Source organism: Pleurodeles waltl, chromosome 7 (genome assembly GCF_031143425.1).
Source record: "Pleurodeles waltl isolate 20211129_DDA chromosome 7, aPleWal1.hap1.20221129, whole genome shotgun sequence".
Taxonomy (NCBI): Eukaryota; Metazoa; Chordata; class Amphibia; order Caudata; family Salamandridae; genus Pleurodeles; species Pleurodeles waltl.
The window spans coordinates 226,462,806-226,606,984 of record NC_090446.1 but is presented as its reverse complement, the minus strand read 5'-3'; the positions used below and the strand labels follow the sequence as shown (position 1 = coordinate 226,606,984).

Below are 144,179 nucleotides of genomic sequence, written 5' to 3'. Positions count from 1 at the left end.
TCTCTTCGTGGTCGGGACACCAGTCACAGTTGCTCCCATTGCGTATCCGCTATTGTCCAGCTGGCTACTTCCTTTATTTCATCTGGGGGGCGATTTCTGCGTAGATGTATGCAGTTTCTGTCGCGGATGTCGGGGGTTATTTATGGGAGCTCACGAGAGCTCTCTTACATTGCAGCCATCCTGGCTGCAGCCAAGGCTCCCCCTAGCCCCCTCATTAAAAAACATAAACATTATTACAGTACTCAGTTAACTTCACTCAATACATTTAAATATAAAAAGGAGAGTAGTACAGGTGCTCTGTCATGATTTGTCATGAGCAAGTATGAGATGCAAAGGCGATATACCCTGATGCTGCTGTACATCCCATAGTGTCGGTGTACTGATATAGGATTAACATGGCCCTCTGCTGTATGCAACATTAGACGTAAAGTGCCACAATGCTGATTTTTAGTCAAAGGGACATGTCCGAGAACGCCAGGGTGGCTACCTACCATGGCGAGGTAGGGAGCCAATAAACACAGTTCATCCCTAGCAGCCTGCCATGCCATGGGCACATTCCCCAGTTTCTTGCTGAAGCCTCTATGGTCCATCTTCCGTAACCCCCGCCTAAGACTAAACACTCACCTGACAAGAGTTTTTAAAATTTCTAAAAATTGTACAAGTCGGATATTAAGCATTGTGTTCCTCGGGGCAAAGGACTTGTTTTTTAGAAGTCCCATAATGGGCCAAATGCAAATGACATGCTGTAATGTTTCCTCGCCCAGCCCAGAGTCTGAAGATCACCGAGCCTCAACGATAGTAGTTTCTGCTTGATCTTGAGGGAGAAGGTGGCCTCCAACAGGGGGAGTGTTTTTTGGTCATCGTAAGATTTCAGTACCAGCCATTTGTGTGACCGATTGGCCACTTCTCCCTTGTCTTCCAGTCAGCTGTGGAGCTTAATGGATTTTCCCTTCTGAATACTTGGGCAGGTGGATTAAGGCTCCATGGGCTGCCCAGTTCAACCTTTCAATAAATACTCCCTTTTATATTCTCCATTCCCTCTTTGAAGGTTAAGTTCAGAAAGAACTAGGCTGGCCAGTGACCCCTCAGTAGCTGATCTCAATTTATCGCAGCATTTGACAAATGTTGCGTGAGCATTTGACAAATGCTGCGTGCCTAGCTAGGGACTGCTTTATCTGAAAGAACTCCAACCTTACATGGGTGGGCAATGCAGAACTCAGTTTCCTGAATGCTTGTTTATAGCCCTGGTCACAATTTTGTCCAGGAGGCTGGCAACTCCACCCTTCATCATTTCCCCTCTGTATGAGAGTGCTGGTATCAATTTTACCTTTATAACTGCAGCTAATGGCTGAAGATCATGCCCCCGAAGCGATTTAGCTAACATTGAAAAGATGCAGATGAGGGCTTGTGCCTTTTTACTTTAACGCCTCACTTTGGGGGGGGGGGGAGGGGTGACAAAGCACTTGAATCTATATTAACACCTAAGTGTACATATGCAGTGGTCTTGTCAATCATGGCCTCGCTAAGATGACATTTCCTTTGGTCTGAAATGCGACAATTAAGCGAGATGACTTTTGTCTTCTTACTATTCATCTCCAGATTTTTATCCTCTACATATAATCCTAGACATTCCAAGGATGCATCCACACACACTTACATACATACACGCACACACACATTCACACAACTCAACATACACGCCCTCACACATCCATACATGCACACACACACAACACGCAACACACACCGGCATACACGCACGCACAGACATACACACACACCCAACACCCTCCTCCTCTATTGGAGCACCCAACTTACCTGTAGTCAGGGGGTCCTCCGGCAGGAGACGGGACGGGGCGGCCCGCCAGCAGAACACCACCAGGCCGTATTATTCTCATAATACGGCTGGCGGCGGTCTACTGACGTGGCGCTGCTGCTGGCAGCAGCGCCACCTTACCGCCATTCGCCGGCATGGCCACAGCCCAATTTCCACCATCCATCTGGCGGAAATCCGGCTGTGGTCACAATCTGGCTGGTAGCTGCGGCAAGGGTTTTTTGGGTGCCGTCGCCGCAGTGGTAGGCGCTTTTTACCACCGGGGTCTTAATGACCCCCTAAGTCACAAGGTAAAATCTTTAGCCAAGAGGAACCTGGATGGTTGTATTCGATATGCAGACTTTCACCATCGGCCTCAAATGCCACCTATGTCCCAGTCTAACCTGGCCATTAACTATCACTGGCATGTTACGCTTCTTGGGGCTATTCATACTTAAAACTTTCAACATGCATATAACTGATTCACATTATTGGATTTTTGTCATTGTGAGGGTATTTTGTTTATTACATTTTCCCCTAATATTCTAATTCGTACTTGGGATTTTTATTATTTGGCATTTTGATTGTAGTACTGTTTTGGCACTACATCAGTACTTTATGTATTTCCCTAAGTTAAGTGTGTCTGGTCTGTGAGAGATAGCAAACAAGGGATTGTCCTCAGGTTAATTTAGTGATGTAGAAAGTTCACCTTGACAAGGGTTGTGGTTATTCCTTCATGTGGGTAGTCACCCTCCCCAAATATTAATCCAATTTCTTACCCATACAAACCCGATACATACTTGCGACCTGAAGGGTTTGGCAGGGGCAGTGGTATAATGCTTATGCAAATCAACCACTATTACAAAAAGTTACAAATGAAAATGTTGCCACCAACTGACATTTTTACCCTGCTTATTTTCATAATTTTTTTTATTTCAATTGTTAATTCCTTTGAGACACCTTTGACGGATCGTCCTAAATGCCCCTTTACGAAAATCATAATTTTGTCTAACTTTCAAACATGTATAGCTTTCTGGGATCGCCATTTGGTTTCACACCTGTTTCTACCACAAACTGCAAGAAGGCTGAAAGCAAAAAAATCTGGAACATGGACTACCTCTCAGATAAGTGCAAAAACAGTGGTAAAAATGTGTGATCCAAGCACATTACATCTTTCATTGATGCCATTTTTAGAAAAAATATGCTTTACTGCATAGCATGTGTTTCCATTTCCCCACAAAACAACAAAACATAGCTATATTTTGGCTATTTTTGTCAGTCCTCTACAAACCCAGTTTACCTTTAGAATTATGTTGGAACAAGCATAGGTAAAGCCAATAGGGCTCATCTAAGGGAACTTTTGGCTTTCCTAATGCCATTTAGCTATGCTGTAAAGCAGCTGTGCAGCATGGCTGAAAGTTAGAAAAAAAAGCACTTTAAAGCAGCCAGTGCTGACCTTGTCATATCACTTTTTTTGTCAGGGGGTGACACAACATGGAGCACAAAGGGGAGTGGGTGGGAGGAACCAAGAAATAACATGGAGCGGGAAAGGTGCAAGCAAATGCATGGACAGCAGGTGGGAGCAAGCAACAACACACACAGTAAGTGGGTGGAAGCCACAACAAAGAGGGGGACAAAAGCACACAGGTAAAAGAGAAGGACATGGGGCACTGGGGAGAAGAACATGAGATAGAAGGCCTGCAAACACATGCACTCTTTATCGAGTTCTTTAACTCTTCTTTAACTCTTAAGCTCCCAAAACACTAGCACTAGTAGGACAAAGTACTTGGGCCATTCTCCAGGGTGTGGACAAGCACAGAATGCGCGAGTAAAGACAGCATGCACAGATCAAAGAGAAGCATGGAAATTAGAGTGATGATGAAGCCAACCAATGGTAAGTAAGGGGCGGGCTCTAAGCATACTGTTAGCTAACAAAAGGTCTTGCGGGAGATGTAGCATGCACCATCTCAGTTGAGACTTAAAAAAGGACACAAAATTGGCATGGACATTTGTTGTTGAAAAAAGTAATGAAACATATAAAAAAAAAGGTCTGGGAGAGTGTGGGGAAGGTCCAGCAATCCGAAAATGTTGTGGTTATACTCAAGTGGCACGCTGTGGGGAAGCACATGATTTTAATTTACATATTTTATGGCACACTCAAAACATTTCTAGCTCTCGCAACAAGAACTTTCAATTCTATTAAGGAGAAGGAGGCGAGCATTATGCTTATCTCTATCTTTACTGCAACACACAGCAGCCAATAGAAACAATTAAGAAACAGAAACTACATTTCCCAGAAACATGAGCCTCGTAATGACCCTCCAATCAGGCTCCATTATCTCTTATATAGCACAAAGCACACAAAGGCCGTTCTCTTTCTTTACACTTCCTTGGCAAGAGAACTAGAAACAACTCGTCTTTGTAAGACTGAGTCCCAGAACAACATCTTCCTGAATCAGGAACTTGGAAGAATTTGCACAACGGTGCAGGAAATAATTAACCTCCTCCGACATTTAGAAGATTGGTTCTACATCCCTCAGGTTGGTTTCTCCTCTATAATGAAGAAGAACAAAGTGGTAACATCTTCACTTATCATACAATAAGAGTACAGGTTGGGACAACATACATTTTGAATTTATAGAGGTAAAAGAAAATGTAAATAATCAAATACTCCCGGGTGGGATAATCCTCGCCGCCGTGTCCTTAATAGAATCGAAAATTCTTGTTGCGACAGCTAGAACTTTTTTGATTCTATGTCAGGACCAGAGGCTTCAGATTATGCTAGTTTAAAGCTGAGCGATAACGTTAGAAGAAACATCAACAATTGGCTTATGATAGAACAATTTAAACGTAGAGTCTGATGACCAATCAGCTGCTGTCATTATATATTCCAATCTGGATCCTGAATTGAAAGCTTTAGAAGCCATAGCTCCACGAACAGAATGGGCTCCAAATATGGAGATATCTATCCCTGCTTCTTCCAACAACCATATGACCCATCTCGCAAGAGTTGCTGAGGAGATTGGGACAAAAAGGTTTCTGCAAGGAAATTAACAATTGTCCATTTACATCTCTTCTTAATTCTCTCATAACATCTTCATAAACTTTTAGACAATTTACCACACATAGGCCCTCATTACAACATTGGCGGTAAAAGCCGCTTACCGCCGGGCAGAAGACCGCCAACACCGCCGCAGCCGTGAAAAATTCCGAAAGAAGGCCAGAGAGAGACAGCACCAGCAAGAACAACAGCATCCACAGGCACACAACACCATCACCCACAGAACTTCCATGCACCTCACACAACACCCCATTACATATCAGCACACTTATCACACTTATCACCACACACTCCACCCCACATATCACCTACACCACCCCATGGCACGGCAAAGACACCCCAGGTTCTCGGAGGAGGAGCTCAGGGTCATGGTGGAGGAAATCGTCTGGGTAGAGCCACAGCTATTCGGACCACAGGTGCAGCACACCTCAATTGCAAGCAAGATGGAGCTATGGCGAAGAATAGTGGGCAGGGTCAACGCAGTGGGACAGCACCCAAGAAATCGGGAGGACATCAGGAAGAGGTGGAATGACCTACGGGGGAAGGTGCGTTCCGTGGTTTCAAGACCCCACCTGGCGGTTCAGCGGACTGGCGGCGGACCCCCACCTCCTCACCCACAACTAATAACGTGGGAGGAGCAGGTCTTGGCGATTCTGCATTCTGAAGGCCTCGCAGGAGTAGGTGGAGGAATGGACTCTGGTAAGACAAATCTTAACTATTGCATCCCCCACTCTACCTGCATGCCAGCACATACCCCCACCCTCGCCCTCACCCCTATCACTCCAACTCCTCACATATGTCCCAACATCACAAACCACCCATCCCAACACTAAGCCCTGCATGCAACAACAAAGCATGGACACCCATCACTAAAGCATGCCCACTGCACATACCCATACAACCCCCTAAACCATCATCACACAAGGTCCCACACAGGAATGCAAGCACTTGGGTACACGGTCACCCACCCATTGCACACCATTGCACACACAGATGTCATAACCATCCTTTTATACCCCTGTAGGACCCCTACCCAACGTCACTGGACAGGAGGGTCCACACATGTCCACACCACCAACAGAAGAGGCCCACAGTGATGACAGCAGCTCTGTCCAACTGGATCTAGATAACCAGCCCGGTCCATCTGGGACCTCTGGACAGTTGGTTCCCCTCACTCAGTCACAAGCTACCACAGACCTTCCCCCCTCTGGAAACACCAGCACAGCACCCACCCAGCAGGCCCATACCTCCGTCCCCAGGACACGTCAATCAGCTGTGTGTGCACCACTACAGGGAACCCAGGCTAACCCACCACCCCAACAACAACAGGGACCTGGGGGCAGTGGCAGTGGGCACACGGTCCAGGGGACGGAGGCCCAGGAACACAGGGGAACTGGGAGGGCTGCTGTGCGACAGGGGGCGGACAGGCCAAGGGAACCCACTCTCCACGAGGCCCTCTCCTCCATCATGGGAGCCTACCACCACTCCCAGGAGACGATGGCAACGGTACTGGCCAAGTTTCAGCAGACCCAGCGCCTGCAGGAGGAAGAGTATATGGGCTTCAGGGAGGAACTCAGAACCATCAGCTCCACCCTGGGCACCATCGTAGGGGTGCTGAAGGAACTTGTGAACACCAGGAGGGACACTGTGGCACTACAAGGGGCCCCTGACACGAGCATGGACGATGTACTGCCCACCACCTCTGCCGGCGCTAGTGGACAGGATGCCCCCCCACAGGACCACCACACCAGCACCCCACCCCCTGCAGAGGGAGAACCACCCCGCAAACGGTCCCTGAGATCCAGGAACAAGACAGAGCACGATGCCAAGACCCCCGCCAAGAAATGAGACCACCCTGATTGTCATCCTACTGTCCCACTTTGTCACCCTGTCCATACTTAAACTGCCCCAGCTCCACTTCCTATGCCCCTTTGGACAATGCACCTGTGAGACCAATAGACTGGACTCTGCCATGGACATTCCTCCACCATCACCCCTGAGCATTTTACTACTCCCTCCAATATTGAGCACTTAAATAAACACACTTAAAGCACAAAACAATCTGGAGTCTGTCTGTGATTTCGACATAGTGTATTAGCAATTACAGTGACAAAATGCTCTTTCAATTGTAATGTCAACATACCTATGTCACACAGCTCTAGTCCATGAGGAATCTAAGCAGATGTCACACAGTGTGACCCACATCTGTGAAATTGTAAGGGAAAGTGACAACTTAGTGACCATACACTGGGTGAAAACGACAGACAGTTGAGAGGTAGTAGTGTTAAAGTACATGTATTGGGCAGGTCTGTACTCTTACCTGTGTCTCACTGGAAATATTGCTGGATCACTGAGTCCCTGTTGTTCATGTCTTCTTCCTCTGCTTCCTCGTCTTCACTGTCCACAGGCTCCACAGTTGCCACAACACCGCCATCTGGACCATCCTCCTGCAGAAAAGGCACCTGTCATCGCAAAGCCAAGTTGTGAAGCATACAGCAGGCCACGATGATCTGGCACACCTTCTTTGGTGAGTAGAATAGGGATCCACCTGTCATATGGAGGCACCGGAACCTGGCCTTCAGGAGGCCGAAGGTCCGCTCGATCACCCTCCTAGTTCCCCCATGGGCCTCATTGTAGCGTTCCTCTGCCCTTGTCCTGGGATTCCTCACTGGGGTCTGTAGCCATGACAGGTTGGGGTAACCAGAGTCACCTGCAAATGGCGAGGGACAACTGTTAGACACGCACTAACCTGTAGGGATATCCCCAGACCCAGACAACCATTCCCACTGTCTTGCTTCCAGGTGCTCACCTAATAGCCACACACGGTGCCTCTGGAGTTGACCCATCACATAAGGGATGCTGCTATTCCGCATGATGTAGGTGTCATGCACTGAGCCAGGGAACATGGCATTCACATGGGAGATGTACTGGTCTGCCAAACATACCATCTGTACATTCATTGAATGATAACTCTTTTGGTTTCTGTACACCTGTTCACTCCTGTGGGGGGCTACCAAAGCCACATGGGTCCCATCAATGGCACCTATGATGTTGGGGATGTGTCCCAGGGCATAGAAATCACCTTTCACTGTAGGCAAATCCTCCACCTGAGGGAAAACGATGTAGCTCCGCATGTGTTTCAGAAGGGCAGACAACACTCTGGACAATACGTTGGAAAACATAGGCTGGGACATCCCTGATGCTATGGCCACTGTTGTTTGAAATAACCCACTTGCAAGGAAATGGAGCACTGACAGCACCTGCACTTGAGGGGGATTCCTGTGGGATGGCGGATTGCTGACATCAGGTCTGGCTCCAACTGGGTACACAGTTCCTGGATTGTGGCACGGTCAAGCCTGTATGTGATAATCACATGTTGCTCCTCCATAGTCGACAGGTCCACCAACGGTTGGTACACCGGAGGATGCCGCCATCTCCTCACATGTCCCAGCGGACGGTGCCTATGAAGGACAACAGTGAGCACAGAGTCAAACAACTCAGAGGTACGTATCCACAGTTTACACAGAACACCATTCATACACAAAAGGTGGCCTGTATGTGTGTTGAGCCTAGGCCTAGGTATGTGTGACGCAGTTGAAAATGAAGCCATGTGGGCCCCTGAAATGGCGGCTGCCTGACCTCTAAAGTGGGACAATGGGATGTGAGGTAACTGCGCTGGCGTTGTACACTGTCGCGGTAGGCGGTCGAAGACCGCGGCGCAATGCTGCATTGGTTAACATTGGACCCTATGGGTCCCAGGAGCCAATGACGATGTACGCCGGCAGTGACGGTACGCACCGCCGCGGACGTGACCGCCATTTTCTATCTGTTCAATCACTTGATACCTGATCTTCGACAGGAGAGGACCTACACTGCAAGTGCTGCTGTGACCTCGGTCTGGAAGAGACAATGGCTCGAGTGTCTGGGGAAAGGGCCCCTGCCTTCACATCGGAAGAGTTGGAGAAACTAGTGGATGGAGTCCTCCCCCAGTACACGCTACTCTACGGTCCTCCAGACAAACAGGTAAGTACACAGGGAGCATGTTGTATGGGCTGTGCCTGTGTGGAGAGGGCTGGATGTAAGAAGGAAGGGGGGAGAGTGTGGCGTGCGTGAAAGACGGTGAATGCATGTGCCACATTGCAAGGGTAGGGATGGGGGCCAATCTCTTTGACGGTGCAGTTGGTAATTACTTACACTTCCCCCTCGACATTTCATGTAGGTCAGCGCCTACCAGAAAAAACATATTTGGCGTGCCATCACCAAGGACATCCAGACCCTGGGTGTCTACCACAGACGGAGCACCCACTGCTGGAAAAGAAGGGAGGACAATCGCCGCTGGAGCAAGAAGACGGTGGAGGCTCAGCTGGGGATGGCCTCCCAATGTGGGAGGGGTGCCCGTCGCACCATCACCCCCCGATGTTCAGGATCCTGGCGGTGGCCTACCCGGAGTTGGATGGGCGCTTGAGGGCATCACAGCAGCCACAAGGGGGTGAGTACACTCTAATTCTGCTGACTTTGCGCGCAGTGGAGGTGTCTGGGTGGGGGAGGTGGGCTGTGGGTTTCCCTAGCCCAGGGCGAGTTCCGTAGGCAAGGTCCCTCCGTAAGGCAGGCCATGTGGCACCCCACCCCACCTCTGTAGAGTGCCAAGTACACCAAGTCATGTCCCTGTCTCTAGCCTCCCCCCCTCCAACTTCCTCCACCCAGACCCAATCCCCTGTACCTCAGCCTATCCCAAGCACACCTACAGACCAGCATGCACACACGTCAACACACAAGGGAAGCTCAGGCAAACATAAGCACCACACATCCCACAGGCACTCACGCAAGCATCACACACATGCAGACACACCAACATCCACTGCCTCCACTGTGTCCCCCTCCTCCTCGTCTCCCTCCTCCCTCCTCCCTCCTCCCTCCCTCCCAGTCTCGTCTACACTCACACCTGCATGCACTACCCCTACAGCCACTACATCCCTCTCCAGCACCCCCACCACCACACCCTGCTCACGTGCAGTCACCACCCCCACTACCATTCACACGTCCCCTGTGTCCTCTCCCAGTGTGTCTGTGACGCCCCCTCCCAAGATACACAAATGCAGGCACACACCCACCCAACAGCCATCCACCTCACGACAGCCTCCAGCGCATGCACCTTCACCCAAAGTCAGCAAACGAACACCTCCTACAACCACCACCTCTTCCTCCACTCCCAAACCCCCTCCAGGTACCCGTCTCAGTGTGTCCAAAAAACGTTTCCTGTCCAACCTTGACCTCTTTCCCACACCTCCCCCACCCCGTCCGTCTCCTAGGTCACGAACTAGCACCTCAGCCACAACATCTCCGGGACCGGTGGTGTCTGTAGTCACCGGAATCTGGAGTGAACCGGCCACCAGGGCAGTCAGTGTGGCACGGAGCCACAGCACAGACAGTCCCCCACCTGTGAAGCATCGGAAGTGGGCCAGTGCCCTAAGGGAGAGGGGGAAGACTCCAGTCACCAATGCTGCTCCCAGGGGTCCCGGTGGGAGTGTGGAGTCAGCTGTGACACCTTCCAAGGTGGGGAAGGGCCACAAGAAACCCGGCAAGTCTGGGAAGAGCAGCACGGCGGAGAAGACCGCCATCATCCACGCTGCCCAGGAGGCCACCTCCAGCACCAGCCCAGCTGCCCAGGACAGGCCCGCCAGCACAAACCCAGCTGCCCAGGACAGGACCGCCAGCACAAGCCCACCTGCCCAGGAGGGGCCCGCCAGCACAAGCCCACCTGCCCAGGACAGGACCGCCAGCACAAGCCCAGCTGCCCAGGACAGGACCGCCAGCACAAGCCCACCTGCCCAGGAGGGGCCTGCTAGCACCAGCCCACCTGCCCAGGAGAGGACAGCCAGAACAAGCCCAGCTGCCCAGGACAGGACCGCCAGCACAAGCCCACCTGCCCAGGACAGGACCGCCAGCACAAGCCCAGCTGCCCAGGACAGGACCGCCAGCACAAGCCCAGCTGCCCACGACAGGACCGCCAGCACAAGCCCACCTCCCCAGGAGGCCACCGCCAGCACAAGCCCCGCTGGGCCATGAAGGACCGCCAGCGAAAGCCCAGCTGGGCCATGAAGGACTGCCAGCAAAAGCCCCGCCGGTCCATGAAGGACCGCCAGCAGCTGAGACCCTGCAATGGAGACCGCCACCTCAAGCACCGCTTAATAGGGCACCGCCATCTCAAGCACCGCTGAACAGGGCACCGCCGTCTCAAGCACCGCTGCACAGGGCACCGGCGTCTCAAGCACCGCTGAACAGGGCACCGCCGTCTCAAGCACCGCTGAACAGGGCACCGGCGTCTCAAGCACCGCTGCACAGGGCACCGCCATCTCAAGCACAGCTGAACAGGGCACCGCCGTATCAAGCACCGCTGCACAGGGCACCGCCATCTCAAGCACCGCTGAACAGGGCACCGCCGTCTCAAGCACCGCTGCACAGGGCACCGCCATCTCAAGCACCGCTGAACAGGGCACTGCTATCTCAAACATCGCTGAACAGGGCACCGCTGTCTCAAGCACCGCTGGCCCATGAGCGGCAAGGGCACTGACGCACCTGAGTCCGTCACGGGGTGAATGATACACTCTGGGCACAAGGCCCCCTCCAGAACCATTGGAGAGATTCATTCACTACCTCTGTCCTTAGCAGGATGAAGCACTCTGGGCACCATGCCCCCTCCAGAACCAGTGGAGAGATCCATCCACTACCTCTGTCCTTAGCAGGATGAAGCACTCTGGGCACCAGGCCCCCTCCAGAACCAGTGAAGAGATCCATCCACTACCTCTGTCCTTAGCAGGATGAAGCACTCTGGGCACCATGCCCCCTCCAGAACCAGTGGAGAGATCCATCCACTACCTCTGTCCTTAGCAGGATGAAGCACTCTGGGCACCATGCCCCCTCCAGAACCCATGGAGACTGTCATCCACTTGAGAGACTGTGGCTTTGCACTCCCCAGGATTGAACAGTGGGCAAACCACCCACTTTAGAGACTTGTGAGACTGTGGCTTTGCACTCCCCAGGATTGAACAGTGGGCAAACCACCCACTGTAGAGACTTGTGAGACTGTGGCTTTGCACTCCCCAGGACTGAACAGTGGGCAACCCACCCACTGTAGAGACTTGAGAGACTTTGGCTTTGCACTCCCCAGGATTGCACAGCGGGCAAACCACCCACTGTAGAGACTTGAGAGACTGTGGCTTTGCACTCCCCAGGATTGAACAGTGGGCAACCCACCCACTGTAGAGACTTGAGAGACTGTGGCTGTGCACTCCCCAGGATGAAACAGTGGGCATGTGGCCCCCTCGTGGATTTGGCGTTGTGCACTCAAGCAGCGGAGGGGCCCCCCCTTTCCCTCCCCCTGAGGTGCCTGTGTAGTTGCTCTCTGATGCCCCTGCAGTGTTCTCTCCGTCATGGTCGGGGATCTTGTGTGGGCCTCGCCCATACCGTGTGGTCCCAGTGTTCCACGGACTTTATTAGAGCGCTACCTGGACTACTATGCTTGGTATATATTTTGTACATGGTGTATATATATATTTCTGCCAACTTGCTTTTAATGTATTACAATGGTTACACTCATTTTCTTTTGTCTTTGCATTCTTCTGGGGGGTTGGGGGTGTAACTATCATGTTTAAATATGTATTAGTGTGTGTGTTGTAGTGGGTGGGGGTGGGGGTGTTGCGTGTGTGTGTCCCTGGTTTTTCCCTCCATCCCTCCTCTGTGTCATAGGTGCAGTACTCACCGTGGTCTTCGCCGCCGGCGTTCGTGCTCCTGGTAGAGGAGCAGGAAGACTATCGCAGGTAGAATTTGGAGTTCCGGGTCCATGGTGTCCTCGCTAATTGTGGGGTGTGCAGAGGTGAGCGTTTTCCCTTTGGAATTCCTGTTTCCGCCGTGTTTTTATCCACAGTGAATCCGCCCCGGAAAAGGTGGTGGATTGGCCTGTCATAATAGTGTGGGCGGTACATGGTCCTCCGCCTTTCTGTTTGTTTGTACCGCTGTGGCAGTCGGAGTGTTAAAGTGGCTGTCTTTGTTGGCAGTTTCCGCCATATTCGTAATAGCTAATTTTTTTCCGCCAGGTTTTTGGCGGTCTTACCGCCGCTTTATCACCGTCCGCCAGGGTTGTAATGACCACCATAGTTTGGAATTATCTCTGAAAGCTGGATAGCCAATACATTTAGAATTAGATTTAGTACGTTTAGAGATGCAAAAAGATACACCTGCAGGGGTAAAAACTCTACCTGTAATGTCCAAGGCTTTGACATCAGAAACTCTTCTGCAAGAAACTAAACAAAGCAGCATGGTTAATTTTGCTGACAACTGTTTTCTTGAAAGACCTTCATTGGCCGGCCAAGCCACCAAGAATCTTAATATAACGTTGACATCCCAAAGAGATGAATATTTTTGGAGAGGAGGACGAAGCATAAGAATGCTGCGCAATAGCTTACAAATCAACGGGTGCTCACCCACAGGCTTACCCTCAATGTGAGGGCAGATCTAAAATGATTTACTGTCCTGTATGCTAGTCCTTGCGCTGCAACATAAGACAGGAAATTAGCTATCATTTGCACTGAGGCCCCCCAAGGGATCCACAATCCTTTGACCGCACCAATCCAACCATCTCCTCCAAGCGGAGGCATATCTTTTATGCATACTAGGTGCCAAGGATTGTGAAAGGAAGAATTTAGTGTCTTCTGAAACTTCAGGACCTTGAGAGGGTCCCCCGATATCCTCCAGGCCATAAGTTCTAACTGTTCCCCCAGAATCAGAGGGTGCGGATTCCCCATGGGATCCAATAATAGGTCCCACGAAGGGAGGATTCAAATTGGAGCAGCACAACATAAGGTCAGCGCCACTGGAAACCAAGACTGTGCCTTCCAGCATGAGGTAACCAGAATCAATTCTGCTCTCTGACGAATTACTTGCGAGAGAACTCGATGGATCATGGAAAACAGGGGGAACGTGAAATGCACGTCCCCCATCCAGTCCTGTAGAAAAGGATCTGAGCTAAGGGCATTGGGATCCGGTCTCCAACTGAAGAAGAGGGGACGATGAGTATTCAGTCTGAGGCAACCGATCGATCTTGCATGGACCCCAGAGATGATTCAAGGATTGAAATATCCTGGGGTGAAGATGCCAATCGCTGGCATCTCTCAGGCGCCTGGAATTCCAGTCTGCTATTATGTTCACTCTCCCTGGAATATATTCTGCTGATACCGAAATCTGATGGGCTAGACAAAAAAACCAGAAGTCTTTGGCAATCTCTGCCAGCATCCTGGACCGGGTTCCCCCCAGCTTGTTGATGTATCGAACTGCTGAAATATTGTCCATTTTCAGGAAAATACAGCATTTCGATCTGGAACGGGACAACGTCCTCACTGCAAACGAACCCACCTCAAATTCTAAGCAATTGATATGCATCTGAAGTTCCTCCGGGGACCATCGGCCCCCTGTCTCTATCTGGCCACACCTGGCACCCCAGTCCCATCTGCTGGCATCTGATTCTATGATCACTTCCGGAACTGAGGCGAAAATCGCCCTGCCATTCCAAGCGTCCATATGATTCAGCCACCATTGAAGCTCCGTCCGGCCTTCGTGAGACAGGACAATCAATTCGGAATACTCCAGACCTTTTCGAAGCTGAAGGATCTTCAACCTTTGAAGAGCACGATAGTGCAGGGTCCCGGAAAAATGGCTTGAATAGATGATGCAAGAGGCCCACCAGATGGGCAAGAACCCTCAAGGAAATTGAATGAGCAGACAAAGCTTTCCTCAACTCTCTCTTGATAGCCGGTCTTTTGGTTAGTGGTAACTTCAACAGAGTTGCTATGGAGTCTATCCTGAACCCTAAGAATTCTTTATTCTGTACTGTACTGGTTGAAGCTGAGATTTCTCTACATTGATTATGAACCCTAGATCTTGCAAGGGCTGCATTGTCCATGAGAGATGGAGCCAGGCAAGACGCTCCTCTTGGGCCATAATGAGAATGTCGTCTGGATAGATTATCAAGCGAACCCCTTTTTCTCATAACCACTGCCTCACCGGTCGCAATACTTTCGTGAAAAACCAAGTGGCCGAGGAAAGGCCGAAAGGAAGGGCTGAAAACTCATAACATCGGTTCTTCCAAAGAAACTGAAGGAATCTGCTATGTGGGGCAAAAACTGGAATGGTCAAATACGCGTCTTTGAGATCCAGATGGACCATCCAGTCTCCTTCCTGTAAAAGTTCTCTGAGAAGATGGATACACTCCGTCTTTAAGTGTCGATAAACTATCCATGCATTGAAATGTCTCAGGTTGAGGACTAAACAAGACCCCCCTCCCTTTTTCTGAACCAGAAATATCATACTTATAAAACCTCTTGGGTGAGGATATGATTTGACAATCGCCCCTTTTTGGAGAAGAGTCTCTAATTCCTGATCTATGAAAAGTGTCTCTTGTTGGGAAAAACAGAGAGGAGGCGGGATCTGGGTTTGCTGGGGCTCTGAGTAAAACTCTAGATGAGAGCCTGAAATTGTGTCTAACACCCAAGCGTCTTGCGTAATCAACAGCCAATTTTGAACAAACAGACTCACTCTTCCCCCCAAGGCAACATCCTTGTAAGACATTAGATTTACCTGTTTGAGAGGTATTCTGGTTGTAGTATCCTCCTCTGTGAGGTCCTCTGGGGTTACGACCCCTGTAACCACGACTTCTGTTGGGATAGAAGTTGGAGTTGGGTTGGTTGTTGGCGTCTCCATGGTTTCTTTGATAGGGACGAGAAGTCTGGGAGGAGAAACAGCCTGACGAACAACCTCTGAAACGTCCTGCCCTCTGAAAAAGGCCACTGTTAAACACTTTTTTAATTGAAGTTTGGGCCTTGTCTAGAGCTGAACAAGTAGCCACGTATTTGGCAAGATCCTTAACAAAATGGCCTTTAGCGGCCGGCTCAGCATCCGCTGAAGCCAATTCTGCAAGCTTGGGGTCATTGCGTAATAAAAACGACTTCCTGTGTTCTGTGGACATTGAACAATTAGGATTGCCCAGTAAGCAAATGGCTCTTTGTGACCACTGCAACAAAGTGTCTGAATCAATGGGTTCCTGTGATTCTTTGGCTTGGACTGCAAGGTCCAGGATCTTGGTTAGAGGACCAGAGATATTGGCAAAACATTTTGTTTTTTCTTTGTTTGTTTGTTTGTTTTTTTAGAGATGGGGAGCGACCCATTAGGCAAGGGTCGCTCCCCTGGGGGGCAAATTGTATTTAGACCATTTCTGCCCCCCTTTGGGAGCAAATCGGCCGATTTTAGGTCAATCTGCCCCCAAGGGGGGCAGAAACAACTAGGCACCGGGGATCTTTTTTTTTGCCCCAATGTCACGCCGGGGAGCGACCCCGTAGGCAAGGGTCGCTCCCTGGGGGGTTGGGGGGGGGGTCATATTTATTTTAGGCCATTTCTGTCCCCCCTGGGGCCGGCTGAGCTAGAGGCCAAAATCCACAGGTAGGAACTTTGTAAAAAACACCTCTGTTTTCTGTGAAAAAAATGTGATGTGGCCACGTTGTGTTTTGGGCCATTTCCTTTCGTGGACGCTAGGCCTACCCACACAAGTGAGGTATCATTTTTATCAGGAGACTCGGGGGAACGCTGGGTGGAAGGAAATTTGTGGCTCCTCTCAGATTCCAGAACTTTCTGTCACCGAAATGTGAGGAAAATGTGTTTTTTTTAGCCTACTTTTGAGGTTTGCAAAGGATTCTGGGTAACAGAACCTGGTCAGAGCCCCACAAGACACCCCATCTTGGATTCCCCTAGGTCTCTAGTTTTCAGAAATGCACAGGTTTGGTAGGTTTCCCTAGGTGCCGGCTGAGCTAGAGGCCAAAATCTATAGGTAGGCGCTTTGCAAAAAACACCTCTGTTTTCTGTCAAAAAATGTAATGTGTCCACGTTGTGTTTTGGGGCATTTCCTGTCGCAGGCGCTAGGCCTACCCACACAAGTGAGGTATTATTTTTATCGGGAGACTTGGGGGAAGGCTGAGTGGAAGGAAATTGGTGGCTCCTCTCAGATTCCAGAACTTTCTGTCACCGAAATGTGAGGATTTAGCCAACGTTTGAGGTTTGCAAAAGATTCTTGGTAACAGAACCTGCTCAGAGCCACACAAGTCACCCCATCTTGGATTCCCCTAGGCGTCTAGTTTTAAAAAATGTGCTGGTTTGGTAGGTTTCCCTAGGTGCCGGCTGAGCTAGAGGCCAAAATCTACAGGTAGGCACTTTGCAAAAAACACCTCTGTTTTCTGTCAAAAAATGGGATGTGTCCCCGTTGTGCTTTGGGGCATTTCCTGTCGCGGGCGCTAGGCCTACCCACACAAGTGAGGTATCATTTTTATCTGGAGACTTGTGGGAACGCTGGTTGGAAGGAAATTTGTGGCTCCTCTCAGATTCCAGAACTTTCTGTCAATGAAATGTGAGGAAAACGTGTTTTTTAGCCACATTTTGAGGTTTGCAGAGGATTCTAGGTAACAGAACCTGGTCAGAGCCCCACAAGTCACCCCATCTTAGATTCTCCTAGGTATCTAGTTTTAAAAAATGCACAGGTTTGGTAGGTTTCCCTAGGTGCCGGCTGAGCTAGAGGCCAAAATCTACAGGTAGGCGCTTTGCAAAAAACACCTCTGTTTTCTGTCAAAAAATGTGATGTGTCCACATTGTGTTTTGGGGCATTTCCTGTCGCGGGCGCTAGGCCTACCCACACAAGTGAGGTATCATTTTTATCGGGAGACTTGTGGGAACGCTGGGTGGAAGGAAATTTGTGGCTCCTCTCAGATTCCAGAACTTTCTGTCACCGAAATGTGAAGAAAACGTGTTTTTTAGCCAAATTTTGAGGTTTGCAGAGGATTCTAGGTAACAGAACTTGGTCAGAGCCCCACAAGTCACCCCGTCTTGGATTCCCCTAGGTCTCTAGTTTTAAAAAATGCACAGGTTTGGTAGGTTTCCCTAGGTGCCGGCTGAGCTAGAGGTCAAAATCTACAGGTAGGCACTTTGCAAAAAACACCTCTGTTTTCTGTCAAAAAATGGGATGTGTCCACGTTGTGTTGTGGGGCATTTCCTGTCGGGGCGCTAGGCCTACCCACACAAGTGAGGTATCATTATTATCGGGAGACTTGGGGGGAACGCTGGGTGGAAGGAAATTTGTGGCTCCTCTCAGATTCCAGAACTTTCTGTCACCGAAATGTGAGGAAAATGTGTTTTTTTAGCCAATTTTGAGGTTTGCAGAGGATTCTGGGTAACAGAACCTGGTCAGAGCCCCACAAGTCACCCCATCTTGGATTCCCCTAGGTCTCTAGTTTTCAGAAATGCACAGGTTTGGTAGGTTTCCCTAGGTGCCGGCTGAGCTAGAGGCCAAAATCTATAGGTAGGCGCTTTGCAAAAAACACCTCTGTTTTCTGTCAAAAAATGTGATGTGTCCACGTTGTGTTTTGGGGCATTTCCTGTCGCAGGTGCTAGGCCTACCCACACAAGTGAGGTATTATTTTTATCGGGAGACTTGGGGGAAGGCTGAGTGGAAGGAAATTGGTGGCTCCTCTCAGATTCCAGAACTTTCTGTCACCGAAATGTGAGGATTTAGCCAACGTTTGAGGTTTGCAAAAGATTCTTGGTAACAGAACCCGCTCAGAGCCACACAAGTCACCCCATCTTGGATTCCCCTAGGCGTCTAGTTTTAAAAAATATGCTGGTTTGGTAGGTTTCCCTAGGTGCCGGCTGAGCTAGAGGCCAAAATCAACAGGGAGGCACTTTGCAAAAAACACCTCTGTTTTCTGTCAAAAAATGGGATGTGTCCCTGTTGTGCTTTGGGGCATTTCCTGTCGCGGGCGCTAGGCCTACCCACACAAGTGAGGTATCATTATTATCGGGAGACTTGGGGGGAACGCTGGGTGGAAGGAAATTTGTGGCTCCTCTCAGATTCCAGAACTTTCTGTCACCGAAATGTGAGGAAAACGTGTTTTTTTAGCCAATTTTGAGGTTTGCAGAGGATTCTGGGTAACAGAACCTGGTCAGAGCCCCACAAGTCACCCCATCTTGGATTCCCCTAGGTCTCTAGTTTTCAGAAATGCACAGGTTTGGTAGGTTTCCCTAGGTGCCGGCTGAGCTAGAGGCCAAAATCTACAGGTAGGCACTTTGCAAAAAACACCTCTGTTTTCTGTCAAAAAATGGGATGTGTCCACGTTGTGTTGTGGGGCATTTCCTGTCGGGGGCGCTAGGCCTACCCACACAAGTGAGGTATCATTATTATCAGGAGACTTGGGGGGAACGCTGGGTGGAAGGAAATTTGTGGCTCCTCTCAGATTCCAGAACTTTCTGTCACCGAAATGTGAGGAAAACGTGTTTTTTTAGCCAATTTTGAGGTTTGCAGAGGATTCTGGGTAACAGAACCTGGTCAGAGCCCCACAAGTCACCCCATCTTGGATTCCCCTAGGTCTCTAGTTTTCAGAAATGCACAGGTTTGGTAGGTTTCCCTAGGTGCCGGCTGAGATAGAGGCCAAAATCTATAGGTAGGCGCTTTGCAAAAAACACCTCTGTTTTCTGTCAAAAAATGTGATGTGTCCACGTTGTGTTTTGGGGCATTTCCTGTCGCAGGCGCTAGGCCTACCCACACAAGTGAGGTATTATTTTTATCGGGAGACTTGGGGGAAGGCTGAGTGGAAGGAAATTGGTGGCTCCTCTCAGATTCCAGAACTTTCTGTCACCACAATGTGAGGATTTAGCCAACGTTTGAGGTTTGCAAAAGATTCTTGGTAACAGAACCTGCTCAGAGCCACACAAGTCACCCCATCTTGGATTCCCCTAGGCGTCTAGTTTTAAAAAATGTGCTGGTTTGGTAGGTTTCCCTAGGTGCCGGCTGAGCTAGAGGCCAAAATCTACCGGTAGGCACTTTGCAAAAAACACCTCTGTTTTCTGTCAAAAAATGGGATGTGTCCCCGTTGTGCTTTGGGGCATTTCCTGTCGCGGGCGCTAGGCCTACCCACACAAGTGAGGTATAATTTTTATCGGGAGACTTGTGGGAACGCTGGGTGGAAGGAAATTTGTGGCTCCTCTCAGATTCCAGAACTTTCTGTCAATGAAATGTGAGGAAAACGTGTTTTTTTTTTGCCAAATTTTGAGGTTTGCAGAGGATTTTATGTAACAGAACCTGGTCAGAGCCCCACAAGTCACCCCATCTTAGATTCTCCTAGGTATCTAGTTTTAAAAAATGCACAGGTTTGGTAGGTTTCCCTAGGTGCCGGCTGAGCTAGAGGCCAAAATCTACAGGTAGGCGCTTTGCAAAAAACACCTCTGTTTTCTGTCAAAAAATGGGATGTGTCCACATTGTGTTTTGGGGCAATTCCTGTCGCGGGCGCTAGGCCTACCCACACAAGTGAGGTATCATTTTTATCGGGAGACTTGTGGGAACGCTGGGTGGAAGGAAATTTGTGGCTCCTCTCAGATTCCAGAACCTTCTGTCACCGAAATGTGAAGAAAACGTGTTTTTTAGCCAAATTTTGAGGTTTGCAGAGGATTCTAGGTAACAGAACTTGGTCAGAGCCCCACAAGTCACCCCGTCTTGGATTCCCCTAGGTCTCTAGTTTTCAAAAATGCACAGGTTTGGTAGGTTTCCCTAGGTGCCGGCTGAGCTAGAGGTCAAAATCTACAGGTAGGCACTTTGCAAAAAACACCTCTGTTTTCTGTCAAAAAATGGGATGTGTCCACGTTGTGTTGTGGGGCATTTCCTGTCGGGGGCGCTAGGCCTACCCACACAAGTGAGGTATCATTATTATCGGGAGACTTGGGGGGAACGCTGGGTGGAAGGAAATTTGTGGCTCCTCTCAGATTCCAGAACTTTCTGTCACCGAAATGTGAGGAAAACTTGTTTTTTTAGCCAATTTTGAGGTTTGCAGAGGATTCTGGGTAACAGAACCTGGTCAGAGCCCCACAAGTCACCCCATCTTGGATTCCCCTAGGTCTCTAGTTTTCAAAAATGCACAGGTTTGGTAGGTTTCCCTAGGTTCTGGCTGAGCTAGAGGCCAAAACCTACAGGTAGGCACTTTGCAAAAAACACCTCTGTTTTCTGTCAAAAAATGGGATGTGTCCACGTTGTGTTATGGGGTATTTCCTGTTGCGGGCGCTAGGCCTACCCACACAAGTGAGGTATAATTTTTATCGGGAGACTTGGGGGGAACGCTGGGTGGAAGGAAATTTGTGGCTCCTCTCAGATTCCAGAACTTTCTGTCACCGAAATGTGAGGAAAACGTGTTTTTTTAGCCAAATTTTGAGGTTTGCGGAGGATTCTGGGTAACAGAACCTGGTCAGAGCCCCACAAGTCACCCCATCTTGGATTCCCCTAGGTCTCTAGTTTTCAAAAATGCACAGGTTTGGTAGGTTTCCCTAGGTTCTGGCTGAGCTAGAGGCCAAAATCTACAGGTAGGCACTTTGCAAAAAACACCTCTGTTTTCTGTCAAAAAATGGGATGTGTCCACGTTGTGTTTTGGGGCATTTCCTGTCGCGGGCGCTAGGCCTGCCCACACAAGTGAGGTATCATTTTTATCGGGAGACTTGGGGGAATGCTGGGTGTAAGGAAATTTGTGGCTCCTCTCAGATTTCAGAACTTTCTGTCACCAAAATGTGAGGAAAACATGTTTTTTTAGCTAAAGTTTGAGGTTTGCAAAGGATTCTGGGTAACAGAACCTGGTGAGAGCCCCACAAGTCACCCCATCTTAGATTCTCCTAGGTATCTAGTTTTAAAAAATGCACAGGTTTGGTAGGTTTGTGGGAACGCTGGGTGGAAGGAAATTTGTGGCTCCTCTCAGATTCCAGAACTTTCTGTCACCGAAATGTGAAGAAAACGTGTTTTTTTTAGCCAATTTTGAGGTTTGCAGAGGATTCTGGGTAACAGAACCTGGTCAGAGCCCCACAAGTCACCCCATCTTGGATTCCCCTAGGTCTCTAGTTTTAAAAAATGCACAGGTTTGGTAGGTTTCCCTAGGTGCCGGCTGAGCTAGAGGTCAAAATCTACAGGTAGGCACTTTGCAAAAAACACCTCTGTTTTCTGTCAAAAAATGGGATGTGTCCACGTTGTGTTGTGGGGCATTTCCTGTCGGGGGCGCTAGGCCTACCCACACAAGTGAGGTATCATTTTTATCGGGAGACTTGGGTGGAACGCTGGGTGGAAGGACATTTCTGGCTCCTCTCAGATTCCAGAACTTTCTGTCACCGAAATGTGAGGAAAACGTGTTTTGTTAGCCAAATTTTGAGGTTTGCGGAGGATTCTGGGTAACAGAACCTGGTCAGAGCCCCACAAGACACCCCATCTTGGATTCCCCTAGGTCTCTAGTTTTAAAAAATGCACAGGTTTGGTAGGTTTCCCTAGGTGACGGCTGAGCTAGAGGCCAAAATCTACAGGTAGGCACTTTGCAAAAAACACCTCTGTTTTCTGTCAAAAAATGGGATGTGTCCACGTTGTGTTTTGGGGCATTTCCTGTCGCGGGCGCAAGGCCTACCCACACAAGTGAGGTATCATTTTTATCGGGAGACTTGGGGGAATGCTGGGTGGAAGGATATTTGTGGCTCCTCTCCGATTCCAGAACTTTCTGTCAATGAAATGTGAGGAAAACATGTTTTTTTAGCCAAATTTTGAGGTTTCCAGAGGATTCTAGGTAAGAGAACCTGGTCAGAGCCCCACAAGTCACCCCATCTTAGATTCTCCTAGGTATCTAGTTTTAAAAAATGCACAGGTTTGGTAGGTTTCCCTAGGTGCCGGCTGAGCTAGAGGCCAAAATCTACAGGTAGGCGCTTTGCAAAAAACACCTCTGTTTTCTGTCAAAAAATGTGATGTGTCCACATTGTGTTTTGGGGCATTTCCTGTCGCGGGCGCTAGGCCTACCCACACAAGTGAGGTATCATTTTTATCGGGAGACTTGTAGGAGCGCTGGGTGGAAGGAAATGTGTGGCTCCTCTCAGATTCCAGAACTTTCTGTCACCGAAATGTGAAGAAAACGTGTTTTTTAGCCAAATTTTGAGGTTTGCAGAGGATTCTAGGTAACAGAACTTGGTCAGAGCCCCACAAGTCACCCCGTCTTGGATTCCCCTATGTCTCTAGTTTTCAAAAATGCACAGGTTTGGTAGGTTTCCCTAGGTGCCAGCTGACCTAGAGGTCAAAATCTCCAGGTAGGCACTTTGCAAAAAACACCTCTGTTTTCTGTCAAAAAATGGGATGTGTCCACGTTGTGTTGTGGGGCATTTCCTGTCGGGGGCGCTAGGCCTACCCACACAAGTGAGGTATCATTTTTATCGGGAGACTTGGGGGGAACGCTGGGTGGAAGGAAATTTGTGGCTCCTTTCAGATTCCAGAACTTTCTGTCACCGAAATGTGAGGAAAACGTGTTTTTTTAGCCAAATTTTGAGGTTTGCAGAGGATTCTGGGTAACGGAACCTGGTCAGAGCCCCACAAGACACCCCATCTTGGATTCCCCTAGGTCTCTAGTTTTAAAAAATGTATAGGTTTGGTAGGTTTCCCTAGGTGCCGGCTGAGCTAGAGGCCAAAATCTACAGGTAGGCACTTTGCAAAAAACACCTCTGTTTTCTGTCAAAAAATGGGATGTGTCCACGTTGTGTTTTGGGGCATTTCCTGTCGCGGGCGCTAGGCCTACCCACACAAGTGAGGTATCATTTTTAACGGGAGTCTTGGGGGAATGCTGGGTGGAAGGAAATTTGTGGCTCCTCTCAGATTCCAGAACTTTCTGTCAATGAAATGTGAGGAAAACGTGTTTTTTTAGCCAAATTTTGAGGTTTGCAGAGGATTCTAGGTAACAGAACCTGGTCAGAGCCCCACAAGTCACCCCATCTTAGATTCTCCTAGGTATCTAGTTTTAAAAAATGCACAGGTTTGGTAGGTTTCCCTAGGTGCCGGCTGAGCTAGAGGCCAAAATCTACAGGTAGGCGCTTTGCAAAAAACACCTCTGTTTTCTGTCAAAAAATGGGATGTGTCCACGTTGTGTTTTGGGGCATTTCCTGTCGCGGGCGCAAGGCCTACCCACACAAGTGAGGTATAATTTTTATCGGGAGACTTGTGGGAACGCTGGGTGGAAGGAAATTTGTGGCTCCTCTCAGATTCCAGAACTTTCTGTCACCGAAATGTGAAAAAAACTTGTTTTTTAGCCAAATTTTGAGGTTTGCAGAGGATTCTAGGTAACAGAACTTGGTCAGAGCCCCACAAGTCACCCCGTCTTGGATTCCCCTAGGTCTCTAGTTTTCAAAAATGCACAGGTTTGGTAGGTTTCCCTAAGTTCTGGCTGAGGTAGAGGCCAAAATCTACAGGTAGGCACTTTGCAAAAAACACCTCTGTTTTCTGTCAAAAAATGGGATGTGTCCACGTTCTGTTATGGGGTATTTCCTGTTGCGGGCGCTAGGCCTACCCACACAAGTGAGGTATCATTTTTATCGGGAGACTTGGGGGAATGCTGGGTGGAAGGAAATTTGTGGCTCCTCTCAGATTCCAGAACTTTCTGTCATCAAAATGTGAGGAAAACGTGTTTTTTTAGCTAAAGTTTGAGGTTTGCAAAGGATTCTGGGTAACAGAACCTGGTGAGAGCCCCACAAGTCACCCAATCTTGGATTCCCTTAGGTCTCTAGTTTTCAAAAATGCACAGGTTTGGTAGGTTTCCCTAGGTGCCGGCTGAGCTAGAGGCCAGAATTTACAGGTAGGCACTTTGCAAAAAACACCTCTGTTTTCTGTCAAAAAATGTGATGTGTCCACGTTGTGTTTTGGGGCATTTCCTGTCGCGGGCGCTAGGCCTACCCACACAAGTGAGGTATCATTTTTATCGGGAGACTTGTGGGAGCGCTGGGTGGAAGGAAATTTGTGGCTCCTCTCAGATTCCAGAACTTTCTGTCACCGAAATGTGAAGAAAACGTGTTTTTTAGCCAAATTTTGAGGTTTGCAGAGGATTCTAGGTAACAGAACTTGGTCAGAGCCCCACAAGTCACCCCGTCTTGGATTCCCCTAGGTCTCTAGTTTTCAAAAATGCACAGGTTTGGTAGGTTTCCCTAGGTGCCAGCTGACCTAGAGGTCAAAATCTCCAGGTAGGCACTTTGCAAAAAACACCTCTGTTTTCTGTCAAAAAATGGGATGTGTCCACGTTGTGTTGTGGGGCATTTCCTGTCGGGGGCGCTAGGCCTACCCACACAAGTGAGGTATCATTTTTATTGGGAGACTTGGGGGGAACGCTGGGTGGAAGGAAATTTGTGGCTCCTTTCAGATTCCAGAAATTTCTGTCACCGAAATGTGAGGAAAACGTGTTTTTTTAGCCAAATTTTGAGGTTTGCAGAGGATTCTGGGTAACAGAACCTGGTCAGAGCCCCACAAGACACCCCATCTTGGATTCCCCTAGGTCTCTAGTTTTCAAAAATGTACAGGTTTGGTAGGTTTCCCTAGGTGCCGGCTGAGCTAGAGGCCAAAATCTACAGGTAGGCACTTTGCAAAAAACACCTCTGTTTTCTGTCAAAAAATGGGATGTGTCCACGTTGTGTTTTGGGGCATTTCCTGTTGCGGGCGCTAGGCCTACCCACACAAGTGAGGTATCATTTTTATCGGGAGTCTTGGGGGAATGCTGGGTGGAAGGAAATTTGTGGCTCCTCTCAGATTCTAGAACTTTCTGTCACCGAAATGTGAGGAAAACGGTTTTTTTTTAGCCAAATTTTGAGGTTTGCGGAGGATTCTGGGTAACAGAACCTGGTCAGAGACCCACAAGACACCCCATCTTGGATTCCCCTAGGTCTCTAGTTTTCATAAATGCACAGGTTTGGTAGGTTTCCCTAGGTGCCAGCTGAGGTAGAGGCCAAAATCTACAGGTAGGCACTTTGCAAAAAACACCTCTGTTTTCTGTCAAAAAATGGGATGTGTCCACGTTGTGTTTTGGGGCATTTCCTGTCGCGGGCGCTAGGCCTACCCACACAAGTGAGGTATCATTTTTATCGGGAGTCTTGGGGGAATGCTGGGTGGAAGGAAATGTGTGGCTCCTCTCAGATTCCAGAACTTTCTGTCAATGAAATGTGAGGAAAACGTGTTTTTTTAGCCAAATTTTGAGGTTTGCAGAGGATTCTAGGTAACAGAACCTGGTCAGAGCCCCACAAGTCACCCCATCTTAGATTCTCCTAGGTATCTAGTTTTAAAAAATGCACAGGTTTGGTAGGTTTCCCTAGGTGCCGGCTGAGCTAGAGGCCAAAATCTATAGGTAGGCACTTTGCAAAAAACACCTCTGTTTTCTGTCAAAAAATGGGATGTGTCCACGTTGTGTTTTGGGGCATTTCCTGTCGCGGGCGCAAGGCCTACCCACACAAGTGAGGTATAATTTTTATCGGGAGACTTGTGGGAACGCTGGGTGGAAGGAAATTTGTGGCTCCTCTCAGATTCCAGAACTTTCTGTCACCGAAATGTGAAGAAAACGTGTTTTTTAGCCATATTTTGAGGTTTGCAGAGGATTCTAGGTAAGAGAACTTGGTCAGAGCCCCACAAGTCACCCCGTCTTGGATTCCCCTAGGTCTCTAGTTTTCAAAAATGCACAGGTTTGGTAGGTTTCCCTAAGTTCTGGCTGAGCTAGAGGCCAAAATCTACAGGTAGGCACTTTGCAAAAAACACCTCTGTTTTCTGTCAAAAAATGGGATGTGTCCACGTTCTGTTATGGGGTATTTCCTGTTGCGGGCGCTAGGCCTACCCACACAAGTGAGGTATAATTTTTATCGGGAGACTTGGGGGGAACGCTGGGTGGAAGGAAATTTGTGGCTCCTCTCAGATTCCAGAACTTTCTGTCACCGAAATGTGAGGAAAACGTGTTTTTTTAGCCAAATTTTGAGGTTTGCGGAGGATTCTGGGTAACAGAACCTGGTCAGAGCCCCACAAGACACCCCATCTTGGATTCCCCTAGGTCTCTAGTTTTCAAAAATGCACAGGTTTGGTAGGTTTCCCTAGGTGCCGGCTGAGCTAGAGGCCAAAATTTACAGGTAGGCACTTTGCAAAAAACACCTCTGTTTTCTGTCAAAAAATGGGATGTGTCCACGTTGTGTTTTGGGGCATTTCCTGTCGCGGGCGCTAGGCCTACCCACACAAGTGAGGTATCATTTTTATCGGGAGACTTGGGGGAATGCTGAGTGGAAGGAAATTTGTGGCTCCTCTCAGATTCCAGAACTTTCTGTCACCAAAATGTGAGGAAAATGTGTTTTTTTAGCTAAAGTTTGAGGTTTGCAAAGGATTCTGGGTAACAGAACCTGGTGAGAGCCCCACAAGTCACCCAATCTTGGATTCCCTTAGGTCTCTAGTTTTCAAAAATGCACAGGTTTGGTAGGTTTCCCTAGGTGCCGGCTGAGCTAGAGGCCAGAATTTACAGGTAGGCACTTTGCAAAAAACACCTCTGTTTTCTGTCAAAAAATGTGATGTGTCCACATTGTGTTTTGGGGCATTTCCTGTCGCGGGCGCTAGGCCTACCCACACAAGTGAGGTATCATTTTTATCGGGAGACTTGTGGGAACGCTGGGTGGAAGGAAATTTGTGGCTCCTCTCAGATTCCAGAACTTTCTGTCACCGAAATGTGAAGAAAACGTGTTTTTTAGCCAAATTTTGAGGTTTGCAGAGGATTCTAGGTAACAGAACTTGGTCAGAGCCCCACAAGTCACCCCGTCTTGGATTCTCCTAGGTCTCTAGTTTTCAAAAATGCACAGGTTTGGTAGGTTTCCCTAGGTGCCGGCTGAGCTAGAGGTCAAAATCTACAGGTAGGCACTTTGCAAAAAACACCTCTGTTTTCTGTCAAAAAATGGGATGTGTCCACGTTGTGTTGTGGGGCATTTCCTGTCGGGGGCGCTAGGCCTACCCACACAAGTGAGGAATCATTTTTATCGGGAGACTTGGGGGGAACGCTGGGTGGAAGGACATTTCTGGCTCCTCTCAGATTCCAGAACTTTCTGTCACCGAAATGTGAGGAAAACGTGTTTTTTTTGCCAAATTTTTAGGTTTGCGGAGGATTATGGGTAACAGAACCTGGTCAGAGCCCCACAAGACACCCCATCTTGGATTCCCCTAGGTCTCTAGTTTTCAAAAATGCACAGGTTTGGTAGGTTTCCCTAGGTGCCGGCTGAGCTAGAGGCCAAAATCTACAGGTAGGCACTTTGCAAAAAACACCTCTGTTTTCTGTCAAAAAATGGGATGTGTCCACGTTGTGTTTTGGGGCATTTCCTGCCGCGGGCGCTAGGCCTACCCACACAAGTGAGGTATCATTTGTATCGAGAGACTTGGGGGAATGCTGGGTGGAAGGACATTTGTGGCTCCTCTCAGATTCCAGAACTTTCTGTCACCAAAATGTGAGGAAAACGTGTTTTTTTAGCTAAAGTTTGAGGTTTGCAAAGGATTCTGGGTAACAGAACCTGGTGAGAGCCCCACAAGTCACCCAATCTTGGATTCCCTTAGGTCTCTAGTTTTCAAAAATGCACAGGTTTGGTAGGTTTCACTAGGTGCCGGCTGAGCTAGAGGCCAGAATTTACAGGTAGGCACTTTGCAAAAAACACTTTGTTGTCTGTCAAAAAATGTGATGTGTCCACGTTGTGTTTTGGGGCATTTCCTGTCGTGGGCGCTAGGCCTACCCACACAAGTGAGGTATAATTTTTATCGGGAGACTTGGGGGAATGCTGGGTGGAAGGAAATGTGTGGCTCCTCTCAGATTCCAAAACTTTCTGTCACCGAAATGCGAGGAAAATGTATTTTTTTAGCCAAATTTTGAGGTTTGCAAAGGATTCTGGGTAACAGAACCTGGTCAGAGCCCCACAAGTCACCCCATCTTGGATTCCCCTAGGTCTCTAGTTTTTAAAAATGCATAGATTTGGTAGGTTTCCCTAGGTGCCGGCTGAGCTAGAGGCCAAAATCTACAGGTAGGCACTTTGCAAAAAACACCTCTGTTTTCTGTCAAAAAATCTGATATGTCCACGTTGTGTTTTGGGGCATTTCCTGTTGCGGGCGCTAGGCCTACCCGCACAAGTGAGGTATCATTTTTATCGGGAGACTTGGGGAAAGTCTGGGTGGAAGGAAATTGGTGGCTCCTCTCAGATTCCAGAACTTTCTGTCACCGAAATGTGAGGAAAACGTGTTTTTTTAGCCAAAGTTTGAGGTTTGCAAAAGATTCTTGGTAACAGAACCTGGTCAGAGCCACACAAGTCACCCCATCTTGGATTCCCCTAGGCGTCTAGTTTTAAAAAATGCACAGGTTTGGTAGGTTTCCCTAGGTGCCGGCTGAGCTAGAGGCCAAAATTTACAGGTAGGCACTTTGCAAAAAACACCTCTGTTTTCTGTCAAAACATGTGATGTGTCCACGTTGTGCTTTGGGGCATTTCCCGTCACAGGCGCTAGGCCTACCCACACAAGTGAGGTATCATTTTTATCGGGAGACTTGGGAGAAGATAGAATAGCAGAACAAGTGTTATTGCCCCTTGTCTTTCTCTACATTTTTTCCTTCCAAATATAAGAGAGTGTGTAAAAGAGATGTCTATTTGAGAAAGGCCCTGCAATTCACATGCTAGTATGGGCACCCCAGAATTCAGAGATGTGCAAATAACCACTGCTCCTCAACATCTTATCTTGTGCCTATTTTGGAAATACAAAGGTTTTGTTGATAACTATTTTTCACTCTTTATATTTCAGCAAATGAATTGCTGTATACCCGGTATAGAATGAAAACCCACTGCAGGGTGCAGCTCATTTATTGCCTCTGGGTACCTAGGGTTCTTGATGAACCTACAAGCCCTATGTATCCCAGCAACCAGAAGAGTCCAGCAGACGTAACGGTATATTGCGTTAAAAAATCTGACATTGCAGGAAAAAGTTACAGAGTAAAATGTAGAGAAAAATTGCTGTTTTTTTCACCTCAATTTCAATATATATTTTTTTCAGTTGTTATTTTCTGTAGGAAACCCTTGTAGGATCTACACAAATTACCGCTTGCTGAATTCAGAATTTTGTCTACTCAGAAATGTTTAGGTTTCTGGGATCCAGCATTGGTTTCACTCCCATTTCTGTCACTGACTGGAAGGAGGCTGAAAGCACAAAAAATTGTAAAAATGGGATATGTCCCAGTAAAATGCCAAAATTGTGTTGAAAAATTGGGTTTTCTGATTCAAGTCTGCCTGTTCCTGAAAGCTGGGAAGCTGGTGATTTTAGCACAGCAAACCCTTTGTTGATGCCATTTTCAGGGAAAAAAACCACAAGCCTTCTTCTGCAGCCCCTTTTTCACATTTTTTTAAAAAAAAACTAAATTTTCACTGTATTTTGGCTAATTTATTGGCCTCCTTCAGGGGAACCCTCAAATTCTGGGTACCTCTAGAATCCCTAGGATGTTGGGAAAAAAGGATGCAAATTTGGCTTGGCTAGCTTATGTGGACAAAAAGTTATTAGGGCCTAAGCTCGAACTGCCCCAAATAGCCAAAAAAAAGGCCTGGCACAGGAGGGGGGAAAGGCCTGGCAGCAAAGGGGTTAAGAAATTAGGCAAATCCCTTGCTGCAGGACCCGATGCTCGTAGTACATGGAGATCGCTTTTGGTCCGTCACTCGAAAACTAAGTTACCATTCTAGTGCTCCACCGGAGTTCGGTTGCTAGGGAAGAGAAGGGACAATGAAAGCGCCTTTGGCCCCACCCCCTAACCGAGCCCAGCGCTTTGACAGAGCGCTTTACGTCTTTTGTGTGCGCCTGGTCGCAGGTCTGACGTATGGGAGGCGGTTTGCTTGTCTGTAGGATTGGGTCCGTATTGGTGATCACGCTGTTGTTGGTGAGTACTGCTCTTCTCCGATAGTGCTCATTTCACGTGGTGATCGTGTTGTTAGGTTTCGCGGTGTTTGTTGAATGAACATCAAAGAGGATGATTTCGTTCTGCAAGGGTATAGTGGACAATACGGAAGGTTCAGGTGTCCTCCGTAAGTGCTTGGACGCCAAACATGGGGTGAAACCATTTTCTTTCTTTGTAGAGTTATATTTTTAAGAAGCCTTATTCAAACGCACACCCCACTGATGGGTCAGACTTCGCCAGTTTATTACTTATGTAGCATCTTGTCCGGTACTTCTTTTTACTTTGGAAAAATACACCAAATGTCTTTTTTTATTACTTTTGTTGGTCTCTGTTTACCTTCTCTCTGGAGTTGATTCAGTCTGTATCTCCCCAGTCCGTTTGAATGGCTAGTCTAAATGATACCGAAGGTACCACTTTAAATATATATATATATTTTTTATAAATATACACCATTACATCGGATAAGTAGAACCCTTGATTACAAAATTGACTACTCATATAATGTAGTACGTTACCCAAGAGTATTCTAATTTAATTTGTTTTTTGCTTGATCACAAGACTGTTCTTCAATTACTTTATTATGTTACATGATTTAGTGCTTATTACTGTTTTCTGCTTCACTGAAGGTTCAGGTTTAGTTAATAAAAACCAATGCATCAAACTTACAATTTTTAAAAACTTTATTATGTTACATGATTTAGTTCTTATTACTGTATTCTGCGCCAGTGAAGGGTGATTGGTGTAATTACTTGACCTTGCGCTCAATTAAGTGTACTTCAATTACTTCGTCTTGCTTTACGTCATACATCCTTTACATACATTTTACATCATAACAGTGCCTGGGCCAGTATTTCGTTACTGGTGACTGTTTCAGTGACTTAACAGTCCCTGCCAAATATTACAAAATTGAATTCCTTTTAAATAATGTACCTCTACCTGGGTTACCGAAATTATTTTTTTTCTCTTAGCCTGCGGTAGGTCTTTAAAGGTGATTACGTTTATTACATCGTTAGATTATGAAATTATAAGATGTTCTTACTTTTGTTTTGCCACTGAAAAGCATAACTTTGATTTATTCTGCATTATATCAACAGACTACATTGGTTACCTCGGACGATCACACTATTACTTCCTTAATTCAGTAATTGACCTCTCATTCACTCGCAGCACAAGTACCCAACCGGCAGTAACACAACCAGTTTAGCGTGGGTAAGAGCTTTGTAACACCTCATGATATGGCACAGATACAGGAAGCCTAGCTTTCTCAGTAGAACATGCATTAGTAACCAGACTTGTCTCTCACAGCAAAGGGAGACAGCACAGGCAGCATCACTACAGTTGTTATCACATTAATCGCAGGTTTAGAACAGGCAAAAGCTGTGGCTTTACCTGTGCACTCAGCAAAGTAATGAGAAGAAATCTACAATACACATAGTGACTTTGCACATGCAGGCTTTACAAAATGGGGAATAATTCTTCACACAGCTTGTAACCTTAAAGACACAGATGAGGCAGGCGGGGTAATAATTAGACCCAAAGTGGCATTAGCCCTAGTTCTTGTTTTGTGTGTTTGGCTTTGTCTTGCCTACCTTGTGTGGAGTTTTCTTACGTTTCTGACTTAGCTGAAAATAAAACGTGTAGCTGCATTTCTTTTAAACAAACACAAGTCCTGATAATGCGTTTTACGTCCTTACATTTGGCTCAATGTCTTCCACTGCTTTTATAGGTTTTGTTAATCAGGATACAGATCTGTACAAGTAGAAAAAAAAAGATTTCACTAAACATGTTGGTATTATTTTATTTCCTGCTTTTTATTAAAATAATTAGAAGCTCATAGATTATCGGACACCTTGCAAGACTATTGCACTTTTCTCCTAAATAAATAATTGATTGCAGTTTAACTCAGTGGAAACCAGTCAGTCACATAGGAAACAGTGTGTTTTTGAAGGACAAAGCACCAATTTTGCACTAATAGCTGGTGTGTCATGCTGTATCTTTGACTCTAGGGGCTGGGCTCCTCGGATTCCTTAAATGACTCAATGGGGGCCCCTGGATTTCAGCAATGATTCATTGGGGGATCTCCAGATTTCAATAAGTATTCACTGGGGGTCTCAAGATTCTCATAATGATTCACTTGGGGTCGTTGGGTTTTCAGAGATGATTAGTTGTGGGGTCCACGGAGGTCAAAAGTTTAAGAAACACTATTATATGCTGTACAAAAACTTGTACATCCACATAGTGCATGCTGCATTGAATATGAAAGAAAGCACATCACACTGGCTTACAAAAAATGGACCATGCTACACAGGCGAAGTCCCTTTTTTATTTTTCTTGAGCTACATATTCTTTAAATAAATAAATAAATAGAGAAATTACAGTACAGAAAAATGTATTTCCAGAGAGCATCCTAACTAATGGCGCGCACGTGTTACACCATCAAAAATGCTTAGATTAGATCGACTAGCACAATTTATTAATCATGAGTGAATTTAAAAAAAATAAAATAAGGCGCTAAATGACTCTGTTCCTCCATATTGCCAGATCGTAATGAGGTGTGGTATCCAAAACCCCCACCCTGACAGGCTCTTAATTTTTTCTTAGCTTGCTGCACCTAGGTTGATTCCATATAACTGCCAGTTCCAGCCCACAGGGGAATACAAACACCTGCCATCTGGATAAGAGATTTGGAGCCAAGCTGAAGCCATCCAAATCTTGCAAAGCAACATCTAACATCTGTCTTTGAAGACAATTAGTGTGGAAACTTTATGCCAGTATTTAAATGATGTCACAAACTGCAAAGATATGTACGGTATCTGCCCCAGGCTTGCTGCAGCAAAAAAAAAAAATCTCACCTCTACAGCTTATAATTTATATAATATGGATCATATAGGATTTTAAATGATTGAATCTTCAGTTTGGATACTTTTAAAGTGTGCTGGGCAAGAGATTAGTGACCTTTATTTCTGCAATAGAGACATTGGATTGCAAGCTATGTGACCACCTAGCGTACAGGGTCTTGAATTTATTAGTAATATTCCTCTGGTGCCCCAGAATTGAATAAAAGGTATAGATGTAGCAGAGTCTTGATATTTTAAGAAAGCTCTGTAAAATTCATTATTATCCATACTAGTTTTGTTAGGAGAGAGACGTAGTAGAAAATCCCTTAATTGTAAATAACAAAAATCCTATTTTGGGGAGTGGATGAGCCCTACTTATGTCCTGAAGAGAGAGGAGGACTCTCTTCCTAGAGAACTGGCCAAGCATCCAAAGTTTGGATCAGTACCTTAGGTAGCTGTCTTGAAATGAATAGGGGAGGCTAGGATTTCGACCAACGATGTGAACTGATGGAACAACGGGATATGACAGATAGCTCGAATGTCCTACCAGACCTTGTGATATACCAATAGTCTTAAATCGTGTATGTTTGAAATAGGCTGTATCAATCAAATCTTTACTAGGTAGAATCATTTATGGTAAAATCTGTTACTCTAGGAATAAGCCAGCAAGCTCTGGTTCCCCTGCCCCAACCACCCTAGAGAGCTGGCAGTGAAGTAATTCCCAAGAGATGGAAGTGCGAGCCCACCCTCGCAACAAGGCAGTTGTAGAAATACTATGACACAATGGGGATTTATAAATTGCCATAGAAATCATTGTCAGCTACTTTCAACTCTTCTGAAGAAACTCTTGTGAAGATATAGGGGAATAGACCTAAACAGGTAAAGGTAACGTGGCAAGATAACCATCTTGATAAGGTTACATCTGCCTATTTGACCTCGATGTGGTCTATCCCATTTTCTAAACAGAGAAAGGGATTCCGTATATAATGTTTCGTAGCTAAGAAATATGATAGCTACCATCTCAAAAGAAATATTTTGCCCAGATACTTGCCGATGTGACATATCAGGAGTCATCATTTTCAGGATCCATAATAGCTATGAACTCTTTCTATCAATATTAATTTTATACAATCTGACTTACCCGAATGCTGTGGCAGCATCCTCGATCACTAGCAATGCCTTCATGGAGAAGATGTTAAAATTGCAATATCGTCTGCATACACTAAAAGCTTAACGTCCGAGTTATGCAACCTCAAGGGTGGAATTAAAGTTGATGATTTCAGTACCTGAATGCATGGATCCAGGGCTTGAAAAATTATAAAAATGTTACTAGACCTGCAGGCCGAGTAACTTAAATCTACTCAACCTAACTGTAATGTAGTTAACCCGTAAAGGGGTCTCAAATTGTGTGATACTAGGCAAATAGTTTACAGACTCGCCTTTTTCCTAATTCTCACATATGATTGTACCTTCCAATATGGGAGCTCAGCATTTCTGCAGTACAAAAAAACTCTTTTGTTTGATTAAGTAGACTAAAGTTTGCTGCATGCATCACAAGAACCTAGCCCACATACCCATGAGGTCTAGCCCATATAACATAGGACTTCTTTTAGTTTGCTAACAACATTGCCATCAGGGCAGGAATGTTTCTCAGTCTGTTTAAATACTCAATTTTTAATAAATATATAACTAAACCATGATGTGGTAACATATTGTCATCTACGCACAGTAACTTTCCAAGAAATGTCCAAAAATCTCTCCACTAGCTTGCAGCTTGACTGATAAAACTATATAGTGTATTAACAATCTGTGAGAATTGTGTTTCAGAAAACATATCCTTTGCAACATGTAAAGTATTCTGATTTGTTTTCATACTATTAAAATATTTTTTAATGGCACAGAAATATGCAAAAAAGGGCTTTCATAACTCCTGAAATATATTTTGGAATGCTTGCACTGTTGACTTAGTCATTTAAATGTTGTGTGTTAGGAAAAACCTGACACCCTATATCCTTTTTTTCACTTTCTAAGCAGCAGGTCACACAGTCCACCTTACAAAGACCTGGAAATCTGCAGTCAGAAGGAAAATTAATTGTAAGAAAACCTGATTTTTGACCTCTGTCTGTGAACACAGAGCAAATGTGACATAAGAACAAGATTTAAAGGCATCTTTTATTGCCTCTCCACTTTTCGACTGAACAGAACACCTGTTCAGTGTCAACTCTCCAGAAGGGATGAATAACTCGATCTGATCAAATAAGACTCGCCAATGCGAGTAGTCGAGTGGATTTTTCGAGCCCTCGGATCTAAATAGAGAGTGAATGGTAGAAGGGCTAGGGAACAGCCCTGCCTGGTGCCACAATTGATTAGGGAATCCTTGGAAAGTGTTTCCATGTAGACAATCCAAGTAGTTAGCGAGGAATAGAGCAACTTGCTCCTTGTTATCAAGCCAGGGCCAAACCCCATCTCAGGTATAACTGTCCACAGGTACTGCCAGGAGAACCTGTTGAATGTCTTTTCAGCATCCAATACGATCATCCCAGCCAGGTTTTTAAGTCCCTTTTCGACAGCTAAAGCTGATGTGAGAGGTTGTATCCCATTAGGGAACAAATCCATGCTACATCATATCTATTGGTTTGATAATACAGGCGTATACATTTTAGAGACACAATTTATTAATGATATAGGGTAATATGAGCCAAAGTTAAGTGAATCCTTATCCTTCTTTGCAAATAATGAAACATAAGTTTCCTTCAAGACAGTGGTGTTGCTTCCAAAAGGCAGGGGAATTTACAAGTTCACAAACAAATAGGGCTAATAATATTTATGAACTGTTTGTAAAATTCTGGGACAGAATCCCGACCTGCTGCTTTACACGTTGTTAACTGTGTGAATCTACTTCCTGATGAATTGAGTATCCTGCTCATCCCTCTGCTTCGCAGTAAATTGGTTAGATCTGACTACCTGGAGATAGCTGTTGATCATACCATGGATTGATTGCCTGACATCCTCATTGTAGAGTTTGTAGTAGAATTGGCGAAAGACTGCTAATATAGCAGAGCAAATTGTAACAATTTCGCTAATAGCGTCTCTTATATCCAAAATCAGATTTTTAGTGTTCTTTTCTCCTCACTATTCTCAAAGGACAAAAAACATTTCGCTCGATACTTATAGCAGTCTTAGATCATTTTCTTCAGTTGCAGCTGCAACATTGTCAGTTGAACAAATACATCTGAGGGGCTATCTTGATAATTTGTATACCTGTGTCGGAGTGAGTATTCAATTTCCAGTTGGATACGTTTCTCCCCGAGTTTTTCCTCTGCCACCCATTCTTCCTTTTCCTTTTGAATAGTATAACCAGAGGCCCTGGAATAGGTGCGATTGTGTGGCCCCAGTGATTTTCTATATATTTGCCGCATCTGCCACATAATCTGCTGCATAATCTTTGGGTTTTGAAAAGCATTTCAGAAGTGACTAAAATGCAGGCAGTGACACGTGTTGACACGCAGTGGAAGGCCCTTTGTAAAGATTGTCTGGTCACCTTACTGTTGTTTATTGCTATGTGGGTGTTAAACAGATCTTAATGAGATGGAACCAATACACAGTATTAACAAGTGTTAAAATGACAAAATAATGAAGTAATATTATCACAAAATGTGTTGTATTATGTTGCATAATTTGGCTTTTCTTGCTATGTGACTTATGCAACCCTGCTGCATAATTTGCCCTCCTCTGCTGCATTATTTTAGTGGCCCTGAGTGTAACTAATAGTCTGATTTATAGAGAATCCTAAACCATTACTGGAGTTGCAGAGTCTTTGTTGATATTAATAAATTTCCTCAAGCTAGATCCCATGATCCCAGTGTATGCTGCGTCCAAAAGTAACTTGCGGTCAAAAGTCCATCAGCGTGGTGATGTGGCATGGGCAAATTTACTTGACGTTACAAATAATGATGATGGGGTATTGATAGACCTGACCGCCTTAGGGTGGTCATCGCTCAACTTTTTGCCTGCCTCCCTCCACTTTTCTGAGACTGTTTTTTGCTGATTTTAGGACTCTGCACACTTTACCACTGCTAACCAGTGCAAAAGTGCATATGCGGTCTCCCTTAAACATTGGTTCATCCTCAGTTGGCATATTTAATTTACTTGTAAGTCCCTAGTAAAGTGCACTGCATATGCCCAGGGCCTGTAAATTAAATTCCACTAGTGGGCCTGCTGCACTGATTGTGCCACCCACATAAGTAGCCCTTTAACCATGTCTCAGGCCTGCCATTGCAAGGCCTGTGTGGTCAGTTTCACTGCCACTTCGACTTGGCATTTAAAAGTACTTTCCAAGCCTTAAACTCCCCTTTTTCTACATGTCACCCCTAAGGTAGGCCTCGGTAACCCTTAGGGCAGGGTGCTATGTAGGTAAAACGCAGGACATTTAAATATGTGTTTTATATGTCCTTGTAGTCAGAAACTCCGAAAGTTGTTTTCCACTACTGTGAGGCCTGCTCCTTTCATAGACTAGCATTAGGGCTGCGCCCATATACTTTTTGAGTGGCAGATTCTGATGTGAAAGGGGTAACCATGTCTTATTTAGAATGGTAATAGAAAATCCTGCTTCTGGGTGAGGTTGGATTTGAAATTACTATTTTAGAAATGCCACTTTCGGAAAGTAAGCATTTCTCTGCACTCAAAACCATCTGTGCCTTACAGCCTGCCTCCACTCAACATCTGGTTTGTACTAGTTGACAGCTCCCTTGTGCATTTTACCTAGACAACCACAAACGCAGGATACTCAGTATCATCTGCATATTGAATGAGCCTGACACAACATAAATTGCAAAGGCCAGTGGCCTGCCCTCACACAATAGACTGATCGACCACCCCCCACCAGGATCCTGGCAGACAGGACTAACCTAGGAACTTGTGCACTTCAAAACTGCTCTTTGAAGTCTCCCCCACTTCAGATGCATTTTGGGGTATGTAAACTGGGTCTCTGACCCCACCAACTCAGACGCTTCTGGACCTACACCTGCACCCTGTCAGAGGAACTGCCTGGCTTCCCAAAGGACTCGTCTCGACTGCTTTGCTGAGAAGGGCTATTGCCCAGGTGGCCTCTGACTTTGCTAGAAGGACTCTGCCTTCCCCAAAAGAGCTATCCAAGGGCTAGGGGGCTAGGATTGAGCTTGCCTCCTGTTCTCTGTAGTCTCAGGGCCAAAAAAAGTAATCTCTTCAAGAAACCCCTTGTGCTTCGAAAATTGATGCACCACCTGCCAAAATCGACAGGAAGCCTGCATTGCAACCAAGGAATCACAAGCGACCAGAACGACGCAGCCCAACTTCAGGACTGAAAATTCGACGTGGCACCTGCCTTTCGACAAACAACTTGACGCTTTACCTACCGGAATAACGCAGGGCCGTGCATCTTCTAGCGTGTCAAAGATTTTCCCCGCATCGTCCATGAGCGTCAAAATACCCTGCATTGCAGCGAGGAACCAAGACTGCTCGCCGAAAAATGACGCAAATCCCTTGTAGCGCGGAAAGAAATAACGCATCGTCTGTGCCGCGTCGAAGAAATTGACGTGCCACCTTATGTTTCCACGTATCTCCTCCTTGCCGGTCTCTGTGCGTCGTTATTCTTGACACATACCAGGTACTGTGTGTAACAAAGAGACAACTGTTTATTTCCAGGATTAAGGCTCTTTAAACCTTCTAAAAAGTGATATTTCCACTTGGGCTTATTGGATCTTTGTCATTTTGACCTTATTTTATTCAGATAAATATTATCTATTTTTCTAAACCTGTGTGGTGTATTTTTGTGGTGTATTCGCTGTGATACTGTAGGATTTATTTCACAAATAGTTTACACGTTGCTTCTAAGTTAAGCCTGACTGCTCAGTGCCAAGAAACCAGAGGATGGGCATAGGATAATTTGGATTACGTGTTCCCTACTTGGACATGGGTGTATACCTCGGCCAACTAGAGACCCCATATCTAAAAGTTATGGTCTGACACAATGCTAGGATTTCATTTGTTAGATAGACTGCTTAAAAAACTATGACTTGCAAAGAACCAGTCTAAACGGCAGGATGTGCCATGTGGAATAGAATGAAATATAAACTAAGGTTCATCACCCCTACAGGCCGGACAAACCTCTCAGAAAGCATACGTTTTGAAAATGTTCTCAATTGACGCCCTAAATATTTTCATGTACCCCTGACTTGCTTTTGAGGATGTTGTTGAGTCTGCCCCTGGGTGAATAGTCAGGTTAAAATCCCTTTACAGGGATCTCGAATTATTTTAAAAATTAAATTGTCCAAGTAACAACAGGATACATAAATCTACCAGCCCGCAAAACAAACTTCACTGACCTACTACATAAATCAGTTAGAATGGGCTTCTAAAAAATATGTACCTGTTATGCATAGAGCAGACTATGGCATTTTTGACTTAACATCGTGAAGCTTTCGCTTGAGGGGGAAAAGTGTAATAAAATTACATGGTGTTGACTGCAGTGGAAAATCACTATCATATATTCATGTAGTATGCATTTTGCATAAGGTATTGCAAAGAAATAAAATACAGTATCAAGCATTTGAGACTGAAGCTGGTATCTACAAAGCATCTGTGATCCAGCCCTACAGCAGAAATGTACATAAATGTTTGAGTGTATCTAACTAGAGCTCTGTTTTCTACGGCAATGTAAAGGATAGCTTTTCTAATTCACCAGGAAAGAGCAGGAGTGTGAGGCCTCCTTTCTTAGGAGACAGTCCTGCAATTTCATTTCAGCTTTCAAAAAAGCATCTTCTCACTAAGCGTGAAGGATTCTCATTTGAATGACTGTGTCTTAATAACACATGGTGGTCATATAGAAAACTCATTGGTGTACAGTATCCCTGGTTCAATCTGGTTAAAGCTACACAGGGAGGCAGGTTTATGACTAAGGTATTGCAATCTCACCAACAGTGCCCAACAGAAATTACATTGATACTTGGCGATGAGTTAGTAGGATTGTCAACAGACACGAGACCTCATTTTCTTTTTTTTCTTTTTTTTAACCGAGGCACAAAAAGGTCTTCAGAACTTCCCAAAGAAGAGTGCTCACTGAGAGTTTGGAAGGGCTTGAATAGATTCCAGTCATTTTCCATACCTGTGCTAGCAGGCAGATCGTACACAAGAAAAGGGTGCGTAGCAGTGCTCACAACTGAAATGGGTAAACTCATGTGAATAGCTGGTGTCTGGGCCCAAGGAATTGAAACTCCTTTTATGAAGCATGTCAGTTACCAGCAAGCTTTTGATGTTCTATGGTACCAACTGTAAGGAATTCTGTCTGCGAAAATGTGTTTATATCCATAATGCACCGCAAGATTAATCCTGTGGTATCCGTATGACCATGATATCGGAAAAGAAGTCCGTGCATTCTAAGCGGTTGTGGTTGGGGCTGTGTGGATTCACCACTAATGGTTACTGCAATTCTGTGTCAGATTTAAACTTCAGCAGCAAATTTAACAGTGATTCCATTTTGAGTGGACAGCATTTCCCGCACTAGTCATCCTCCAGTGAGAGCTGTAGGCTTTGTAAGAAAATACAGATCACTGCCCAGAGTGGGCCATGAACCTTTCTTGTCAGACAGAAACCAAAGATGCCTCTCCATCAGAACAAAATATTTTCACTTATTACTGTCTAAAGTGTGATTTGGCCCAACTACTGCTTGCTTCCCAGTACGTTGTTAAGATTGTATTTCTTAAATCATGTACACTATGGTGTAGGCAGGAGCAAAGAATGTATGGCTGGCATGAGAAATCTCCAAGCAAAAAAAAAAAAAAAAAAAAAAGCACAATTGGTCTGATGAAAACAAAACTCCAGTCATGTTCCTTAATATACTCAAAACAATCGTCAACTGGAGAACTTTACCGGATGCTGGGGCATGTTGCTGGCCTGGGTGCAGGGCAGGCATGGGAGAAATTAACCATACACAGGTGCTTGTGTATCACTGTTAGAAATGGGGTCTCCAGGTGGCAGTCGGTATGCACCCTGTCCAAGTAGGGATCCTCACTCTAGTCTTAAGGGAGATACCCGCTCAGATAACCCCTGCTCACCCCCTTGGTAGATTGGCACGAGCAATCAGGCTTATCTCAGAAGCAATGTGTAAAGCATTTAAACATAACACACAGTAATAAATGAAAACACTACAAAAGCACACCACACCAGTTTTAGAAAAATAGCCAATATTTATCTATATAAAACAAGACTAAATACGATAAACATCAAACACACAATAATAAAAATATGAATTGTGCAAGATTTACTTAAAAATGCAGTTCCTTGAAGTCAATAGCTCCACTTGGGGCTATCATGGCACCGTGATCAACAAAACCAACATTTCGGGCTAGCTACGGTGTCAGGGAGACCCCCAAACAGTACCTTTTGAATTGCAGGGCGGTGAGCTCCAGAGAGTGGAGTCGGTGCAGGGGTCGTCGGGCCCTTGAAGTCACAGGCGTTGCAGATCGAACTCTGGGCTGATGAAGTCATGACCGCTGGCGTGGATAGTGTCGAGGCTGCGGTGCGAAGCGGGATGATGCGACGTGCTGTGCCCACAGATCACAGTGCAGGCAGCGGTGCAGTGACGGCATCCAGTGGTGTCAGTGAGACCAGGGCTGAGGTGTGAAGTGCAGCGATGCGACGTGCGGTGTCACCAGGTCACGGTGCAGGCAGCTGCAGGGTTGTTGCTGAAGCACTGTCTTCGGTAGGCCGAAGCCAGCGGTGCGGGACGGGATGAGACGGGACGGTGCTTTGTGAACCTCATGAGCAGTGTCCACAGGCCACGGTGCAGGCAGTGTCACCGGTGTCAGCAGGAGCGGTGGCGTCTGGATGCCCATGCTGCGGTGTGAGCAGGGGATGCCAGGATGCAGGGCCCACAGGTCGTGGTGCGAGCAGCGGCTCAGTGAAGTCGTCTGATGATGGCGTAGGTGAGACCACGGTCGCGGGGCAGTGCAGCTCCATGCGGCGCCAGTAGATCACAGTGCAGGCCAGCGGCATCGTTGACGGCGTCTTAGCGGTTTTTCTCCTTGAACCGCACAAAACACAGTTCGCAGTGATGGTGGAAGAGGAAACTGAAGTCTTTGATATCCCTGAGACTTCCAACAGGAGGCAAGCTCTACTCCAAGCCCTTGGAGATCTTTCTCAAGCAGGACACACAGCAAAGTTCAACCTTTGCACTGTTTTCAGGCAGAAGCAGCAACTGCAGGTCCATCTAGCAAAGCAACATAGCAAAGGGACAGTCCTCCTACTCCAGCTCTTCTCCTGGGCAGAGGTTACTCTTGGTTCCAGAAAGATTCTATAAGTCTGGGGTTTGGGGTCTTATTATACCCTGTTCTACCTTGGAAGTTGGCAAATTTCAAAGCAATGTCTCATGTGTTTGCATGAACCTTCCTTGGCCAGGCCAGGCCCAGGTGCACACCAGGGGGTTTGAGACTGCATTGTGTGAGGTCAGACACAGTCCTTCCAGGTGTAAGCGACCACTCCTCCCTCCTCTCTAGCTCAGATGGCCCATCAGGAAATGCAGGCTACACCCCAGACCACTTTGTGTCGCTGTCTAGAGGGAATGCACAACAGCCCAACTGTCAAACTAACCCAGGCGGGGAATACACAAGCAGGCAGAGTCACAGATTGGTTTAAGCAAGAAAATGCCCACTTTCTAAAGGTGATATTTTCAAACTAACAATCTAAAAAACATTTTCACTAAAAGATGTATTTTTAAATTGTGAATTCAGAGACCCCAAGCTCCATATTTCTATTTACTCTCAAAGGGAATCTGCGCTTTAAAGTTATTTAAAGGCAGCCCCTATGTTAACCGATGAGGAAGATAGGCCTTGCAACAGTGCAACCCGAATTTGGCAGTATTTCACTGTTAGGACATGTACTCCTGTGTTGTTTATATCCTATCTCTTACATACACTGCACCCTGCCCATGGGGCTGCCTAGGGCCTACCTTAGGGGTGCCTGACAGGTACCAAAAGCGAAGGTGTGGGCCTGGCAAGTGGGTACACTTGCCAGGCTGGTTTGGCAGTTTACAACTGCACACACAGACATTGCAGAATCAGGTCTGAGCCATGTTTACAGGGCTACTTATGTGAGTGGCACAATCAGTGCTGCAGGCCCACTAGAAGCATTTGATTTACAGGCCCTGGGGACCTCTAGTGCACTCTTTACTAGGGACTTATTAGTAAATCAAATATGCCAATCATGGCTAAACCAATCAGCAGTGCAATTTACATAGGGAGCATTTGCACTGCACCAGTGCTTGGCAGTGGTAAAGTGTGCAGAGATAATAAAGCAGCAAAACAGACCTGAAAAATTAGTAGGAAGAAGACAAAAGTTTGGGGAGAACCCTGCAAAAAGGGCCATTTCCAACAGTCGGTTTTACCTTGAGCTGTGCAGGCAAGTATTGGTCTTTTTGTTCCATAAGATCATCTCCTGAGTCAGGAGATGGAGTTACTTGGCAGAAGTGTGACACTTTACAGTATAGGGAAAGATACCATGGGCAGCTATAAGAACAAGTAGCAGGTTGGGTCCTAGGGAGATAGTATGGAGAGAGGTGGAGATAGGGAAGCGTGGGGATGTTACTGCATATACAATAAGAGAAATTAAATAGGAAAGTAGCTTGAAGGAAAGAGAAAGTTATCTCCACACATGCACACCTTCATCCAGCATGAGGTGGTACCAGTTTCCAACATCTTAAAAACTGTAAGCATCCTTTGTGTGGGTCAAGTGCATTTCAAACTGCTGTTCTGTCTGCCAGTGGACAGCAACTGAAAACAAGTTCAACAAGACAGCAGAAATTCAGCAAAGCCTGTGCTCTAAACTAGGGAGCGTAAATGCAAGTTAGTAATTGTTTTTTCCATTACAACACATGATTCCAGCATACCCTGGTACATAGGTATGACTCTCTCTTGTCATCAAATGTATGACAGAGCCAAAGGCACATGCGGACATTTACAGCAAAGACAGTGATGGGGTGGGTTTTCAGTGGGGTCTAGAAATGAGGGAGGGATTGCACAGAAAGCCTGTGATGACTGATAGTTTACAAAATGAACCCATTATTACTGATGGGTTCGACAGGTTATCTTGTGGGAGTTACTGAGTGAGCATTTGGTAGTCTAGGAATTATGTAGGGAGGGCGGTATTCTTAGCTACAGATGGCTTAAGTGTCACAGTGGAAGCAGATTAAGGCTTTATGGTTGCATGTGGATCTGGTGTTAGGCAGGTGGCTAGGAAAGGGATGGAAGATTGAGTTTGTCTATAGATTTAGACACGACATGGGAGGTAGACTGTGAACAAAAAAATAGCAGTGGGCTTTAGACCGGGAAAAGAAGAGATGTGATTTATGGGTCCTAGAGGCTTGGTCGAGAGGTTACACTGTCAGGAAGTTGGGAATTTGACTGAGTGAAAAGAAAAGAAGGAAACTGTCCGACATGGCTAGAGAGGGTTCAAGAGTTTGCTCTGGAGCAAGAAAAAATATGGGTATTGGGGGACATGTCTAGGCTCACGGTAAGATGGCCACCACCTAAGAGCCCCAAGGCTCCTAAAAGGTTTATCCCGCCTTCCGTCCATATGCAGCAGCATCCTACGCTGCAAGTAAAACGGCATGAGCGTGGTGACTCACTGAAGGCACAGAGACCTTTTGTCGCCTGCAACAGCCCTGTAAATTTGACAGCTGCTGCGAGGGACATGGCTGCCATATCCAGGTGGGAGGCTGCACGCCAGTGAACTGAACAGCTGGGCGGGCTGCGGTGAAGTGGATTAGATTCCCAAAATAGCAGAGCACTGACATGGTTGGAAGGTGGCTGAGGCACCCCAGAGGCAGAGTGGGGTGTGTATTGCCAGGGACCCTTTGCTGAGACGGGGTGCGGTGGAGCAAGGCGGTGCAAGAGAGCTGGGGCCTGGGGCGCAGCCCGCTGGCATCGGACTGAAGGAGGTGGGTTGCCCATCCTCCCCCCCCCCCCTCCCCCCGGTTTGGTCTTGGCGGGTCGGAAGTTACAGTTCTATATAAGGCTCCACGTCGGCCCTGGGTGAGAGGAGGGGTCCCGCAGGAACCTGAGAGGAGGGGTCCCGGAGGAACCTGAGAGAAGGGGCCTGCTGAGGGGAGAGGTGAAGATCCCTACGGAGACCAGGGGAGGTGCCATCTGCGAGCAGATGGGAGTGGGGGGTTTAAGGCTCCCTAGAACCCCTCCCCCTAGGCCCCAAGGACCAGGACGCCCTCCTGATTGTCAATATGAAACCAAAAGGCCTGGCCCCTATGCAGTCTTTTGTTGGTGGAACGGGCACATAGGGTGCTGATTCCAAAGCCTGCCCTTCGCCCCAAGAACCATTATAGCACAAATTTTCAAACGTAGAGATTGTGACGCTATACTGCAAGCTGCCTTTCCACATGGTGATCTCCACTTCGACCATGCCCTCATACGGTTCTTCCCAGACTTTACACTTCAGGTACAGAAACAGCGACGTAGCTTTGATGAAGTAAAGAAAGCCATACTAGCAAAGGAACTGAAGTATATAAAACTTTTCCCAGCAACGCTTCGGGTGCTAGCAGAGGGCAAATCCTATTACTTCTCCACACCAACAGAGACCTGGGATTGGATTAAGCACTGGCGCTCAGGGCAGCGTGCCAGAAAGGGAGAGACAAGAGGGCACCCGAAAATGCAACGAACGTACAATCATCTTGTGTGTGATCCGGACCATTCTGTCACTGTGGCAAGAGAAGAGGTGTGATCCTTGAATTGCATGAACTTCGGCTCCAGTAAAGTGGACTCGCTTACCTGCCGCCAGGGTGGACCATAAGGTTTGCAGGGAGTGGAGGGGAACGGAGCCGGGAAGAGGGCGAGACACGCCCTGAGTTATACAGGACTATATACAGGAGCTGAACCCTCCTCCCAGGAGTGTAGATGTAGGTGACTGCAACCGTAAAGGTATTAAGTAGGATGCTTCACGAACTATAAATTCCAAAGAAGGGATGGATAAATTCTCTGTATAATTTGATCCATCTGGGCGGAGCCAGCCAAACCCATACCATGTTTAATTTTACAGTTTGGGTGACAGGCACTCCGCTAGTTGGAGGGGGGGAGGGAGCAGTTTTAAGCCTACTGCGCAGAGTAACTGGGAGGGAGGGATGTAGTTTGGGTGTTCAGTGGCCCAGTTGTTTGAGGTCCTTCAGTGTACTTTTTAGGTTCTGCTCATGGCTCCTAACCCAAGGGAAGAAAGAGAGGCCCAAGAGAGGAGGGTGGATGGCACAATAAACCAGACACTCACAGGCCCCACAACACGCTCAGGTACATTATGATGACCACTGAGCCTCTGCCCCTGAAGGTCATGATGTGAAAAGTCCATGGCCTGGGCAATAAAATTAAACTAACATTGGTCCTACAGTTCCTTCGCAGATATGCACCAGACATGGTTCTTATACAAGGAATCCATCTTAAGGGCAACCACCATGGGGCTTTAGATCGAATGGGTTACACTATGGTGGCACATGCCGGAGTCACCTCTAATTCTAAGGGAGTGCGTATCTTACTCAAGAAAGCTACACCTTTTGTCCCAGGTCCTGTGTGGACTGGTCCATTGGACCGGTATGTGGTACAGACCTGCACTTGGAATGGCTGGACTCTACATCTCTGCTCTGTATATGTGCCTCTGAAGCTGCATTCTGGTACCCCTCTGGTGCTTGGGGCCCTGTTACTCTGCTTGCCTTCTGGCACCCTTATACTTGGGAGGGACATGAACGGCACCATGGTCCCAGTTCTGGACAGGATGGCTAGCTGCGGGGAAGGTGGGGGCACCAGCGGTCTGAGGGCTTTTGCAGACTCATTGGGACTAATAGACGTGTAGAGGGCACACAACCCACATGAGGCAATTTACTTTTTTTTTTTTTTCATCTGCGGCTCATAGCCGCATCTTACATCTCGACTACCTCGACTACTACATCATGTTGTGATGTAGTTAGCTAGTGTAGTATTAGTTTATCACAATAGTATAGTATTATGTTATTACATATTTTTAGTAGTATATTAATGTAAATGTGTGTTAGAGTAAACAATGTATAGGAATGGTATTTCCCTTGTACCCTTTCCCCCTGTGTTATATTTTGGGTTGATCGGAATGTTGGGAGAGAGGTGAAGAGTAGGCTGTGAGGGGAGGTGAACGGTTGGAGAGAAGACCTGTGAAGAGAAGAGGCAGTTGAAGCATTGGAGATGGAATAAAGTCTAATCTGAAAACTCTTCAGACTTCGTCTTTATATCACTGGCGACGAAGGTGGGATGTGAGGGGACATCGCCATCTCCACCCCTCTTTCCGCTATTCTTCAGTTGCTGTCTGGAAGCTTTGTGAGTCAGAAATTCGTCGTTACACATTTTAGGAAATTATTTTAATTCTCAATCCGGCTGGCAATTATTACAGAAACGTGCGTGATGTTATCTTGTCAGTAATCTTCATTTCTGTCTGGAGGCTTCGTGAATGAGAATTTCTTCGTATACGTTTGAGGAAGTTATGTTCTTCTCTCAATCCGCTTGACTGTTCAGTTTCCCTTTTGATTTGCCCGCTTTCGTTTTATTGAAAGTGTACTGAAGGGAATTTTCACTCTAGTTACAATCGCAATCCTGCTGACAGATATTACAGAAGTGTGCTTTCTATTAAGTGAACAGCAAGCTGTGTGAACTCCGTCTGACATTTCGGTTCCCCTTTTGGTTACTCGCTTTCGTTTCGTTTCGGAGGTAAAGTTTCACTCTATTTACTGTTGCATCTGAATTTAATAAAGGTACGCGTTTGCCTAAATTCAACAGCAGGTGGCAGGCTCGCACGGAATTCAATCTCAGCATGTAAGCATATTGTTAAATGCAGGACGAACGTTTTTGAACTGGCTCTGAGGAAAATTCTGTCAGTGCAGCACGCGCCGGTACGCGCGTCACTGAGAGGACATTCAACTCTATTTCAACCGCAATTGAAGTCTAAAATCAACAGCAGGTGGCAAGAACCAGAGAACGAACGTTTTAAACCAGTTATGAGAAGAATTCTTCGATTTCAAGTTTAACATTTTTAACTGGATTAAGAACGCGTTTAAAAGAATTCTTCAGAAACCCGAGTCTGTCAAAGTGGCACGCAACGTACACGGAGCTCAGAGACGACGGCAATTTCGCAGTGCACGCGAGAAATACTCAGGTAAGCAAGAACTTCATGGTAATAAGTACATATGAAGCCTGTAAAGCACGCTGACAGGCACAGCTTTTCCTGTTGCTAATTAACAATTCAAGTCCAGTCTTCACATTTATTCATATTCTAGCACATATGTGTAACGTATTACTGAGTTTTTTGATTTATTACTTTTAACTTAATTTAGGATTTTGCAGTGTACCTTGTTTTCTCTACAACGTGACTTGTCTATTACATATGCAGTTAATTGCGTATTGATTTGTAAAGTTAATCTCAAGAAACTTAATTGTACTAATAATTTCTGCAAAATGGCAGCTGCAGGTATGTCTCAACCTGTACCTTTTTTTAATGAAATGGGGGAACCGAATGTACCGTGGAAAGAATGGATAAAAATATTTGAATCGTATTTAATTGCTATTGGGGGGGATAAATTCAATCCAATTAGGAAACAGCATATTCTTTTACATAATTTGGGTACCCATGGAAGAAAAATATATGAATCCCTACCGGAACCCCATATTCCTGAAGGGCAAATGCAAGATGAGTATGTCACCACGTATGTAAAGCTTGAAAAACAGTTTGGAGACAGAATTAATGTAGTTCTGGAACGCCATAAGTTTTTTTTCTCGCATCCAAGGGAAACAAGAGAATGTAGTCAGTTACATTGCTGCATCAAGAGGACTAAGTTTATTATGTAATTTTGGTGAATTAAATGACTCCCTCATTCGAGATCAACTAGTCAGGTGCACAAATAACATTAAGATACAGGAGAAGTTACTCCAAAGACAATCTGATTTACAAGAAGCAATTGAGATAGCAAAATCTATTGAGCACACAGCCATTTGTCTGCAGGAAATCAGGTCCTCTTCGGCTATTGAGCAGGTAAATGAGATTACTGACTACGTACCTAGTGAGAATGTCCTTAAGGTGAAAACTAGTGATAAACTTACACACAAACAAACTAACAACAGAAATGGGCTATTGTGTTTCCGGTGTGGGAGTAATAATCATTTAGCTAATTCGTCCTTTTGCCAAGCAAAATCGGCAGTTTGCAGGAAGTGTAACAAAAGAGGCCACTTTGCTAGGGTATGTAAGAATCCAACCAGGGTAGAGTCCGATAATAAGAAGTGGGAGGATAACTCCCAAACAGTTAAAAAGATTGTGCTTCAAGTCAAAGGTAAAGGTGCTGCTCTTTCGCAATATCCTGAATGCACTATATCGGTTAATGACAAAAACATAAGGGTCTTTGCTGATTCGTGTTCACCGTTCACCATAATAAATGCTGATGATTTCAAGTATGTGACGAATGACAGTGAAATTGAATTAACTAAACCGGATGTCAACCCTAAGGGTTATAATAAGGATCCTATTCTGCTCAGGGGCATGTTCAAAGCAATTTTCTTTTAAGGGTCGCTCTACAGTCGGGAAAATTTACGTGGTAGAGGAAGGGTCTAGTTTGCTAGGATGGCAACATCAAAGGGAACTTGGAATAAAGTTAGATCCTAATGATCCCGAACAAGTTTTAGTTGTAGACACCTCTACTGCTGATAATCAAATTTTTCAGAAATTTCCCAAAATGTTTTGTGAAGAATTGGGCCTTCTTAAGAATTTTCAACACAAAATTAAACTGAAACCTAATTATAAACCCATAGTTCACAAAACCAGACCTATTCCTCATCTATTGAAAGATGCAGTCAAAAAAGAACTTGAAAGACTGCAGGCTTTAGAAATTATCCAACCCATTGAATGCTCAGAGTGGCTAGCTCCCATAGTCGTAGCTAAGAAAAACAATTGCAATGACATTAGAGTATGTGTGGACCTTAGAGAATTGAACAGGAACATCTGGGTAGAAAGGCATCCCCTTCCAAGAATTAATGAATTGTTAAGCACAATGGGTGAAGCTGGTTACTTTTCGGTACTTGATCTTTCGAGTGCATATCACCAAGTACAATTGCATCCTGAATCCAAAATGCTTACTGCTTTTACCACTCCTTTCGGCTCATTTATGTTTAATAGGATGCCCTTTGGGCTGGCCTCAGCAGCAGCAGTATTTCAAAAAATCATGCAACACATTATTGGGGATGCTAAATGCACACTATGTTTCCAAGACAACATCCTAGTTTATGGAAAGAATGAGGAAGAGCACAAGAATAATCTGATAAATGTGTTGAATAAATTGAAAGCAGCAGGTCTTACTTTGAAGAAAGACAAATGTCGTATAGGAGTTAATTCTGTAGAGTATTTAGGCCACATAATTTCCAAGGATGGATTCAAACCCAAGTCTTCATTGGTGGATGGAGTGATGAAGGCGGAAGCTCCCAAAAATAAAGATGAATTAAGATCTTTTCTGGGACTAGCTGAATTTATGGCAAAGTATGTGAAGAATTTTTCTTTGATATCATTTAGTCTCAGAGAGTTACTCAAAAGTCATGTTCCATAGGACTGGTCTGAACACCATGAAAATGCTTTCAAAGAAATTAAATTAGCCATATCTAATGCTCCTTGCCTATGCACTTTTGACCATAAAAGGAAAACAATCCTCACCATGGATGCTAGCAAACGGGGATTAGGTGCTACGTTGTCTCAGATTGTGGATGGCAATGAAAGGATTGTAGCTTTTGCGTCCTGGGCTTTGAGTAAAGCAGAAACTAACTACTCTGTCATAGAGAGGGGGGCTTTAGCATGTTATTGGGCCATCAAACATTTTAAATTTTTCTTATGGGGCATTCAATTTGACTTGAGAACTGATCACAAACCATTGATCTATATTTTCTCGTCCAAAGGTTTTCCCAACAGCACACCTAGAATTGCCCGATGGATTTTAGGTTTAGAATTTTTTTATTTTAAAATGGAATACCTTCCCGGCAACAAAAATACAGCTGCTGATTTTTTTTAGCCAGAGTCCCATTAGACATTAAAGAGGACTTTGAAGTTGAAGAATTCCCTGTTATGATGATCAACATTCCGTCAATCAGTAGGGAGGAATGGATAGCGCGTCAGAACTGGACGAGTCATTAACTTTACTTAGGACCAAGGCAAAGGATGGGTGGCCAACATAAAGAAGAATGTTGAGGAAATCATCAGCAATTACTGGGAGGTGAGGCACGCAATCAATGAGCATAATAATCTAATATTCAGGAATGACAAAATCATCCCACCACAAGATTTGAGACTCAAGATCATTAAGTTAGCTCATGAAGGCCATTTAGGTAGGAGCCTTACCAAAGCTAGATTGAGGGAAAGGTTTTGGTTTCCCAACATGGATGCTATGGTTGAGCGTGAAGTCAAAACTTGCTCAATTTGTGCACTTAGTGACAAAAATAAAATAGTTCACAAAATTCCGATTTCCCCTGTTGAAGTACCTGATAAACCCTGGGCTAAAGTAGCCTTTGATATTATCGGCCCTATCAATCTTTCAGGGGTTAGTAAAAGATTTGGCTTAGTTCTGGTCGATTACCGATCACATTGGATAACTACCAAATTAGTCAATCAAATAAATACTGATGCGGTTATTAATTTTCTCAAGGACTCTTTTGCGGCAGAGGGTATTCCGGAATATCTCATTACGGATAATGGAGTTCAGTTGACATCCTCGGCAATGAAGAACTTCCTTGAATCCATTGGAGTAAAACACCTTACTACGGCTCTTTATTGTCCAAGAGCTAATGGTCTAGTAGAGAGGATGAATCGCATGGTCAAAGATTGCATTCAACTAGCAAGTATCAATCACTTGAATGTAGAGAATGCTATCGGGGATATGTTGTGGGCATATCACACCACTCCCAATTCTATCACAAATGTTTCCCCATTTACAGCTTTGAAGGGCAGAAAGCCTTATACCAAATTCTTTCCGGTCTGGTTAGGGGGTGGGGATAAGTGCAATTACTCTACCCGGTGTAGTAATATTAGAATCTCCAAACATCAAAACAAATATAAAAGCAGGTATGATTCCACACAAGGGGCGAAAAAACAGGATTGGAATATCAATGATCAAGTGTATGTTAAGAAACCTAATAGTGGGGTACGGGCAGGCATGAAAGACACCAGGTTCATGGGCCCTTTCCGCATTAATAAAGTTAAGAAAAATGTGGTAATACTAGACAATGGTCAATGCTGGAGCATGGATAGACTTGTCAAGTTATCGGCATCTAGTGAAGAAGAAAATGGGAACGGGGTGGAAGAATCTGTGGTGGAGGGATTGGCAGAAAACTATCTGGAGAGCAAGTGCCAACGGAGGTTGGGACTTCGACAAATCAGTCCTCCAATATGGCACAAGGACTATGAAGTGACCTCCAATATGACATAAATAATCACGGTCTGTTGTTATTTGGAAATTATAATTTATTAGTTAATACGAATATAAATATAGTTATAATTTTGACTAAACAGTTTAATCTGTTGCTAATTATTGATCAACCTGTCATTTATTATAATATAACCTAATTAGTGGAAAAGTCAATGTCTTATATCAAATTCGTTAAAGGGGAAGATGTGTTGTGATGTAGTTAGCTAGTGTAGTATTAGTTTATCACAATAGTATAGTATTATGTTATTACATATTTTTAGTAGTATATTAATGTAAATGTGTGTTACAGTAAACAATGTATAGGAATGGTATTTCCCTTGTACCCTTTCCCCCTGTATTATATTTTGGGTTGATCGGAATGTTGGGAGAGAGGTGAAGAGTAGGCTGTGAGGGGAGGTGAACGGTTGGAGAGAAGACCTGTGAAGAGAAGAGGCAATTGAAGCATTGGAGATGGAATAAAGTCTAATCTGAAAACTCTTCAGACTTCGTCTTTATATCACATCACTCCGAGGCTGGGCACTTTCAGTAGGTAACACACCTGTCGCAAGGCATACCCGATCATTCTCCAGTGGTGGCCACACTGTTAGGCACAATTAGAGACGCTGGACTGTCCCCCAGAATCGATCCCTGGTTCTTAAAGGAGAAAGGTTTTCCCGAAAAGATACTCGAGGGAGCTGAGTGATATTTCTCTGACTACCTGGGAACTGTGACTTCGACGGGTATACTCTGGAGGCCTTCAAGGCAGTCATTAGAGGGTAAGCTCAAGCGCTGATGAGTGGGTTTTTAAAAAGGAGCAGTGTCTTCAGTGTGAGGTGATTGAGAATTGCACTAGCAGGTGGCTTGGTGGAGCCACACCAGTGTCAGACTGTTACTTAAGCAACAGGAGCTGAGGAATCTAGCAGACAATAAGGCTTACTCATGCGCTGGCCATACAGAGGCGCCTATATGAAGTGGGGTACAAAGAAAACAAGCTATTGGCATGTTGGGGGAAAAAAGGGACCGAGGCAGGAACTGCGTGGCTGAGATAAGAGACGAGGCAGGTGGGCAGCATAACACAGGGGACACCATTGCTGAGGTCTTTGCCACCTATTATGAGCATTTATATTCCTCCATGACTGCCCATAACTATGCAGATTGCGTGGAACTCCTTGGGGACCTCTCACTGACGGAATTGCTTGAAGCAGACAGGGAGGCGTTAGATCAGGATCTAACGGTGGAGGAAGTGCATAGGGCAATAAGGGAGACACAATCGGGAAAGGCAGTGGGCCCTAAGGGTCTGCCTGTAGAGCTCTACAAGTGCCTGGCAGACATTGTAGTGCTGCAGATGTTGGCAATGTTTTGGGCAACCAAGGCAGATGGTACCCTACTTATGGATCAAAGAGTAGCAACATTTGTAGTCCTACGTACACAACTTGTAGCTCATATCAACCCATGTCACTGTTGAACCTTGAGGTTAAGGTACTGACTAAAATACCAGTGAGTAGGCTTCTACCAGTAATGGGCTACTTGGTCCATTGTGACCAAACCGGTTTCATGCCCTCTAGGAATACCAGACTGAATCTGAGGCGCCTTTTTGAGATTTTGTATGCAGTGGATGCCCCCGAGGGGGAGGAAGCTGTACTACTATTGCTCGATGCAAAAATGGTCTTTGATAGCATTGAATGGACATATCTCCGTGCAGTCCTAACCAGATTGGGCTTTGGCCCTCAGTTATATGCATGGGTCCAAATGTTATACAGTGGCCCACAAGCGCGAGTAAGAGTCAACAGGTGACATCCCGCTCCTTTGCCCTCCACCGGAGCACATGGCAGGGCTGCCCTCTGTTTCCATGGTTATTTACCCTCGCACTTGAGCCGTTGGCCACCTGGGTGCGGCAAGACCCTCTCATATGGGGTATTCCAGAAGGGGGATGGTGGGAGGCTAGAATATCCCTGTATGCAGACGATGTCCTCCTCTGTCACTAAACCCTGCCACTCAGTAGATAGATTGTTACATATCTTCCATCTGTTTGGAGCATATTCTGGCTACCAAATAAACTGGGAGAAATCCAGAGTTTACAGGGGACGAACTGATCCTGCTGGCGAGATGTGTGGCCCCATTGGCTGTGGAGGGATTGCCTTACTTGGAATTATATGCAACAAGGAATCCGGAAGAAGTCCTCAGGCAGAACCTTTATCCACAACTAGATCACCTCCGCAAAGCAGTTTCACACTGGAGGAAGCTCCTGCTCTCTCTGATGGGCCGGGCCGCCCTCTTCAAAACGATGTCCCTTCCCAACCTCCTGTATGTGCTTCAGAACACACCGTTTAAAGTGCCCCCAACCTTCTTTTCCCAGGTTAATAGTAAATTGCATACTCTTCTGTAGGACGGGAGCAGCTCCCGCATATCCCTGAGTAAGACCGAAAGAGGGGTGTTTGATGGGGGTCTAGCGGTTCCAGACATCTAAGCAAACTACTGGACGGTCCAGCTGGTCCCAATCAACAAATGGGTATTTGCCTACAGAGAAGAACCTGCCTATAGGGTTGACCGGGCAGCCAAGGGAGATGGAGGACACCTGTCTGTGCTCTATACAAGGAGATGGAAAGGCCAGCTTCCATTCCATATGCAGGCGATGGTGAGAGCATGGGGGAAGGCCACCAAATTCTTGAGATGGGAGGGTAAGTTAACAAGTGTGACTCCTCTCTGGTCTAGCGACCAACTCCGTGAACTCCGCAATCTGAAGGCATTTTATCAATGGGGCTAATAGGTATTGACCATTTGGGGGACATTTGGAGGAACGGGGCACTGTTTTCTCTCAGGGGTGGGTGTGCAGAGGGAATATGTGATGTGGGGGTCTGTCAGTTTACAGTACATCCAGTTGGACTATGCACTCACAAAGCATGTAGATGTGGGTGACCAGCTTCCAGAGTCCTCTCCCTTAGAGGACTGGTAACTATTAGACCCAGTGCCAGAGAAGGCAATCTCCCTGACTTATAAGAAACTTATGAATAACTCCCCTAATCCCAAGCAATGTCACCGAGCGGTGTGGGAGGGTGACCTGGGTGCAATATAGGAGGACTGTCAGGATGACCTTCAGAGCCCTAGGGAGGTGGCAATCTGTGCTCGATTTTGCCTGATACAACTTAGAATTCTTCACAGATCACATTACTCCAGATCTCTTCTGCACCGCATGGGCCACAGCGAGTCTGATTTATGTAGAAGGAAGTGTGGCATGGTGGGCTCATTTTCTCCATACCCTACCCTATGGAGCTGCCCAGTCATACAGCATTTCTGGAGATGAGTGGTTCAGATTATGACCCCTGTAACGGGCCTCACTGCCCCACTGGAGGACAGACTGCTAATACTTCACATATCTGGGGATGAAGAGTGACCATGCTATCAGAGATTGTGGCTGATGCTGGCGGCAGGAGTGGCCAAAAGAGGTATTGCAAGAGCATGGTGGAGGGGAAGCATTCAGGCCTCCAGAGATTCAAGCCTTGAAAAACAACTTGGATTGGTGCCGACAGGGTGGAGGGACTAAGCGATTTTTAGCACAACTCTACCATTCAGAAGTAATTGCGGGGTAATTAAAGTTTCATGCGTTGTAGACTGTTGGGACTGGTTACATACCTATTTTTATGATCCTATACTGATGATGCAATTATAATTGTTGTTGTACGATGGCCAAGAATTATGTTCTGCACATGACTTGGTGTTCATTGTTATGTGATGAGTAGCTGTTTATACAAATAAAGTGATTTAAAAAAATATATATATATGGGTATTAGACATGGCTAAACGTGTTGGGTTGGTTAGGGCATGGGCTCGTTTTGGTGGCTTTTAGGTTTCGGACTAGAGTTTATGGTCGCTATAAAGCACTCTATATAAAAGCATTCAGGCTCTTCTCTGGCTGCTATCCTACTCAGTGCCTCTTCTGAGAGCACTCTAATGTTTTCTGCACCTATGTTTAGTTGCCTCTAACAAGAACTTTTGCTTGTATTTCTGTGCTTTGCATACACTATGTTTTGAGCAGAAGAATAACTTCAGTGATGCCTGAATTTGGGTTAAATCTTGTGCTTTGCTGTCCTTTTTAAATGTTACCCCCATTGCTAGGTGTACCTTTTTGAGCAGATTAGAAACAGTTTGGCCAAAAATCCAAATCAATGTCAGAAGACTGACTGTGAGGCACAGGGAGGTGTTTAAAGTTTGAAAGCAAAGCATATCTGAGCTTTACAGATGTAGGAGGGACCTGGTTCTCGTTAATCTGCCCACGTCAAGCCTGACGTGGAACAGGTCAACTTCAGACTCGCCACCCTACTCCTCAAGTTCTCCATGACCATTGTTAAAGAGTCCATTTTTAGGGGCGAGTGCAAAGTGCTCCGTCCCTCTTCTAATCTCTCTTTAGGGGGATTTTAACCACACCCACGCCTATGTTGCGTCAGTCACTTTCATTGGTTCGTGGGCGTGCTTTTTAAAATCTGCTTGTTTTCATTCGTGAAAGGCATGCATAAGTCATGCCTTTCCCGGTGTTCAGCCCTCCTCAAGAGCACTGGTAAACTACTGGAAACATATGAGGCTCCATGTTTTCCGCATGGTTTCTGGACTTCTTTTTCTCTTTATTTCGCCTTTTTATTTTTTCTTTTCATTTAATATGGCAAGAAAAGTCTGGTTTGGAGTTTACAGCGCCAATAGCTCTAACCTGACGTAATGCAAGACCCATTGCATTGCAAATGCTTGTTTATACCGTTTTAATACATTGTCAAGCTTTTTTACAGTTCTCCATTTGCGGTATATCTGAAAAACATTCCAGAATTTGGCCTGGTATTAGCATACACTGCAACATGCTAGTGAAGATGTAATCCGTGTGCTGGATTAGCGGCTGTTAAGTGAGGGCACCAAAATAACACCACCCCACTTAACTAGTTGTCTGTGATCTTTTGCACGTGTACAATTTTCCTGGGACTCCAGTCATTTACCTGACAAAACTGTTTGCCCTTGGATAAAGACTAACTCCCTATTACAAACAACTGGACATTTACATATTCAGTGTTTTTATTGATCAGTAGCACAGGACCACTGTGTTTAAATATTATTAAAATAATGATCACACGGACCTAAAGTTTTCCAGATTACTTCCCAGTGAGGGGCAGTGAGGCTACTATCTTGTAAGGAGGAGCAATTACCATGTACCGATATTGGCAACAGCAGTGTCTTGCTCTCCCAAGGTGATGATTACCCTGTCTTAAGCTTTGAATCCTTTATAGAGCCATGCTTAGCACTGCCGTAAAAAACCTACAAAGCCCCATGATGTATTGAATACAAGGCTGAAACTGCAAGAAAACCTGCAAAGGTACTCTGTCATTTACTTTGTATTATGTAGCCATCTTTTTGTTTACTGATGCTGGTGAAATTAGAAGAACTGCAGAAAGAATCGTTGACACAAAGCAGCTGCTTTTATGCTGATTAATGTACATAACACACAGCAAGTGTGAAACAATGGTGGGGGAAGAGTGTAATCGCGCTCGCAACAGGCTTCAACTTAGATGTCCTGCCCAGGGAAAGAAAAGGGTCAATGAAATTGTCCATATGTGCTACAGATTTGAGTTGAATCCACAAGGTCCAGGGGAATCGTGTGCCATAGATAAGCCCAACAGGCAGGCTTATGATGATTCTACAGGGCCCGGGGAGGAAGCACCAGAGGAAAGGCCCATGGAAATGAAAGGGAAGCATCAAAGTCAGAGCAGGGAGCTGAGGGGCAGAAATTATGGGACGTAAATTCCCCAACTCGCCTGGCCTCTTACCTGGCAGTGCTTATAGTATCCTGATAGGACCTGTGCAGTCCTGGTTCCTGGCGTTTTCATGATCGATGCAATTTTCCTTTCATAAGCAAACAGCAACCTTGTCCCCACCCTCTGGCTACTTTCACCAATCTGACACAAAGTTTTACTTGGGGGTGGGCAAAAGAAAAACAGTTATTCAGTTGCAGTGGTTATTTAATGTGATGGCTCCAATGAAATAATTGAAGCATGGATATTGATGAGTTATACCACTGTTAAATAATAGAGTTGGCAGGTTGTTGTTCTTTTGTTCTTCCTGTCTTTCCCCTGCTTCTGCCTCTCTGTATTCGTATTGTTATAAGCCCTCTTAAGTTTTTTACTTGGGGGTGGGCTGGACCCAATCAAAATAGTGTCTGTAGTCATGGTCTTACGACGTATCATAGGCCATCACACATTTCACAAGTTGAAGACCTCAGCTTCTGAGTTTGTGATTGGCTGTGAGCAGGAGGGTGTAGCAATTCTGTCCCTAGTTAACCCTAATTTCATGTATACTTGGCCCTCGGACAAAACGGACATTAAAACCGCTTTCCCTGGAAATAAATGTAGATGTTGGGCTTCGGGCGATACATTTTCCTCACGCTTGCCTGCTCATGACAATTGGGTCCAGACGCGCATGGAGCTCACCAGGAAGGAAGTTAAACATTTAGGTAGCATAAACCACACATAATGTTATTTGTAAACTACTGTTCCTGGGCAATCACTAATTTCCCCTGACCTATTTATCTTGACCTGAAGGGCAACACATTTCTTACCCCTAGAGAGCAATGCCTCCACCTCTTTGGAACATCAATCCTGATTGCTTCGAAGGTATAATAGCCTAAGCTGCTTGGCTTATGAACTTTGCTGGTGGTAAAATGGGTTGTTGCGTAGATTCTCATTATTCTAATGAGACTACTGGATTTGGGAAGCAGAATCACTTGCACTGTGGAGGACTGAATCTGAACTCCCTACAGGTGACACCTGTCAGCCTAAACCGGTTTTTTTTCCTGCTAACTAACAGTGCCTCATCTCCACCCAAGAGCAGGGATGATTGGGCTGCCGTGAGTATGACACAATGGACTCCTCAGGGAAATCGTGCTCACTCAGATCTCATCTGTTTCTCTTAGTTACATTAGTCTCAAGTATACAAGGACAATCAGAGGCAGAATATAGTTCAATAAGGTTTTTTTGGAGTAACTACATCTTAGATAATAAAGCATGTAATGCAATAACGAGGACAAGGAGGCATGACCGGATTAAAATTGTGACAAGGAGAGTAAAGCATGAAAATAACGCTACCATATTGTCACTACGATCGTTAAGAATACTCCTACCTATGCTATTTTAGAGCACAGCATATTAAGCTCTAATTCTGCCCTTCAGGTTCCCCTGGAAAGACATTATCCCTCATACCTGAGCAAGAGGCCTATAATCTACATAAGCAGCTGCAGTGAAGCAATCAGCATACAGTAGTGGTCATCTGGCTGGAATATCCCTCTAATGTACATGGGTCAAAGTAGTGTTTTTATAATGAAACAGCTGATGTTCCAAGAAAGGATCCCCACGTAAGAGTGTGTATGTTTCTATGAACATTAGAGATAAAGAGTACCACTTTTGCAGGCAACCTAGCTTACTGCAGCCTTGAGAAAAACACAGAGTGAAAGAAATGTCTGGTTTAAGAACACAGTGCTGGCCTAGGCAAAGAAAAGCTAGATAGAGGAAATAAAACAAGACCACAAATGTGGCTATTGTTTAAATAATAAAGCTGAATAAAATATATCTAGGTTAAAGTGCACAGCTGCAGGCCTAGTTTGCTAAACTAACGTGTATGAAGCTATAACTAAAATGGCTACACAACAGGGTCTCCTGCACACAAAAAAGATTAGGATTAAGAACACTTAATTCCTCTCTGATATATCTAATCTTAGTAAGGGAATGCATATTGTTGATGTTCCAGCTAAGTATGTGGACACCTTGGTTACAGCTACTAAGAGTACTATCTATCAGTAGGCAAAAATTGTGTGATATTGTGAATTGACTCAGTTGCCTCCATTGATGCTATATCTCTTCCTTTTCCCCTTCAGAGCCCTGCTGCTTCCCTCAAATTATTATACTTTGGCCCACACTTGTTCCCCACACCAACCCTCACCCCAAGCTTACCAGCACCCCCCTCTCTCACCCACTCATACCAATTCCTGTTCTACTCTGCCATGCAGGACTATGAAAGCTTCGGTGTGAATCCACGCCGACCCTACCCTTGTGAAGTTCAATGAAAAAGAATTCACTTGGAATGAGCAAGAAGCAAGTGATGTGGTAACACTTAAAGCTGCGGAGCTTTAAGTTGGCTGATTAAAAAAATAAAGGATTATTCCACTAGCTGTGACACTCACTGGCTCTTAAACACACTCCTTTTCAAGCAAATGTGCATGTGATCAGACAAAAGACTGTCACTCACAATGCATGACAGTCAGTGGCCTAAGTTGGCCATTTCCACAACTGTATGCTGTGATGGAATCAAAATGTGAATGACGTTTTAATGGATCAGTAAAAAGGGGTGACCCAGAGGTCCACCCCATGTATGTTTATATGTACGTATTTTAAATATGAATTATTTTGATTAGATCAGGTTGGCAAGACAGTTAAAGCTTAGAAACTGTTTATTTATTTATTTATTTGCTGTATTTCAACAGATTTTTGTATTCTTCTTTTTTTTTTAATCTGTTGCCTGAAAAAAAAAATGATTCTCATTTGCTATATTTAACCTGCATATTAGAACAAGAGCTGTGTGTGTAAATGGTGATGGAAAAATTGGACATTGTCACATTTGGATTTACGATATTTAAGTACATAATGTTTTTACGTAACACAGATGGTAGTTAAAGCAAAAAAAGTAATTCTGCTCATCTTTGTTTCTTTCTGTAGTACAGTATTTGTGACACACCATGTATCGATCAAGAATCACGTTGAAAGATCGTCATCAGCTCTATAAACTTATGATCAGCCAGTTGTTGTATGACGGGTACATCAACCTTGCCAATGGTCTGATAAATGAGGTAAAGCCAAATACTGTGTGTGCGCCTTCAGAGCAGCTACTTCATCTCATCAAAGTGGGTAAGTTAAATTTTGTTTGAGAGTTTAATGAGGGCAATAACATTTGGTTATCATCTTTGATTTTTTTTGTTAAAACACAGTATTTCTAACAAACGGAGGCAATGGCATAGAGTATGTCAGGATGTTGACAGTGGGGAACTCACATTGAGGCATGTTGATGAGCGGTGATATAAGAACAGGGATAATGCCAATGAGTATTTTTCAGTACTTTATATTTGGAGAGGTGCAGTTCAAGAATCTGGATACTAAGGTGTGGGATGGCACTTACGCAGTCGTTGATCAGACTGTGTGCAGGGCAGTAGTTCTCTGTTTCTGGGGCGATCCGCACGAGCGAGTGAAGAGCTATTTAGTGTTGACGTCCGATTAGAGTTTTTAGGTGAGAGGAGAGAGATGTTTAGGGAAATCCATTTCACCTACGTAGAATGTTACAAATGTGGAAGTATGGGATAAGGTCATGTATGAATATATTCTTTTATGAAAACTTGATGAAATATAGTGAAAATCCTCGGACGAATGCCTACTAGTGGCACTGGAAGTGTGGCGTGCCAGGCTTCGATAAATCATAAAAATGTTACTAGACCTGCATGTCGAGTAACTTGAATAATCTACTCGATCAAACTGTTAGGTACTTGACCCATAAACGGGTCTCAAATTGTTTGATCCTAGGCAAATAGTTTAGTCACCTTTTTCTTCATTCTCACATATGTTTGCACCTTCAAATATGTGAGCTCGGCATTTCTGCAGTACAAAAAAACTCTTGTTTGATCGAGTAGACTAAAGCTTGATGCATGTATCACAAGAATCTAGCCCACATGTAAGGGACACATGACCCATGACTTGCTTTTAGTTTACTAATAGCATTGCCATAAGGGCAGGAGTTTTTTTCAGTTTGTTTAAACACTCACTTTTAATACATATGACTAAACCATGATGTGGTAGCATACTGTCCTCTACACGCAGTAAATTTCCAAGAAATGTCAAAAAACCTTTCCACTAACTGGCAGCTTTACTGATATCTATATTGTGTATTACAAATATGTGGAAATTGGGTTTCAGAAAACATATCCTTTGCACAACATGTAAGGTATTTTTTCATCACACAAATACAGAAAATGGGCTTTCACAACTACTGGAATATATATATGTGTTTGTCAGTTGATTTAGTCATTTAAATGTGTGTTAGGAAAAACCTTATACCCTATAGCCGTTTATTTCACTCTCTAAACAGCAGGTCAAACAGTGCACCTTACAAAATTCTGGAACTCTGCAGTCAGATGGAAAATTAATTGTAAGACAAAATGATTTTTGACCTCTGTCTGTGAACACAGAGCAATTGTGACACACAAGAACAAGATTTAAAGACGTCTTTTATTGCTCCTCCACTTTCTCACTGAACAGAACACCTGTTCTTTGTCAGCTCGCCAGAAGGGGTGAATAAATCCTAAAAATAGCTCAACCTGATCAAATCTGACTCGACATAGCGAGTGGTAGGTAGATTTCTCGAGCCATGAATGTTTAAGGCATCATATGATGTTGGAATCCTGTCTTGAGTAAGATGAGATCCAGACTAGTAAAATGAAATCCAGATTAGTGCCAGTGACACAAAAAGTGGTGAGCATATCTAACATGATGTTGAGACTTAGTGTGAAAGACCAAGTAGAGAGGAGACTGGTGTGCACAATCTACTTTAATGTTTTGTTGATTGAACATTGATTGCTTAATTTAAAAAATGCGTCAAAACACAGGAGTAATCCACAATTTTATTTTTTTTTTAAAGTCACACCTACTCCTGAAAATCCCTTTCTGAATTGGGTTCTTGGCGATCTAGTGTTTTGGGGGGTGTAAGGAAATGCCTCCTTGGCATGGTTGCCCCCTGACTTTTTGCCTTTGCTGATGCTATGTTTACAATTGAAAGTGTGCTGAGGCCTGCTAACCAGGCCCCAGCACCAGTGTTCTTTCCCTAACCTGTACTTTTGTATCCACAATTGGCAGACCCTGGCATCCAGATAAGTCCCTTGTAACTGGTACTTCTAGTACCAAGGGCCCTGATGCCAAGGAAGGTCTCTAAGGGCTGCAGCATGTCTTATGCCACCCTGGAGACCTCTCACTCAGCACAGACACACTGCTTGCCAGCTTGTGTGTGCTAGTGAGGACAAAACGAGTAAGTCGACATGGCACTCCCCTCAGGGTGCCATGCCAGCCTCTCACTGCCTATGCAAGTATAGGTCAGTCACCCCTCTAGCAGGCCTTACAGCCCTAAGGCAGGGTGCACTATACCATAGGTGAGGGTACCAGTGCATGAGCATGGTACCCCTACAGTGTCTAAACAAAACCTTAGACATTGTAAGTGCAGGGTAGCCATAAGAGTATATGGTCTGGGAGTTTGTCAAACACGAACTCCACAGCACCATAATGGCTACACTGAAAACTGGGAAGTTTGGTATCAAACTTCTCAGCACAATAAATGCACACTGATGCCAGTGTACATTTTATTGCAAAATACACCCCAGAGGGCACCTTAGAGGTGCCCCCTGAAACTTAACCGACTATCTGTGTAGGCTGACTAGTTCCAGCAGCCTGCCACACTAGAGACATGTTGCTGGCCCCATGGGGAGAGTGCCTTTGTCACTCTGAGGCCAGTAACAAAGCCTGCACTGGGTGGAGATGCTAACACCTCCCCCAGGCAGGAGCTGTAACACCTGGCGGTGAGCCTCAAAGGCTCACCCCTTTGTCACAGCACCGCAGGACACTCCAGCTAGTGGAGTTGCCCGCCCCCTCCGGCCCGGCCCCCACTTTTGGCGGCAAGGCCGGAGAAAATAATGAGAATAACAAGGAGGAGTCACTGGCCAGTCAGGACAGCCCCTAAGGTGTCCTGAGCTGAGGTGACTCTAACTTTTAGAAATCCTCCATCTTGCAGATGGAGGATTCCCCCAATAGGGTTAGGATTGTGACCCCCTCCCCTTGGGAGGAGGCACAAAGAGGGTGTACCCACCCTCAGGGCTAGTAGCCATTGGCTACTAACCCCCCAGACCTAAACACGCCCTTAAATTTAGTATTTAAGGGCTACCCTGAACCCTAGAAAATTAGATTCCTGCAACAACAAGAAGAAGGACTGCCTAGCTGAAAACCCCTGCAGAGGAAGACCAGAAGACAACTGCCTTGGCTCCAGAAACTCACCGGCCTGTCTCCTGCCTTCCAAAGAACTCTGCTCCAGCGACGCCTTCCAAAGGGACCAGCGACCTCTGAATCCTCTGAGGACTGCCCTGCTTCGACGACGACCAGAAACTCCCGAGGACAGCGGACCTGCTCCAAAAAGACTGCAACTTTGTTTCAAGGAGCAGCTTTAAAGACCCTGCAATCTCCCCGCAAGAAGCGTGAGACTTGCAACACTGCACCCGGCGACCCCGACTCGGCTGGTGGAGAACCAACACCTCAGGGAGGACCCCCGGACTACTCTACGACTGTGAATACCAAAACCTGTCCCCCCTGAGCCCCCACAGCGCCGCCTGCAGAGGGAATCCCGAGGCTCCCCCTGACCGCGACTCTCTGAAACCTAAGTCCCGACGCCTGGAAAAGACCCTGCACCCGCAGCCCCCAGGACCTGAAGGACCGGACTTTCACTGGAGAAGTGACCCCCAGGAGTCCCTCTCCCTTGCCCAAGTGGAGGTTTCCCCGAGGAAGCCCCCCCTTGCCTGCCTGCAGCGCTGAAGAGATCCGTTGATCTCTCATAGACTAACATTGCGAACCCGACGCTTGTTTCTACACTGCACCCGGCCGCCCCCGCGCTGCTGAGGGTGAAATTTCTGTGTGGGCTTGTGTCCCCCCCGGTACCCTACAAAACCCCCCTGGTCTGCCCTCCGAAGACGCGGGTACTTACCTGCAAGCAGACCGGAACCGGGGCACCCCCTTCTCTCCATTGAAGCCTATGCGTTTTGGGCACCACTTTGAACTCTGCACCTGACCGGCCCTGAGCTGCTGGTGTGGTGACTTTGGGGTTGCTCTGAACCCCCAACGGTGGGCTACCTTGGACCAAGAACTGAACCCTGTAAGTGTCTTACTTACCGGGTAAAACTAACAAAAACTTACCTCCCCCAGGAACTGTGAAAATTGCACTAAGTGTCCACTTTTAAAGTAGCTATTTGTCAATAACTTGAAAAGTATACATGCAATTGAAATGATTCAAAGTTCCTAATGTACTTACCTGCAATACCTTTCAAACAAGATATTACATGTTACATTTGAACCTGTGGTTCTTAAAATAAACTAAGAAAATATATTTTTCTATAACAAAACCTATTGGCTGGATTTGTCTCTGAGTGTGTGTACCTCATTTATTGTCTATGTGTATGTACAACAAATGCTTAACACTACTCCTTGGATAAGCCTACTGCTCGACCACACTACCACAAAATAGAGCATTAGTATTATCTATTTTTACCACTATTTTACCTCTAAGGGGAACCCTTGGACTCTGTGCATGCTATTCCTTACTTTGAAATAGCACATACAGAGCCAACTTCCTACATTGGTGGATCAGCGGTGGGGTACAAGACTTTGCATTTGCTGGACTACTCAGCCAATACCTGATCACACGACAAATTCCAAAATTGTCATTAGAAATTGATTTTTGCAATTTGAAAAGTTTCCTAAATTCTTAAAAGACCTGCTAGGGCCTTGTGTTAGATCCTGTTTAGCATTTCTTTTAGAGTTTAAAAGTTTGTAAAAGTTTGAATTAGATTCTAGAACCAGTTGTAGATTCTTAAAAAGTATTCCAACTTTTAGAAGCAAAATGTCTAGCACAGATGTGACTGTGGTGGAACTCGACACCACACCTTACCTCCATCTTAAGATGAGGGAGCTAAGGTCACTCTGTAAAATAAAGAAAATAACAATGGGCCCCAAACCTACCAAAATACAGCTCCAGGAGCTTTTGGCAGAGTTTGAAAAGGCCAACCCTTCTGAGGGTGGCAACTCAGAGGAAGAAGATAGTGACTTGGAGGAAAATTCCCCCCTACCAGTCCTATCTAGGGAGAACAGGGTCCCTCAAACCCTGACTCCAAAAATAATAGTCAGAGATGCTGGTTCCCTCACAGGAGAGACCAACACCTCTGAAATCACTGAGGATAACCCCAGTGAAGAGGACATCCAGTTAGCCAGGATGGCCAAAAGATTGGCTTTGGAAAGACAGATCCTAGCCATAGAGAGGGAAAGACAAGAGATGGGCCTAGGACCCATCAATGGTGGCAGCAACATAAATAGGGTCAGAGATTCTCCTGACATGTTGAAAATCCCTAAAGGGATTGTAACTAAATATGAAGATGGTGATGACATCACCAAATGGTTCACAGCTTTTGAGAGGGCTTGTGTAACCAGAAAAGTGAACAGATCTCACTGGGGTGCTCTCCTTTGGGAAATGTTCACAGGAAAGTGTAGGGATAGACTCCTCACACTCTCTGGACAAGATGCAGAATCTTATGACCTCATGAAGGGTACCCTGATTGAGGGCTTTGGATTCTCCACTGAGGAGTATAGGATTAGATTCAGGGGGGCTCAAAAATCCTCGAGCCAGACCTGGGTTGACTTTGTAGACTACTCAGTGAAAACACTAGATGGTTGGATTCAAGGCAGTGGTGTAAGTAATTATGATGGGCTGTACAATTTATTTGTGAAAGAACACCTATTGAGTAATTGTTTCAATGATAAACTGCATCAGCATCTGGTAGACCTAGGACCAATTTCTCCCCAAGAATTGGGAAAGAAGGCGGACCATTGGGTCAAGACAAGGGTGTCCAAGACTTCAACAGGGGGTGACCAAAAGAAAGGGGTCACAAAGACTCCCCAGGGGAAGGGTGATGAGACAACCAAAACTAAAAATAGTAAAGAGTCTTCTACAGGCCCCCAAAAACCTGCACAGGAGGGTGGGCCCAGAGCCTCTTCACAAAACAATGGGTACAAGGGTAAAAACTTTGATCCCAAAAAGGCCTGGTGTCATAGCTGTAAACAGCATGGACACCAAACTGGAGACAAGGCCTGTCCCAAGAAAGGTTCCACTCCAAACTCCCATCCAGGTAACACTGGTATGGCTAGTCTCCAAGTGGGATCAACAGTGTGCCCAGAGGAAATCAGGGTCCACACTGAAGCTACTCTAGTTTCTGAGGGTGGGGTGGATTTAGCCACACTAGCTGTCTGGCCGCCTAACATGCAAAAATACAGACAGCAACTCTTAATTAATGGGACTAGAATAGAGGGCCTAAGGGATACAGGTGCCAGTGTCACCATGGTGACAGAGAAACTGGTTTCCCCTGGCCAATACCTGACTGGAAAAACTTACACAGTCACCAACGCTGACAATCAGAGAAAAGTACATCCCATGGCAATGGTTACTTTAGAATGGGGAGGGGTCAATGGCCTGAAACAGGTGGTGGTCTCCTCAAATATCCCAGTGGACTGTCTGCTTGGAAATGACCTGGAGTCCTCAGCATGGGCTGAGGTAGAACTAAAAACCCATGCAGCAATGCTGGGTATCCCTGAACTGGTGTGTGTGAAAACAAGAGCACAGTGCAAGGCACAGGGTGAACAAGTAGAGCTGGAGTCTGGAAGAATGGCCCAGCCTACCAAGAGGAAAGGAAGGTCAGTTGGGAAACCAACTGCAATACAGCAAAAGAAAGGGAACCTCTCTTCTCAGGAAGAAGTTCTGCCCTCTGAGGGAACTGAGCCTTTGGAGCTTGAACCTTATCAGGTTGAGCTCTTAGGCCCAGGGGGACCCTCAAGGGAGGAGCTGTGTAAGGGACAAGAAACCTGTCCCTCTCTTGAAGGCCTTAGGCAGCAAGCTGCTGAAGAGTCCAAGGGCAAGAAAAATTGAACACATAGGGTCTATTGGGAAGATGGACTCCTGTACACTGAGGCCAGAGACCCCAAACCTGGTGCCACTAGGAGAGTGGTAGTGCCTCAGCTGTTCAGAGAGTTCATCCTAACATTGGCCCATGACATTCCCCTTGCTGGACATTTGGGACAAACCAAGACGTGGGAGAGGCTAGTCAACCACTTCTACTGGCCCAATATGTCCAACATGGTTAAGGAGTTTTGCCTCTCCTGCCCCACCTGTCAAGCCAGTGGTAAGACAGGTGGGCATCCAAAGGCCCCCCTCATTCCACTTCCAGTGGTGGGGGTTCCCTTTGAAAGAGTGGGTGTGGACATAGTTGGTCCACTAGAACCTCCCACAGCCTCAGGAAATATGTATATCCTGGTAGTAGTGGATCATGCTACCAGGTATCCTGAAGCTATTCCCCTTAGGTCGACTACTGCCCCTGCAGTAGCCAAGGCCCTCATTGGTATCTTTACCAGAGTGGGTTTCCCTAAGGAGGTGGTGTCTGACAGAGGTACCAACTTCATGTCAGCATACCTAAAACACATGTGGAATGAGTGTGGAGTGACTTACAAATTCACTACACCATACCATCCACAAACTAATGGCTTAGTTGAGAGATTCAACAAGACATTAAAAGGCATGATCATGGGGCTCCCAGAAAAGCTCAAAAGGAGATGGGATGTCCTCTTGCCATGTCTGCTTTTCGCTTACAGAGAGGTGCCACAGAAGGGAGTAGGATTCTCACCCTTTGAACTTCTGTTTGGTCATCCTGTAAGGGGACCACTTGCTCTTGTTAAAGAAGGCTGGGAGAGACCTCTTCATGAGCCTAAACAAGACATAGTGGACTATGTACTTGGCCTTCGCTCTAGAATGGCAGAGTACATGGAAAAGGCAACCAAAAACCTTGAGGCCAGCCAACAGCTCCAGAAGTTTTGGTATGACCAAAAGGCTGCACTGGTTGAGTTCCAACCAGAACAGAAAGTCTGGGTTCTGGAGCCTGTGGCTCCCAGGGCACTCCAGGACAAATGGAGTGGCCCTTACCCAGTGCTAGAAAGGAAGAGTCAGGTCACCTACCTGGTGGACCTGGGCACAAGCAGGAGCCCCAAGAGGGTGATCCATGTGAACCGCCTTAAGTTCTTCCATGACAGGGCTGATGTAAATCTGTTGATGGTAACAGATGAGGATCAGGAGGCAGAGAGTGAACCTCTCCCTGATCTTCTGTCATCAGACCCAAAAGATGGCTCAGTAGATGGAGTGATCTACTCAGACACCCTCTCTAGCCAACAGCAAGCTGATTGTAGGAGAGTCCTACAACAGTTTCCTGAACTCTTCTCCTTAACCCCTGGTCAGACACCCCTGTGTACCCATGATGTGGACACAGGAGACAGCATGCCTGTCAAAAACAAAATCTTTAGACAGTCTGACCATGTTAAGGAAAGCATCAAGGTGGAAGTCCACAAGATGCTGGAATTGGGAGTAATTGAGCGCTCTGACAGCCCCTGGGCTAGCCCAGTGGTCTTAGTCCCCAAACCTCACACCAAAGATGGAAAGAAAGAGATGAGGTTTTGTGTGGACTACAGAGGGCTCAATTCTGTCACCAAGACAGATGCTCATCCAATTCCTAGAGCTGATGAGCTCATAGATAAATTAGGTGCTGCCAAATTCTTAAGTACCTTTGACTTAACAGCAGGGTACTGGCAAATAAAAATGGCACCTGGAGCAAAAGAGAAAACAGCATTCTCCACACCTGATGGGCATTATCAGTTTACTGTTATGCCCTTTGGTTTAAAGAATGCCCCTGCCACCTTCCAAAGGTTGGTGAATCAAGTCCTTGCTGGCTTGGAGTCCTTTAGCACAGCTTATCTTGATGATATTGCTGTCTTTAGCTCCACCTGGCAGGATCACCTGGTCCACCTGAAGAAGGTTTTGAAGGCTCTGCAATCTGCAGGCCTCTCTATCAAGGCATCCAAATGCCAGATAGGGCAGGGAACTGTGGTTTACTTGGGACACCTTGTAGGTGGAGGCCAAGTTCAGCCACTCCAACCCAAGATCCAGACTATTCTGGACTGGGTAGCTCCAAAAACCCAGACTCAAGTCAGGGCATTCCTTGGCTTGACTGGGTATTACAGGAGGTTTGTGAAGGGATATGGATCCATTGTGACAGCCCTCACTGAACTCACCTCCAAGAAAATGCCCAAGAAAGTGAACTGGACTGTGGAATGCCAACAGGCCTTTGACACCCTGAAACAAGCTATGTGCACAGCACCAGTTCTAAAAGCTCCAGATTACTCCAAGCAATTCATTGTGCAAACAGATGCCTCTGAACATGGGATAGGGGCAGTTTTGTCCCAAACAAATGATGATGGCCTTGACCAGCCTGTTGCTTTCATTAGCAGGAGGTTACTCCCCAGGGAGCAGCGTTGGAGTGCCATTGAGAGGGAGGCCTTTGCTGTGGTTTGGTCCCTGAAGAAGCTGAGACCATACCTCTTTGGGACTCACTTCCTAGTTCAAACTGACCACAGACCTCTCAAATGGCTGATGCAAATGAAAGGTGAAAATCCTAAACTGTTGAGGTGGTCCATCTCCCTACAGGGAATGGACTTTATAGTGGAACACAGACCTGGGACTGCCCATGCCAATGCAGATGGCCTTTCCAGGTTCTTCCACTTAGAAAATGAAGACTCTCTTGGGAAAGGTTAGTCTCATCCTCTTTCGTTTGGGGGGGGGGGGTTGTGTAAGGAAATGCCTCCTTGGCATGGTTGCCCCCTGACTTTTTGCCTTTGCTGATGCTATGTTTACAATTGAAAGTGTGCTGAGGCCTGCTAACCAGGCCCCAGCACCAGTGTTCTTTCCCTAACCTGTACTTTTGTATCCACAATTGGCAGACCCTGGCATCCAGATAAGTCCCTTGTAACTGGTACTTCTAGTACCAAGGGCCCTGATGCCAAGGAAGGTCTCTAAGGGCTGCAGCATGTCTTATGCCACCCTGGAGACCTCTCACTCAGCACAGACACACTGCTTGCCAGCTTGTGTGTGCTAGTGAGGACAAAACGAGTAAGTCGACATGGCACTCCCCTCAGGGTGCCATGCCAGCCTCTCACTGCCTATGCAAGTATAGGTCAGTCACCCCTCTAGCAGGCCTTACAGCCCTAAGGCAGGGTGCACTATACCATAGGTGAGGGTACCAGTGCATGAGCATGGTACCCCTACAGTGTCTAAACAAAACCTTAGACATTGTAAGTGCAGGGTAGCCATAGGAGTATATGGTCTGGGAGTTTGTCAAACACAAACTCCACAGCACCATAATGGCTACACTGAAAACTGGGAAGTTTGGTATCAAACTTCTCAGCACAATAAATGCACACTGATGCCAGTGTACATTTTATTGCAAAATACACCCCAGAGGGCACCTTAGAGGTGCCCCCTGAAACTTAACCGACTATCTGTGTAGGCTGACTAGTTCCAGCAGCCTGCCACACTAGAGACATGTTGCTGGCCCCATGGGGAGAGTGCCTTTGTCACTCTGAGGCCAGTAACAAAGCCTGCACAGGTAAGGTCCTTGTCCATTAACCACACCTAAATTCCAGTAGACAGGCATGGTCATATGAACATTGTAGAGCTTTGGTTGATATACCCAACTTTAGTGAATTTCTTTTCATATAGCGGTGAATGGTGCAAGTCTTCTTGGCTAATACCGAGGCAGGGCAGTAGATCAACATGAGGGTGCTAGCTTGCTTGGTCTTTCTTCTTTGCAGGTAAAGAACCATGGGATCTCAGGAGCAATTTTTTTTCTTGATAGACTCGCACTTCAGCATTGTTACGAGATTTCTCACCCCCATCGGTTGTTAAAAACTAAAGCAATTGCAGTTTCATAGTTTATTAAAACTGATTTTATTGCATTTGACTTTGTCTCCAACCTTTGAGTACTGAGAGCAACTTTTTATCACTAAACCGCAAGCAACTTGTGCACTGTTTGCGGAATCCCAGCCCATCAGGAGCATAAATACATTTTAAGCACTGATTTGCATGGAACCGAAAACTGATATTGAAACATTAGTTACATTGCAGCTCAGTTTATACAAAATCAGAACTGCTGTAGAATATTATCGAGTAATCCTGTAATGCCCATTGTATGTGTTCTCAATGTGATCAATAACTATGAAATTATCAAATCATTAACATTTATAAAGCGCGCTACTCACCCGTGCGGGTCTCAAGGCGCTAGGGGGGAAAAGGGGGGTTATCGCTGCTCGAACAGCCAAGTCTTTAGGAGTCTCCGGAAAGCGGAGTGGTCCTGGGTGGTCCTGAGGCTGGTGGGGAGGGAGTTCCAGGTCTTGGCCGCCAGGAAGGAGAAAGATCTCCCACCCGCCGTGGAGCGGCGGGTGCGAGGGACGGCAGCAAGTGCGAGGCCAGCGGAGCGGAGGGGGCGGGTGGGGACGTAGAAGCTGAGGCGTCTGTTGAGGTATTCCGGTCCCTTGTTGTGGAGGGCTTTGTGTGCGTGGGTGAGAAGACGGAAGGTGATCCTTTTGCTGACTGGGAGCCAATGCAGGTGTCTCAGGTGTGCGGAGATGTGGCTGTTGCGGGGTACGTCGAGGATGAGGCGGGCCGAGGCGTTTTGGATGCGTTGCAGGCGGTTTTGGAGTTTGGCGGTGGTCCCGGCGTAGAGGGTGTTGCCGTAGTCCAGGCGACTCGTGACAAGGGCGTGGGTCACGGTTTTTCTGGTGTCGGCGGGGATCCAGCGGAAGATCTTGCGGAGCATGCGGAGAGTGAGGAAGCAGGCGGAGGACACGGCGTTGACTTGCTTGGTCATGGTGAGAAGAGGGTCCAAGATGAAGCCGAGGTTGCGGGCGTGGTCTGCGGGGGTCGGTGCGGTGCCGAGGGCCGTGGGCCACCAGGAGTCGTCCCAGGCGGACGGGGTGTTGCCGAGGATGAGGACTTCCGTTTTTTCAGAGTTCAGCTTTAGGCGGCTGAGCCTCATCCAATCTGCGACGTCCTTCATACCCTCTTGTAGGTTGGTCTTGGCGCTGGCGGGGTCCTTGGTGAGGGAGAGTACAAGTTGGGTGTCGTCGGCGTAGGAGGTGATGATGATGTCGTGCTTGCGTACGATGTCGGCGAGGGGGCTCATGTAGACATTGAAGAGTGTCGGGCTGAGCGATGAGCCTTGAGGTACGCCGCAGATGATCTTGGTGGGTTCTGAGCGAAACGGAGGGAGGTAAACTCTTTGGGAGCGGTTAGCGAGGAAGGAGGCGATCCAGTCCAGGGCCTGGCCTTGGATCCCGGTGGAGCGTAGGCGGGTGATTAGGGTGCGGTGACAGACGGTGTCAAAGGCAGCCGAGAGGTCGAGGAGAATGAGGGCGACTGTTTCACCGTTGTCCATCAGGGTTCTGATGTCGTCTGTGACTGAGATGAGGGCGGTTTCCGTGCTGTGGTTGGTTCGGAATCCGGTTTGTGAAGGGTCGAGCAGGTTGTTGTCTTCCAGGAAGGTGGTCAGCTGTTTGTTGACGGTCTTTTCTATTACCTTGGCTGGGAAAGGTAGAAGAGAGATGGGGCGGAAGTTTTTCAGGTCGCTTGGGTCAGCCGTAGGTTTCTTTAGTAGGGCGTTGACTTCAGCGTGCTTCCAGCATTCGGGGAAGGTAGCAGAAGAAAAAGAAGAGTTGATGACGGTCTGGAGGTGCGGGGCGATGATGTCGTCGGCTTTGTTAAAGATGAAGTGCGGGCAGGGGTCCGAAGGGGCGCCGGAGTGGATAGAGTTCATGATGGATTTGGTTTCTTCCGTGTTGATGTGGGTCCAGTTGTTGAGGGTGATGTCCGGGGAAGCGGGTTCAGTGGTGTATGGTTGGGTCTGGTGTCCGAAGCTGTCGTGGAGGTCGCTGATCTTGCGATGGAAGAAAGTGGCGAGGGATTCGCACAAATCCTGTGAGGGCGTGACGGCGTTGGCGCTGGCGCTGGGGTTGGAGAACTCTTTGACGATGCTGAAGAGTTCTCTGCTGTTGTGGCTGTTTTTGTCTAGTCTGTCGGTGAACAAGTTCCTTTTGGCAGTGCGGATCAGGTGGTGGTGTTCGCGTGTAGCGTTCTTGAGGGCGGTCATGTTGTCCGCGGTGTGGTCCTTGCGCCAGGCCTTCTCAAGGGCACGACAAGTTTTCTTTGATTCTTTGAGGGTGTCAGAGAACCAGAGAGGTTTTTTGGTGTTGGTCTGTCGATGCGTGCGTTTGAGGGGAGCAAGGTTGTCAGCGCAGTTGGAGATCCAGTTTGTGAGGTTGAGAGCTGCGTCGTTGGGGTCGGTGGTGAGGGTGGGTTGGTTGGCGGCGAGAGCGGAGAAGAGTTGCTCTTCAGGGATCTTGTTCCACTGTCGACGAGGGGTGGGTTGAGTGCGGAGGTGGGAGGTCTCGCGTCGGAATGTGAAGTGGACGCAGCTGTGGTCGGTCCAGTGTAGGGCAGAGGTGTGGCTGAAGAAGACGTGTTTGCTGGCGGAGAAGATAGGGTCGAGCGTGTGTCCGGCGATGTGGGTGGATACATTATCAGTAATGTTGGGACACTTATTGAAGTTTCATAGAGTTGGCATCCTGATTGAAGAGTTCTAGGATCTAGATCTCCAGGAGCTGGGAGGTTCTCCTCCACTTATCACAACCAGATCTCGCATCTCTGTAGGTGGCTAGGGTGTTGCCTCCTGATGGTAACACCTTGGTTCTGCTATAGTGGTGGATGTGTGAGAGACTTTAGGTAATGGGCCCTCTTTGACTAGCTGGTAATGGACTGGTTGTGGCTAGGTTTTATCCTACTAAGCCCATTCCTATCGGTGAAAAAGGTTTGCCTCTTGCTTTTATGATAAAGAAAGTGCACCCACTCTAGTATGATCCTGATAGTTTAGGTCTTCATGCTTTCCTTCTCAAATGATGGCCTCAATGAAGAGAGAGATCGATTTCCTGGCTGACATTTCAGCTTTTCAGTGCTCTCTAGAGCAAGATTCCCATTTTTCCGAGATCAACTTGTACGCTGTACCAACAGCAGACGTGCTCAAGAGAAAATTGTTAACAAAAAATCCTGACTTAAAGGAGGCAATTGCTATAGTGAAGGGAATTGAAAGTACTAGTAACTGGATCAAAGAGATGAATGTTTCTGAAACAAACTGTGTTTCTGTAACTGACACTATAAAAGTGACCCATGATCGTGATGAGGTATTGAAAGTGAGCCTTGACAATAAATCATCTGCCTCTGAAAGGGAGAGAGGGAAGGAAAACAAGGAAATTGGAGCGTGGTGTTACCGTTGTGGTAACCCTGCACATAATGCTAATAGTCCAAACTGCTATGGTAAAAACTCTGCATGTAGGAAGTGTGGAAAAAGGGGTCATTATGCGAGGGTTTACAATGGCGACAAACAATGGAGTGTTGATTCTGTTACAGAGAGTGTAAACAAAATGGTGTTCTGTGTGAGGTTAGATGATAACCGTGTTGTGAGCAATGTTGAGGCTGTGGATGAGGGACCGATTGTTGTGTCTGAATGTGCAGTCAAAATAGACACTAGAACTGTTATTAAAGGCACCCCAAAGGGCCATTCTTCCAAGGGGTTTTGTTTCCCTCTTTGTGACACTCCTGTTATGTTGACATTCCTGATGGGGACCCAGTTTGAGCCCATGCATTCTTGTCCCTTGAATATCTTAACATGAAACTCCTTGTTTATGATTACCATTACTTTAGGATGAAGTCAGCAAGTGCTGTGTTCATTTTCCTTTTACCTTCAGTCTACATGATTATTTTCCTTACTTCATTCACAAAAAAATGCATTTGCAGCGCTTCAACTCTAGAAGGGTTTTAGACTGTATGTGAATTTCCCGGTTTGCCAGTTTTTCTGGTGCAAGAAAGGTCATTGTAGAGTTCCATTTTTAGGTCGAGCATTAGCGTTTAGTGGTGTATAATTAAGTATATTTATACTGTGGGTTAAAGCAATTTCATTTCTCGGTTGCCCTGTTGTTTAAAGAGTCTTGCTCGCTAGTGGTCAGTTCTTCCTTTTTCTCCCTTCTTTTTCTGTTTCAGAGCAGTGACCTAGTACTGTATGGTTCTACTTTGGTTTCTTTATCTGTTGCTGCAAGGGACTATTTTTGACATTTCTTTGGTACTCCATTTTAGGCTGGGTAGCTGCCTGTGTTTTATTGCAGCATTCTATTCCTCCCACGTTGCTGACATTTTTTTTGGCTTTATCCCTGCTCTTAAAATCAGCTAATTTTACTAAATAAATGGCTCCTAAAATCAGCTTATTTTACTAAATAAAAACACCATATGCCCTCCATTACAGAGTGTGTGTGTGTGTGTCTCTCTCTGTTTCACACACACACACACACATACACAGCATTGCCTATCTTTATTGGGGGCCCTAAATCTTCTTCATTCTGCTCTGCTAACTTCATTAGAGCTTTTATTTCTTTGGTTTTTGCTTGTGGGTGCTGTTGTCAAAAGATGACAACTTGTTTTTCCGGACTTCAGAATGTGCACCTGACAGCATCGGATGGCTTTTCCTAGTTCCTTGACTGGAATCTGTTCTGGGAGTTGGTGACTGCTGTCTCACAACCAGTAACATCTGCGACCACCAGTTAGTCTGAGGTGGGAGAGTTTGAGTTTCCTGCATTTATTTCTCGACTCCACAAGAAGCGGGTCGACAGGAGACCTAGCTGTGTGTTCTATTGTCTTTTCTTGTGGAGGTCGTCAGATGTTCGTGAAGTGGTGTCAATGGAATTTACAGCACGTTTGAAAAACATCCCAAAACAGCAAAATCGGATCCAAGAGCCTGGGCTTCACTGCATCAGGTATGGCTTTGATTTTCACATTTGATTGTGTCCTGTTTCCCAAAAACAAGTGTAGATGCAAAGGGAACAGAATACTTTTCAGGTGTTCTCATGTTTCAGCCAATTCTCACTTTAAAACCTAAAGGCAGCTTTCTTTCTAGCACAAAATGTTCACAAAGAATTCACATAAACTTGGTTTGGAGCGTGATTGGCATTCAAACATTGTGACAGGCGGAGAGAAAACACGATTGAGAAAAGGTTCAGACTTCTCCCTTCCTGGCTGCGTTTTTTTTTATTTTTATTTTTATACCTGTGGTGTTGGCCAGCTCCGGCTGGGCAATCAAGCAGTGGAGCCTGATGGGCTGCTCTGACTGGACCGCACGTTGGCCACACTTTGGGCAGTTTCTGGGCCTATTTTATGGCCTGTGGGCCGGTTTGTCGAGTTAATTTTCCTGATTATAAAACAAGGATTGCCTGAACTAAGTCTCAAATCATAGTGATCCATAACTCGCAAAATACTTAGTGTGTATTTACAAGTCCAAAGCTGCCCCAAATTGCAAACATGGTCCACTTGTTTTAGGCATCTAATTTACTAATGGGGCCACTTTTAATTTGGGGTCTGGGCCTATTTCTTTCCCCGTCCCACCCTGGCGTTGTCAACTTGGCACTAGGGCAAATATTTCCAAATATATGTATAATATGGGTTCCGTTCTCTTGGCGAATGTAATATTTTTACGGACTGGAGTACTGCCACCTAGTAGTACTGTTGCTCTTATTTAAAGGCAAAACAAATATACAAATCCTGGAAAATTAGGCTCAGCTAGCTAAGAAGTCAAAATTTGCCCGAGATGTTGCAGATGGAGAGGCCCGCTTGACACCTTTGTTTGTTTATTGCAGATGTAAAAGTACCAGTGTCACAGCTTTAAACAAAGTGAAATCTTTATTGTATGTACCCATATGGACATCCGTATCAGAATATTCTAGGCAGTCTCTGAGGTAGTAAGAACCACGATACGATGTTAGTAAATTTGAACTAGTAGAGACTTCTAGTTGCAGATTTCTTACCTAAGAATTTTTCCACAGGCCTCAGACTGGATCCAGAGATGTTTTATTCTAGCAATACCATTGCGCGTCAGTAGGTGGCATCGTTGGCCTCTTAGTCACTGTGATGAAGTCTGGAGTAGTACATAGACACCACCTCAACGCAGTGAAATCCGTTCTTTTCTTTCCGCACCATGTGCTGATCTGGAGAGAGCCACCCCGGTCTCTTTTTGACTGACTTCGACCCTTTTGCCGAGTTTTTGGGTGCTTTGAAGATGTCCCTGAAGACCGGTTTCGAACCGTGCGAGGACTGTCACTGCATGACGTCAGTGACGGACCCACATCGGGTCTGTTTGTGGTGCCTGGAGGGTGACCACGACCCAAAGTCGTGCTCAGAGTGCCGGGCCATGCACCCGACGGACTTGAGGGAGTGGTCCCTCAAGCTTACGGCGGCCCGGTGCTCAGCTCCGGGTAGGTCCCGGTCTCGCTCAAGGGGAGGGTCCCGAGACCGCTCGCGGAGCCACCACATTCTTCTTTCTCAAAGTCTTCGGGACGAGGTAAGAAGAAGAGGAAGTTGTGGAGGGATCACGTCACCCTTTGACTTCACCCCATCGCTCGGCTGGTGCGACGCAGGAGTTTTATGAGGCCATGCTCCTCATTTGCGGGTAAGCTGACCCCCGATACTGCGCCTTTGGACCCAGGGGTTAGGTCGGGGGCCTTTGGGTTCCGCACAGGCGGCTTCGGCTCTGGCCACCGAGGTCCCCTCCGGAGCCGCTCTCGGATCCGTACCGGTACTGGTCGTACCATTGAGACAGTCCCCGGCACCGGTTTGATTGTCGACACTGCCGACATCGGTGGTGCCCACCATTGATGTCGACCTGATCCTCATCCCGATGACTCTGAGTCGGACCAACATCGACCCTAGGTTGGGTTATGACCTTTTTTCTTATGAGTAAGAATTCGGGGAAGGATTGGAGGGGTCCCTGGACCCTTATTGATACCAGTTTGACCCTAACTTGGACTTGGCACAGGAGTTGGGCGAGGCTTTTGGCCTGGACACTTCTCCAGACGTTGGCAAAATGTCTCCTCCTACCGTGGATACGGCAGAGAGAGCGACTTGTTCTATGGTGTTCAGCAGGGTGGCTGAGGTTATCGGCCCTGAGCTGCTGACTGGTCAGGTCAAATCTCCCATGTCCTATTGGGTACTTGGTCCAGACCCAACACAGGGGCCCCCTTGAACAGGACTATTGCACGCCGCATCGGCCCGCCCCCGAATGATCCTTAATTCCTGTCCCACGCCTGAGAGCCTTGTCATCCAGGCATCCTCTTCCTCGGGCGCATTCCTTTCTGCACCTCCAGATAGGAAATCAAAAAGGCTGTAACAATTTTGGAAGAAGATGTTTTCTTTCGCCAGTCTTACCCTGCGGTCCATGAGCACTGCATGTCATTTGGGCCGCTATACCCACTCTGTGGGATATGGTCGCACAAGTTCTGCTGCAGATACCGGAGGAGGCCATGCTATCGTCTCCCAAGCTATCCCGATGGGAGAGATGCAACAAAGTTCTCGATCAGATGTGGGCTGGACACGACCAACCCTCTATGTAGATCGGTTGCGATGACTGTGGCCTTGAGGCACCATGCCTGGTTGCGTACATCTGTTTTTTTGGGGGATGTCCAACAGACTCTTAAGGACATGCCCTTTGATGGCTCCCATCTCTTTGTAGACAAGGTAGACTCGGCTTTGGAGAGCTTCAAGGGCTCCCAGGCTACGACTCAGTCCCTTGGCCTTTCCACTGCTCCTTACACCCAACAGTCCGCCTTTTGCCCCTTTCATGGCAACGAAAGGGGCTCCCTGTTGCATCCCTATCCCAGCCACTGTGCCGCCCATGCTGTTCAGCTGCTGCGGAATCTCACGTTGGCATGGGACAGGGAACCAGAGGTCTCCCTAGTCCGCCTCTGCTGCAGCCTCCAAACCCTCTTAGTACGTCCCCTCTCTCCGGTCCAGTTGGGGGCAGGATTCGCCTTCACCTGCCCCACTGGGAATCCATCACTATGGACAGGTGGGTTTTGCAGATCGTTCGAAGGGGCTACTCCCTCCCACCAGCCATGCCTCCATCAGTCAGCCATATTCCAGAGGATTATTTGGCACTTCTCTGCCAGGAAGTTGCAGCTCTCTTGGCCAAGGGGGTCACAGAGAAGGTCCCCGCGCCAGAAGTAGGTTGTGGTTGTTCTTCCCGCTACTTTCTGGTGCCCAAAACAAAGCAAGGTCTTATGTCCTATCCTAGACCTTCGTGTCTCAATCTCTTCCTCAAGAAGTAGAAATTCTGAATGCTCTCCCTGGCTCAGGTCCTGTCTGCCTTGGACCCAGAAGACTGGATGGTAGCGTTGGACTTGCAGGACACTTATTTCCACATTCCCGTCCTGCCTGCCCACAGACGTTACCTTCGATTCATGGTAGGTCATGAGCACTTTGAATTTACAGTGCACCCCTTCGACCTTACCAGCGCCTGTCTGGTGTTCATGAAAGTTATGGTGGTGGTTGCAGCTTATCTGTGCTGGTTGGGGGGGAATCAGTTTCCCCGCCCCCCCGTACCCCTACCTTGATGACTGGCTTTTGAAGACTGACTCACCCCAGAAAGTCATCTCCCACCTTCAACTATGGCAAACCTCATGCACACGCTGGGGTTCACTTTAAGCTTGCCAAAGTCACACCTGACGCTCCCTTTCATTGGAGCTCTTCTGGGGGCAGTGCAGTTTTGGGCCTATCCTCCCGAAAAGCGAGTCCAAGATATTCAGGCTATGATTCCGATATTTCAGCCTCTGTCTGTGGTTTTGGTGAGACTGACTCTGAGGCTGCTGGGCCTCATGGCATCCTGCCAGTGACACATGCCAGGTGGCTTACATGGGCTCTGCAGTGGGACTTGAGGTTCCAGTGGGCGCAGCATCAGGGAAATTTCTCTGACATGGTCCAGATCTCTGAGGGTACTGCAAAAGACCTGCAGTGGCAGCTGTCGAATCCGCGTTGGGACCACGGCAGATCCCTCTCCCTTCCCCAGCCAGATTTATCCATAGTGACCGATGGGTCACTTTTGGGATGGGGCGGCCACATAGGAGAGGCGGAGATCAGAGGCCTCTGGTCTCCGGCGCCGTCTGGGCTCCATATCAGTCTTCTGGAGCTCCGGGCCATCAGGCTTGTGTTGAAAGCATTTCTTCCCTCTCAAAGGGAAAGTAGTGCAAGTGCTCACGGACAACACTACTTCCATATAGTACTGCAGCAAACAAGGCGGCATAGGGTCCTGGACCCTTTGTCAGGAGATACTACGCCTCTGGACATGCTGGAACATCAGGACATTACCGTGGTGGTTCAATATCTGTGGTGGCCTGCCACTCTAGGAGCCGCTCCAACTCCCACTACCCACGCACGCAACCTTAGCTTCATACTGGACTCATCGCTCACTATGACCCAGCAAGTCAACGCCATCTCATCCTCATGTTTCAACCCCCTCCGCATGCTTTGCAAGACCTTCAGATGGATCCCCATTGAAACCAGAAGAATGGTCACCCACGCCCTCATTAACAGTAGACAGGACTACGGCTGCACACTCTACGCGGAAACAACGGGCAAGCGCCAGAGAAAACGTCAACAAAAGGATCATCTTCAAACTCCTGATCCACGCTCACAAGGTTCTCAACGACGCCGGCCCGGCCTACCTCAACGAGCGTCTCAACTTCCACGTCCCGACACGCCAGCTCTGCTCTGCCAACCTCGCCGTCTCCACCGTCCCCCGCATCCACCATAGCACAGCCGGTGGCAGATTCTTCTCTCACCTTGCCGCTAGATCCTTCTCCCACCTTGCCACCAAGACCTGGAACTCCCTCCCCGTCAACCTACGCCTGACCCAGTACCTTCTGTCCTACAGGAAGTGTCTCAAGACCTTTTTTTTTTTTTTTTTTTTTTTTTTAGCAGTATCACCCCCCCCCTCCCCCCCCCCCCCCCACTCCCCCAGCGCTTAGAGACCCTACCGGGTGAGTACCGCGCTTAACAAATGATCGATTGATTGAACATCTGGTGGGCTCTCTGAACGCCATAGCAGACGACCTCAGCTGTCGATGCATAGCCGATCACGAATGGCATCTATCCGGAGGTGGCGCATGGTCTCTTTCAGCAGTGGGGAGAGCCTTGGTTAGATCTGTTCCCCTCCACAGAGAACGCGCAATGTCAGGTGTTATGCTTGTTGGAGTTTCCAAGGCTGCACTCACTCTGATACGCTTTTCGTCTCGAGTGCAGCTCCAGCCTCTTTTCCACCTTTCCGCCTACACCACTTCTATCCAGAGTCCTCAAGCAGATCAGGAACGACTGGCCCCAAGTTATCTTGGTGGATTCAGACTGGGCATGGAGAGTATGGTAGTCCAAGCTATTGAGCATGACCACGGATCCTCTGCATGATCTTCTGTCGCAGCAGCAGGGGACGGTTCTCCACCCAAACCTGTCCAATCTCTGCCCTCATGTGTGGAGATTGAGCTGCCCCAGATGATGGCTTTTGACTTTCCACCTGAAGTCTGTGATGTTATCTTGGCAGCCAAGCGTTCCTCCACCAAAACTGTGTACGCCGGCCGTTGTCATAAATTTGTGGCATGGTGTACAAACAAATATGTTGACCCCCTCCCTGCTCCTCTTTCTGAAATTCTTTTGTTCATTCTTTCTTTAGCCCAGCAGGGCTCTGCTTTGGGCACCCTTAAAGGGTATTTCTCGGCTATTTCGGCCTTTCTTAGGTTACCTGACCAGCCTTCAGTCTTTAAGTTTCCTACTGTCAATTGATTCCTTAATGGTCTCACCCATTTGTTTCCTCCCACTCCGTTTATCATGCGTCAGTGGGACCTCAATCTTGTCCTTACTTTCTTACTGTGTTCTCAATTCAAGCTGATGCACAATTGTCCATTACGCTCCTGTAAGGAAATGCCTCCTTGGCATGGTTACCCCCTGACTTTTTGCCTTTGCTGATGCTATGTTTTGAATTGAAAGTGTGCTGAGGCCTGCTAACCAGGCCCCAGCACCAGTGTTCTTTCCCTAACCTGTACTTTTGATTCCACAATTGGCACACCCTGGCATCCAGATAAGTCCCTTGTAACTGGTACCTCTGGTACCAAGGGCCCTGATGCCAGGGAAGGTCTCTAAGGGCTGCAGCATGTATTATGCCACCCTAGAGACCCCTCACTCAGCACAGACACACTGCTTACCAGCTTGTGTGTGCTAGTGAGAACAAAATGAGTAAGTCGACATGGCACTCCCCTCAGGGTGCCATGCCAGCCTCTCACTGCCTATGCAGTATAGGTAAGACACCCCTCTAGCAGGCCTTACAGCCCTAAGGCAGGGTGCACTATACCATAGGTGAGGGTACCAGTGCATGAGCACTGTGCCCCTACAGTGTCTAAGCAAAACCTTAGACATTGTAAGTGCAGGGTAGCCATAAGAGTATATGGTCTGGGAGTCTGTTTTACACGAACTCCACAGCACCATAATGGCTACACTGAAAACTGGGAAGTTTGGTATCAAACTTCTCAGCACAATAAATGCACACTGATGCCAGTATACATTTTATTGTAAAATACACCACAGAGGGCACCTTAGAGGTGCCCCCTGAAACCTAACCGACTATCTGTGTAGGCTGACTGGTTCCAGCAGCCTGCCACACTAGAGACATGTTGCTGGCCCCATGGGGAGAGTGCCTTTGTCACTCTGAGGCCAGTAACAAAGCCTGCACTGGGTGGAGATGCTAACACCTCCCCCAGGCAGGAACTGTAACACCTGGCGGTGAGCCTCAAAGGCTCACCCCTTTGTCACAGCACCGCAGGACACTCCAGCTAGTGGAGTTGCCCGCCCCCTCCAGCCACGGCCCCCACTTTTGGCGGCAAGGCTGGAGGAAATAATGAGAACAACAAGGAGGAGTCACTAGCCAGTCAGGACAGCCCCTAAGGTGTCCTGAGCTGAGGTGACTCTAACTTTTAGAAATCCTCCATCTTGCAGATGGAGGATTCCCCCAATAGGATTAGGGATGTGACCCCCTCCCCTTGGGAGGAGGCACAAAGAGGGTGTACCCACCCTCAGGGCTAGTAGCCATTGGCTACTAACCCCCCAGACCTAAACACGCCCTTAAATTTAGTATTTAAGGGCTTCCCTGAACCTAAAGATTTAGATTCCTGCAACTACAAGAAGAAGGACTGCCGAGCTGACAAACCCCTGCAGAGGAAGAACAGAAGACACCAACTGCCTTGGCCCCAGACTTACCGGCCTGTCTCCTGCCTTCCAAAGAAACCTGCTCCAGCGACGCTTTCCAAGGGACCAGCGACCTCTGAATCCTCTGAGGACTGCCCTGCTTCGAAAAAGACAAGAAACTCCCGAGGACAGCGGCACTGCTCCAAAAGAACTGCAACTTTGTTACAAGGAGCAGATTTAAAGATCCCTGCAACTCCCCGCCAGAAGCGTGAGACTTGCAACACTGCACCCGGCGACCCCGACTCGACTGGTGGAGAACAACCAACTCAGGGAGGACCCTCCGGCGACTCTACGACTATGAGTAACCAAAGTTGTCCCCCCTGAGCCCCCACAGCGACGCCTGCAGAGGGAATCCCCAGGCTCCCCCTGACCGCGACTGTCTGAACTCCATTTCCCGACGGCTGGGAAAGACCCTGCACCCGCAGCCCCCAGCCCCTAAAGAAACGGAACTTCTGTGCAGGAGTGACCCCCAGGAGGCCCTCTCCCTTGTCCAGGTGGCAGCTACCCCGAGGAGCCCCCCCCCCTTGCCTGCCTGCATCGCTGAAGAGACCCCTTGGTCTCCCATTGAAAACTAAAGGAAACCCGACGCTTGTTTGCACACTGCACCCGGCCGCCCCCGCGCTGCTGAGGGTGTACTTTCTGTGTGGACTTGTGTCCCCCCCGGTGCCCTACAAAACCCCCCTGGTCTGCCCTCCGAGGACGCGGGTACTTACCTGCTGGCAGACTGGAACCGGGGCACCCCCTTCTCTCCATTATAGCCTACGTGTTTTGGGCACCTCTTTGACCTTTGCACCTGACCGGCCCTGAGCTGCTGGTGTGATAACTTTGGGGTTGCTCTGAACCCCCAACGGTGGGCTACCTTGGACCAAAAACTAAAACCTGTAAGTGACTTACTTACCTGTGAAAACTAACAAAAACTTACCTCCCCCAGGAACTGTGAAAATTGCACTGTGTCCACTTTTAAAACAGCTTATTGTGTTTTATGTAAAAAGTATACATGCTAAAGTAATGATTCAAAGTTCCTAGAGTACTTACCTGCAATACCTTTCAAATGAGATATTACATGTAAAATTTGAACCTGTGGTTCTTAAAATAAACTAAGAAAATATATTTTTCTATAACAAAACCTATTGGCTGGATTTGTCTCTGAGTGTGTGTACCTCATTTATTGTCTATGTGTATGTACAACAAATGCTTAACACTACTCCTTTGATAAGCCTACTGCTCGACCACACTACCACAAAATAGAGCATTAGTATTATCTCTTTTTACCACTATTTTACCTCTATGGGGAACCCTTGGACTCTGTGCATGCTATTCCTTACTTTGAAATAGCACATACAGAGCCAACTTCCTACAGGGGGGAAAAACAAGAGAAAAAAAAAAGATTGTTCAACTACCATTGAAAGCAGATGAGGTACACACTTGTAGCCATATGTCTGCAATGTTTAATAAAGGGGCATTATATTCTCCTGTTGTAGTAAATCCTATTTCATTTTAATGGGAGAACAGGAGTTAGCTTAGCCTCTGGCTTGTAGACTCGTGCCCCTGTCACCTAGTGACTTTTAACCTACTTAGCTTGCTCTGTCTTAGCCCATTTAATTATTTATTTCTTCTAAGATGGCTACCTTGTTTATAGTTAGGCCTCTTGTTATGGGTAACATTATCAGTGTCACTGCGCCAAGGCGTCAAGATCAAGCACCAAAGACAAACAAACAGTAGGCGTTCACACTTAGGGATTTTCCCTCTCTATACTTTCGAGGGATTGTTGATATTAATTGCCGTCCCAAGCATGTCTGTTATCTATTGTTTAGGAACACACCTACGTCAGGGGACCTTGTAGATCTGTATAAATACATCACACTTTAGACAGATAATCAGGGATTCTGACCAGAGGGCATCGCCTCCATCGCTGATACCGATGCTGCAGTCGTCTTGACGTTGACCCAGTCTTCGTGTCCCTGCGGAGTCTGAGATAGAGACCTCATTCCAAGGTAACTAGGGTTGGGGGCTCCTCTCATGGACATCGCATTGGCAGATTAGGTTTAACAAACCCAGCTCTCCTCTAGGTAGGAGTTTAGGCCTTCCACATTAGGGTATTAGGGCATATTACATCTAATATATCATTTCTAGGTATTGCAAGATGGTGGGGGTCTTTGTAATAATGACTCTTGTCTTCACAATTCTGTCTCTTGCATTATTCATTATCCTAATCATTGCAGCCCATGCAACTTATCACAAATTGCAGTTATGTTAAATAAAAACTATTGTAACTCTACTGCATCTATGTCATTGCCTGTGTTTGTATGAGACATGATATATCTGTGAGAAAAGGGTAATCTCCGTTTAACCACGACACTCCCTGAGATATCTTACACTTGAGTCCATGCGTAACGGCTGCCATAAATCACCTTTTACTATTGTGTTTCTGGTGAGGTGCTGCTAGTGAGACGGTAAGGTTGGGACAACAGTTGCGATTTGTTGTAGGAAAGACGTAGTCGCTTACAAGCAAAAGTACTGTCATCCCTTAACCAGCAGTCTTGCCCAGAGCAAGAGTCCAAACTACGACATGGCGCCACCAACGATGGTGTTTTTACGCTCTAATTTACGATCCCCTGACTATCACTGTCTCACAGACAACAGGTACCCTAAGTACCATTATATGGAGACGTCCGTGGTCTTTGGGAGAATCCTCCTCAGCTGAAAAGGTATCACCTGATTAAGCTGTAGGTTGTTCGAGCTCAAACTAATAAAAGGAAATTACTTTCCCTATCTGGTGTTCCATTTCTCTAAACAAATATGGCTGATGCCATAGACATTCCTTCAAATGCTAGACATGCACTAACACAACATTTATTAACGCATGGCCTTACAGATGAGGGCAGAGATGTTACTCTGATATTTGAAGCTTATGAAGCATACCAAACAGTAACATTTTACTGTTGGTTCACCTTTCCTGAGGTTGACCAGAGAACGCACACATTTCTCACACATGAAGTTGCAAACGTACCTTTACGGTACAAAGCATACCAGTATCATGAAATATCGCTCACATACCAAGAGCATCGGAACTGGTTCGAAGGCGCCCTACCACATGTACTACAAAGAGTGAGGTTAGGTCCCTTAAGTAATGATGGCCCTATGTGGCCTATGTTTGCCACATACACACCTCACCCAGGCTTTCAAAACATGCAGATAGCAGATTTATGAGTTTTATATAATGAATTAATGGCATTATATAGACGATTAGTCCAGTTTGTGATGCGAACATTGAACACAACACCAGCGCGTCCAGCACCACCTGTAGCTGGTGGTTATCAATTGGCTACTGGGATTAATCCGCAAACAGTGCATACTATTATGGGTAAAATGCCCACGGAACTGGAAAAAATACCGTTCTGGATTGCCCAGAAAACGAATCAGCTTGAAGCTGTGTTTCCCCATACGGGACCACAGGAAAAACATAGATTGCTCACTATGTGCTTGCCTTTTGGGATGGTTCCCTCGGGGGATGACTGTGCTACATGGGGTACAGTCTTCGCCTCCATATATACTACCACACATGGTACCCCGACACTTGCCAACTTGCCGGAAGTGTTAAAAAAAAAATACAAAATGAGCATGGGGCTGCACCAGCCCTGGATTTGGGGATGAAATTAATGCATAACTTTGACTCCGTATCCTCAATAATACTCAGTAATATTAAAGGGGAAGCTGTAGCACTGGCAATTCGCCAGCATCTCCGGGAAACTCCACACCAGGAACAAGAGAGACAACTACCGAAAATAATTTCAGATACCTTTACTAGTATAGGACGGGATAGTTTGGGAGCCAAACCTAAAAAATTGGAAATACAAGGTACTGCCCACAAGGAGGGTACAAAGCAGGCACAAGAGAGCTCAAAGAAGCGCTGGGACAAACAAAAAGATTTCAAAGAAAGACGAAATAAGAGAGCTGATTCTCCACACCCGGAGAACTCCGAAAGGAGATATAATCTCAGAAATAGGGAGAACATTGAAAATCCAGACAGATCTACTGATTCACGTCCCTCTCGTTCCTTTCAGGATGCACCGGATAGATGTAGCGAGAGAGGGGGCCATCAAGATCAACGTCCTGAATAGGTGAAAGAGAAGAAAGACTCGCCGCAGTCTACCATTAAAAAGTAAGAAAAGACTCCTCAGCAAAAGCCAGTTTAAAAAGAAAAAGGTGGCGGCACTGACAGCTAAAAATGGCAGTAAAATTGAGAACGCTGTTGAGGATCAAGACGTGGGCAGTGACTCTGTTAGACAGTGCGGCAGAAGTCACGATATGTCACCTGAGTCTGAAAGATCATCTGGATGCGACAGCAACTAGCGATTACATCGCAGTTGAAATGGCGGATGGCCACGTTCTCCCCTCCCCCGATAGGGTTTATAATTTAAAAATTCAGATAAAGGGAGAATGGAGCGCACTATTAGTGTGATATTTTGGGATGAACTTACTAGTGATATCCTATTGGCCGAAAGAGATTGGCCACCTGAACACGTCCGCAAGCTCCCGCATGGGGAAGATGTCATTTTGCCTTCTTTCTCCGATCTTGTTCCAGAAGAAGATAAAGAAGCCTATGCTTCTGAATGGGCTTTAGCGCAGGCACCTGCACTATATCGCAATCATGTAGGTTGGGACAAGGAGTCTCCTTGTCATATTATTCCTGTTAGGTCTACACCCCAACCGCAGCCACAACACCCTGTTCAACATGAAGCAAAAGCTCAGGTGAAGGAGATCCTATCACAACTTGAGTACCAGGGAGTAATTGAGCCCTGTACATCTGCAATGAATAATCCGTTATTCCCCGTTGCAAAGCCAGACCATTCATATAGAATAGTCGTTGATTATAGACACTTAAATAGTCATACACGCACGTATGCTATACAAAATTCACACAGCACAGCACTGATAAACAGTATAGTGCGTAAAAGATATAAAACAACATTAGACATATCTAATGGATTCTTCTGCCAGAATTTAGCACATGAAAGTCGGGACCTAAGTGCATTTTCATTTGGCTCTCAGAAACGCTTTTGTCGTTTACCTCAAGGCTATAAAAATAGCCCAGGCCTGTTTTCAGCCCGTGTAACATCAATATTACATGATATTGATTCTGAGGCATTGTCCTATGTGAATGACATATATCTCACGGACGACGTACTCGACATTCATCTTGCAAGGGTCGATCGGATCATTTTGGGATTTGCAGACCTCGGTTATAAATTCAATTTTAAGAAAAGCAGGATATCCTTTCTTAGTGTATTGTTCCTGGGATATGAGCTATCAAACGAGGGGAAGAGCCTGGCACCGCACTTTCTAGAGAAGTGTGCTCAGCAACAGCCTCCAAACACAAGAAATTGCAGTCATTACTGGGTTTCTTCAATTTTGGCAGAACATACATTCCAGATTATGCAGAAAGCATTAAGCCACTTTATGACTTAATTTAGCCGAAAGTTTCTAACAGACACTGGACAATTGAACACACGCACATCCTTAGAGACATGCAACGGGACATGCTAGAAGCTAAACACTTACACACACACACACACACACACACGTGACAATAAAACAAACTTGGTCATCAGAATAATTGCTGGTGCCCTTGGATTTACTAATGTCACCTTTAATGAGGATGACACGGTACCCATAGCATATAAATCACATCTATACTCAAATGCTGAACAGCGTTTTGCACCTACAGAAAAGATTCTAACGGCTGTTCAGATGGCCGTCATAAAGGAGAGGCCACTTGCCCAGGGGAAACTTATAATTGTAGTCTCCCCGGTGCCGGCCTTAGAGGCTGTCACCAAAGCAAGCGTTCCTAACGCAAAAGCATTACATCCGCGTTGGATCCAATGGGCAATGTCTCTGACCGCCACTGATGTCGATTTATATATTCGATCCAAAACTTCAGACACAGGAATTCCTCCAGTATGAACAAGATTACCCCGCTCCTCTAAATATTTTGCCACAAGACAGCTACCATACTGTCATATACACTGACGGTTCAGCACAACCGGCTGTAGGTACTAAACATCAATACTCGGCAGCTTGCGCAGCCGTGAGCGGAGTGATGGAAGATGGAGTTTTCCACCCTCACAATACCTACACGCAGACCTTAGGGGACTGCACGGCACAGTTGGCTGAGCTTAAGGCTCTTATTCTAGCGCTCGAACATACTGAGACAGGAAGCCAGACTTTGATACTCTGTGACTCATATTACTGCGTCCAGTCATACAATGAATATCTCAATCATTGGAAACTGAACGGGTTTAGAGATTCTAAAGGGAACACCATTAAACACAAAACTTTTTGGGGGAGGGTGGCTGATCTTAAGGATAAGCTACTGTGTGTCCATGTAGTCCATACAGTAGGACACCAACGTGTAGGAGTACACTTTACCGGTAATACATTGGCTGATGAAGCGGCCAAAGCATCAGTAGCTACGGCTTCTGTGGCTGCAGTGACTTGTTCTCGGACGAGATTGGATAATGAAATACTGATTGCCGTTAAAGCTTCGGCTGCAGGCAAGCCCCTTCCGAAAGGATACCCTACGAACTATACTTACCATATCAGTGCACAGAATGTTGCTTACACAACGATTCCTGGAGTTGGAGATTGAGTGATCCCCAATGATCACCAGAGATTAGATCTAATTAAAGCAGCTCATTAGGGTGTCGCTTCTGCACATGCTGGTATACAGGCCACAATAACACTCCTACAGCAACACTACTGGTGGCCTGGTCTATGCAGACGAACAAAGCAGTATGTCCTTTGCTGCGACATTTGCCAGCAGATCAAGGGCTCTAATATCAAACGCCCACCGCAGACATCCCTCTTAGTGTCCAACAAGCCACTACAGTGTGTGTACCTGGACCATTGTGGTCCCTTACAGCCTGATGGTGCATACAAATACATTTTAGTAGCTGTAGATTCCTGTTCTAGATTCCTGTGGGTATGGCCACAGTGGTCGGCTGACACCTGGACTGTTATAAAAGACTTGCTGATCTTTATCGGTACATATGCGGTTGCAGCATTCCATTCGGACCAGGGCCCTGCATTTGACTCTAAGGCGTTCAGGGACACCATGGGGACGATGGGTGTTGAACTCCATTACTCCTCACCATACCATCCCGAGGGAAATTCGGTCGTGGAGAGGCGGAATCGTGATCTAAAGCAGTCCTTAACAGCTCGAGTATTAGGTTCAGGCCGCAGTTGGTTGTATCACCTATGTGGGGTCCAGAGAGCACTGAATAATCTGCCAAAACGGTCCTTGGGGGGATGCTCACCTTATGAGGTTCTCTTTGGGATACCTATGTATGTCCCAGAATTTGATGCCCCTGGTATGGTGGCAGCAGGAACACCGTTTGACATAAAAGAACGTCTCACTGTTTTACAGGAGCTTCAACAATTTCGAGATGATAAATCATCTGCAAGTGCTGCCACCTTTGGAATAAGGGATTTGGCGAAAACTTCAACTGGCTGGATTCCTAAAGTTGGGGATCTGGTTCGTGAGAAGTTTGCTGTGAAGGAGTTCGGTCTATCATACAGAGCACCTGTACCAGTCTTGGGAATACAAGGCACTAGGACTGTCATCTTACCACCGCTGTCTGGTTCTAAGACGAACAGATTCATCTCCATTGATGACGTCAAATTACACCATGTGGCCGATCCTTCACAGTAGACCAGGAGGTCCCTTGGGTGGTTCCCGATCCCCTCTCACTACCCAACAGGACATCCATCTACATAGTAGGATGAACATCACTACTACAGACATATGCAACAATGTCAACTGCAGTTCCAGACACCACCTCGACCATGGGGAGGGCGGAAAATGAATTCTTGCTGGTTCCAGTCACATCTTCGGTGACCACCCCGCTTCAAGATTTAGCTGTATTTTACACGAACACTTCCACGACTAATGACGTTGTCTACCAAGAGCCTCCATGTGCAGTGGATCAGAGTACACCGACTCCTGTGTTTGCAGAGACTACCTCTGGCTATTTCATTGACATTGATGATTTTTCTTCGGATTCATCATCTACTGTGATTGACAATGTTTCAAACAGTAGTAAGCTGTATCGATGGCTTAAAAAGAACTATTTGATATATCCACGGAACTACTTGTGGTTCTGTTTGACATTTATTACATTATTTTTATGGATTGGTTTTATTTTACTTATAAATGGTCACTATATTCCTGATCGCTCCTCTGTGAAGCCTGTTGCTGAAGTTTTAACACCACATCATTCTTCACATAAGGTCCGAAGAGATTTGTCCCCTGTAAATATTACAGCAATACCGATTACTGATGGGATTGTGTGGGACAAAGTTCCATTCGATATATACAGGCCTACAGAAATTATTCAAATACCATACGTTTTCAAAATTTCAGTGACTGATGTAATTACACCTGATGTTGTCTCTGATGATTGGGATTTCCAAACAGTTGATTCCATGCTAAATGAAATGAAGGACTATTCTGCTTTTATAACTGATGATGTATATGATTATACAATGAATTATGGGGAAATGTTCTGCTACAACAATTGGGGACATCACTACCTACACCATGCCACTAGATACAGGCCAGTATTGAACTACACACAGTGGGAACATTGTTCTACGCCACAGGTGGGGAGTCCAAAGTATTCTAGCAATAAATTTACATACTTTTCTGGGCATGATACAAGAAAAGCAGAGTCATATTATTTAAAAATTCCTCTGGCACAAATAAGAAAAATGTTGCTAACTGATACAAAATTGATTTATTCAGACCCGCTTGTTTCCCGGCTCGCAGTTGAGGGTTACGAGTACTGGAAGAACACTATTGACTTAAAAAGTGTATGGGGAACACAAGATTGGCAAATACAGGGTGGGGAGGCTTTATTTCGAGCATGCCTTATTCCTGTGCAAATGATTTTCTTAAATGACACTATTCAGCAGACATCCTGTCTGGGGTTAGCAAAAATTAAAGATCTGAGCACGCCTAGTATCCCTACTCCGGCAAAGTTTAAAGATTGGCGACACTTCCTCAATATCACAGAGGAGAGGCTAGACGCAATGGTTAAGGCTGGTACCTATAATTCTTCACTTTCCAGTCCCGGCGGGTGGTTAATATGGCCTACCGACACTGAGGGTCAAGTGCGTTTTTTGAACTCTTCAGGGTTTTTTTCAATTAACAGACCAGACCCTCGCTTCATATCGGGTCAACATACAGGTATAGGTACAACATACAGTGTGGGTAAGCTGTGCCAGCAATGGGTACAAACGAACACGTTAGCCGCAGTTAAGAAACACCTGAACACTCTTTCTGAAAATATAGACTTGCAGGATTTTCTGCTGGGTCCTAGGAAACAGCGCTCGAAAAGGTTTTTATATGCTATGTACAATTACATTTGGAAACTTTCCCAGATTGGGGCTGCTGCTTGTTTGAGGCAACTAGATAAAGAGAATTTAGAAAAAACGTTAGCTGTTTTCGACAATGGCATGAATACACTGTCCAACAGGATTTATTCACTATCGAATATAGTGTTGTCTGCTATTGATATCACTCAGACAGACTTGTCCTGGTTATATCATGGGCAAACACAGCTACGTTCCATCATGCAGCTATGTTGGACATTACAGACACTAAAAAGTGGCCACATTCCATGGAAGTATATTATTGGGAGTGAATTCTTCACTGCTTTTAATTTTTCCAAGGGACAAGTGACAATGGCTAAAAGGGAGTCTAGTTTCACCCTGCTTCAAGTAGAGAAGTTAGATAAGTTGCCCTTCACGGTAGCAGAGAGTCCTTCAACTATCTAGCTCTTACATGGCATTATTAATTTACCGATTTTGACCTTTTGTTTCTCTAGTTGCCTGAAACATCTTGCAGTGGGAAGATATGAGCAACTAGGAGATAGCTTTATTAAGGAAGAGTGGGAGTTGCCCTTTGACTATAGATGTCTGAACGGCGAGACAGAAGTCTTTCTTAGCGGAAGCGAATGTGAGACTGCTGTTCGTCATTCTATGATATGCAAGCAGGTGTCTCTTCACGGTCTTTGCAATGCGGGGGTCACGAATCTGGCCTGTTTTCTGAAGGGTACTCCCGTCCCTTTGAATCGCCCGGTATTTCATGTACTTTCCAATGGAAGTTATGTGGTACTGAACGATCAAAGTTGTTGCGGTATGCGACCTGGAATTGCCTACGCAATCTCGGTCACAAAGGTCGTTACGTGTTGTGGAAATGTTTTGTTTCTCCCCCCCCCCCCCATACGAGAGATAAAAGTATCTGACATGTGGCCCCACATAGACACTATTAATGTGAACTATGACAAGCCGAGTAGGCTAAAGGCACTATTGTTTCAGAAACAGGTCGCCTTGACATCCGTAAAAGAGACATATGCTCTCCAGATTGCGAGATCATCAACCGAGATACCATCCTTTTTAAATACAAATTTCCCCAAACACTTTGGAGAGCTGGTATCCAGAATAGTCAATGCTTCGAGCACCACTGGGATTGTTCATTTCTTTAAGGCTGTCAGGTCTGGTTTCATGTCTATCTTCCAGACTGTCTTCGGAGTCATCCCATCAGCCATCCATTCTCTCTTTTCAAGTGTGTTTGGTGGCTTTCCAATTATTTTGGCTTTGATTGGCGGACTACTACTGCTATTTCTTCTGATTCGCAGTGGTTGTTTCTTTCCAGCAACGCAGAGCAATGGAGCCACTCCTGCCAACTCCACTGTGTCGTGAGCGCATGGTTCGGATCTTCGGTGCACCTTTGCTGGTGGAACTGGAGCTTGACTGGTCGTTGTCATTTCGGCCCCTTCTCTGGTGTGTACAACCAGTCTTCCGCTGCATATGGTGTCTCTTTGAACATCTGCCTATGGTCTGTCTTGCTGTTGCACCGAAATCTCCTGTGGACCACGAACTGCTGATGTCCCCCGATGAGGGTTCATACACAGTCATGCCCCTTGAGACTGAGGTTGCTCCGCGAGGCCACCTATGAGCCTTCCGTTGTGAGATCTACCATGGATGAGAACACTGCAACGTATAACGATACACCAGGAAGTATGGCTCACTTCTGCTCTGTGGATCCGTTTGTCCGCCCAGCACTCGACTTAACTTCGGACGATGTTGACTCCTTTTTGAGGTCCTTGGTCGGTGACTTCGATGACATTCTTCAAGATCATGCATATAACCAATAATATGATAAATTGACTTGCCATTCCCGATTCCAAATTATGCATTTAAATTGACATTTGCTGTTGCACGCTGTGCTTGTCATGGTTGACATTAACATCTCTGTATGTATTTTAACAGATTTGTTTTAACATATTTTTAACACATGCTAGAGCTTTTTTGCTTGTTTTTTTGCTTTTAGCTTTTAGTTCAGAAGCAAAGTTTTAGTATTTGGGTTCATATACCTTTGTCATACCTGTTACGGCAATGGGGAGGGTGTAGTAAATCCTAGTTCGTTTTAATGGGAGAACAGGAGTTAGCTTAGCCTCTGGCTTGTAGACTTGTGCCCCCGTCACCTAGTGACTTTTAACCTACTTAGCTTGCTCTGTCTTAGCCCATTTAATTATTTCTTTCTTCTAAGATGGCTGCCTTGTTTATAGTTAGGCCACTTGTTATGGGTAACATTATCAGTGTCGCCGCGCCAAGGCGTCAAGATCAAGCACCAAAGACAAACAGTAGGTGTTCCATTTAGGGATTTTCCCCCTCTATACTTTCGAGGGATTGTTGATATTAATTGCCGTCCCAAGCATGCCTGTTATCTATTGTTTAGGAACACACCTACATCAGGGGACCTTGTGGATCTGTATAAATACTTCACACTTTAGACGGATAATCAGAGGAATTCTGACCAGAGGGCATCGCCACCATCGTTGATACCGATGCTGCAGTCGTCTTGACGCTGACCCAGTCTTCGTGTCCCTGCAGAGTCTGAGATAGAGACCTCGTTCCAAAGTAACTAGGGTTGGGGGCTCCTCTCATGGACATGGCATTGGCAGATTAGGTTTAACAAACCCAGCTCTCCTCTAGGTAGGAGGTTAGGCCTTCCACATTAGGGTATTAGGGCATATTACATCTAATATATCATTTCTAGGTATTGCAAGATGGTGGGGGGTCTTTTTAATAATGACTCTCGTCTTCACAATTCTGTCTCTTGCATTATTCATTATCCTAATCATTGCAGCCCATGCAACTTATCGCAAATTGCAGTTATGTTAAATAAAAACTATTGTAACTCTACTGCATCTGTGTCATTGCCTGTGTTTGTATGAGACATGATATATCTGTGAGAAAAGGGTAATCTCCGTTTAACCACGACACTCCCTGAGAAATCTTATTTTCGAGTCCATGCGTAACGGCTGCCATAAATCAACTTTTACTATTGTGTTTCTGGTGAGGTGCTGCTAGTGAGCCGGTAAGGTTGGGACAACAGTTGCGACTTGTTGTAGGAAAGACGTAGTCGCTTACAAACAAAAGTACTGTCATCCCTAAACCAGCAGTCTTGCCCAGAGCAAGAGTCCAAACTACGACACTGTATTACTTTGCCTTGTTTCCTCCATATGAGTAGTCTGATATTGTAGTTGACTGTTGTAATATTGCTACTTTTTAATTAATATTTGGTTGTCTTTCTTTACTGTGATGCCAGCAGCTGGTTTGGTAGTTGAGCACGCATTATTTAAAAAATGCAGACTTCAACACATTTGCCTTGCTGGAGATATAACTGGTTGATGAAGTTACTGATGTGCTACATGAACGGAGGATATACATCTCTGTGGTATCCCTGTTTCTTTCATTCTACCCTTTATTACTTGTATCGTATTTTTATACTTTCAGAACTTACAGTGATCTTTCTACTTTATTGTTCTGCACAATTTAATAAATTGTATTCAGCAATAATTAGCAACATGTATTTGTTTTCTGCTCTTCACGTTGGGAGTTTTGCGACTTCAAAAAAATAAGTTACGGTAGCTCTTTTGTGAAACTTCTGTCGTAGTATACTCACCATTTGCCGACGTGCAGAATAATTCCAGTGGGTTCATATAGCACATTTGAAGCATCATACTTAAAATATTTACTTTTAAAAACAACATATGCAACCATTTTTTTAAATGTTTGTATTAAGATCACCATAGACCGCAAGGGTGCTGTCCCTTCTAATGTTCCTAGTGCTGAAGTTCCCACAGATTCTTATGACTGATAAAAGTCTCATTCTATTCTTTCTCTCAGCCAGAGAGGATCCAGCAACCCTATGTTTTGTGTCCATAGGCCTTACTGTTCTGTTCGTGTTTTTTCAGCCTTTGCTTGCTTTTCTCTAGAATTAGAAAAGGTGTTTCATTGTGCCTAAATTGATGAAAATGTGCAGCAACTGTGAGAGCAACATAGATGTTAAAGTCATTTTTAGGTTTCGCCTAGACAGTGCCAGCACTGTTTCTTTGAGACGTGATGTGTTGAGTCTGTGGGCTTTGATCGCGCCCTTTCATGCCCTTCTCTTGTGATTCGTAGTTGGAAGTGCCCTTAGAAAACTCTTGCTTCTAAATGGTGACTTTTTTTCTTTTTTATTAGGCCCTCCTTTTTGTTTGGTTTCCTTTCCTGCAGACTGCACCTTACGCATGTACTCTTCCAACTTTGTTTGTTTATGGTTTATTTGGTGCACTCTTTTTTTTTTTTTTCTTTCTTATGGATTAGCTTGTGTTTGAGTAGTATTTTTTTTAATTTATTTTTTTGGGGCATTCTGAATAAAATGAGCTTGTTGCCTTTCTGAATGAAGCGTGCTTGGATTACCTATTGTTTGAGTGGGGGCTCTAATTAATGTGCTATTGTAATGCTATTTTGCTTTGGAGGTTATTTTTATGTCTTTTTGATTAACGTGCTTTAGCAATGCCATTTCGTTTAGGAGGTTTGGTACATTTTGTTTTCTGTAGCGTGCGCCTATTCCTTCAAATGCTTGTTTGAAAGCCTACTAGCTGCCAGAGAATAAAAAAAATAAAATTGTAGGGTGGTGGCTACCAACCAGTATGAGCATTGAAAGGGGATAAGAGTCTTTCAGCTCTCCCCACGCACACTAAAAGATCTTATCCCAGCAACAAACAAGAGGACATTTGGTTATTTTGGGTTTTCGGTTTACAATTGGGCCATGAGAGCTTGGCTAGCTCTCCAAATCGTCCCACTTAGAATGGTGAGGACAGCACTTTTTGGACTTTGGGACGTTGCCATCTAGAAACATCTACGAGACCTAGACACACACCCTGCACCATTTCCCTAACCACAATGCCCTGCAAACCTCCAACATTGCTTGGAATCACACATTTCCCCCATATTTTTGTGATGGAATTTTCCGGAATTTGCAGGAATCCACAAAATTACTACCACCCAGCATTGTTGCTTCTGATGGATACAACTACCTGTGGATTCCTCACCTAATGAATACTCCCATGGCGCCAGCATTCGACGGAAATCTTCTTCCTAGTCTCTGAACGTCGACGAGGACGTCACTCTAGCCCACGCGACGCCGTCTGACGTCATACAGGCAATAAGAGGTCCTCGCCGACGTGCCGATGACAGTTCCCTTTTTTCCGTGCATTCGAAACGGTTATCTTCGAGGGAGCTACTGTTACCTTCGTGGTTACAGTGTATTGTCTGCTGCGTAGTCTTCTCTGCGGTAATAATGTCTCAGAGGAAGTCGGGTTTCAAGCCCTGTCGAGAGTGTGGGGGCAAGATGTCAGTTACAGATCCTCACTCCGACTGTCTATGGTGTTTGAGCTCCGACCACGACGTCTCGACTTGCGATTCATGTCAACACATGAATCCGAAGGCCCTCAAAGAGCGTGAGGCCAAGTTATTCATGGCAAAGTCAAAGAAGAAGGAGAAACATCATAAGAAGTCTTCTTCGCCAAGGTCTCACCGGCGTCATCGAGACTCCCGGCGCCGTAGAGACTCACGACGCCATTCCAGCAAGGAGTCTCGTTCGAGGTCACCTTCGGCTCGGCGTCGGAGGACTTGGGAGGTCAGCCCCACGGTCACGCCGCATCCATCGACGCCGTTGCCCTCTCCGGCGTCACCGACTTCGCCTGGTCAGGCGTCGGTGATTGAGGTGGTGCAGCCTCTTGTGTTTTCTCCGGCGTCGCAGACGTCGAGGTCGGGGTCGCCCTCGATCCAGGCACCCCAGTATCCGGCTTTTCCCACTCCTGGAGCCGATAGTACCGCGTTTCTTAATGCGATGTATACCATCTTTCAGCAGATGGCTCCAGGAGCTGCTCCGGCTGGTCCTTCGGGGCCCTTGGCCTTTTCGTTGGGTGATCCTGCGCCTCTTCGGCCGGCACCCTTTATGCCCTTTCTCCCTTTTGGGAATGTGGGCTCGGCGCCGGTGCCGGCGTCGGTGGGCGCTCCGGTGGCTTCGGATGTTTCGGCCCCGGAGGTTGCCCTTCCGTCGAAGTCAGGATTTTGCCCTGTGACTCCGGTTGGTCCATCGGCTCCAAGACCTCGTCCTCCGGCTCCTACCTCGGCGCCGAAGCTGCCTGTGGCGCCGGACGCGGCCTCAGATGCTTCTGGAGATCGGCGCCGTTCTTCGACGTCGGCGGAGGCCATGTCGACTCCGCGTATCGAGGAGAGACTTCATTCGAGGAGGCGTGCTCTCCGTCTTTTAGAAGAACAGGAGTACCAGCGAGTCTTAGAGGAGGGAGAGATTGAGGACTCTGGAGACGGACTACATGGTCTGGATACAGCCAGTGGGCTGGACACTTCCCCTGAGTGGGACCTTTCATCTCCAGGGGAATATACGGAGGAGGCTGCTTCCTTTCATGCTGTGGTGAGGAAGGCAGCGAGCTTTTTGGACCTGCCTTTGCCGGTGGCAGAGGCGAAGCAGAATTTTCTGACGGAGGTATTGCATCCGGCCTCTGCTGCAGCTGAGCCTCTCTTGCCATTTAATGAGGCTTTGCTGGATCCGGTGTTGGAGGTGTGGAAGAAGCCGGTGTCTTCCTCGGCCGTTCATAGGGCTGTGGCCAGGAGGTATCGAGCTGCACCATCTGACCCTGGCTTTCTCTCTAGACACCCTACGCCGGAGAGCTTGGTGGTGCAAGCCTCCTGTTCCTCAAAGTCATCGCCTGGTTCCTTCCCGACGGTGCCTGGAGACAGAGACTCCAAGAAACTGGATGCGCAGTCCAAGAAAATATTTTCGTCATGCAGTTTGGCGTTGAAGGCCACCAACGCAACGTGCATTCTGGGGAGGTACATCCATGCTCTGATGGATGATATTTCGTCTTCATTTACGGAGCTCCCCCAGGGTCTCTTGGATGTGGTCTCGGACGCCCAGGCTGCCGCGACCCAGATTATCCAGTCTGGGCTGGACACGACCGACTCGGTGGTCAGGGCGATGGGCACGGCTGTGGTGGCAAGAAGACAGGCCTGGCTCCGAAACTCAGGGTTTTCTGCGGATGTGCAGTCGACCCTGCTGGACCTCCCGTTTGATGGGGACAGACTGTTTGGAGCCAAGGCAGATTCGGCCTTGGAACGATTTAAGGAGAGCAGAGCCACAGCCAAATCGTTAGGACTGCAAGCTCCTTCTTCCTCTGCCTCTTCTAGATTTTTCAGGAGGTTTCGGGGATTTGGGCGTGGCTCTTCTTCCTCTTCCTTTCGGGGGAGGTTCCAGCAACCCGCCTCTTCCCTCCCCTATAGGTCATTTAGAGGGAGGGGGAGGGGTGGGGCCCGTACCAGAGGAGCCTCTCAACAGCATTCTGCCTCTTCCTCGTCCTCTGGAGGGGTGCAGCAGGGGAAGCAGCCTTAGGCTTCCACCGTTTCCCACTCACTCCTCTCCTGTAGGGGGAAGATTACAGCATTTTCTCCACAAGTGGAAGTCTATCACAACGGACACTTGGGTTCTCGGCATTGTGGGGAAAGGCTACGCCCTTCCCTTTCGGGAGTTCCCGCCCCTCATCCCGCCCCGCCCATCTTATTGTTCAGAAGAACACCTCCTGTTGCTAGAACAGGAGGTTCAAGTCCTCCTTTCAAAGGGCGCGGTAGAGTTGGTCCCAGAGCAGGAAAAGGGTTGAGGTTGTTACTCAAGATACTTCCTGATTCCCAAAAAGGATGGTCAGTTGAGACCAATCCTGGATCTGAGGATCTTGAATTGGTTCCTCAAACAGGAAAAGTTCAAGATGCTGACCCTAGCACAGGTGCTTTTGGCGTTGAACAAGGAAGATTGGATGGTGTCTGTCGACTTGCAGGATGCTTACTTTCATATCCCGATACTCAAGTCGCACAGGAAGTATCTCCGGTTTGTGGTAGGGTCGCAGCACTATCAGTTTGCGGTCCTCCCGTTTGGTCTTACTTCAGCACCTCGAGTCTTCACAAAGGTGATGTCAGTGGTTGCGGCGGAGCTCAGAAGGAAGGGGATAGCAGTATTCCCTTACTTGGACGACTGGTTGATCAAAGCCAAGTCCCCGGAGCTTGTGTCGCATCATCTGCAGTCAACAACCCAGTTGTTGTTCGACCTGGGCTTTTCGGTGAACGTGCCCAAATCTCACCTGGAGCCCTCTCAGCGCCTCCTGTTCATAGGGGCAGTACTGGATACAACATTGGGTCGAGCCTTTCCTCCGCCTCAGCGGATTCAAGATATTCAGGAATTGGTTCCAATGTTTCGAAATGGAGCGGTAGTTCCAGTCCTCAAGGTCCTTCGTCTGCTCGGTCTGTTCGCCTCCTGCATTCTGTTGGTCACGCATGCTCGCTGGCACATGAGGGCTCTTCAGTGGTGCCTCCGAAGGCAGTGGTCTCAACACAAGGGAGATTTAGAAGGTACTGTCAAGATCTCCAGAGATGCTGCTGTGGAATTGAAGTGGTGGATTGCGGGCAACAATCTGTCACAGGGAAAGCCGTTCGCGCAGTCGCCACCAGTGGCCACGGTCATAACGGATGCTTCCACCCTAGGATGGGGAGCTCATCTGGGGGATCTGGAGATCAAAGGGCTTTGGTCTCCAGAGGAACAGGTGTTTCATATCAATCTGTTGGAGTTACGGGCTGTACGTCTGGCTCTCAAGGCCTTCCTCCCATCCCTTCGTGGTCAGTCGGTACAGGTCCTGACGGACAATACTACCACGATGTGGTACATAAACAAACAGGGAGGAGTAGGGTCGTACCTTCTCTGCAGAGAAGCTCTTCGGCTATGGTCCTGGGCAAAGGACCATCAGATTTGCTTGGTGGCAAATCATCTGGCCGGGGTCTTGAATGTACATGCGGACAGTCTCAGTCGCCAATTCTCGGCAGACCACGAGTGGCGTCTCCATCCAGATCAGGTCTGTCTAATCTTCCAGATATGGGGGTTTCCTCGGATAGATCTGTTTGCCACTCTAGAGAACGCGCACTGCCCGTTATTCTGCAGCCTCCAGTATCCGATGCAGGGAGCGTTGGGGGATGCGTTTCAGATAACCTGGTGCGACCAGTTGCTTTACGCGTTTCCCCCCATACCCTTGATTCCTCGAGTGTTGAGGAAAATTCGCCAAGACCGGGCCCAAGTCATCTTAATAGCTCCGGATTGGCCAAGGAGGGTATGGTACTCCGACCTTCTCCAACTCTCACTGTGCCCTCCGCTCCGTCTCCCTCTCAGAGCAGACCTCCTCTCGCAGTCGCAGGGGCAGGTTTTACACCCCAACCTCCAGAGTCTGCACCTACATGCTTGGAGATTGAACGGGGCAACCTGAGTTCCTTCTCTCTCACGCCTGATGTAGTGGATGTTATCTTAGCGGCCAGGCGACACTCCACTAAATCTATCTACGCTAATAGGTGGTCTAAATTTGTTATGTGGTGTGGAGAGAGACAGATTGATCCCTTACATGCTCATCTGTCACATGTTTTGTCTTTTGCACTGTCTCTAGCGCAGAAAGGTTGTGCAGTGGCTACCATTAAGGGTTATTTGTCGGCCTTGTCAGCCTTCATTTGTCTTCCAGACCAACCATCGTTATTTAAATCCCCTATTGTTCTCAGATTCTTGAAAGGTCTTCTGAATCAATATCCTCCAAAACCATTCGTTATGCCTCAATGGGATTTGTCCTTGGTCCTGACTTTCCTTATGGGGTCCCCTTTTGAGCCTATGCATTCTTGCCCCTTAAGGTATTTGGTTATTAAAACAGTATTCCTGGTAGCTATAACATCTGCAAGGAGAGTGAGTGAGTTGCAGGCCTTATCGGTTAAACCCCCTTATATAACGTTTTATGGGGATAAGGTGGTGTTGAGGACCAAGGCTGCTTTCCTTCCGAAGGTTGTTTCACCCTTCCATTTGGCTCAGACAATCACTTTGTCCACGTTTTATCCTCCGCCTCATCCTTCAAAGGAGGAAGAAAGACTACATCGCCTGGACCCAAAAAGGGCGTTGAGCTTCTATATCGACAGAATGAAGGATATCAGGCTGGAGGATCAGCTGTTTGTCGGATACGTGGGCAAGAGGAGAGGAAAGGCAGTCCACAAGAGAACACTCTCCAGGTGGGTTGTTCTTTGAATTAAAATCTGTTACTCTTTGGCAAAGAAGGATCCGCCTGAGGGCATTAGAGCTCACTCCACCAGAGCTAAGTCGGCCTCTTCGGCCTTGGCCAGGGGTGTTCCTGTGGTCGACATCTGCAAGGCCGCAACTTGGTCGTCCCTTCACACTTTTGTGAAACATTACTGTTTGGACTCTGAGGTCAGAAGGGACGGTCATTTTGCACGGTCAGTGCTGCAGGATTTCTTGGTTTGACCATTTAGGCACCCACCGCCGGGCGTGGTACTGCTTTGGGACTCTATTCATTAGGTGAGGAATCCACAGGTAGTTGTATCCATCAGAAGAACGAGTTACTTACCTTCGGTAACGATTTTTCTGGTGGATACATTAGCTACCTGTGGATTCCTCACGGTCCCACCCGCCTCCCCGTTGCCTTTTTGGTCTCTCCAAGCAATCCTGGAGTGTGCTCCTTTTGGTCTTCAAAGTTGCAATACATTTTGCATATATGATATTTGTATATATGTGTATATTTATATATAAATCTATATATATTGTGTATATACATGATTCGTATGTATAAATATATTTATTTGTTTAAAAAAAAAAAAAAAAAAAAAAAGAAGGTTATATTAAATCTACAGCTATTTTATTGCAATGTTGTGTGATCTACAATATTAAGAGATGTTGCTTTGCTCTTTCATTACATTGGGTTATTATTATTCTCATGCACGTAAAAAATGTTGGTACTGTCATCGGCACGTCGGCGAGGACCTCTTATTGCCTGTATGACGTCAGACGGCGTCGCGTGGGCTAGAGTGACGTCCTCGTCGACGTGCAGAGACTAGGAAGAAGATTTCCGTCGAATGCTGGCGCCATGGGAGTATTCATTAGGTGAGGAATCCACAGGTAGCTAATGTATCCACCAGAAAAATCGTTACCGAAGGTAAGTAACTCGTTCATCTATACCGATAAATTCTGCCTCACTTGTCAGCCTAAAAACTTTTTTTTCCAAACTGCCCCTTTGGACCCGCTTTGTTTTCCCCTCAATTTAAACATGTTTTTGGCTCTTTCCTGGCACAGGCACTTAGCCCGCCTACATAAGTGAGGTATCATTTTTATCAGGACACTGAGGGGAACGTTGGGTGGTAAGAGATTTGTGCTGGTTCGGTCATCCCACACAGATGTGTGGGGAAAACGTTATTTATTTTTTAGCTAAATTGATGGTTTGGTGAGGGAGGATTCTGGGTAAGAAAACACTGGGGGATCCACACAAGTCAAACCTCTTTGGTGTCTAGTTTTCAGAAATGTCTGGGTTTGCTAGTTTTCCCTAGATGGCTGCTGAGCCCAGGACCAAAAACTCAAGTGCCCCACCCTCTACTAAAACAGGGGGTTTTGTAATTGATCATTTTAGTGTGTCCACGTAGTGTTTTGGGGCATTTCCTGTTGCGGGCACTAGACCAACCCACACAAGTGAGGTACCATTTTTATCGGGAGATGTGGCGGGATGCTGAGTAGGAGGAAGTTTGTGGCTCCTCTCAGATTCCAGAACTTTGCAGCAACAAAATGTGAGGAAAAATGTGTTTTTTGCCAAATTTTGAGGTTTGCTAAGGATTCTGTGGTAACAGAACCCGGTGAGAGCACCACTAGTTAATCCATCTGGGTTCCGCTAGGTGTCTAGTTTTCAGAAATGTCCAGGTTTGCTAGTTTTTCTTGTCTGCCGGATGAGCCAGAGGCAAGATCCACAGCTAGGCACTTTGCAAAAAAAACAGGTCAGTTTTCATAAGTAAAATTTGTGTCCATGTTGTGTTTTGGGGCATTTCCTGTTGCGGGCACTAGGCCTATCCACACAAGTGAGGTACCATTTTCATTGGGAGATTTGGGGGAATGCTAGGTTGAAGGAAGTTTGTGACTCCTCTCAGATTTCAGAACTTTCCATCACTGAAATGTTAGGAAAAAGTTTTTTTTTTTTTTTTTGTGAAATGTAGAAGTTTGCAAAGGATCCTGGGTAACAGAACCTGGTCAGAGCCACACCCCAATTCACCCCATCCTGGATTCCCCTAGGTGTCTAGTTTTAAAAAATGCACAGGTTTGCTAGGTTTCCCTAGGTGCCGGCTGAGCTAGAGGCCAAAATCCACAGCTAAGCACTTTACAAAAAACACATCAGATTTCAATGTAAAAATCAGATGTGTCCATGTTGCGTTTCCTGTTGCGGGCACTAGTCCTTCCCACACAAGTGAGGTACTTTTTTTATCAGGAGACTTGGGGAACGACAGAATAGAAAAACAAGAGTTATTACCCCATGTCTTTCTCTACCTTTTTTTCCTTCCAAATGTAAGACAGTGTGTAAGAAAGACATCTATTTGAGAAATGCCCTGTAGATCACATTCTAGAATGGGGACCCCCCGAATTTAGAGATGTGCAAATAACTACTGCTTCTCAACACCTTATCTTGTGCCCATTTTGGAAATACAAAGGTTTCCTTGATACCTATTTTTCACTCTTTATATTTCACCTAATGAATTGCTGTATACCCGCTATACAATGAAAACCCATTGCAAGGTGCAGCTCATTTATTGGCTCTGGGTACCTAGGATTTTTGATGAACCTACAAGCCCTATAGATCCCCGCAACCAGAAGAATCCAGCAGACGTAACAGTATATTGCTTTCAAAAATCTGCCATAGCTGGAAAAAGTTATAGGAGAAAACGTGGACAGAAATAGCTCTTTTTTTCCACCTCAATTTCAATAAAAAAAAAAATTCGCTGATACTTTCTATAGGAAAACCTTGAAGGATCTACACAAATGACCCATTGTTGAATTCAGAATTTTGTTTACTTTTGAGAAATGTTTAGCTGGCCGAGATCCAGCATTGTTTTCACACTCATTTCTGTCACTAACTGGAAGGAGGCTGAAAGCACAAACAGTAGTAAAAATGGGTTATGTCCTAGTAAAATGCCAAAATTGTTTTGAAAAATGTGGTTTTGTGATTCAAGTCTGCCTGTTCCTGGAAGCTGGGAGGATGGTGATTTTAGCACCGCAAACCCTTTGTTGATATTTTTAGGGAAAAAAACAGATGCTTTCTTCTGCAGCACTTGTTTTTTTTTTCCTCCATTTTTCTGGAAAAAAAAAACCCTGAAGTTTTAGCTGTATTTTGGCTAATTTCTTGATCTTCTACAGGGTAACCCACAAACTCTGGGAACCTCTAGAATCCCTAGGATGCTGGGGGAAAAAAAGGGCACAAATTTGACGTGGGTAGCTTATGTGGACAAAAAGGGCCTAAGCTCAAACTACCCCAAATAGCCAAAAAAAGGCTTAGCACCTGAGGGGGGGGAAAAGGCCTGGCAGCGAAGGGGTTAAACTAGGAGTCATTCCATATCATGTGTAGGGTCTTGAAGCTGCCACTGCTATGGTACTACAGGGGGCCGTGCACATAGCCACGTGGCTTCAGAGGACTACACTTAAAAAACATCAGGGCTTATCTGTAAACCCAACATTTGTGGATCATTTGGATGATTACAGCAGTGGTTCTTTTGGTTCAAATGGACTATATTGGTTTATGGTGAGGTTTGTAGACCTGTTAGCCGCATTTGTTCTTTACATATCAGCACCAAAAAAGCAATAAAAGAAGGCCACGCTGTGCTTTCTAAACTGACACCGTGGAAAACAGTCAGGGCTTTCTAATATATAAGCAATGTTATACTTTTATTGTTTATTCACTGAACAGTATACTTTTAACAGATAAATATTATGTAATTCGATTTATGGAGTATCGCAAATGTGACTATATCATGTTTTTTAAAGTTGCATTATCATTACATTGATGCTTCATTCAGCTGGTTCGAATATTTATTGGCACTAGTGTTTAAAGGTTTGCAACTCTTTTAGGGACATTTGGTTGCAGAATTTTTACAGGTTATCTTCTTGAATTATTTTGGTCAATTTAAGAATATTTACTAAACATGTGTACCTGTATCTGCTGCGCTTTAGGGGTTCTGTGGGAGGAGGCATTGGGTTTTTTTGTACGCATTCTAGTATTTACCATATTTTCTTTTGATTTGGCCATCCTGGCGGTGTACATTAAGTGTGTGTTTTTTTTATTTTTTATATATATATATATATTTGTGTCACTGGAAATATGTTAAAATGTGGCCGCAACAATTTTTGCATAAAAATACCTTTGCCTCATTTGCCACATCCATCATTTGTTGTATAATATGCAGATTTAAACAAAATAAAAAAAAAATCGTGGCTTAAACGGTGTAAAAGTTGCAAGAAAAAAAACAGCACCTGGCAAAACATTTGAGTGATTTACTTAGAAACTATCAGTTGGGCTTTATATATTTCTCTGGCACCACACTGTATTTGCTGTTTAAGCAAGTGTTTAAGGCGATGCCTGTCTAGCTGCTTGAAGCTGACTGCGCAGCAGGGCTTGAAGAGCCTTGAATGCAGAATCATACAGCTTCAAAGGTGCTTTGTTTTTTAGGACGAGCATAGCAGCGGGCAAGCTTTTGCTTTTCCGACTTGTTATCTATCTGTGGACTTTAGCCACATCCACCTCACGCTGATTACTTTCATTAGTTGGTGACTTGCCTTTAAAAAAATCTCTCCATGTCATTGGTAAATGCTTTACATTTGTCTCGCCTTGAGGCTGCTTTGTTACCGCCTTGGGGACCGACCCTGTTACATGGATTCTTGCACAGTCGGCCATAAATTTTTGTGTGCCGGTACACCATTTTAGGGTCGAGCCTGCGTTGCATGCGCTCATGCATGCCTATCGCAGCAAGACGCTTTAGTTATTAGAAAAGGGCTCGGAGCCCTGTCGACGTCACATCAGTGTTTTTCATTGGTTCGTGAGCTTGCCTAGTAAAATCTGCTTGCTTTCATTAGTCGAAGGCATGCATACGTCATGCCTTTTCCGGTGGCTAGCCGTCCTCGAGCGCATCGACCAAGTACAGAAAACATGCGAGGCTCACTTTTTTCTGTTGGATCGTGGACTACTTTTTCTCTGTTTTCCTAATCCGATATCGCTTGGCAGAAGTCGAGTTCTTTACACAGTTAATTTCAGTTTTTCGGGTTACGTACATAAAAGCACTTTTGCCGATAGATGAAAAGTCGGGTTAGGTATTTACAACGCGATCCGCTGTAACATTTGTCGCCCTAAGTGGGAAGGGTATGCCCAGACGTGGGTCCAGTGAATCCAGTTCAAGCTAGCCTAGCTAATGAAGGGTGATACCCTTAAACCGGTCCTAGGATGCTTGTTTCCGGTCCAGGGAGGACCTGTCTTGGCAGTTCGGGCTGGACTGTTCCCATTTATTTGCATCTATAGCGTCTTGAAGCTGGGTGTGCTGCAGCGCTTTTAAGGGCCTTGAATGTGGACGCCTATTGCTTCAAAGGCTCCTGCTTTGGTTTAATGTTATGCCACTTGTGTTTTTTTTTTTTTTAGTTCCATTTCTAACTAATGCACTTTTAAAATGCCAATTCGTTTTGGAGCTTTTGCTCGTTAAAATTGTTTTAGTAAAACACTCTTGGATCATCTCCTTTAATAGCGCATTTCCAATGGCAGTTTTTTTTTTTGGTCTTGTTTAGTTCCTTTTGAGTTAAACGCTTTTGGATTTCCTTTATTTTTGGGGGGATGGCTGTCTCACTTACGCGCTTTGCAATGCTATTTGTTTTAAGAGGTCTGGATCGTTTATTTATAGTGAAGTGTTTATGGTGCTGCTTCTATAATACAAAATAGAAATTTCATCTACACACTTTAGACATCCCCTACTCCCCAAACCAAAACACTGAGATAGGACATTGTCTTTTACAACACCAATAGCTCTAACTCTCTCAAATGTGAGACATTTCAAATGCTCGTTGAAGATGTGCTTGTTTGTGGTTTGACCGCCATTTTGGTTATAATTGATGGTTTCTCATTGGTTTCAAAGTTGCTGATTATGGGGCAAGGCGCTTTAGACAGTCACATCCATGAACTAACCCAAATGGGAACACGGAAAATCAATGGCAGCCCTTCAGTCACACAATTTAAAATATCCACTACAAGCCACCTGATCTGGACATAAGTATTGAGACATGGATAAATTAATATAATGGAATGAATGCATTGCGCACAGTTCCTGCAGTTTGGTACCTTACAAGGGGTTCTCGTTATACCCCATAGCACCTGTGTTTTTCCCCGACAACCCATTACGGTTCCAACAGTTTTTTGTAGTTGATAAAACATTACTTCAACTAGTACTGTTTCCTGTTACCCTCTTTGTGGCGAGACTGAAGTTGTATCTCTCCCAAGCTGTATCTGTTGCAGGGGCTTGCTCGTGCTGGTTTTCCAGGTGTTGGTTGGTGGTGGTTGTAGTACAAGGCATCATGGCTCCTTACTGTCATACTTGCGCCACAGAAAGCAATCCAGCTACTTGCCATTACCAATATGAGACGGCAGGGCCAGTCTTTTAGCGTAGGTGTAAGAAGAGTTAAGCTTCACATAACATAACCCATTAGCCAGCACCTATGTTTGTGATTTTATTCTGTCTTCCCTCTCTGAAATAATGAGAGGAAATGTGCATTTTGTATATTAATTTGGGAAGTGTATCCACAGTACAGAAATATTGTTGGGTGTAGTTTTGTGGCCTTCTCCATGATAGAAAAGTCCTCTTGCTACCAAAAGATGGGCTTGATGATAACCACCATCTTTCTGAATATAAGGATGGTAGTTCCTGTTATCATTGTATGTAGACTGAAGTCATGTTTTCCATCTCCAGAAGGTTCCCTTTCATGAGGTACTTGTGCTTTTTGTGTAAGTACTGCACCTTGGTTTTATATGTGCTTTAATTGCATTGCCACATCTTAATTCCTGCCTATGTGATGGGTCAAATACAAAGTAGGAGTATGTGGCCTATTGTTGTTTCCTACTGCACCATGTCTTTTAAGGTTGTAAGTAAGCGGCTGCTCTGTAGGTTTGTCTGTTATCTCAGAAGAGAGATGCAGCCTGAGCTCTAACCTGACTGCCTACAGGGCAAAACATTAATATACAGAAATTGTTTCTGCGCTAATGAGAGTCATGGAGCTGATGGGCTCCCTGTTTGCACCCCTTCCTTGAAGTGTTGTGTCAGACTCCACAGACTTCTGAGGGTGAAGAGGTGAACATTCTATCTCTTCAGGGGGGACATCCACCTCATCATTTTGGCTCCTAACTCTTCACTGCTATTCTTTCTCTCTTGAAGTGGAGGCGTTAAGCTGAGTATTCAGAGTCAGACAAATGCAGCTGTTTTAGGCCCCCGAAGAGGGAACACCACCTCATACTAGCCGGGAAGAGTATATATTTGGTTAGTCACAAGGACTGAATATAAATTTTCCCATTCACTTGAGAGGCTCACTACCTAGAAGAAGTCCAAGATTCCCTGAATTGTATCAGCTTTTCAATGTTAATGAGAGCGTACAGTACTAGTAGTGTTTGTCTCTTAGCACTAGGGGTACATAGGAATGTTGAATTCACTCTTGGTGCTATGTAAGTGTGAGTCTTGAAGAGAATAGAACCTTTCATGAGCTCCAGGGACAGTAATTGCAAGTGACAATCTGGAATCTACCTGTTTTCAAGATTTTAGTGAAAAAGAAGGAAATGAACACCTGAAATGTTACCCACAAGGTCCCCTTTTCTCAAAAGAAATTTGAGTTTCCATTGTAGTGAGCATCAGAGGAGCATTTGAAATCTTAGTTTGCCAGATTGGAATGGTTGATGGTTTCTGAATATTTTGCTGGCCTTTTCATGGCTATATTGTTTCTAACACCCACCTTATCAATGTGATTTTACCTCACAGCCTGATGCAATATGAGGGCTATTGAAAACTTGAAGCAATTGGTTCAAATACTGCCTAGACATAAAAAGAAAACGCTAACACAAGACCATGCCAAAGATTTCAAATATTGTCTATTCATAAAAGAAAACTGAACATGAGAGCATTGTAAATAACCTCATTGCATTGGCATTCACAGTCCTGGTTTCTTTGTGGTCTGCAATACTTTGATGACTTGCACCTAGAGTGAAGTAGTTCCTGACAATGGACTAGCAATTCCTCTAACCATCAAGGCATTTTCTGGTTATCCAGCGCTAAGACTTTTTCACGTAAATATTGTGGCACTGTCTGCTGAGGATTCTGCTAAATGATTAGGCTGGGTTTGATTTTTATATCTGAAGAACTATAAGCATGTGGCTCATTAGCAGGTTTAGTATCGAAGAAGGTATGAATAATTTAAACAAACTTTATTTAATAGCTGCCTATGTTGCTCTTTTATTATTGAGGAAACTATGAACAATGTGTGTCTTTAGCTTTGCTCTGGCAGCAGTTCAAACCTTTCTCTTATCAATGCTCTTTGTTTAGTTATGCTAGACTTGAGCAAGAATATAAGGCTAAGTCAGTCCATTACTCCCCAAGAAGTGGAAATAGCCCAGTTGTGACTCTTTTTTTTAATAACACATTTTCTTTTCTTTTGCGTACAGAACTGTGACAAGCTCGGGCGTGCATGGCCATCATATAAGCAACAACAAAGAATTCGAAGTACACAAATATTGGGATCCTATGCTGAAAAATAAATATTTGCTGGATAGTAGATTAATTTAAGAAGTGGTTGAGTTAATGAATGGACCTTAGTAAGAAATTGGTTGGCCCTAAAAAACACACAATTTATCTTAACCCCTAGGTTTAATTTTTACAAAACAATGCAGACATGTCTAGTTGCATTCACCATTTTCATGTACTTGTTTAATTGTTGAACAGCTTGTAGTGCAACAGTGACCTCTTCTGGACATGCTTACTCTAACATCCTGCTGCATGGCTTACATGGAAGAGTAATACTTTTTTGTGGGCAACATGAACACTTTGCAGCTGTCACATTTCAAGCTTATATATGAAGTCTTTTACATTTGCTGCTTTTTTTGTTTTAGGCATGGAAAATGATGACAGTGCAGTTCAGTATGCAATTGGACGCTCTGATACCGTCGCCCCAGGATCAGGAATAGACTTGGAATTTGATGCAGATGTCCAGACAATGTCTCCGGAAGCGTCCGAGTATGAGACCTGCTATGTCACCTCACACAAAGCGCCATGCCGCATAGCCACATACAGTAGAGATGGACAGTTGATAGCCACAGGCTCTGTCGATGCCTCCATAAAAATTCTTGACACAGAGCGAATGTTGGCAAAAAGTGCAATGCCGATTGAGGTACGGCTTTAACACATTTTTCCTCATTGCTTGACTTTAAACATTTTATACAGTTCAGTGCAGCTGGAGCTTTTCTTCGACTTATGTTACTCCTATGTGCACGAGCCATTTTATTTTCCAGATTTAGGATTTTGAAGGATCTGGGGAAAAACATAATTCCTGCGTTTGAAGGTGAGATGATTATTATACTTGTTGCGTATTCCAAGGCCAGTGGCGCAGTTTGTTGACGTCCTGTGTGCTAAATGCTGTCCTTTGACAGGATCCGAGCACACGAAGAGCTGCATGGTGTAGTGGTAGGCCAGTAACATCAGTGTAGTAAGTTCAGTGGGCTGCTCCCCTACAACTTTTTATTTGATTATAGTTTTCTTTCTTGAAAGTACTTTATTTTAGATTGTTATAGCTATCACAAAATAGCCAGACCCTATCAGAAAAATGGTATGCCTGGGAAGTTTGACTTCGTTTTGAAAGAAACTTATTTGTTGCTGTTCTTAGAATACGTGGGTGGGGTGTTCTCTCTTTTCTTTGTAAAGGGGTCTTTGAAATTAAAGCATTCAAATTTAGATATTTGTACCTGTATGGTACACTGCAACACCTTCATTAGATAAATGTTAATGTTTAAAAAAGGACTTATAACAAATCATGCTTATAGGAAAAACAGCGTTTTCTATCTTCTCAAATAGAGCTATTATGTGAAACAGGAAAAAAGAACCAGAAATGCATTTCAAAAGGTACTTAAGGCACACTTGCCTTCTCCCTCAAGGTAATATTGTAGAGGGTGGCTATTCTGGTTGCTTGAGCCCCTACTGGGTAAAGAAAATAATAGGGAACGCCACATGTATTGCTTCTTGAGAACATCTAGGCCCCATGGGGAAAATGTGTGGCCTTAATGTAGATAAAGAGTACCCTTCAACAATCAGATGACAACTTATTGTATAATAGAACGGTACTCATTTTGTTGAAGAAAATCCCTTTTTACTTTTTGAAGTGTAAATAGATAGACAAGTGTCTCTGTGAATTTCCTGTTATTTGTGACAAATATATTCCATACTATATATTGTCAAAAATGTGTCTTATCACAAATAAGTTATCTGTATTATCACAAGTAATTGTACCTTTTTGTTTAAATATGCAGCAATCCTAAATTAGTAGCACTTAGCAAAATATTATTTGTGAATGGCAGTAGCAAAACTTGAAAGAAATCTAGAAAATGAAATGTTACAAATGAAACACCATTTCCTTCAGAGATTACAACCAGTGGGAAAGGGTAATTGAGCTGTAAAACATTTTTGACTAACCGGTTTCTTTGAGAAAGTTAGAACTGGGGAGCTCAACCTAGAATCTGGATTTAAAATCTTCCAAATTTGGATTTTCCCCATTTACACCCTGACTGAATGTTTAGTTTAGAAATACAGAGACTTCAAGCAGCTGGTCGTTATTTGAAAACTATGTATTTTGTGATGAACAGACATAGGGGCTCATTTAGAACCTGGCGGAGAACTGCCTGCCGCATTAAGAAATATGCACCAAACGTGCAGAGATTTCTGTGCCTTTCAGGAAGCCCCTATTGTAATGGCTTCATCAGAGGCAATGATCCTTTGCTAAATGGATGCCGGGTTAGATGCGCCCACTTGGAAAAGCTTTTTGTTATCAGAAACTAAAAATAAATAGCCTTGAGGCAAATGGATTTTCTCAGTGAGTGAGGGGGGGTCACTGCTGGTCTTCCTAGAATTATGATTCATTCGACAATCCTAATTAACCTACTTCTCTCCCTGATGGTGCTTGTGTACTTCAAAGCTCATTTTGTAATATCTTTTTGTAGCACCATCTCAAAACATTCTCCAGAAGCTTGTACTAAGTTCACTTGTTCATCATCGTCAAATTCTTTATCCGGTTATATAAATTAACTATGAATCCCATAAATACATGATCTAAAATATTAAAAAGAAGCAAAAAATTCAACAAAAAAAAAAACCCTTCAAATGCTTACAGTTTCTTTTTCCAATCAAAATTCAAAAGATAAGAAATAAATATTTAAAAAGGATTTACACTATTACGCCAGTTTATTGCTCCTTTTAAGAAAGATCCCCATCCGCCGACACATCAGCACATCAGGGACCATACGCAACCACAAATAATCTGGGTGGTACTGTGCAAAATCCTTTTTTCTTTAAAGGAGAAATACAAATCTCTGTCTAAACGTTGCATAAAAATCACAGAACAGGGTAAAATGGATTACGGTCTGTAAAGACACCCCAGCACATGGACAGATTTGTATGGATTTCAAATTGTACTGGCCAAGCAGGAAACACAAATTACTTCTATTTACCCATAGGTGGAAATGAGTGATGAGTGACCTTTACCAAACATTTTGTACCGTCAAGAGATGCATCTCTGGAACCACCTGCATCTTTAACACTATGAAATCCCTCATCATCAGTTTCCTTAGTTCCTCTGCCTCCCTTTTGGCTACCAGAATTTTAAAGAAATTCTTCTATACCCAGCCTTTCCCACTGCGCATTAGGCACTCTGGAGCATTGAACATTTCTGGGCGGCCGAGGGATGTAGCAACTTCTTTTTTATAAGTCAACCAGGGGATATTCAGCGTGTGATCACATGTCAAACAGTCACGCAATATTTCCCTGTTTAGGGAGGCACACTCGTTTGACCAGATTGAGATCCATAACAAAAAGGGCGCAATCTTAATACTATCATCCACAGACTCCAAATTCAGTTCCTCATGTAGACAGAACTCAGAAGTATTTTGCCCCACACCCAAAAACTTTCTATAGAAACAATTTTCCTCTGTAAGGGGGGGCCTTACTGCCTGAATAGCCCCAGAGTGGTGCCCCATATATAAGAACGGGAGATATTTACGCCTATACGCCTCAAGCAGTGGCTGTATAGCTTTAGTGGCTGTATAGGTTTATTCCCCCCTCTTGAGGCAAATCCAAAGGTAGCTCCTATGGTGGCATTAAAGCGTGTGTATTGTCTGGAAATGCAGGGCTTCCATGTTCCCTTATCAAAGGTTAGCCCTAGATAGGGACATTCCTGCACACGGCTGATGATTTGGTCATTGATCTTCAACACACCCACTTTGCTCAATGGATTTCCACAGACCATGAAATGTGACTTCTGCGGTTTACCTCTAAGTCTAAGTCAAAAATAAAATTGCCACAAGCCTTAACCATCTCGCAGAGACCATTCATAGTCCGGGCCACAAGCACTGCATCATCCGCATATATGAGGGCTGGCACACACTTTCCATTTATTGTGGGGACATCCTTACATCTTTCTCCCCAAAATTTCTGCAACCCATTTGTGTATAAGAGAAATAGGGTGGGGGCCAGAACACATCCCTGTCTCACACCTCTTCTAAAACCAAAAACTTCCAATACATTACCCATGCATCCCATACCTCACTGTTGCGTTAGTTCCTGAGTGTAAGTAACAGAGCAATCCCACAATTTGGGGTTCCATGCCCACCAAGGTTAACTGTTCCCATACCTTGCTTCTACTTTATCAAATACACATCTAAGATCCATAAAAGCAAGATACAGGGTACCCTTCTTTGCCTTCGTATATTTGCCAATCACCATGAGCAAATGTAAACATTGCTGTTGAGTTCCTAACCCTTCCCTAAAGCCATACGGCACCTTACTTATCACAACGTGCTCACTCACCCATTCCTCAATACGTCGTAAAACAATTCGCCCCAAAATTTATACAGATGAATCAAGGAGTGAGATCGGGCGATAGGATTTGGGATCACTCCAGTTTCCCTTTTTATAAACTGGGACAATACACACAGATTTCCAAGAGGAAGGGATTACTGCACTGACTGCTGCGTTTAAAACATTAAGCATTATAGAAGCCCACAGCTGAGAACAGCTTTTATATAAATCCCTTGGGATAGCATCCAGGCCTGTGCTTTGTGGCTCGAACTGTCATGCATAGCCACCAGCATCTCATCAAGTGTGAATCTAATAGCCACATTTTAAGTATAACCTGATGGCTCATCCATTTCATTCCCTTGGGTACTCCCCAGGAAAACCCTACAAAAATGGCTCACCCACACATCAGGGGGGATATTGCAGCCTTTAATGCCCTCTTCAGGGTTTTCTTCGCCACAAAACGGGGTTTGCTAAACCATTCTCCCTGGTACATAGGACTGGGCTCTTCGATTTTAGTCATAAACCCCTTAATGACTTCATTTATTGTAGTCACAGAATCGATTACCTACACTGGTAAGGGGGAATCAGTCAAAAGAATCCCTGTTATCAGATTTAAGTTTTGGCTCACTACCCTCTCCACTACCTGCGGTATACTCGCATGTCTCCACCCAGTTCTCCTGCCCTGGTCCTTTACTCTTACAGAAACCGGCCCACCAATATCTGAATTGCGCACAATGTATGGGAAATGTATAGAAACCATAATGGGGTTGTGATCAGTGAAGTGCTGCCCTTTGACCTCTCCATACTGAACTAAATTTCTCATTGAAGGGGGCAAGATACTATAATCAATTGTCAATCCAGCGCCTGACCCCACAAAAGTTGGTAACTGATCTCCACAGGCAGATTCCAGGTCACATATATTCAGCAAACCCAGACTCTGTAACCCTTAATAAGGGTCCTTCCTCTCGCATCCTGTATACCCTCAGCTACCTGCACGCTGTGATCCCACTGAAAGGCATTCTCCGCAGTACAGTAGCTCCCTATTTTAGTATTAAAATCACCAGAAACAATAGCACAAAATTTCATACTACAGACCTCCAATCTTCCCTTCAATAACTGCAATGTCGAGAAAAGGGCCCCAATTTGACAGCCAGAATCCCATACTGCATTGTAGAAATTTACCAAAAGGATGTTCTACTTATTTGGAAACACCACCCATACAATGAGGAGTTCCTGATGATGATGACAATTTATCGGATAAGCTTTAGCAGTCTTAGAGGTGCGAACCAGGGTGACCAAACCCCCTTTTGGGCTTAACCAGATAATTGCTCAGCCGGAACAGAAAACATTTGGAATCCATCCCATACCGCATATCCTTCTGACCAAGTTTCCTAGAGTAAAATAAAATTGTATTCTAACATGAACTTAACCCAATTCCCATCTTGGAGCTAGGCATCATACCCTGCTACGTTCCAGGAGATTAGGCGGGTCGGGGAAATTACCTCGCATCATCCTCCTGGGGTTATATTAGAAGACCTCAATAAAACTGCCTTGCCGATTTCCTCCTGTATTGATGGAAACACCAGTACACACAGTCAATCATTTTCTTCCAAATCAGAGAGTTCAGTAAATCTGTTCTCCATTCTAGGTGGTAGTCGTCCCTCCTGCAATTTAACAAGACCCCTAGCCCGAAACCCATCTAAGGACCGAGTATGCCTATAGAGAAAGCCCAAAGGGGGGCCATACCAACCTTTACACTCGCCTGAGGAGCCATATATCGTGTCAAAAGAAGACATTGGGCCAGACCTGGGTATCTACAGCTACAATAATACAGTCTCCTTGACCTTCCTTTTTCCAGAGGGCCTAACCACCCAATCCTTCTGACAAACAAAATATCCCTGATATCCTTACAATTGAAATCAAAATTTTTACATAGCCAGTGTCCTGTCTAGTTATTCAGTGGACTCACGGCCATATCTAATGGTGGAACATTTGTAAGTATTACCACATAGGGGCACAGTCCGGTGGGAGCTACAGAGAGGGGATTGGGGAGGGTGGGGAGGGGAGGGGAGGGGAGGGGGGAGTGTTGGGGGGGGAAAGGGGATGAGGGCATTACCAGGGTTAAGGTTTTGACCCCTCCTCTGTTCTTGAATCACAGCTGCTTTCTCACCAGACCAACTCCCAGATCTTGCTCCAAAACCAATTCTGCCAGAACCCTTAGCAACCCTACAAGAATTTTCCACAACTGGTTTAACTGGGATCCCTGAGTTAGCATGGTGTGAGGGCTGGTGTGAGGGCTGGTGCATATCTCTTTTCTGCGTTGGTGGATTTTCATCCAGCAAAGTTTCTTCTCCCACTATGGACCCATGACGCTCAAAATCCAAAGGTCCCAACTCTTTAAAAATGTGCCGGGCCATCCCCCAGAATGCATCAGGGAGACTGCTTCCTCCAAGGCCTGCAATATTTCCTTTACCGGCACCACTCGATCAGCTCTTTGAATTTATCCAGGAGATTGCAAAACCAGGCGCTTGGCACTGGCTGGCACGAGATCCTTCCTGGGTACCAGAGCAGCTCGGTTTTTCAGGAAGAGCCACTTTGGGTTTTTTCCCAGTCTTCTTCAGAGGTTTTTTCCTCTTTGGTTCAGGACTACAACATCTGGGAGGAGAGTCAGTCTAAGTCCCCTTGCTACTTCATGGAAGATCATCCACAACATTTTTCCCAGCTGCAGGCATAGGGGATTTAAACAGGTCCCCCTGCTGTACCAGATGCTGACCCTCTTCATTGTCAGAAAGCTCATAAACCTCATCATTGGGCGGTACTCATTTCCAGTCACTCATTTCCATTGAGAGATGTCTCTCTGCCAAGTCTATCTCTTTCGCAACTACCCCAACCGCTCAGGGCTAGAAAGAAGTCTAGAGTTGAATTTGGGGGCCCCTTACCCCCGACGGCCTGTTTGCCATTCTGCAAAGTCCTCTTCCTACCCATCCTGCCGATCTATCCAACAGCTGTTACCCCACGGAAGCTTCTCAGCTGTATAGGTCAAAGCCCCCCTCGCACTGGCTTGATTAAAAAATAATCAAAATTAATTTTAGCACTCTGCTTTTACGAGGACTCGGCTTGGTGGCCCAGCCCAGCCTCTTTCAGTCACTGATGGGCAAAGACGGGCCCGCCCTTGGCCCGCGCGCGTCCCGCGCTGCGGTGTGCCCCCTTGAGCTTTATAGCGCTCGTTGGAATGGCAAGTGGGAGCAGGTGATGCAAGATAGCTGCCTCCTGGGGCCTCAAAGCAGTCCTCTTTGTCCGGAGTTAGCGCGTCACTTGTTCACAAACGTGGATTTTACTTGACCACCATGCCATGCTATTTAAACTTCCACTTTAATAATCAAAATTGCTAATCAAATTAACTTTCCCTGTCGGGCTTAAGTGTAAAGTTGTACTCCATGAATTTAACCATTACAGGTCATGATGAACGAGACAGCGCAACAGAACATGGAAAATCATCCTGTTATCCGGACTTTGTATGACCATGTGGATGAAGTTTCATGTTTAGCTTTCCATCCCTCCGAGCAGATCCTGGCATCAGGCTCCAAGGATTTTTCAGTGAAGCTATTTGATTATTCAAAGCCGTCTGCAAAAAGGGCCTTCAAGTATATCCAGGTGAGAACCAAACATCTGCAATTAAATATGATTATTGCTAGTGTATTTGGCATTTTCTCTTAAATATCCCCTGGCTCCAGTGTCTTTTAAGACTGCCATCGTATAGTTTTATTGCAGTGATTATAGAATCTTAAAACAGCCCAATTCCACTAAATTTTCAGCCGTGGTCCTGGGCTTGTTAATAACCTGTTGCCATTCTTTTATATGTGGAGTAACTGTTTCCAGCAGATCAATTGCAGACTCTTTGAACATGCAATGTCAAAATAAGAGTCTAAACATTAGATTTTGGGTGTAAGCTTATGGAGCTGCTATGTTTTTGGCCAATAGGTTAATGGAGGTTCCATGTTTTTATATTTAGTTCTTATTGGTTGTTGCTTTTAATTGTGTGTGTTTCATCAGTTATTCACTAACATATTTTTCCGTACTTTAACAGGAGGCTGAAATGATACGCTCAATTTCCTTTCACCCATCTGGTGATTATATAATCGTAGGGACTGAGCACCCAACGTTGAGACTTTATGATATTAACACATTCCAGTGTTTCGTTTCTTGCAATCCTGATGACCAGCACAAGGATGCCATCACTGCAGTTAACTACAATGCAAATGCCAACATGTATGTTACTGCCAGTAAAGATGGCAGTATTAAGTTGTGGGACGGTGTTTCAAACCGCTGCATCACTACGTACGACAAAGCACATGATGGTGCCGAAGTGTGTTCTGCCATTTTTTCCAAAAATTCAAAGTACGTTCTGTCAAGTGGAAAAGACTCGGTGGCTAAATTATGGGAAATTTCAACAGGACGGATGCTGGTTATGTATACAGGTACATTTGGTAAACCTTTGCAGTTTGAATTACTTTTTCAGTTTCCGATATATTGTGGTCCAACTTGTTTTCATGACAACAGCTCATTCTTTTCATGTAGTGTGGAATTGTGTTATGCCATTTGTATAGCTCACTGCCATTGAGGCATTCTCACTCTCTCTTTCCAGTGCAACATGGAAAGGGGCTTAACATTGCTGGCAGAGTACGACTGTCAAGGCAACAGAAGCACTGATAAAATCAGTTCCCAAAAAATCTTTTATGAGCTGTAAAAGTTGATATTTTTATGACCTCAATTTGACAATGTGCCCAGTCATAATGTTAAGGCTAAATCCTAGTTTGAAAAAGCATGTTCTCATACTCTTAATACTGTCTTAATAAAGGAACCCCATGTTCCAGCGATCTTGAAGGTTGAGGCTGGTTTGAAAGTTAAACTAGCCACTAAATGAGAAGAGGCATGGGCCTCTGTGCAATATCCCAGTCATTGACCTTGGCATGATGGCAGGGAATTCTAGCAGGGGGTTAATGCTCTATTCTAGTGTTTTTTTTTAATTTTTTTTATTTTTTTTAAACAACTCCTCCCCAAGGAATTTGTTTGCCTTAAAGTTGTGAAATGTATTCGATATTGACTTAGGATAAGGAAGACACTGGTATGGTAGCTGAGATTAGAACATTTAAGGATTGACATGTCAACACTCGCAGGCATTACAAAAAAATATTTTATTGATGAGGTTTCATCTAACCTTCCATAATTGTCCTTAGAATTTATTGAATTACAAAATAAATAAAATGTATGTATTTTTTTCTAAGTGTCTTTTTATGCATTAATTGACCGAATAACAATTATTTTGAGTTTGAGGAGAGGTGGTGGTATGAGGAGCAAGGGCATAATTACGTGGGTAGAATTAATAGTTCCAGCTAGAGTTTTCTTAGAACCCCTGTTAGGCACAAATGTGCCCTTATGCTCAGGATTAATGTCTGTGCTTCTTGGGATCAGAGAGGAGCTCAGTGTATGGTGTTTTGATGTTAAGTACCACTGGTAAGCTTAAATGTGTTGTGAGCTATGCAGAGCATACGTTTATCAGTTCCTTATTTTCCTCTGTGTAGACTGTCTTTCTTTAATAATTCCCAGTAAAGAAATGTGTGTATACATGTATGTTTGTGTGTGTATATGTATATATATATATATATATATATAGTTGCTGAAAAAACGGGGTAAAGCAACGTTCTTGTTAGGTGTGATAAAGATAAGTTTAAAAAAAAAAAAAAAAACTTTTGAAATTCACTGAAACAAAACCAAAGGTTATAACAACTTTGTAGTTGGCTGATTATGTCAATGACGACATTCACGTTTTGAACTAAAATAACAGTCTTACCAGTTACTGTTAGCAGCACTAACTAGAACTTGGGCCCCCCATGCACTGCTTAAGATCTCACAAATTACATCACTCATGACGTTTTATGACATCATTTATGACAACACTGATGACATCTCAAGTGGCGTCATTGATGACATCAGAGATTACATCCTCCAATCTTCTTCTCTACACATTACTCTCTAAACTAGTTGACATTGGAGGCCTAAGAAGTAAGTTCAAAATAGCTCTGAATAATGTGAAGGATTATTAAAGCCATCACAGGTACAACCTCTTAGGTGCGGCAAGCATGTTTTAGGTGCAACATTCACCTTATACCATAGAAGGCTTGGGTAGTCTAGGGCGCATTAACAATCAACCAAAGATATATGTGAAACCCTCATTGCATGTGATGTTCAACATATATACAACTGAAACCAAATTCCTACAAATACTTAACAGCTGTTCCATGAAGATTGACCTATTATGTACTGCGAATATCTTTTTACAACCAAACCTACACTGAGCAATGAAGTTAATAAGAGGAGAAAAGTGGGTATTGTAAACAGTATTCACTCAGAGGGAGAGAGTTTACTCTGTGCCATGATATTTGTGGGCAGTGAAATTCTTACTACAGAGTATTAAAAAGTATCTACTCAGAGACAACACTATTTCACAGCCATTTTCACTGCACCAGGTAACTTATAAGTCACTTATATGTCTAACCTCCAGTTAATGAAGGCTAGGTGCAAAGTTACTGTGTGTGTGGGGCACCCTTGCACTAGCACAGGTGCCCCATGTTGTCCAAGACCATTTTCCCGGACTTCGTGAGTGTGGAGACACATAAGCGTGCACTACATGTATGTCAATCCATCTGTGTAACTTCACAGTGGTAACTCCGAATATCGCCATGTGAGGTGTTTAAGATTGAGAAATTGTACCCCCAGTCCGATTCTGGTATTGGGGGACCAATTCCACGCACCCTGGAGGCTCCACCATGGACACCACATTACTGCCAAACCAGCTCACTGAGATTTCCACTGCAACCCCAGCTGCTGCCACCTCACAGTCAGGTTTCTGCCCTCCTGCTCAATCCCAGGAAGGCAGAACAATGCATTTCCTTTAGCAGAGGGGTGTTACACCCTCTCCCATTGGAAATAGGTGGTTCGATGGCATCTGTCGCTGTAGATACGCATGTTCTGCAATAGCTCGCCATCTGGTGTTGGGCCGGAGTGTTACAAGTTGTTTTTCTTCGAAGAAGTCTTTCGAGTCACGGGACCGAGTGACTCCTCCTTTTGTCTCCATTGCGCATGGGCGTCGACTCCATCTTCGATTGTTTTTTTTCCGCCATCGGGTTCGGACGTGTTCCTGTCGCTCCGAGTTTCGGAACGGAAAATAATAGTTAATTTCAGAAGATTTTCGTCGGTATTGTTGCGTTCGGGATCGGCGTACTTAGATTCAACACCGCATCGAAGATCGAAGAGCTCCGGTGCCCTTCGGGGTAGTTTTTCGATCCTCCGTCGGGGCCTGGTCGGCCCGACCGCGTGCTGAGGAACGCCGATGGAACGGACCCCGTTCCGTTTCTGCCCCAAATGCCACAATAAATACCCCTACACAGACCAACACTTGGTCTGCAACCTGTGCCTGTCACCTGAGCACAGCGAAGACACCTGCGAGGCCTGTCGTGCGTTCCGGTCCCGAAAAACACTCCGAGACCGTCGAGCCAGAAGACTTCAAATGGCGTCCGCACCGACAGCCCAACGGGAGTTCGAGGAACAGGAAGAGGAAGGTACCTTCTCGATCCAATACTCAGACTCCGAAGGATTCGACGATACACAAACCGTGAGTAAGACGTCGAAAACCACACAAAGAAACATTTACAAGGCCCAGGGGACGCCACTGCCACCAGGCCATGGCTCGACCCATAAATTCGGTGACCGACCGTCGGCACCGAAAAAGGCCCAAACAGTGCCGAGATCGTCCGACTCCGGTCGAGACACCGGCACGCAGCCTTCTCGGGACCGAGAAAGTGCTGGAGACAAGCCTCGACACCGAGATGCCGGTGTGGACACGGCTCGACGCCGAGACAGCGGCACCGAAACAGATCGACGCCGAGAGGTTTCGGCCCCGAAAAGGAAAAAAGTCACCTCGGAGCCGAAAAAACACACAGACAAAGTTTCGATGCCGAAACAGACTGCAAGCGACCCAGCTTCGGGCTCTTACACAGAAGAGCACTCGCTAACCTCCCAAATGCAAAAGCATAGGTTTGAGGAAGAGCTACAAGCAACTGATTTGGACCATACGCAAAAGCGTATCTTCATTCAGCAGGGGACAGGAAAGATTAGCACCCTTCCCCCCATCAGGAGAAAGAGAAGGTTGGAGTTCCAGACGGAACAAGCACCACAACCAAAAGTGGTGAAAAGGGTTACACCACCACCCTCTCCTCTGCCCGTGATTAACGTTTCACCAGCACAAACGCCATCACACTCCCCAGCTCACACCACCATGAGCCAGGGTGACCAAGACCAGGACGCATGGGACCTATACGACGCCCCAGTGTCAGATAACAGCCCAGAGGCATACCCTACAAAACCATCTCCACCAGAAGACAGCACCGCGTACTCTCAGGTGGTGGCTAGAGCAGCACAATTTCACAACGTAAGCCTCCACTCAGAACAGGTCGAGGATGATTTCTTGTTCAACACACTCTCCTCCACCCACAGCTCCTACCAAAGCCTGCCTATGCTCCCTGGTATGCTCCGGCACGCAAAAGACATATTTAAGGACCCGGTCAAAAGTAGGGCAATCACACCAAGGGTGGAAAAAAAGTATAAGCCGCCTCCTACGGACCCGGCTTTCATCATAACACAGCTGCCACCAGACTCTGTTGTTGTAGGAGCAGCTAGGAAAAGGGCCAACTCTCACACATCTGGAGATGCACCACCCCCAGATAAAGAAAGCCGCAAGTTCGATGCAGCTGGTAAGAGAGTCGCAGCACAAGCTGCAAACCAGTGGCGCATCGCGAACTCCCAGGCACTACTTGCGCGCTATGACAGAGCCCACTGGGACGAGATGCAACATCTCATTGAACATCTGCCCAAAGACTTCCAAAATAGGGCAAAACAAGTGGTTGAGGAGGGACAGACCATCTCCAACAACCAGATCCGTTCCTCCATGGACGCTGCAGATACAGCTGCGCGGACAATTAATACATCTGTAACTATCAGAAGGCATGCATGGCTCCGAACGTCTGGATTTAAACCAGAGATTCAACAAGCAGTTCTCAATATGCCTTTTAATGAAAAAGAACTGTTCGGTCCAGAAGTGGACACAGCGATTGAGAAACTCAAAAAAGATACAGACACTGCCAAAGCCATGGGCGCACTCTACTCCCCGCAGAGCAGAGGGAATTACAGCACATTCCGTAAAACGCCCTTTCGAGGGGGGTTTCGGGGTCAAAACACACAAGCCAGCGCCTCACAAGCAACACCGTCCACTTACCAGGGACAGTATAGAGGAGGTTTTCGGGGACAATATAGAGGAGGGCAATTCCCTAGAAATAGAGGGAGATTTCAAAGCCCCAAAACCCCTACTACTAAACAATGACTCACATGTCACTCACCCCCTCCACACAACACCAGTGGGGGGAAGAATAGGTCATCATTACAAAGCATGGGAGGAAATCACTACAGACACTTGGGTTCTAGCAATTATCCAACATGGTTATTGCATAGAATTTCTACAATTCCCTCCAAACATACCACCAAAAGCACAAAATTTAACAACACACCATTCCAATCTCCTGGAGATAGAAGTGCAGGCACTATTGCAAAAGAATGCAATCGAATTAGTGCCAAACACACAAATAAACACAGGAGTTTACTCACTGTACTTTCTGATACCAAAGAAGGACAAAACGCTGAGACCAATCCTAGACCTCAGAGTAGTGAACACTTTCATCAAATCAGACCACTTCCACATGGTCACACTACAAGAAGTATTGCCATTGCTAAAACTGCACGACTACATGGCAACTTTAGACCTCAAGGATGCTTATTTCCATATACCAATACACCCATCGCACAGGAAATACCTAAGGTTTGTATTCAAAGGAATACATTACCAATTCAAGGTACTGCCTTTCGGATTAACAACCGCACCAAGAGTCTTTACCAAATGTCTAGCAGTGGTCGCAGCACACATAAGAAGGCAGCAAATCCATGTGTTCCCATATCTAGACGACTGCCTAATCAAAGCCCATTCGTTAATAGAGTGCTCAAATCACACAAATCATATCATACAAACCCTCTTCAAACTAGGGTTCACCGTCAATTTCACAAAATCCAAAATTCTGCCACGCAAGGTACAACAATACCTGGGAGCCATAATAGACACATCAAAAGGAGTAGCCACTCCAAGTCCACAAAGAATTCAAAATTTCAACACCATCATACAACGCATGTATCCAACACAAAAGATACAGGCAAAGATGGTATTACAACTCCTAGGCATGATGTCATCATGCATAGCCATTGTCCCAAACGCAAGACTGCACATGAGGCCCTTACAACAATGCCTAGCATCACAGTGGTCTCAAGCACACGGTCACCTTCTAGATCTGGTGTTAATAGACCGCCAAACTTACCTCTCGCTTCTGTGGTGGAACAACATAAATTTAAACAAGGGGCGGCCTTTCCAAGACCCAGTGCCACAATACGTAATAACAACAGATGCTTCCATGACAGGGTGGGGAGCACACCTCAATCAACACAGCATACAAGGACAATGGAACGTACATCAAACAAAACTGCATATCAATCACCTAGAACTTCTAGCAGTTTTTCAAGCACTAAAAGCTTTCCAACCAATAATAGTTCACAAATACATTCTCGTCAAAACAGACAACATGACAACAATGTATTATCTAAACAAGCAGGGAGGGACGCACTCCACGCAGTTAAGCCTGCTAGCACAAAAAATTTGGCATTGGGCAATTCACAACCAAATTCGCCTAATTGCACAGTTTATACCAGGGATACAAAATCAACTCGCAGACAATCTCTCTCGAGATCACCAACAGGTCCACGAATGGGAAATTCACCCCCAAATACTGAACACTTATTTCAAACTCTGGGGAACACCTCAGATAGACTTGTTTGCGACAAGGGAGAACGCAAAATGCCAAAACTTCGCATCCAGATACCCACACAAACAATCCCAAGGCAATGCCCTATGGATGAACTGGTCAGGGATATTTGCTTACGCTTTTCCTCCTCTCCCTCTCCTTCCTTACCTGGTAAACAAACTCAGTCAAAGCAAACTCAAACTCATATTGATAGCACCAACTTGGGCAAGGCAACCCTGGTACACAACGCTGCTAGACCTATCAGTGGTACCCTGCATCAAATTGCCCAACAGGCCAGATCTGTTGACACAGCACAACCAAAAGATCAGACACCCAGATCCAGCATCGCTGAATCTAGCAATCTGGCTCCTGAAATCCTAGAATTCGGGCACTTACAACTTACCCAAGAATGTATGGAAGTCATAAAACAAGCAAGAAGGCCATCCACCAGGCACTGCTATGCAAGTAAATGGAAGAGGTTTGTTTGCTACTGCCATATTAATCAAATACAACCATTACACACAACTCCAGAACACGTAGTGGGTTACTTGCTTCACTTACAAAAATCTAACCTAGCTTTCTCTTCCATTAAGATTCACCTTGCAGCAATATCTGCATACCTGCAGACTACCTATTCAACTTCCCTATATAAAATACCAGTCATTAAAGCATTCATGGAGGGCCTTAGGAGAATTATACCACCAAGAACACTACCTGTTCCTTCATGGAACCTAAATGTTGTCCTAACTAGACTTATGGGTCCACCTTTTGAACCCATGCACTCCTGCGACATACAGTTCCTAACCTGGAAGGTGGCATTTCTCATCGCCATTACTTCCCTGAGAAGAGTAAGCGAGATTCAGGCGTTTACTATACAGGAACCTTTTATACAACTACACAAAAATAAAGTCGTCCTAAGGACCAATCCTAAATTTTTGCCAAAGGTTATTTCACCGTTCCATCTAAATCAAACAGTGGAACTTCCAGTGTTCTTTCCACAGCCAGATACCGTAGCTGAAAGGGCACTACATACATTAGATGTCAAAAGAGCATTAATGTATTACATTGACAGAACAAAGAACATCAGAAAGACTAAACAACTCTTTATTGCATTTCAAAAACCTCATGCAGGAAACCCAATTTCAAAACAAGGTATAGCCAGATGGATAGTTAAATGCATCCAAATCTGCTACCTTAAAGCTAAACGACAGCTGCCCATTACACCAAGGGCACTCTCAACCAGAAAGAAAGGTGCTACCATGGCCTTTCTAGGAAACATCCCAATGCAAGAAATATGTAAGGCAGCCACATGGTCTACGCCTCACACATTCACCAAGCACTACTGTGTAGACGTGTTATCCGCACAACAAGCCACAGTAGGTCAAGCTGTATTAAGGACATTATTTCAGACTACTTCCACTCCTACAGGCTGATCCACCGCTTTTGGGGAAATAACTGCTTACTAGTCTATTGCAGAACATGCGTATCTACAGCGACAGATGCCATCGAACTGAAAATGTCACTTACCCAGTGTACATCTGTTCGTGGCATCAGTCGCAGTAGATTCGCATGTGCCCACCCGCCTCCCCGGGAGCCTGTAGCAGTTTGGAAGTTACCTTCAATTATTTATATATGTATCATCTCAACCTTAAATAGGTGCATACTTAGTCACTCCATTGCATGGGCACTATTACTACAATTCAACTCCTACCTCACCCTCTGCGGGGAAAAACAATCGAAGATGGAGTCGACGCCCATGCGCAATGGAGACAAAAGGAGGAGTCACTCGGTCCCGTGACTCGAAAGACTTCTTCGAAGAAAAACAACTTGTAACACTCCGGCCCAACACCAGATGGCGAGCTATTGCAGAACATGCGAATCTACTGCGACTGATGCCACGAACAGATGTACACTGGGTAAGTGACATTTTCATTACAGGCATACCCTCCCAGAGCCTCTGGAAATGCTTTAAAGGGCACAAACAGTGCCCTACTTGCATAATCCAGTTCAGGGACCCCCAGTCCGTGCTCTAGCGTGAAACTGGACAAAGGAAAGGAAAGGGGAGTGACCACTCCCCTGTCCATCACCACTCCAGGGGCGGTGCCCAGAGCTCCTCCAGAGTGTCCTTGGCATTAGCCATCTTGGATTCCAAGGTGTGGGGACCCACTGGGAGCATCTGAGTAGTCAGTGCTAGCAGGTGACGTCAGAGACCCCCCCTGATAGATCCATGCTTGGTTAGCTAGCCAATCCCCATCTCGGGGCTCTATAGGGTCTCTCCTCGGGGTGTTTCCTCAGATTTGGTTTGCAAGACTCCACCAGGACTCCTCTGCATCCTCTGCTTCAGCTTTTTACCGTTGGATCACCTGCAGACTGCTTCAGGAACACTAACTGCAACAAAGTATCCAAGAAGGCTACTGCAACTCTGCAACTTCATCTCCTGCCAGCAACTGCAACAATTTCCAGGTTGTGCACGCTCTGAGGACTGCCTGTCTTCATTCTGCACCCGAAGAACCGAAGGAATCTCCCGGGGAGTGACTGAGTCGCTTCCCTGCTTAAGCAGGCACCTCTGCAGCGACAACCGGTACTCTGGGACTCCTCTCCTGTCGACGAGCGTGATCCCTGGAATACAGGTGGTGGTCCGAAGTGATCCTGACTGTCTAAAGGTCCAGCTATCCAAATTTGGTAGAGGTAAGGGCTTGCCTCCCATGCCAGACAAGTACCCCTGTGCACCGCGTGTTCTGCAGCATCTTGGGCTTCTGTGCATTTCTTACAGAAATCCTTCGGGCACAGCGTAGCCCAGGTCCCCAGCAGTGTATCCTGCGACGCTCAGCTGCCTGAGTTGTTTTCTGGTGGCGTGGGATCCTTTTGAGTAGTGCTGCGACGACCGCCTTTTGCAACTCCTTTGTCCCAGTGTTCTGGGACTCCTGTGGGTGCTGCCTGGTCTTCTGAGGGCTCTCTAAAGTGCTGAGCCCCCTCTTTTTCCTCACTCCTGGGACCAGGTAGCGCCTTTTTCCGACACCATCGAGATTTGTTTGAGCCAAGCCTTGTCGGTGGAATCCAACCACGAAAACCAGCCAGTATCTAACAACTCGACGTGGGATATCTCTTGCACCAAGCAGAAACCTTCAGCTGTCCTCTTTGGTGCATTTCTGACTTCTTCCAACCGGAGAATCCACTGTTGCACCTTCATCTAGCCCATTTAGCAGGGGCTCCTGTTCTTCCTTGAATCTCCATCAACTTCTGGACTTGGTCTCCTCTCTCCATAGGTCTTCAGGACCAGGAAGCCATCATTGGGTTCTTGCAGTGTTGCTTGGTTTTTGTATAATCATTTACCACGACTTCTAGTGTGTTCGCAGGAAACTTGCTGTACTTTACTCCTGTTTTCCTGGGCTCTGGGGTGGGGTAATTTACTTACCTTTGGTGTTTTCCTACACTACCTATGCCCCTCTACACACTACTCTTGTAATGGGGGGGGGTGTTCGGAGGACAGACATTCGCATTCCACTATTTTAATATATGGTTTGTGTTGTCCCTAGGCCCATTGCAACCTATTGTGTTTTCCACTGTTTGCACTATTCTATGACTGTTTACTTACCTGATTTTGGTTACTAGTGTATATATTGTGTATAATACACGCCTCCAGAGAGAGTATAGCCTCTAAGATATTTTTAGCCCTGTGTCACAGAAATAAAGTATCCTTATTTTTGCTAACACTGAGTATTGTCTTTCTTTTGTATAAATACTGTGTGACTGTAGTGGTATTGCAAGAGCTGTGCATGTCTCCTAGTTCAGCCTTGGCTGGTCTGCTACAGCTACCTCTAGACAGCCTAAGTTGCTAGACACTGCCTACATTTCACTAAGGTGGATCACTGGACCTGGTATTACGTGTAAGTACCTCTGGTACCCACTACAAACCATGCCAGCTTCTCACAACATTGAGGTAAAAGCTTTACAAATACACAATTGTCACAATGCTAAAGAAGCACAGGTACATACCTGGTGCACACAGTTTTCTTTGTTAAGTAGAAATTGTCATGCTGAGACAATTCTGTCTAATAACTCATGGCTGCTTACAACACTTAGTATGTTGAATGTAGAATCTTTACTCTGCTGCAGAAATATTCTACATCGCCTAAAAGCTTATTTGGAACATGCTGAGCACAAGTTGTCAATTGTCATCTGCAAACATTTTTGATGGGTTCAGTACCTGTACACACCTATGATGTATTAGGAGCAGATGCCTTTTGTAAACACACCCATTAGTTGGACAAAGGCCGGATACGGGCTGAACAAAATTAGGTAGAAAAGTACTATGTTAGCTATAAATCAAACTATCACATTTGGATGATATCCGTAGTGTCATCAATGATGTAATTTGAGATGTCATCATTGATGTCATAAATGATGCCATAGAACATCTCAAGAGTGATGTAATGTGTGAGGTCATAAGTGCATGGCCGTGCGCAAGCTATGATTAGCCCTACTAACTGTAACTGGTGAATTTTTGTGTTTTTGTTTGTTCAAAAAATTAACGTTGCCATTGACATATTCACCTAACTACATTGTTACTTCAACTTTGTTTTTTTTCCCCATTGAGTTTCTGAGGTTTTTATCTTATTTATTTATTTGTTTTTTAAAACTGAGCAGATCTTTTATTCACACCCAACCATAACGTTACTTTAACCTTTGTTTTTTCAGTGAGTACTAAAATTACCATACGTAAATGCAACCCAGGGGGTTGGCTGCACGGCTTGGCCTGAGGAATACAGCCAAACCCATGCTGCGCAAGGGGACCTGGCCTTGCCAACACCATCCCCCCCGCCCCCTTCAAGGCCTTTTTTAAATTTAAGGTGAGGGATGGGGGTGCCTTGGTGACCCCATCCCCCAGTGTGTACATATAAGTTAAAAGGGGAGGTGGTGGCGCACGGTTCTGTTCCTTGAACCTTGTTATGCCCTGAGAATCCCATCTCTCAGGGCTGTTTCTAAAAAATGAGGAGAGGGGGCTTTGTGGCTCCCCTCCCCTTCACCTGTACTCAAATAAGTGGCCCCAGGACGATAATGACTCAGAGGCCACAGTTTCCCCACCCCTTATTTGTAGCCTGCTGCTTTTGTGTGTGTTCCTACGCTTTATCTTTCAGGCCAGCAATCATATAAACCGACGATTTCTTACATGCCTTTTGTGTTTTAAATGGATTCTAATGTTTTTCTTTGGGCTGATATGACGACAGTGTTCATAGCTTAATGGATCAATGGTGTTTTAATGGCCATTCAGTGGATTGTGTGTTTCCTGTCACAATAGAGCCTTATTAGAAAATTCTCATGTCTGGATTGAAGACACTGTCCCATTATTCTTCATAGTTAGATGTTTCACTGGGGAAGGGATAGCTACCCAGAAAACTAGGTAGAGAGGTTTGTGTGTTGTGTGTGTGTGTGTGTCTGTGTGAGATATTTCAGCTTTCATCTCGCTCCACAAAACTGCACTGTCAAGATTCCACTTCTCAGGCGGATAAATTAAGAAACGGCACAATACAGTGAATTCCCCAAAATGTTGTCTTTTTTCCAAATTCATAATATATTCAGTCCAGAAATCTAATAACTGACCCACCTAAGGCCTACGTTCCTCACTCGTCTGCTTCTCTTTCCTCTTGTGAAACTGACACAGCTGTCCCGGAGACGTTTTTGATAATTTCTCCTTATAATTATCTTTTTTTTTGGAAATTCTTTTGATTTTTAGCTCCTGATAGTTTGTGTACAGCCACTGTTGTGTCTCAAAAATAAAGTTTCAAAATTTGTTTTTTGTTTCCTCAACTCCCTTTCATAATTCTCATTCTGTTTCCAGTATGCCTTCGTGTAAATGTTGGAAGGTTTTAGGGCATTGTTCTTTGTCGATTTTATGCCTTGATTGGTACAAAATGAATGTGCCACAGGCACACTTTTATCTCATGATTATGAGCTCCAGTGCCTCTAATGGCAGGAACAAAAGCTATAGATCCTCTGGTACTCTGTTATTTCTACTTTGAATCTTTCGAAAAAATCTGTTCTAAAAGGATTTCCTTATTAGAACAGTATGGTATGAAGATGCCACCTCCAGGGAACTGCTTGACTGTTATTGGGGTCTAGCACCAAGTCATTCGAGGGTCAGTGTCTAGGTTGCTCGAGGCTATTTCAGTTGTTGTATTGTGTGGTATAGTAACCTTACATTTTTGTGAATATTTGCTGTAACACTTTGGGACATTTCTGTGCATCCATATATATTCGTAGAAGAGCAAAAGTGTCCTTCTGCCATGGTGCTTCTGATCAGTACTACAGAACGCCATTTACAGTGCTACTTAATGCTGCTCCTTGTACTGCAGTCTTCCCCTGTTCTTTCCTTTACTTCTTTATTCTTGGGATCAGTTTCAAGACTGCATACATTCAACTCTGTTTAGGTGTTAAAGGGTCTATGTATTGCCACCATTTTCTGTTATGAAATTTAGTTTTATTTCGTCTTGAGAGTAGCTTGCTGATTCATGTAGAACATCCTTACATGTTTAAATGCGTATCAAGCAAGGCACATAGGATTCCTTCTTGTCATAATACATTTTGCTTCAATATTTACTGCAGATTCATACTACAGCTGAGGCACTGTTCTCAGAGCAGCAGTTATTTCAAGAGGGCACTTAGTACAGAAAAATCCCAAACATTTTACTACTCTTTTTAAAAACTGTTGATATCTTGAATCCTGCATTGCTTTCAGGCAAGAGACTTAAAATTTACAGAGCATGTGTTCTGTAGAGGTCTTCCTTAATGGAAGATGTGCATGTAAAGACACCATTGTGAACTCAAATAAATTGGATGACCATATCTAAAATATCTGAAGAGAGCAACGCCTTCAACAACTATTGAAACATAACTGGGATGTACAGAATAAAATGTGCACCTGTTACTCCAAGAAGTGTGCACGCGCAGGTTTTTTAGATGCATGCCACCTTACTCTTCTACTCCGAAGTGACAGAAATGTAAATTAAATTAGACTAACATAATTAAGGAACTCTTCACTAATGCCTTCTTCAGATATTTAAATTAAATTAATTCCAACATTGTATTGAAAGGTGGGATACATTGTTCGTGATAGTAAAAATAATGGAGAAAGGATAATGTTGTAGAGTCAATATTCAGAAAAAGTAATGTTCGACAAGATGGGTTTGTTGCTGGTAGACTTGCCTGGACTGCACAGTTGTAAATGAGGTGGCCTTGTAGCAGGGCCTCCTGACATTGGCAAGACCGCATGCACTTTTTTGTCAGGCAGCAGGGGCAGAGTGGGTACAATTAGGAACACCTAATTGTTGAGAGATGTATATGAAGTTTACTTCACATGCTCACTGTTCCTTTAATTATGTTTGTATACCTTCTTAGCGGCACATCCCACAGAAGGTACGAATTAACTACTTCACTAGACACATTGCTATGCAAAATGGTAGCTAAAGGTGATTTGTTTAGATAAGTGGAGTATTATTTGATGAATATCTGTTGGCATAGTGCAGAGTGCACTGTTGTATTTGTAGAAGACTGAAAAGACGTGAGCAGAAATTCTTAGCACACGTTTGATCTATTCTCTCATCTCTCATGGCTGACTGTGTTTGCCTACCAAGGTTTCCTTTTCTCTTGAATCATTTTCAGCCACCCAGTAGGAGAATCTAGTTTTTCTTTGACCACCTTATTGGAAAATGTTTTAGTTCCTGTAACTATTGAGGGACATCACAGTCCTCAGATCCTGATATTTTATGTCTTCCTTTCTCATTGGTGGTGAATATTGATCATGCATTGTGATGTAGTGTGTATTTGTGTTGCATGGTAAATAGACAACAGAAAGAGCACTCTTCAGTGTAAACTGCAGAGCCTCTGTATGCTTATTTGCTTCACAAGTTCCACCTGAAACCTTCATTAAACAATGGTAGTGGGTGTTATGAATTGCAGTGACATTAGAATACCGAGACTTGTGTGGTGCTTGTAGTTGGTTGTTGATTGAATTTTTACAGTCGTAGATCACCGGCCATTTGATGATTTCTTCTTTTGAGCTACTTTTTTGGGGGTGTAGCACGAGGCCATTAGAAGGTCAATTTCTAGATTGCCAGAGGCTGTTTCAGTTGTTGTAACCTTAAACATCAGTGATCACCTTCGACTGATCCAGTATGTTTCTGTAATTGCACTCAAAACATTGTTAATTTTTGACTGTTATTTCATTATGGTACTTCAGTTTGCAAAGCCCTGCGACATTTGTTCACTCCCCTCCCCCCCACCAACCCCGCATAATCTTACTGCCCATTTTCTACTTCTTTAATTTTTAGATAATTTATTGGACTTTAGCTTTTCCTGCTTTAGATTTTCAGAAGTTTTAGTGCTAGATTGTTTTCTTCCTCTAAATCTTGATCACCCGGAATTAATGATTCTAAACCAAAAGCATTCTGCTGGTAAATTAGTTTGTGGTGTCAATTATTTATAAAGCTGGATTATTTATATTCCTTTTGTAGCACGCTGTTTGGCTATTCCTCTTAGCGTAATGGTCCAGATTTATATATATGCTGCTATATAAGCTACTTATGTATTTTCCATGGGTTTGTTATACCTGGGTTGTGCGGTTGTCATTATGTAGACCAGTGGTCTGTTTTTCTTTTTGGAAATGTCCTGTGACAGTGCATAATTCTGATGACTATTTATAGATAGGAAGTGAGCCCACTCGTACATGCTTAGTAATTTCAATGCAATTTGTTAAGCATTAAAAATACGTTACACAATTTAGTGCAGTTTTTGGACACTATGGCAGCATATTTTAAATCTACATCGGAGTAATATTAAACTGAAGAGAAATAGTTCAAGTGTGTTTATATGGGTATTTTTTTTTATATCACAAATCGGGCTGAGCAGAGCACTGTACAGTGCCTGTTGCCATAACTATAATTCACAGTACCTCATGAAGTAAAGAATAGCAGGAGTCTGCATTAGGCTGTGATCGTAGAGGCACATAATAAGATGTGAAAGTGCTTTCCCTATGGGGGCTGATAAGAAGAATGAGAGAAAGGGATAGTAGTGATAGGTGCTGACTATGAGGGAGCTGAAGATGCTGTTGCGTTCAGATGTCTGATCATTGCTTGATGATGTGTTGTGTGATTTGTGGGATGACTGTATACTTGGTGGTGTTGATTTGTTAATTTTCTTTTTTGCATTGAAACTTAAGTTGATGGCATTGCATTTGTCATGATTTGTGAGAGTGAAGGGTCAGGGAAGAGATTAAAGTGGTGCTTGATTGTATTAAGGAGCATCTAGCTGCTTCTCTTTGCTGCTTCATTAATGGTGTTGGTGGAGTTTGGTGTTGGTGGAGTGATGCGGACTTTAGCTGACTTGATGGGTTGTACTCCTATTGAGAGAAAACATTTTATTACAGTGAGTTAATTAGCTTATCTTTTTTTTCTCTCCTGTTTGTGAATGGAGAGAAAATGAAATCTTCCTGATGAGATCTTTGGGTTACTAGGATGCAGATGGTTTTGTTTTTCACTTTTGTGTTTTCATTGGGTCATGCTTGTGGAGAAGAGTGGTGATATGAGGGGGAGACTCTAGTTTATGATGTTGACTGCCTATACGAATGTACATAAAACAAAAGAGGCCTTTGTTCTTGCTGTGATTAGTCTTTGTTTGGCAGTTAGCCATAAAATAGGGAGATGGAGCGGCAAGTAGGGGGCTGAGGCTAAGGTAATGCTTGGTTTACAATGTATGATTGGTGAGTTTGAGTACCAGGTCGCTCAACTGAATGCCCTTTGCAATAGGATTGTTCAGAGGCCTGCTGTACAATGGTGAGCAGGTGGATGGCGTTGCTTAGGTGACCTCTTTTATTTGTAAGCAGGTTGAAATCTCTGAGGAGGGAGTTGAGAATGGATGGGGTGGGGTTGGGGGGGATTCATCAGTAACACTGTTCTTCCCCAGGGGGCTGTAGGTGAGGTGAAAAGTGGTCAGCTCGATTGTGGGCATAAGGAAATTGCATGTGAGAAACGCATCGATTTGAGTGGTGCTAATTCGCCAATGGTGCAGGGATAATGAAGATTTGTGAACAATGGCAAATCCTAAGCTTGTCCATCTGTGTGTGTGTGGTCTACACGCTGAATGCTGTAACCTTTGCACACAGAGCATCTCTGATGTGTAACAATTTGTTATGAAGAGTGTCTTAAGGTACTGATACATTATAAGTTCTTGGAATATTGGGAGTGTGGAGTACTGCAGAGAGTGAGTGAATGAATGAGCATGAGGTATACAATGTATTTTGGTTGTGGTTAACTAGTGGTTAGTGGGATGTGGATAATGTTGCAGCTGTGTGGAATACAATCATGATTTGGGTTGTCTGGGTGTATAAGTTAGAATGGGTACTATGGAATATGGCATGAGTCACATGATAATGTTTCACTTGGTAAGTGATAGAATATTTTGTTGTAAGGAATATTGTACCAGGGCGGGGATGAGTGTCTGCATGTTCCAAGCCTAATCGGGTGAGTTCTAGGAGACTTGTGACCATATGCTTTGTAACCAATATGTAGCTTGCTTTTCCATTGAAGTAATTATTTATATTTTCAACATGCCCAGTGTCACTGAAATAGCCTGATCTTTGTTTTTAGGTGCCGGTTTAAGTGGACGACAGGTTCACCGAACACAGGCGGTTTTCAACCACACTGAAGATTATGTGTTGCTTCCAGATGAGCAAACCATCAGCCTTTGTTGCTGGGATTCCCGGACAGCAGAACGTAGGAATCTACTATCACTGGGGCACAATAACATGGTCCGCTGTATTGTTCACTCGCCCACGAATCCTGGCTTCATGACATGCAGTGATGACTACAGAGCCCGTTTCTGGTACCGAAGATGTACAACTGACTAGAGACTGCTGTACTGTGTATATTTATATATGAAAAAAATCCTTATTTTGGAGTTTGGTGTTCATGCACATACAGAAGCAGACCTGATTAAGAGTACAATGCATATCTTGTCAGTCAAGTTAAACCTTTTTCTGGTCACTTTGACAGGTGTTCACTAGCTTTTCATCAGCATTGAGGTGTATGCTGATAATTCCCCTGGTGCAACTACTTTATCATGATACCAAGTGAGAGTGGTTTGAACGTCACCGGTAATGCCAGGGTGGTTTAACTTAGAGAATGAAATCAATTTTATTGCTTGAAGATGGGCAGTTTAAATGTCTAGTCCTGATTCATGAAATTGTTACTATATGGTGGCCTTGTAAGAAACATGAAAGGAGACAATAGGCAACACGATTTGACTAGGTTGCCTACATACTAACGCAACTCATGAAACCTATTTCATGTAATCAGGACTATGTCAGCATTCATATTGACCTTTTATGTTTGTGCTTAAACATCTTTTGATTTGTGCTGCTGTTAAATGAGCCACGTTTTTTCATATACCACTGTCTTTTTAACTGCCTTTAAATAAAATCGAAATCGAAAACTCGACTACGTGGTATTGTCTTGTCAATGCAAAAGTATGTTCTAATTTTCTGAATTTGACAAGTATTTATCAGACCAGTTTTGTATGGACTCCCAATTTCTGTACCACATTAAATAATTTTCAAAATTCCATTCAAACAATTGTAGAGTTTTTTTAAAAAAGTTTATGAATAAGGTATGCAAGACAATTTTCACTAAAAAGGAAATCCAGTTGTCTGCATTCTCGAATCTTCTTTGTATACTATTTCCTTCTGAGGAAAGCACTGCCCTTTTTAGCACGTTTTCTGAATTTTGATCCTTCTGCCATCCTAAAGAAGGTCTTTGTTGTCCAAATGTGGGATGAAGTCATTAAAAACTAGACCACACCCGTCCCCTTCAAATGGTTGGTGGATCCCTTCTACTCTGCTGTTTTCCAGAATTAGAGGATGTTGACCTGTTTGTTTTTCATTTTAGTAAATAGAGTGCATAGCTTGACAGAACACAGTCAATATCCCGCCGTACACCCCAGAACTTAAAAAACTCTTCTGCGGAGTCCCACAAGGATCAACTCCCAGCCCAGCACTCTTCAACTTCTACATGGCACCCCTCGTAAACATAATTGGAGCCCATAGATTCGAAATTATATCATATGCTGACAACGCGCAGGTCATTTTGTCCCTGTCCGACAACTCCAGCATAAACAACTTCTTAAACTGCATGACCTGGATGGCAGACTGGATGGAACTGAACTGCCTGAAGCTCAACACAGACAAAACTGAAGTACTGTTCTTGGGAAAGAAGAGCTCACCCTGGGTCACATCTGATCAAGCCAGAAACCTAGGACTCATCCTGTACAATAAACTCATTATAGCTCCACGGGTAAACACCATCACCACCTTTTGCTTCATCATCCTACGAATGCTACGTAAGATCTTGAGTGGTTACCCGAGCCACCAGATGCACTATCTCTCACGCCCTCATCACAAGCAGGCTGGACTATGGTAGCGCATTCTATGCCTCAATTCTATCCCACCTTACACAGAGACTCCACACCATTCTGAATTTCCGCTGACACTCATCCTTGACCTCCCTTGTTGCACCCACATCTCTTGTCATATCTGAGACCTCCAATGGCTCCTCATCCAGAAGCGCTGCAAATTCAAGCCGCTCACCCATGCATTCAAGGCCCTCCACAACTTGGTCCTGCCTACCTCAACCACCACCTATATTTCTACCAACCCACCAGACAAGTGAATCTACGTCTTTCTCATATGTATCCCGCATCAGCCATGGCACAAGTTAGCTCTGTGGCAGATAACTCTCTTGTGGGGTGTGTGGAATCCAGGTAAGGTCCTTGTCCATTAACCACACCTAAATTCCAGTAGACAGGCATGGTCATATGAACATTGTAGAGCTTTGGTTGATATACCCAACTTTAGTGAATTTCTTTTCATATAGCGGTGAATGGTGCAAGTCTTCTTGGCTAATACCGAGGCAGGGCAGTAGATCAACATGAGGGTGCTAGCTTGCTTGGTCTTTCTTCTTTGCAGGTAAAGAACCATGGGATCTCAGGAGCAATTTTTTTTCTTGATAGACTCGCACTTCAGCATTGTTACGAGATTTCTCACCCCCATCGGTTGTTAAAAACTAAAGCAATTGCAGTTTCATAGTTTATTAAAACTGATTTTATTGCATTTGACTTTGTCTCCAACCTTTGAGTACTGAGAGCAACTTTTTATCACTAAACCGCAAGCAACTTGTGCACTGTTTGCGGAATCCCAGCCCATCAGGAGCATAAATACATTTTAAGCACTGATTTGCATGGAACCGAAAACTGATATTGAAACATTAGTTACATTGCAGCTCAGTTTATACAAAATCAGAACTGCTGTAGAATATTATCGAGTAATCCTGTAATGCCCATTGTATGTGTTCTCAATGTGATCAATAACTATGAAATTATCAGTAATGTTGGGACACTTATTGAAGTTTCATAGAGTTGGCATCCTGATTGAAGAGTTCTAGTATCTAGATCTCCAGGAGCTGGGAGGTTCTCCTCCACTTATCACAACCAGATCTCGCATCTCTGTAGGTGGCTAGGGTGTTGCCTCCTGATGGTAACACCTTGGTTCTGCTATAGTGGTGGATGTGTGAGAGACTTTAGGTAATGGGCCCTCTTTGACTAGCTGGTAATGGACTGGTTGTGGCTAGGTTTTATCCTACTAAGCCCATTCCTATCGGTGAAAAAGGTTTGCCTCTTGCTTTTATGATAAAGAAAGTGCACCCACTCTGATATGATCCTGATAGTTTAGGTCTTCATGCTTTCCTTCTCAAATGATGGCCTCAATGAAGAGAGAGATCGATTTCCTGGCTGACATTTCAGCTTTTCAGTGCTCTCTAGAGCAAGATTCCCATTTTGCCGAGATCAACTTGTACGCTGTACCAACAGCAGACGTGCTCAAGAGAAAATTGTTAACAAAAAATCCTGACTTAAAGGAGGCAATTGCTATAGTGAAGGGAATTGAAAGTACTAGTAACTGGATCAAAGAGATGAATGTTTCTGAAACAAACTGTGTTTCTGTAACTGACACTATAAAAGTGACCCATGATCGTGATGAGGTATTGAAAGTGAGCCTTGACAATAAATCATCTGCCTCTGAAAGGGAGAGAGGGAAGGAAAACAAGGAAATTGGAGCGTGGTGTTACCGTTGTGGTAACCCTGCACATAATGCTAATAGTCCAAACTGCTATGGTAAAAACTCTGCATGTAGGAAGTGTGGAAAAAGGGGTCATTATGCGAGGGTTTACAATGGCGACAAACAATGGAGTGTTGATTCTGTTACAGAGAGTGTAAACAAAATGGTGTTCTGTGTGAGGTTAGATGATAACCGTGTTGTGAGCAATGTTGAGGCTGTGGATGAGGGACCGATTGTTGTGTCTGAATGTGCAGTCAAAATAGACACTAGAACTGTTATTAAAGGCACCCCAAAGGGCCATTCTTCCAAGGGGTTTTGTTTCCCTCTTTGTGACACTCCTGTTATGTTGACATTCCTGATGGGGACCCAGTTTGAGCCCATGCATTCTTGTCCCTTGAATATCTTAACATGAAACTCCTTGTTTATGATTACCATTACTTTAGGATGAAGTCAGCAAGTGCTGTGTTCATTTTCCTTTTACCTTCAGTCTACATGATTATTTTCCTTACTTCATTCACAAAAAAATGCATTTGCAGCGCTTCAACTCTAGAAGGGTTTTAGACTGTATGTGAATTTCCCGGTTTGCCAGTTTTTCTGGTGCAAGAAAGGTCATTGTAGAGTTCCATTTTTAGGTCGAGCATTAGCGTTTAGTGGTGTATAATTAAGTATATTTATACTGTGGGTTAAAGCAATTTCATTTCTCGGTTGCCCTGTTGTTTAAAGAGTCTTGCTCGCTAGTGGTCAGTTCTTCCTTTTTCTCCCTTCTTTTTCTGTTTCAGAGCAGTGACCTAGTACTGTATGGTTCTACTTTGGTTTCTTTATCTGTTGCTGCAAGGGACTATTTTTGACATTTCTTTGGTACTCCATTTTAGGCTGGGTAGCTGCCTGTGTTTTATTGCAGCATTCTATTCCTCCCACGTTGCTGACATTTTTTTTGGCTTTATCCCTGCTCTTAAAATCAGCTAATTTTACTAAATAAATGGCTCCTAAAATCAGCTTATTTTACTAAATAAAAACACCATATGCCCTCCATTACAGAGTGTGTGTGTGTGTCTCTCTCTCTGTTTCACACACACACACACACATACACAGCATTGCCTATCTTTATTGGGGGGCCCTAAATCTTCTTCATTCTGCTCTGCTAACTTCATTAGAGCTTTTATTTCTTTGGTTTTTGCTTGTGGGTGCTGTTGTCAAAAGATGACAACTTGTTTTTCCGGACTTCAGAATGTGCACCTGACAGCATCGGATGGCTTTTCCTAGTTCCTTGACTGGAATCTGTTCTGGGAGTTGGTGACTGCTGTCTCACAACCAGTAACATCTGCGACCACCAGTTAGTCTGAGGTGGGAGAGTTTGAGTTTCCTGCATTTATTTCTCGACTCCACAAGAAGCGGGTCGACAGGAGACCTAGCTGTGTGTTCTATTGTCTTTTCTTGTGGAGGTCGTCAGATGTTCGTGAAGTGGTGTCAATGGAATTTACAGCACGTTTGAAAAACATCCCAAAACAGCAAAATCGGATCCAAGAGCCTGGGCTTCACTGCATCAGGTATGGCTTTGATTTTCACATTTGATTGTGTCCTGTTTCCCAAAAACAAGTGTAGATGCAAAGGGAACAGAATACTTTTCAGGTGTTCTCATGTTTCAGCCAATTCTCACTTTAAAACCTAAAGGCAGCTTTCTTTCTAGCACAAAATGTTCACAAAGAATTCACATAAACTTGGTTTGGAGCGTGATTGGCATTCAAACATTGTGACAGGCGGAGAGAAAACACGATTGAGAAAAGGT

The 144,179-nt window shown here is 45.3% G+C and overlaps 1 protein-coding gene across 2 annotated transcripts; it reads left to right on the top strand.

Moving 5' to 3' along the window:
• Nucleotides 1-30,570: 30,570 nt before the first annotated feature.
• Nucleotides 30,571-139,724, top strand: CSTF1 (cleavage stimulation factor subunit 1). Of its 2 annotated transcripts, none has more exons than XM_069243607.1 (6): nucleotides 30,571-30,682; nucleotides 61,753-61,941; nucleotides 113,332-113,609; nucleotides 120,737-120,934; nucleotides 121,368-121,758; nucleotides 138,876-139,724. In XM_069243607.1, the coding sequence occupies exons 2-6, from the start codon at nucleotides 61,773-61,775 to the stop codon at nucleotides 139,133-139,135; spliced, it is 1,296 nt and encodes a 431-aa protein (XP_069099708.1). In that variant the 5' UTR covers nucleotides 30,571-30,682; nucleotides 61,753-61,772; the 3' UTR covers nucleotides 139,136-139,724. The 2 variants fall into 2 exon arrangements, with proteins under 2 accessions (XP_069099708.1, XP_069099709.1); XM_069243608.1 differs by lacking the exon at nucleotides 30,571-30,682 and adding an exon at nucleotides 30,707-30,827.
• Nucleotides 139,725-144,179: the final 4,455 nt, after the last annotated feature.

What these genes read in the sequence shown, in the direction of transcription:
- CSTF1 (XM_069243607.1), top strand. Translation starts at nt 61,773, where the DNA reads ATGTATCGATCAAGAATCACGTTGAAAGATCGTCATCAGCTCTATAAA. An exon ending in ACTTCATCTCATCAAAGTGG is followed by an intron (nt 61,942 to 113,331) that starts GTAAGTTAAATT and finishes TTTTTGTTTTAG; the next exon opens with GCATGGAAAATGATGACAGT. An exon ending in GGGCCTTCAAGTATATCCAG is followed by an intron (nt 120,935 to 121,367) that starts GTGAGAACCAAA and finishes GTACTTTAACAG; the next exon opens with GAGGCTGAAATGATACGCTC.